General features: G+C 44.2%; 1 protein-coding gene across 1 annotated transcript; it reads left to right on the top strand.

Annotated features, from left to right (window-relative positions):
- The first annotated feature begins 58,812 nt into the window (after positions 1-58,812).
- On the top strand, positions 58,813-142,032 carry HS3ST2 (heparan sulfate-glucosamine 3-sulfotransferase 2). The gene is made up of 2 exons (XM_058569872.1): positions 58,813-59,703; positions 140,609-142,032. The coding sequence occupies exons 1-2, from the start codon at positions 59,219-59,221 to the stop codon at positions 141,225-141,227; spliced, it is 1,104 nt and encodes a 367-aa protein (XP_058425855.1). The 5' UTR covers positions 58,813-59,218; the 3' UTR covers positions 141,228-142,032.
- The last annotated feature ends 2,147 nt before the right edge of the window (positions 142,033-144,179 follow it).

The raw sequence follows: 144,179 nt of genomic DNA, 5'->3' as shown, positions 1-144,179 counted from the left end.
GGTGTACATTTATTTCTAAATTTATGCAAATATAATACTATTATGTAGATTATAAAGCATACAAAAATAGGAAAAATTTAAAATGACATAAAACTAAGTAGAAATAGAAATTCGAACATTTTCTTCCTGTATCTCAGTGGATGGTCTTGTTACTCCAAGGGGTGTGTGCACACCACTTTGGGGGGCCACTGCTCCAGAGGGAAGATGCAGAAACCCACTGCTGAGAGCACCCCAATTTTCCCAGTTCTGTCCTTGCCGGGGATTGGATGTCCGAAACCTCTGTCGATTCCCTGATGTCCCAGTAGCTTTCCAGTGATTTCTCTAGTGTATTTCTATTACTTGCAGCCAAAGGAACTGCAATGGACTGAATTTTTGTGTCCCCCTAAAATTCCTGTGTTGGAACTCTAACCCCAGTGTGATGGTATTTGGAGGTCAGAGTCCCCGTCTAAGAGGAGAGGTGAGGCTGCACTTGGGAAATTGAGTCAGGGAGCAAAATGGGCTATGGAGCACGAAATTGGTCAGGGCAAGTGGTTTAGTGTTAAGGCCCTGGACAATGCAAGGATGTAAGGGACCTCTTTTCCTGCTTTGTGCTTCTTACAGGAATGGGCAGCAGCAGCAGCAGCCAGCAAAGTAATCTGCCTCTGTTCTACAGGAAACCGAGTAGAGATAATCCCAGTGCCACCCCGCCTCTCCTTAGCCCTCAAGATCAGGGAGGAGAGGTGGGAAGACGCATGCTCGAATGGAATCCTCTGAAATGATGCCTGGTAAGAAGGTAAATCAATTTGGTACTAATTCCACAGGAGGTAGACTGGTATAAAAGAAAATTTGAAATCTAAGAGGCGAACCAGCCTATGAAGAGATGCCCAAATTCATTAGTAATAAGAGAAATGAAAATTAAAACAGTAACAAGATATCCTTATACCTTAGACTGGCAAAATTAGAAAGCTAGATAATGCCAAGTTTGGGTGGGAAATGGAGGTCTTGGAGCCTTACGTCCTGGAAACGCAGACTGGTGCAGCCATTCTGCAGAGCACCCTGGCAATACTAAGTCAGACCGAGTATTCATACCCTCAAACCAGCAAGCCTGCTCACAAAGGAGGGGACATGGATGAGAATGTTCCCTGCAGCATTAATTGTGGTGACAGTCTTGGTGTCCGTCACTGGGAGGGCGGATAGGCAAAGCCTGGAGGACTATGAAGCAGTTAGACTAGTGGCACAGAGAACAACATGGATGGATCTTAAAAACACAGAGCTGTACTGTCTGTGGTGTGGGGAAGGGGGTGGGGGAAGAGGATAATCCAAGAGAACAAGGGAGGAGGCTTGCACAGATCAGTGGAGATATCACAGGTTGAAAAGAAAAAAAAGACAAGAAAAAAGAAATTCTGCTAACAGGCCAAGTTCTCCTTGTTGTGTTTCTTCCATAGAATAATAGTGGGGATTCAACAACTTTCCTGTTAGTTCAAGGTAAACTCAGGATGTGACATGGTGGCTGGGGGCTTTCCTTGCCCCCACCTTCATCTCACACACACAAACACACACACACACACACACACACACACACATACCCATACATGCATACACATACACATACACAAACACACATACCCATACATACACACACATATACAAATACACACACACACATACATACACACATACCCATATATACACGTACACACACACACACATGCCATTTTTCTGGACGGCTGCTGCTTCCTTGCATCCCATCTCTTTGCCTTAATACATGGTGTGGACTTGTCTTCCTGGGAGAGACTTCCAACTTGTGAGTCAACTAAATCAGTGGTCCCACTGGATATTGTAACTCTATTCCCAGGGCCCTGCCCAGACCTGTCCCATCAGATTTTTCAGAATTGGGGACTGTGAATCTGCATTTTGATCTAGACAGTGAAATTGGTATTTTAGCATCCCAGGTGATTCTGATCCTCTGACAGGTTTGGAAACCAATGACCTAGCCAGGGGTTCTCAACATGGGCTGCCCCGTAGGATCACCAGCTGAGCTAAAAACAAACAAACAAACAAACCAACAACAACAACAACAACAAAAACTGGTGCCTGGGCTCCATTCCAACAATAAACTAGAATCTTTCTGGGTGGGGCCCAGGGGTTTTGTTTTGAATGTTCCTAGGGGTTTCTACTGTGCAGCCAGCGTTGAGAGCCATAGTCTCTGTGCAATATTTCCCCAACTCCCCTGCCAGTGTGAATCACCTGGGGTGCTTGTCAAGCACACAGCTTCCTGGGCCCCTCCCCTGGAGATTCTGATCCACATGCCTCGGGGATGAAGCCTGGGAATTTGTATTTCTAACAACTACATGGCTTGACCTTGCCTACAATAGTGGGATAAAAATAATCCTTTTGTTCTCAGTATGGAAAGGCTTTGTCCCTTCATTGTGCCTTCTCTATTTCCAACTCAGGGCAACACTCTTCACTTGGAAGAAACAGGCATAGTTGTGGACACATGTTTTGTAGCCTGTTTATCAGTGTTCATCACTGAGTTCTAAGACACTCCAGTCTTCAGAGATGTGCCCCTTTCTGCAGCTATGGCTTTGTCCAGTATCCCTAGTGACTCTCCCCGATATGTGTCTCCCACACCAGGGCTGCATTCCCTGGAGCTGCTGGGGCAGATGCTCCTCACCTGTAGATCTGCCAGGTGAGGAGGCTGGGGGGCAACGTGACACACAGTAACTACTGCCGTGCACTAGGAGGATCCCAAGATGCTCTTTGTCTGGCCTTCCTGGCTTGTGCGCTGCTCGTCACTTCTTCCTTGAGACCATCAGAAGAGGGCTCCAGACTCCATTCTCATCAACCAAAGCAACCATAACTGAGACAGCGCCGTTCTCTCTTTGGACCAGAGACTCTATTTGAGGTTCCTTTTGCCCTTGACCTCATCTGAATTGAGCTTTTCAATATATATGATAAAGGGCTATCCCCTCCCCTAAAGGAGCAAAAGAAACAGTCAAATTATAGGAGACAAAATACAAGTGGCCAATAAACAAGTAATAATAATAATAAATGCAAATAAAATTACAATAAGATATCAACTTTGAACTTGGTCTGGCAAAGATTAAAGATTAATAATAATAGGCATTGTTGGTGAGGTTGCTGTGAAACAGGCATTCCCATTGGCAAGGTCTGTGAATTGGCCCAAGAACGTTAGAGGAAAATCTGGTAGTAGCTATCAAAATTTAAAATATACATATCATTGAGAAAGCAATTCCAGTTCTAGTAATTTACTTCATAGAGCTATTCACAAAAGTATGCAAAAATCTCTCTCTCTCTCTCTCTCTATCTATATGGATATAGATATAAATACAGATATTTATTGCAGCACTTTTCATAATAGTGAAACGTTGGGAAACAACCTAAATGTCCACCAATAGGGGAGCAGTTAAATCATCTATGGTTCATCCAGATACTCTGCAGCTGTTAATGAGAATGAAGTGGGTCTGTATTTACTGATGTGGAAAGATCTCTATATCATTAACTAAAGAAAGCAAAGCTTATATTAATTAAATAATGAGGAATACCCAGCTTGCGTATAGCTTTTCTTAACCTTTGTTCTGAAGTCATAAGAAATAAAAAAGTAAAAGCAAATACTTGACTCTCATTCCCATCATTTACGAGCTGTGCAATTTGGGCCAAGTTGCTTAACTTCTTTGAACCTCAATTTCTTTATATTTAAAATGAGAGTCATACCAGCCATTTCATAGAATTCTTAGGATGTTTAAGAGAGATAATGAATTAAAACTTAATAAATGCCAGTTCCCATTTCCTGAAAGGTAAAAAGGAGGTGATAGAAATGAAAGTCTGCATATAAAGTAGACTAGATCAATTCCTTATCAACCTTGGCTATCCTCTGTAAACTCTGACTAACTTTTCTAGAATTGCTCTAGACTTTTTTTATTAGAGTCTGTGTTTCAGGAAGGCTACAGCTCAAAGGTGGGAGAATGAGAAGATGTACGTATAGCTGGACTCATTCTAAAATCTACCTAGCCCACCTTAGCCTAATTCAGTTTTAATTCATTTATTTTTCTCTCTCATTCTGAGCTCTCATTTGATGCCTTTAAGACAGAGATTTATCTAAAGCTGTATTTCAAAGCCAACAAATGCTTACTTGAGTTTGGAAGGTAACAAAAGTGAGTGAAGTAGGCAGGGAATTCAATATTTAAAAGTAGGAATGGTCTTTATTTCTACAAAGAAATTTGCTCACGCCCTTCCCCCTACTTATCCTGGTCTAGCTTTTACTTTCCCATTTTGCACTAGACATAGGAACAAAAAAATTTCATTTCCCTCTTAACTCTAAGAAAAACAAGACAAGTACAACAATAAATAGCAGCTGAAATACAATCTCAATATCAAAGAGACTGTAGGGAGTGGTGGAGATGACGACAAATAGGAAACTATGTTCTGCTTTATGTTCTATGTTCAGTGGGCAGCTAACACTTAGCTCTAGACCATTAATGCCATGCAGAACCATGGGCCTAGTGTTGCCAGAAATTCTAACTTTTTAAGAGAACCTAGACATTTTGGTTTTTATGTGAAATACCTTGACTTTTAGTGAAATACCTTGTTCTTCCAAATATAAAAGCATACAAGGGCCAACATGGTGCAGGCCCAAGAAGACACATCTGTGAGCCAGATGTGGCCTGAGGAACTGAGTTTGCAGCCTTGATTTTAGCTTCTTCATTGAGATATATGAGAAAAAAGCGAGACGAGGGAGTAGATCAGTCAGGTTCCGCTCAGAAAACAGATGGCACATTCAAATTAGTACAAGTTGAGAAGGATTTATTAAGAAATAAACGGATTGCAAAACTGTGGGTTGGATGATGGGGAGCCTCGGGAATAGTTCAGGACCTGTGGCTGACAGTGGTGGTGTTGTCACCCCACACCCCAAAGAGACAAGGGGAGGGAGAGTTGTATAGAACAAGCCTCTTGGAAAGGTACCTTCTGCTGAGGGACATGCCAGCCCTAGCTCACCTCCCAGAGAGGGAACCAGAGAAATAAATGTCCTGACCTCCTGCCCTCCGGCTCCTGTTGCCTCCCATTGGCCAAACCCAACCGGAAGTGAGAGGCCATGGAAGCCCATGGGTGTAACACATATAGCTCAGCCTCTGGGGCAGAGAGCAGGATGGAGGGGAGTGGAGAGGAGACCTGGAGGGACAAATGGAGACATCTGGCATAGGGAATGGAAGCAACAGATATCTGAGGATTTCTAAGGCTTCTGTTGGGTCAGGTCCAAACTCTCAGAGTTGCTTTCCACATAGCCAAGTCACCAGCCCTACCCACATTTTAAGTAATGTAGAAGAGAGCCTGGAAAGAAGGTATCACTAGGGGCAGCCCAGAGGGAACTTGGCTGGAGGTAGGCAGTTCAGGCCCATAGAGAGGATCCATCCTTTGCTAAAGGGACAGACAATCGAGAGTGCATGAGGCTTGTCGGCAGCTCCACAAAGACAGGGATCTGAATCTGCTTTGTTCCTTGATGTATCCCAAGCAACTCAAGCGGTGCCTGGCATACAGTAGGTGCTCAGTAAATACCTGCTGCATGCATGAGATGTTTGCACAAAGTGTGGCAGTCTGATTACATTCTCACGTAGAACCATCCTGCTGTTTTTCTCAGCACCTAGATCTCCCAGGTCCGTTGAGGTGTCCTGATCTTTTTAGGAACTGCTCTTAGAGGAATCCCAACACCAGAAGGGTTCAAATGGAGAAACTGTATCCCAGTATCACTCTGGGATTTCCCGGCTCAGAGAACAAAAGCTAAAGCCTCTTCCCCAGCTGCCTTCTTCTCACCAGCTGGAAATAGCCCTGGGAACAAGTGGCTTGTGTCTCTGCATATTTCTCACTTGGCAAATCAACAAGCAGTTGGATTAGAGGATTAGGCACTAAATGAGTGGTTAATGGCTGCAGTGAGATGCTGCACAGAGGACATGAAGCAGGTGGAGGGAACATTCTGAACTGTGGTGTTTAAGAAGACAGGTCCCAGGCGTTGGTCCTGGAGAAGCCCTGAGAAGGGGGAAGAGAAAGATCTATACCTCTTCTTCCTTAAGGCCCAACTTGGCTGATATCTTAACCCCCGTCCTGTGGATTGCTGAATCAGAGGCTTGTGCTCATTCAGTCAACTAATATCTATTAAACATTTACCATGTGCCAGGCTTGTGTCCTGAAGACAGGGCAATGAATAACACTGGCGCTCTTCCTACCCTCACTGGAGCTTACAGGTGAGACTGTATATCAGAACCACATGGAATTTCTTATAATGCAGATCCTGGGGCCACATGTCTAGATAGTCTAATGTGGTAGGTCTGGAGTGGGGACCAGGAATCTGCTTTTAATACCAAACATCCTTGGTGAGTCTAATGCAGTTGGTCCCAGCCATATCTTGAGTCTACCAGGAATCTTACATATTGAGGAAAAGAGCTCCTGGGTCAGACAATTAGCACCCACTTCCGCAAACTGGAATTCTGCCTCATCTTAAGGACATTAGGTTCTCAAGTAGGCAGAAAAGGCGAAAAATCTCACGTTGTCAAAATTACTCCTGAAATCAGTTAGGAAGGTGCCATATTGGAAGTTGTTATATCATCTTTTAAAAAGACCAGCCCAGCCAGCTTTCCTCCACTATGGGGAGAAATTGCCGTTTCTTTGGTGGTCGTCAAATGAATGTCTGGCTTGGAGGTCCTGCTGTTTAAAAAGTACCAATCTTGGGGCCGGCCCCGTGGCGTAGCGGTTACGTGCGTGCGCTCCACTACTGGCGGCCTGGGTTCATATCCCGGGCGCGCACCGACGCACCACTTCTCTGGCCATGCTGAGGCCGCGTCCCACATCCAGCAACTAGAAGGATGTGCAACTATGACATACAACTATCTACTGGGGCTTTGGGGAAGAAAAGGAGGAGGATTGGCAATAGATGTTAGCTCAGAGCCGGTCTTCCTCAGCAAAAAGAGGAGGATTGGCATGGATATTAGCTCAGGGCTGATCTTAACAACAACAACAAAAAAGTACCAATCTTTAAATACTCCATGTGGCGAGATTATAGGATTCTCTTTATAGGAGGCACACAAGGAGGAGCAGATTCAAGGCCCCATTTCAGTCTTGCTCTGAGGTGTACACTTCTTGAATGAAGTGGCAGAAAGAACTGCCTGTACTATTTAAGTTATTATTTCTTTTTCTTAATTTTTTTTTCAAATCCAAGTGGTTAAATTTGTAGAGATTAAATGCCCATGTGATACAACTCCATAGTTCTAGACAGACCATAAAAGGTGCCTGCCACTTGCATTTCCCCATTTTGAGAAAGCTGAGCGTGCCTCCAGGCCCACCACTGCCTTTGGAGGAATTCTTTATGATTAGGTCCCTATACTTTGCATCACGTGACCCACAGGTTATTGCACCCAGGTTGCGTAGTGCACAACCTTCAGGGGTGCTATTCACACAGACTACAGTGTGAACGACACACTGGAGTTGTGCAGTACACAACTTGCTCAACCTTATGTGATGGCCCTAATTGTGCCCAATGGCAGTCAGGCACCTCCAAGAATCCACTCCAGGCCTTTGATTGGGTGGGTGGGGAGTACACTTATTTTATTGCTTTCAAATAATACAGCAGTGAAAACCCAGACAAATGAAACACCCAAGAGAATCTGAGGATCTGTATTTCCAATTACATCGAACATGCATTCTTCACCCACTTGAGTGCCAATTTGTATTATTCTGAGTTCCACTGAAATTGGCCCAAGCCCCCGGGGCGCATCTTGCCTAGTTTCACTTGTTACCATGGGATAATTGGTTTAAAACTGATTACTGGGTCACTAATTATGGGGCCTATTGACAGTGTATTTCAGCTTAGGGAAGCAATTAAAAAGTTCACCCTAATTAATCAGGGGTAATTAACAGGTTTAAATTTTGTCAAGAGATTAATTATCAAGAAATCCAGAACAAATCAATGTGCATTCCAGGAGGGTGAGAGAGGACTCAGTCATTGGAGCCGGAAGTTATTTGCGCCCTTCATTCATTCATTTAACAGATGTTTGCTGCGCATCTTCATGGTGCCCGCATGGAACCCAGGGACTCCAGTAGCTTTGCTGATGTAGCTTCCCTTTGGACAGGGAGTGGTTAGGCATGTGACCAGGCACTTTTTGGATGGCTGCAGAGAGCCTCTCTGAAGGCATAATAATAGTAATATTCCTAGCTAATTATTATAGCTTATTATATGCTTCATGCAGTACTAAGAGCTTACATGTTTTATTTCATTAATTATTTACAGTGACCGTATTAGGTAAATACTATTGGTTATTTAACATGTAAGGAAACTGAGGCCCAGATAGGTTAAAACTCTTCCCCAGGACACCCAGGACTCTTTGTTGCACCTCTCCCTGTGTCAGTGTTCTGAGAAAGGAGCAGGTTAATTGAAGTCCTCCCCCAAGGGTAGCTACCAGAAAGGCAGCATAATGTAGTGAAGTTCAAGGGCTCTGGAGCCAGACTGCCTGGGTCAAATCCTGGTGCTGCCGACTAATCATATGAGCCTGGGCAAGTTCATCCCACCTCTCTGTGACTCCACTTTCCTCTTCTGTAAAATGGGCATGTAATAGTACCAGCCTCATCACACTATTTTAAGATGACGCATGTAAAACATTTTAAGTAGTTCCTGGCACGTGGTATCTGCTCAATAAGGGTTAACTGTTGATACTGTTTATTACTGCCTTCTTACAGAACCAGGAATTTATTGCCTTAGCTCTTATTCTACCAGCTTGCATTATTCTGCCATGGGGTTTTAGGAATGAATTTCTGTTTAGTTTGGGAGTGTGCTATGGACTGAATTGTGTTCCTCCCCCACCGTTCATATGTTGAAGCCCTAACCCCCAATATGATGGTATTTGAAGGTGGAGCCTCTGGGAGGTAATTAGGTTTAGATGAGGTCATGAGGGTGGGGGCCTCATGACGGGATTAGTGCCCTTATAAGAAGAGAAGGAAGAAGAGAGAGCTTGCATTCTCTCTCTCGCTGTGTTCCTCCCAGCCATGTGAGAACAGAGCAAGACAGTGGCTGTTTGCAAGCCAGGAAGAGAGTCCTCACCAGAACCCGACCATGCTGCCACTTTGCTTTCAGACTTTCAGCCTCCAGAATTGTGAAAAATAAATTTCTGCTCTTTAAGCCACCCAGTTTCTGGTATTTTGTTATGGCAGCCCTAGCTGACTAATACAGATGTTTACTAATTTCTAGAATTGTTTGCTTGGGGCCATTTGGGGGGTTAAGTGCTGTATAGGGAGTGTCAGTCCCATCTCTCTGATAGGAAAATGCTCTATTGCCTATAAGACAGCTTTGATAATGGACAGGGTGGCAGCTCCAGAGAGTGGGAGTCCCACAGTAAATTCTATAGTTGCATCTTTTCTGGGGCTGGAAAGTCATAGATCGAAAACTTAGAGATGGAGACATCAAGCTCTGCCCCATGCAATGATGAGTCCAGGGATCTATAGGGGTGAGAAATACTGATGCCAGGATGGTAGCAGTGAGGAAATGTGGGCTACAGATAGAGCCTTTTTATATTCCTTTTATATCTTCATGTTGGAGCAAAGCTTTACAGGGGAGCATCTTTCTTTTGAAATTAGAGGTGAAATTCATTAATTCATGCCTTCATCCTTCCTTCCATTCATCCATCAAATATTTATTTAGCACCTGCTGTGTGCTAGGCACTGTTCTAGGCGTTGGAGATAGAGCAATGAACAAGGTGGAGATTTGCCTTCAAGGAGTTTACTTCCTGGTGATAAAGATAAATGATAAACACGTAAAATATATAAATTAGGGAAAGGGAATAGGGGGTGCTGGGGGTCAGCAATTTGAAAGGGAATTTTTGAGGGCAAAACCAAGGCCACAGTTCCAGCAGTGCTTCACTATCAAGAGACTTTTAAGAAAATACGATCATACCTAGAGACCTTCCAAAGCTTACTGCATTGTAGCAACTGCGGCAGCTCAATTGTAGGAGATTGCCCGCTTATGGAGCCATTCAGGGCATGCACATATACTTGAAAACTTGAAAAGGGCATCTGTTATTTTTGCCTGTGTGGCATCAATCCCCCTTATTCCTGTAACTGCATCCTGGTTTTTCCCTTGGGGAACCACCCTTCTCCCTTTCTCACGTCCTTTGGTTTAAATGGGGCTGATTTCCCTCCAACTCCACGGTGAACAGGTGACCCAGGTCTGGCTGATCAGTATATTTATTTTCCTGGTCACATTGATTGGTTCAGACAGGAACACCTGACCATGTAGATCTAATGAGAGCCATCCCTTGGACTTTGCCTGGTGCCATTAGGGAAGAGGCATCCTCTTTTTTGATGGCTTTAGGGATATAATGTGATGAGATATAATTTAAAAGTCGACAACTACCAGAGGCCACCTTTGCCACCTGGGGAAGAGTCTGCCTGAGCACAAAGCCAACACAGAGGAGACCTGAGAGATGGAGAGGGATTACGTCCTGATGACGTCATTTGGTGGCTGGACCTAGCAGAGCCTGTTGCACAAACCCCTAGATTACTAGCTTTGTGAGTCAATTATTTTTTTTAAAAAAACTTGTCATTTTGATTTGATTTTGTCACGTGCAACCCAAGAGTCCTGATTAATACAGTGCTTAGTGAATATTTATGCAATGGATAAAAACATCAAAAGTCTGCTGGAAGCAACCTTAAGAAATTTGAATCTTGCTCACATTGTTTCCATTTTTCACATTGAGAAGTTTGATGTGATGCCCAATGTGGCATCTACTGGCTCTTCATATTTACCTTTGCAGCTTTAAAAAGGAATTTTATTTATTGTCAGTCACGAAGCATAGGAATTAAGACATGCCTTCTAAGTATGTTCAGATATTGCTTTTAGTATGCTTCAAAAGTATACATGCTCACTATAGAGAATACAGAAAAGCATGAAGAAGGAGATAAAAATTATGTCTCTAACTACTCATGAATGTATTACTTGGCACACCAGTTTTTCTTTGCATCTTTTCTTTTTTTTTTTTTTACTGAGGAAGATTCACCCTGAGCTAACATCTGTGCCCATCTTCCTCTATTTTATATGTGGGTCGCTGCCACAGCATGGCCACTGACAAATGGTGTAGGTCCATGCCCGGGAACTGAACCCAGGCCACCAAAGCAGAGCGTGCCAAACTTAACCACTAGGCCATGGGGCCAGCCTCTGCATCTATGTTTTTGAGATAAAATTGATATTATATTCAAATGCTTTTGTAATCTGTGTTTATTTTCATTAAAAATATATTTTGACTATTTCCCCAGGCCAACAACTATTCTCTTATAACAATATCTTTCTTTGACCACAATCTGGAAAGAATTTAAAGTTACGGAAAAGTACAAAGAACAACATAATAGACACCTACACTCCCACCATGTACAATTAACAACTGTTAATATTTTGTTATATTTGCTTTCAGTCATTTTTTTAAGAAAAAACATTACATATATAGCCAAATTCTCCCAACAGCGAGTCCTTATTTATTTTTCACCATTGTGAAAAGTGTTACAAAGAATATCATTATTGAACAAAACTTTGTATACATCCATCATTCTCTCAGAGTAAAGTCTCAGAAATAGTGGAACTGCTGTATCAACAGGTCGATTTATATTCCTGCCTGCAGTAAATGATAATGCCCCTATCCCTACATCTTAGCCAACACTGGATTATTATAATTCCCATTATGTTTATAGTTACACTGGAGAAAGGTGACATTGTGTTATTGCCTTAATTTCTATTTCTTTGATTCCTACTGATGTGAAATATGCTTTTTATGTGCACTGGTCAATTTGCAATTTTTCTGTTGTGAATTGCATTTTCAGGTCCTGTATCCTTTAGTCTGTTGGGGTATTCATCTTTTCTTTTTGAGTTGAAGGACTTGTTTCAATATTAAGGATATTTTCATGTATAGCAAATATATTCTGCTGTGCACCATTTGCCCTTCAATTTTATTTATGATGGTTTTGGACATCAGTTAAGTTTTCACTTCTTTTTTTTGTAATAAAATTTGCCAGCCTTTTCCTTTATGTTTTCTGCCTTTAGTGTCATGCTTAGAGAATCCTTCCCTTTCCCAAATTCTAAAATTACTCACTCAAAATATTTTCAAGTGCCTTTTTGGTTTTATTTTTACGTACAACTTTTTAAAACCACCTGGAATTAATTTTGGTGTATGGTGTGACGTAGGGATATCATGAATTTTTCTCTAAATGATTATCACGTGTCTTAATGTCATTTATTGAATAATCCCTCTGATTAAAAATGCCAATTTTACCATTTACTACATTGCCTTTTATATATTTATGTCAATTTCTGGAAATTTTATTCTGTTCCATTAATTTATATGTTTTAGCTCCATTAGTATTTTAATCATTGTGTCTTTATAATATACCTATTCTAAGGAGTATAAAATATATCTATTCTAACAAGTGTCCCCGCTTCTTAAAAATTTTGGTTATTTGTGTTTTTTCTTTCTCTGAATGAATGATTCCTAATCAGGGTGAGCATGAGAACAAACTGTGGAGGTTTTTCATTAGAAACCTGCCTAAGGTTTGCATCCCAGGAAATTCTGCTTCAGTGGGCCTGGCGTGGGGTCTGGGCATCTTTCAGAAATAGATAAGTCACATACACATACACATACACATATAATATATACATTGTATATAAAGGGCTCTCTAGTTGATGGTAAGCATCCCCCCCCCGCCCCGATTAAGAACCACTGCTCCAGCTCCAAAGGATTAAAAAAATTTTTTTAAGATCTTTTGAAAATTTTTTTACAAAATAATTTTTACAATTTCATAACATTATGTCAGAGTTCCCTTCTTCTCTCACTTCTAGCCTGTCTCCAAGTGCAAGATGCTCTCTTGGGACCACCTAGAGTGCTCTTATGTAATAGGCCTGGGGGATTCAGCTCAGGCTTTGGGATTTTTAAAAGCTCCTCCAGGTCATTTTAATGTGCAGTCAGAGTTGGTAGCCACTGGTTTGGAAACTCCTTCTTAGTCTTGACCATTAAATCCCTACTCTACAGCTCACACAGAATTCTATCTGTGAGTTAGTAGGGATTTCACTCTTGGCTATGTATCAGAATCATCTGTGGAACTTAAAATACAGACTGAGCTGAATATCTATGTTAACTATTGGCCATCGGTATTAAAGAAAAATAAACACGATTTCACAGGTGATTCTGATACACAGCCAGGGCTAAATATCCATTCTCCAGGCAATTGTCCTCTTTTAGTGGCCAACCTTACTTTTCAGGTGAGAGCCCACCTGTTTAAACACATGTGCATAGACTTGACTCTTGCAGACCTAAATGCATCATCGTGTCTTATTAGTAGTGGATCTCAGACTTAAGCATGCAACAGAGCACCTGGAGAGCTTGCTGGGTCCCACCTCCAGAGTTTCTGATTCAGTTGATATGGGCCTGATGGTTTGCATTTTAACAGGTTCCCAGGTGATGCTGATGCTGCTGGTCCGGGGACCATACTTTGAGAACCATTGATCTATAGCATTCATATAAATACTAGATTTGTTCCATGATGATGGGGTTACACCATTGCAATGAGCTTAAGCATGGTCTCCAAGCTGAGAAGTGATGGTAAGGGGTATACAAAACCCTTTGTGCACCTATCATTACAGAGAATCACTACAAAAGCATTTTATTAAATGCCTAGGACTATAATCTTCAGTATGACTTTATTGAGGTAACTTCCTACATATCCCCCCACTTCCAATCCCACCCCCATTATTGTGGGTATGTAACTCCTGAAGCATGACTGCAGTGGTTGTGGTGTTGAATTCAGATGGCATTCCACTATGCAAAGGATGAGTGAGAAGGTGATTCCTGAAGGGTAAGACCTAGTGTTGATTATTTAAGGAAGGCCATATTTCTCAGAATGAGGTGGGGCACTTAGATGGCTAGGAGAAACCCCACCCCAACTCATTTGGAAGCATCATTTTCCAACCCATTATCTACAGTGGAGTGAATTGATCTTTCTAAAATGCAACTCTGATCATGTCACTGCCTTGTGTAAACACTTCAGTGGCTCCTTATGGCTCTTAGGATAAAATCCAAAATGCTTAACATGGTGTTGCAGGTTGAGTTCCCCAGAAAGCAGAGTCTAAGATGGAGTTTAGCATGAACCCTGTTTATTAAGGGGTGCCCTTGGGACCAACACCTGTGGAAGGGGGGATGGAAACACAAGTGGGCAGAAAGAGTTGAGCCATGCATGATATGGGCCCAATAACAGCCTCAAGCTGACCCCACAGGGAGCTCTGGATTTAGACTGGTCCATCAAAGTTGTGCTGAGTTGACCCGAGAGGGCCCTTAAAACCCTCAATGGGTATGAGCTGCCCCATGAAGAATGTGATATGAGTGAGGCAGCTCTCTGCGGTGGGAGCAGTCCCTGAAGGGCCTGACAGCTGAAGGATGGCTGCTGACGGCAAGCCCAGCATCTGGGGTAACAAGTCCTTCCTTGACTGGGGTTCTGAGTGGTATAGCACAGTGTTCACCACACATGGCCACAGCATTCTTCACACTTGGGCTGTTGCCTACTTCTCTAGTGTCATGTTTTGTTATTTCCCCCCTTACTGTTGACTTTTCAGGAACACTGTTTTTTTGTTCAGTGTCTCAAATTCACCATGCTCCTTTCTGCAGGACCTTTGCACGTGCTCTCTCCTCTGCCTGGAATGTTCTCTCTCATTCCTGACCTCTCCCATCCCTTGTCCAGACACTCCAACTCATTCTTCTGGTCTCTGCTCAAGTGTTGCTTTCTCTGGGGAACTTTCCTGACCCTCCACTTGGTTAGGATGTCTGGAATATACTTTCAAAGCTTAGGCACCCATCAGACTCAGAGCCAGGAAGTGAGGGACTCATTTCCACCTCTTTCCTTGGGGTTCCACCTGGAAAGAGATGGGCCTGAAAGCCGTGGTGAGCTGGCTAGATGGAGTGGAGTCAGATTCTTCATATATGGAGTGCTGACTTCCCTTAAAATTTAGGCCAGACTTTGAAAATTCTGTCCTGTTTCCCTTATGCTATGTTGGGGCTGGAGTTTAAAAGGAGAAGCAGCAAGAGCCAGAATCGAGGGAGGGGCCTCAAATGGAAGTGACATTTAGGAGGGTGTGTCTGAGGGCCCTTGATCAGACATCCCTCTTAACCAGGGCATCCTCCTTCTTGTATTAAATCATAGACAGTCAGAATTTCACACTATTGAATAATAACAGTATAACAGCAGTAATGCCGCCCTTTACTGAGCACTTACTATGTAACGCCATGCTATCTATTTACTTGCCTTATCTCACTAATCCTTATATCAGCTCTAGGAGGAGGAACTATCATTTCTCTCTGTTGAAGAGATTGAGGTGCACAGAGGTTAAGTAATTTGCACAGGATCACACTTGTAATTAGTGACAGAGCTGGGCTCTGAAGCAGGGCTGTCTGATGACAGAACTACCAGGCCAAAGCAGCATGCATCCAGCCTATTTGATGTTGGAGCCTACTCGAACCTCCCTGAGGGGCTGGAGTGTCCGGCCCAAGCCCCTGGTCCTCAGCAGCTCTTAGAGTCCCAGGCTCTGCTGCCAGTTCCATTTTCCCATCCCCCATCTTGGCTTCCCCTCCCTCCAGCCCCGGCGCTCAAGTCCCAGCATGCCTCAAGCTGCAGCCGGCCTGAGTTATGACATAACTCGCCTGAAAATTCCCCTGTAAAGGAAAAGGGGCCAATCAAACGTGAGTTATTCTTATTGTAAGCTCCCCAAAGCCAGGGACCTTGTATGATTTATCTCGGTATAACCCACAGCACTGGGAACAGGGCCTGGCACACAGCATACAATAAATGTTTATGGAATGGACTGGAGTGTTCAGAGAGATGGGGGACCAAACACACACACACACACACACACACACACACACACACACCCTGACCAAACACACACACATATTGTCCACACACACACCCTCTCTACCACAGAGCACTCTCTGCACACACTCACCACGCACACCCTACACATGTGCGCGAGTATGCGTGCACACACTGATTTTTTTCTGTGGGTGTGAGTTCATGCCTGTGATCTCTGTCTCCCTGTGATACGTTACGTGTATAACCCCATCACTCATTTTAATTACATTATTGTGGGCTCTGTTTGGCCTTGGGCTATTTTTGAGACCAAATTAGAAAATTTAAAACCAGCCATCTTTCTTCCCCTAGAAACTTCTAACAGCGGTTGCCCTGGGGTGGGGAATGGGGACGCTGGAGTGGGGGTGAGGGACAGAATTTTCATGGGAGTCCCTTTTGTTCTGTTTGGATTTTTTTTTAACCATATGCATGTATTATCTTTTCAAAGCACGAAAATAGAGACATTTAGAAAAGAAAAGAAAATATCCACCTTGTTTCAGACTCAACCACTGACTTACATAAAAGCTTTTATAACTGGGTTAGTAAGAGATTAAAGTTGAGGCCTGTTCTGGACGAGTTCACAGGCCCCTGGGGGGACACTGCAGCCACCCCGAGGGGCAAGGTAGCTGGCACCAGGCTGAGAGCCCTGTGGGGCCTGGGCTCAGGCCCATCCTCCCGGATGAGCCCAAAGGGATGTTTCTTCTCGAGTTCTGCCCTCCCAGGAGCCCTTCTGTGCAGACCCCGCACATTCATTTAGCTATTCTCTTTGCTGGGTCAGTGACAGATCTACAAGGATTAGGCGAGCTAAGCTCTGAAATCTACTCAGTAAGATGAAAATCTGTCCCTTCATTCTCAGGCTCAAGTGGAAATGATTAAATTTGAGGAGTTGGGCTCAGCGGGCAGGGGGCTGGCTGCAGCCTTTGAGTTCGAAGTTCTGTTGCATCCTTTCCTGTGATTTTTAGAATCGCTGGCATCTGGTCCCCAGACTCTATGGCAGCTGTCTGCAGGCTCGGAGTCAAACCCAGGGAGGATTGGGCCTCCAAGGTGGAGTGAGTACTTACAACCCGCTAATGAGAGAGCCGGAGCTTTCTTCTGAGTCCAAGATATTCCTGGAGGGATTAATTTTTATCAAATGACTTCTTAATGAGAGTCTGCTTACTTCCAAATTTGGAGACTTGAAAGCTCCTGAAATTTAAAACTAATCAGCAAGCTAGTCGGCTTTGAATGCGAGTTCACAAAATCAGAAGCTCAAAAGAGAAGAGAACAAGTTAGTAACAGCCAGGAGCTAGCAGAGTGGAACATAGCTTGCAATTCAGCAAATGGCCTTGCTCTGTATCCCTGTAAAAGGCACAGAGGTGCCAGGTCGGGATCTGAAATTGGGGTCCTGGGGGCTGGCTCCGGCTTGCAGATGTTTTGTTTAGTCTACAAATAATTTTAAATTGGGGGGAATTTCATGTACAGATGTGGCTTGAGGGGTTCTTTGTAAAATAAGATACTATGGCAGGAGCAGCCCAGCATTCCTGCATAGGCAACGATCTCCTTGAGCTGCCTGGTGGCTGCCCCTTTGCAAAGAGCTATGTGTTCTCCTTTGCCACAGTCCTCACCTTTCTCTACTACTCTTTCAGCTATATGTATTACGTTACCTGTCTGGCCCTTGTGAGCATTTGAGTTTGAGTTTCCTGCCCCAGATAATGCACACTCATGCTGTGAAAGACCCGTGGGATGGACCATTTTGCAAATCTGGGGATCATCTGGCAGACTGCTGAGGCCAAGACTACTCCATTGGGCTCAGCTGAGAATTCCTTCATTCCAATCCACACCGTTCTTCTGATTTGGCTGCTCCTGTGACTCAACTTCAGTGGCCTAATGTTTCTCTTCTTGTACCCTGTGATGGACAGACTCTAAGATGGTCCCAAATTATCCTTGCCTCCTGGTACTTGTGCTATTGTGTAAGCTTCTCCCTTTGAGTATGGGCAGGGCCATGACTTACTTCTAACCAAAAGAATATAGCAAAGGGGACAGGATGTCACTGCCGTGATTATATTACATGAGACTAGGGTGTCTGTCTTGCCAGCAGACTGTCTTCCCTTGCTGGCTTTGATGAAGCAAGTGGCCACATTGGGGAGGCCCACATGCAAGGATCTGAAGCTACTGGTGGCCAACAAGCACCTGGGAACTGAGGGTGACTTCTGGCCAACAACCAGCAAGAAACAGAGGCCCTCAGTCTGACAGCCCAGAAGGACCTGAATCCTGCCACAACCCCATGAGCTTGGAAGCTGACTCTGCCCCAGTTGAGTCTTCACATGAAATCACAGACCCGGCCAACACTTTGATTGTAGCCTTCTGAGACCCTGAAGCAGAAGACTCAGCTAAGCTGTGCTCAAACTCCTGAGCCACAGAAACTGTGATATAATAAAGGTGAGTTGTTCTAAGCTGCTAAGTTTGTGGTGATATTATTTGTTACGTAGCAATAGAGAACTAACACACACTCCCTTTGGGTTTGGAGCTTCAATAACTACATTCCTTCTCAGTTTGATCCCATCTCTGTCTCTAGGAATTTTACTTATGGTGTAGAACTGCTAAGTGGTGCTATTGATTCTCCCAAATATGGATCACTTGCCAGAATAGACTTTTTTTGCAGAGGGTGAGGGGAAGAGTATGGCCACACTCAGTTCACACCTCTTTCGTGTCAGTCACCAAATGTATCCCACAACAAAATGTGTGTTTCTGGATGGGAGGGACTCTGTCTTGTTCATGTTGACACCAGTGGTGCTAAATATAATGAATGTGTGTGCAGTAAATAATTGTGGAATGAATGGACATAGCTGAATGGATGAATTATCCATTGCAGGCATTTTTTTCCTCCAGTGTCATTCTTAATGACTAGATTATCTTCTGTTGTTTGAAGGTACCATAGGTTAGAGAATTAACTTCCTTTTGGCACACATCTAGTTTCCAGACTTTTTGCTAATATAACCAATGCTTCAATTAATATAATAATATTAATTGATATATATAATATAATATAATATATAACATATATATTATAAATATATAATAATGCTTCAATTCTAATAGTCAAATGTTTGTGCCCATTTGTGATTACTGATGGGTCAAAACATATGCACAATATTACGGTTTTTAATACTTACTGGAAAGATATTTACCCTCCTAAAAATGTAGTATATGGGAATGCTAACTTTCCTGCACACTTGCCCAGACTAGACAGTATTTTTCTCGTTAATCTTTGCCAATTTAATAGCTGGGAATGGTATCTTGTTTTATTTGCATTTATTTGCTTATGAATGAGGTAGAATATTTTTATTAGCTGTTCCTATTTCTTTTATAAATTTATATTTCATGTTCATTTTTCTATTGCAACAGTTGATCTTTATCTTATTGATTTGTCTGAGCTCTTTATATATTAAGTGCAAATTATTCACACCAGTTTTTAAAACTTTGTCTTTTTAAAAATATGTTTTGGAACACATTAAGAAGTTTTTATTTGGTGAAATTTATGACTCCTTTATTTTGTAGTTTCTGTCTGTATCATCATACTTAGAAAATTCTTCTCTACCTTCAGCATTATATATTTATTCTCCAACCTTTTTTCTAGGGAAGTGGTTGATCTTCAGAGGACTTTATTGAGTTTGGCAGCTGATACATGGACTTGCTCTGTGTAAGTAATGTTTTGGTCAAGCAAAATTGACATCTAGTCGTGTAGAATCAGAATCAGTCACGTAGAATTCTTTAGCAGAATCAGGCTTGGTCCCCCAGCAGATTCACACTGATAGATTTTCAACTAAAACCTGTTTTTCCAGCCAAGACTCCAGACACATTCTTCCTTTTCCAACAGTGGAAGCCACTTCATATCTTGAGCTAAGCCCTGGGAATAGACAGATTCCTTGGAAGACAGACTCAGCCACGGGTGTTGGGAGGCATAACTGGGTCAGTGATATCATTAGACATCATTAGACAACAAGTGATAGACTGGACAAGCATCAGTGTTGAGAGTCTTATAGGAAATGGAGTGTCATTACAGGTGATCAGAAACAAACAATGGGATCAGGCATTGAGTAAGTACTGAGTCAGTGCCAGGTACTGTGTTAGAGTCTTAACATCCACTATGTAACTTAATCCTCTTAATAACACCATGGTGTAGATATCATTATTCACATTTTGAAAATGAGGGAACTAAGACTCTGGATCTTGATTCAGGTTTGTCTGACTTTGAAACTCTCCACCACCCTAGCCTGCCGCATCGTGTTTCTCCACATGACTATAGTCATAGTCAAGGATGCAGGCTGGCTGCAGCATCAGGAGCAGAATGGCCAAGCTGTGGGGTTAGTGCTGGTGAGAGGCTGTGAGCACTACTTGGCTATCAAAGTGGACATAAAAAGGAAGAATTTGTGTCAGCCTCACAAACCCAGCCTGTGGCAGAGATGTACAGTCAGCTTCTCTGGCCTATAAATGCTCACTGAGATTCTTGCTAGAGCTTGCTAACACTCTGTATGTTCTCTTCTAGGGATGGCGTCATCCTGTGCTAACCTGCACTCTTTGCAAAGTTTCCTCTCACCTTCCCCCTCTTTTGTCTGTAGATTTATGTAATTTGTCACATCCCTTGGGGATGACCCATAAAGGGACCAATGTGCTCCTTAGTGTTGGGTGTTAGAAGTGATCTGGTATATTTGCCACTTTTCTGGTGCTTCTAAGTAGGTATTTCACATCCCAAGATTGTAGAGGGATAAGTTCACCACATCAAATCACTGAAAGCAAATGTGTCTGAAACCATGTTTCATTAATTTATTCCACAATATTTATTGAGCACTTACTATGTGCCAAGAACCATTCTAGATGCTTGGAATGCATCAAGTGAATAGATGCTTGTAATATATCAAAGGAACCAAACTGAGAAAGAACTTGCCGTCGACGAGCGTACCTTCTAGTAGGGCAGGGGAAAAACAACGAGGAGGAGATGAGGTAAGAAAGGTAATGGAGTGGGAAGAGCAAGGACCTTGGAGGCCATCGTAAGGACTTTGGCTTTTCCTTTGGATGACATGGAAACCCATTCGTAAGGCTTTGAGCAGAGGAATGACATGATCTGACATATTTTTTAGTAGGATCGGATGGCTGCTTTGCTGAGAAGAGACTGTAGCTAAGCAAGAAGAGAAGCAGTGAGGTCAGTAAGGGATCTAATGGACAAATCCTGAGATGATGGTGGCTCAGATCAGGATGATAGGAATAAAAGTGCTGAATAGTTGGATTTTGGGTGTATTTTGAAGGTAGAGCCAATGGGATTTCCTGATGTACTGGATGTGGGATGTAAGAGAAGGAAAGAAGTCAAGGTTGACATGAGCAAGTCAAAGGATGGAGTTGCCTTCAACTAAGGTGAGGAAGGCTGTGGGGCAGGTTTTGAGGGCGGGAGATAAGGAGCTCATTTCAGACATTTGAAGGCTTATTTCTTATGCCTCTCATAATATCCTTTGATTAATCATGGAATGTGGCTTGACGTGATGGGAGCTGAGATGACTCAAAAGGGAACTGGGGAAATGTGCAAAGAAAGAGATGGGCTTTCCTCATATAATTCTTCTCTGAAAGTATTTCACAAGTAAGTTGTGAAGAATCCCATTGCACTGCTGCCATAAAGCTGATGGGTTTCATCAAGTCACAAGATTTCCTGAGAGTCTTAAAGCCACACTGATCTCTGTTCTTTCTCCATAGAAACCTAGGGACTCCTTGCTGCTAAGATAAGATGTGGCAAGGGTGTCTATCATTGATGGAGCAAGAGAGGACTGAGTGGGATTTGGAACAAATGACCAAGACAGGGTCTCAGGCTCAAGGACTAAGACAGAGATCCGGGTAAAAAATGGTGGTCTCCTCCTGCAGCGGAGACTTCTAGTGCTCACCCTCTTCTCCTGGGCACACTGAAGAATGATGCAGCCCTGCTCCCATGGCATTGGGGGGGACCATGGGATTAGTTCTGAACAACGGGCTGGAGTGGATGTGTCACTTCTGAGCTAAAGCATTTGTCATGATGACCCTGTTACGGTGACCAAGGAGACCTCGTGTTCCAGATGGTGCAGCAACAAGATATCAGAGCCTCCATCATCCTGTGCCCTAAGTGACTATATGGAGCACAGCCCCCCAACGACCTTGCTGCCTATGTACCATGAGAAGGAAATATAACTTGTTGCATTAAGCCACTGAGATTCCAGAGTTAATGTCACCACAGAAAAACCTAGACTATCTTGCCTAAAAGGCATCTTATAGACAGAAGCAAATTACACCTTACTTTATTTCCTTTTCATCTCTTATCATTTTAAGAAATATAAAAGCTGTTAACACTCTTCTGATGCTCCTGATAATATATCAGTATATCAAAACTCCCACCCATCCTTAGAGACTCAGCTCTGTATGAAGCCATCCCCAAGTGGAGTTAGACGATTCCTCCTTCCTGTTCCCATGACACTTTCATTATACCTCTATTAGAGAACTTACCACATTGTATTGAAATGATTTGTGTACATCTGTCTCTCCCTCTAGACTGTAAGCATCAGAAGCCTCCTCTATTTCCCTCTTAAGAATCAGGGAAAATACGCCAAAGGAAGGATAAATACAGCTAAAGGCAGCTGCGCTGAGGCTCTCCTCCACCTTTACCTAGCAGTGTTTTAGTTAAGGCTCTTTTGATTGCAGGCAACAGAAACCTAATCTTGCTAGTTTAAATGAAAAAGGAAATTTATTGGAAGGATATAATAAATTCTTGGAATCCAAGTGAAAGATGAACAAGCAACTCAAGGAATTGCAGGAACCAGGGCAGCCGAGGGGACCTCAGTAACAGGACTTTATCAACCATCCCTCTAAAGCTCTGCCATGGCCCGACACAACTTCCAACTCCCGGACTCTGGGTCCATAAGTTAAATTTTTCAGGAGACAGAATCCGATTGGCCCAGCTTGGGTTAAGTGTCTACCCCTGACCCAATCACGGATGGCCAGGAGAAGTGTGATGCAGTGGAAACATAAAGCCGTGGCTCTGAGCAATCAACATGGTGATGCTCTGAGATAAGTGGCTGGTAAATCATCTAATAGATGCTTGTGTCAGATGATATCTTATCTAACCTTAGGAAAAAGCATCTACTTGCCTCACAGCTCTGAAGACTCTCTCTCTTTCTCGACTTGACACTTCCCAATAAATTCTAACCGAGCACCTTTCCTGGAGCCTGCCTTAAATGTCCCAAATCACCCTGAACTTCTGCAGAAACACCCAGAGACACAATCTCTTTGTAGATACCAGAATATGCCCAGAAATTCGGGTAATCTTATCTGCCTTAGCTGCCTAAGTTGTTTCCCCCAGTTGCTTTTCTCCTTAATGGTTCTTAACATTCAGGACACTGGGCTTCATTCATGGGCTTTATCAGCCCAGCTGAGGCTGATCGCTCAGCTAAGCTTGACTGTTAGCTGGGAATTGACAATGAGTTTTCCCATATTAGGCCCACAGAAAGTGTGTGTTGAATTAAACTGAAATGGCTTACTAAAAGCTAGATTGTGTCTCCTCTTACCAGCCTTTTCTGGAATGGAAAACCACAGGAGGGTGTGCAGCATCAATTTTGGAAACAGATCACCCTCCAAGTCCTGACCATTCATTCCCATTTATTCATTCAACAAACACTTCTGGGTACCTATTATGTCAAGAATTTTCCTAGGTCTGGGGCTATTAAAATGTAAAAGATCCTGTCGTGTCATTAACTCAAGTCCAGTGAGGGGACGCAGACATTTAAACAGATAACTGAAATTCTGGTGATGAAACAGGCCGTGATGTCTTAGTAAAAGAGTGTGAGTTGTGCAGAGACCTCAATATGAATTCTGCCTCCACCACTTCCTAGCCATATGACCTTGACAAGTTATCTGACCTTTCTGGATCTTAGTTGCTTTATGACAAAGGAAGGTAAAAATAATGTCAGTTTTGCAGTGTTGTTGTGACTATTAGATATAATATATAAAGTATCTGGCATAGACTAGATGACCAATAAATGATAACTTTTAATACCTATTTCAAAATCCAGGTTTTTTAAATATATATATATTTATGCTTTTTGCGTAAGTTCCAGTGCCTATAACAGTGTCTGGCATATAGTAAGTCCTCAATAAATATTTTTGAATGAAAGAATGAATGAACCATCATATCTTGTGCACCTACCTCATCTTAGGCATTTGTGTGTGTATCTCTAAAATAACTTTTAATTTAGAGAAAGACAGTACAATATAGAAGTTACAATCTTTGTCTTTGGTGTTAGAAATATCTTCTAACTATTCTAAATATTTTCTAAATATTTCTAAATATTCTAATACTTTCTAAATATAAATGTCTTCTAAGCCTTACTATGAATTTGGGCTCTGTCTTAGGTGGGATTCCTAGAAGCAGACCTGAGAAGGGGCTTCTTGGGCAAATGATGAGACTGGTCTCAGGAGAAACTTGTAAGAAAGTGAAGGTGGCAGGATAAAGCAGAATAAGAAGCTAGACAAAGATGTGGTGGTTTCTGGTGCCTCAGTCTGGCCTCAGTCCAATCCTGTAGAGCGCTCTGGGGTGTGAATTGCACCACAGGGTCAGTCCTGTCTTGAAGAAAGGGGGCTGGCTTTTGTACCCCTACATCAGTCAGCTATTGGCTGCAGGTGGTCCTGAGGAGGAGCGTCATGATTTCTGAAGCATCTCCAGGCAGGGTGGCTCCCGTTGACTTCAAGAGGAGTGCAAGTATGAAGCCCTAGCAGTCAACCTCAGGAGCTGGGTGGTGTAGAGGGGACCGGGTCGTGAACCAAGGGCATATGCTATAGGCTTATACTCTCATTAAAAATGACACCCTTGCAACTTATGATACATGAGGGACGGAGGGATCAAGAGCTTAAATAACTCATCCAAGGTTATCTAGCTCTAAGTAAGAAGTGAATCCTAACAACTACTGTGTTCATAAAAATAACTACCAGTTATTAATTAAATGACTATGTGCTACGTGGTGAAAAGCATGCTCTACATGCACTATCTCATTTACTGCTCGTAACAAACCTACAGGGTAAGTGATCTTATTCTCCCCCAATTGAAATGAGGAAACAAATGCTAGGAGGAATTACGTAACTAGCCCCAAATGACATTACTGCAGTGGCATGGCCAGGATTTGAAATCAGGAATGTCAGACTCCAAAACCAAACTCTAAGAGAATGTTTTGAGGTATTAATGTTTATTTCACTCCCCACAAATTTCCCTTCCCCTTCTCCCATTTCCTTCCCTCTGTTCAATCAAGGAGCAGTGTCTGAGATGCTTTCCTCATGGGACATTTGTAGTGGAGTGGAAATCAGAAAACAGGGTTTCCTTTTGGGCTTTCCTCCCAAAAGAACCCTTATGGAAAAGGGATCTAAGAACACAGACAAAGTGTATTAGCTTGAAGAAATGGGGAGAGTCCATTTGTTCCATTAGAATTAGGCTCTGCTTGTGAGTTTCTGTAGTGTAGAATTAGGGTCTGCTAGACTGGGGGAGGAGGGAGACAATGAGCAGTGTGGGTAGGGAAGAGAAAGAGAGAGAGACCGACCTTTGGATCCCTGAGCAGCAGAGATGAACCTTACTTCCCAGGAGCACTGCTGGGAGAGATCACAACACCTCAGAGAAGAAAGGCTGTGTGGTGCTAGGTAGAAGGGATCACAGGAAGCCTCACAAAAGACTCGCACTTTCCAAGCTTTACAAAGAAACATAGAGAGGGAGTGGATGAAAAGAAGCCATGCAGACAGGGACAATGGATGCTTCAGTGGCAACCCGTGTAGACAGATGACTGAGAACCAAACACAGCCATTCTTTGGATGCCAAAGACATGGACGTGATTGACCCTAGGAGGGACCAAAGTTAACTTTTTCTACAGATCAAAGGGAGAGAGAGCATGCAGTCAGATAATTAAGATGAGCTGGACAAAAAAGGGAATATTTATTGCACACCTGAGTTTGAAGTTTGAAATGTGTTCCTGTGACCAATAGAAAAACAATTGGCCTTGGGGACTGTGGACACAGTAGCCTGCCTTATGGTGAGCGGAGAGAACTTTCCTGTACTGAAGTCAGCATCGCTGGTCCTTGAAAGGCAAACTGTTACCTGTCTATTTGGGTTTCTCCACCCGCAGTCCCTACCAGGATGGTGGGAGTATTGAAAATTAAGGTCTACGTAACGAAAGCTAGAACCCTGATAGGGTTACTGCCTCAGTGAGAGGGGGTTTAAAAAATGGTGCCCATCAGCCCAGGGAAGCAAACTGGGGAGTTCATTGCAAATTAGGCCTCTGGGTTGGAAGATTACAAAACCAACCCACCCATGAGAAACTGAAATGCCAAGTCTGCATCTCATGGTGATGTTGAAAATCAAATTTACACTACTGGTAAGTGCCTGGATTTCAAAAGTGATAAATTCACATTAAAAACTTGTTCTAGGGGCTGGCCTGGTGGCACAGTGGTTAAGTTTGTGTGCTCCACTTCAGTGGCCTGGGGTTTGCAGGTTTGGATCCTGAGCACAGACCTACACACTGCTCATCAAGCCATGCTGTGGTGGTGTCCCATGTACAAAATAAAGAAAGATTGGCAGCAGATGTTAGCTCAGGACGAATCTTCCTCACCACCAACAAAAAAAACAACAAACTTGTTCTAGACTGATAAAACCCCCAGGGTTCCCGGCAGAGACAAATGCAAAAATCACTCTGTAATGTCATTACCATAACCCTAGGTTCTATGGGACTTGCACGGTATAAATGATCCCCACTAGGATGTAGCTATCATTAAAAAACTACAAACCATAGGAAGAAATTGTCAACCATGTGGAAGAGACAGCAGACATCACAAACCGTAAAATTAGCCACCCCAGGAAATTCAGGTCGCAGAAAGACAATCTGAAAGACGTTATAAGTCCATTTAAAAATTTTCAAGAGATAAAAGAAAAAATAGAAATCATCCTGAAAGAGCAGGATAATATGAAAATAATAACAAGCAGATCTCAAAGAGAATCAAATAGAATGTCTGCCAATAAAAAAAAATGTGGGCGCAAAAAATAAACCTCAATAAATGCAGTAGACAACAGATTAAACACTGCTAAAAAGCTAATTATTGAAGAATAAGATAAAGCTGAGGATATTAGCCAGAATAAAGGTGCAGAGAAGAAGAGATGGACAAGATGAATAAAAGATATGGAGAACAGAATGATAGAAGAGTTCTAGAAGGAAAGATGAGAATGGGAAATAGGCAATATTCAATGAGAATTTTCAGAATTTAGGAAGCACACTGAGTTCTGAACCATATAAACATATATTCACATCTGGATACATCCAGTTGAAACTGAAAAATAACAAAGACAAAGAAAATATTAAAGACAATAAAATTATCTGCAAAGGAAAAACAGATTGATCACCATAATAGAAGCCCAGAACAATGGAATAGTCCCTTCAAACTCCTGAAAAAGAAAACTGCCCATCTAGAATTCTGTACTCAGTTTAAATATCAACAATGAAGGTAATAAAAAGACATCTCTAGACAGAATAGATGGAGGGAGTTTAATGATCCCAGAGATGTAGTTCAATAAAAGGATATTGACCACAGAACAAAGGAGCAGGGTGCCAGAAGCATTACTGAGCAAGCAAACTGGTGACATCTGTGGGTTAACTCCAAGAAAGCATTTCTCTTAAAAAATAGTAACTAATATTGGAAGAGAGGGTAAAAGCTAGGTGGAAATAAAATAACCAGACAACAAAAATGAATCAAATAAAAGGAAAGCAATGGAAGTTAAAGCTTTCTAAGGTCCTTGTATTGTTCTGGAGGAGAGTAGAAATAGTGATCAACTACAGAGACGAAATATGCATATTAAAAACTTAAGGGAAGGGGCCAGCCTGGTGGCCTAGTGGTGAAGTTCAGGCGCTCTGCTTCGGTGGCCCGGGGTTCGCAGGTTCGGATCCCTGGAGGGGACCCACATATTGCTCATCAAGCCACGCTGTGGTGGCAGCCCACATATTAATAGAGGAAGATGGGCACAGATGTTAGCTCAGGGCCAATCTTCCTCAGCAAAACAAAAAAAAACAAACTTAAGGGAAACTACTAAAAGAATAGAAATAGAATTCATACCTTCCAAAACAGTAGAGACGAAAGAATACCTAATTAATTAAATATAAAAGTAGGAAATATAAACTATATAAAATAAAATAAAATCACAAAATAAGATGGGCAAAAATAAATCCAAATGTGCAATCACAATAAATGTAAATGGATCATTGTCATTAGTTAACACACAGGGATTCTTGGATTGGATAAAAATATCTGGATGTAGCTATATGCTATTTATTAGAGATATATCTAAAAAGTAATTTTTGAAAGTAAAGGGATGGAAGAAGGTATCTCAGGCAAATGCTTATCAAACAAGCCTGGTGTATCACCAGCAGCATCAGATAAAATGTTATTTAAGACAATGAAGCACAATCAGGGATAAAAATGACCACTATACAATTATTAAAGGGAAAATTTACCAGTAAAATACAAACACCTGAATTTGTGTTCAACTAACAACACAGCTTCAAAACATATAGAGCAGACACGATAGAATTACAGGAAGAATTTGACAAATCTACAAACATGGAGGGAGACTTTAACAAACATTTCTCAAAAACTGATGCACAAAGGAAATGAAAAGTAAGAAAGGAGATTGAAGTTTTGAACATCACAACTAATAAGCTGGGACTAATGAACATGTTTAGGATACAGATTCTAAAAATTAGAATATATTCTGTTAAGCACTCATGGAACATTCTTAAAAATTTCCAAGGCTACAAAGCAAGTCTCAAAAAATACCAAAGAATCAATACCATGTAGACCACTTCCTTGATGATGTAATAAAATTGGAACAGAAGGGCAGAAAGGCAGTCAAACTCTCTCCCTACTCTATTGGGAAATGATTACACTTTAAAAAATTCATGTGTCAAAGAAGAAATATGATAGATATTAGAAAATATTTAGACATAAGCAACAACGAAAAACACTTCCTATTAAAACAGGTGGATGCCCACTCTAAAAATTCATATGAAAGAGTAAAGGGTCAAGTTCAGGGGAAATGCAAATTGAAATAGCAATGAGATTCTTTTACACCTATCAGTATGGCAAAAATTTTGAAAAAGTCTGACAACAACAAGCATTGGCAAGGATATGAGATGGCAAGGCCTCCAAACTGCTGCTGGTGGTGCAAACGCTAGAGCAGTTCAGAAGAGGGGGCTTGTCAGCATGCTCACCCTCCAACTCAGGAATTTCGAGGCATGTACCCTGGACTGGCCACCACCATTAGCGAGATGTGAAGTCAAAGGGTCCTCAACAGCCTTAAAAGTAAAAGAAGAAGAAAAAGAACATATCAAAGTGCATTACACATAGTAAGATTAGGTATTGGTTTTGTAAAAATTGTGTGTGTGTTGGTGGCAGTATAAATGTATGCTTTCCGGGGGTCATGGTGAGAAAAGAATTTAACAGACACTGCCCTAAAGAAACTCTCACATTTCTACACAAGGAGGTAGAGATAAGAGCGCTTATTGTAGTGTTATTTGTAATAGTGAAAATTAAACATAGCGTAAAGTCTGATGAAAAAAAGTTGTATTTACCTACTTAGTGGAATACAATCCTGCAGTTAAAGTAACCTAGATCCACATTTTTCGACATTGAGAAATCTCAAAATCATAATGTTGAAGATATGGAAAGCATGGGATCATTTCTCCAAAATTTAAAGATGCATCCATATGTGGTAAAAATACTGAAACATTCATGGGAAGGATATATACCAGCTTCAGGGCTGTGTTTACATCTGAGGAGGAAGGCTGGGAGGAGACTAGGATGGAGTGTGCACGTGGGGGAGGGGGTGTCTTTTGCTTTATCTGTGACATTCTACATGTATACAAATCCGAAGCAAATATGGGAAAATGTGAATATCTGTACAATTTGGGTGCTGGGTACATAGATGTCTGGTATTTACTGTATGTTTGAAACAGTTCATAAATATTTAAAAATTAAAATGATCATAATAAAAATGCTTGCAGAGCATTACCTATCCAGCAGAGGCTCACAAACCACAGGGCCAGCTGAATGGCTGGTGTACTTGGCTGTTTGGAAGGGGACTCTTGTTGGCATTTAGCTTGAGGGAGACAGAATATAAATTTATATCACACACTCCAGCGAAATCAATAGAGGTAATTTCCTGATTCAAACCCATAGATGTGCACAAAACCACTCAGATCTACAGAGAACTAGACACACAGAGAGGGAGCTCAGGGGTGATTTGGGCCTGCATTATTCAGTGTCTATCTCACATCCCCATCTCTTCAGGCTTCAGTTGGGGTGTGGTGGAGAAGCGTGAGTTCTGCTGCCGCCGGACTGGCCTCAGCTCCGATGCTCTGACAATAACAGACCCCTGATGAATGATAATTGTGTTTTCTCTACATCAGTGTATGGAAATCTGTTTATAGATTTGGATTACAAATTCTGGAAGCTTTATATGTTTAACGATTTTTCGCCAACCATAAAGGGCTCTGGACTATTTCAACCATGACTCTGCCTAAATTCTGGGCATTGTGGAATTAACTCTGATTTTGCCCTGCGGAATTAACTTTTGTGATTAAAAAACGCTTAAAATGTCACTTCTTCCACCCCCAAGTTCTTGTTGTATTCAAGAAAAAAGTGGAAAACAGAAAAGGCAGGCATTTGGGCAAAGACTTTAGTGAATGGCTGTTTTTCTCTCCTAGGCTTGTAGGAGACCAGTAATTCCAAACTTCATAACTGAATTCCCTGCCAGGGAGAGAGGGCAGTCCACAGGGTCTCATTTGTGCCTCTCTAAGACCGAAGCCACTGGCCACGAAGTTCAGTTATAACAGGATTAAAAACTACATCAGCAGGTGGAGGGCTACAAAATCAAAAGGTGGTGAGTGACATACACATTAGAAAAAGAAAATTGAATTAGCAGTGACATTTTTTGGCCTGAGGCCTTTTTTTTTGGCTGTGGAAATAAAGACAAACTTTGATCTATTCTACTCAGATCCTGACGAAGACATCAAGGCCAGAATACTGCCTCTAATCTTATTTGTTATTTCCAGACTGTACACCCTTGGCTCCTCTGCTCCTTGAGGATGGGGCTGTGTGTATCTCCGAATGGACATTTCATGCTTCTGTTACGACAACCCCATAAGAGAAGTCGTGCTGGGCACTAAAAGAGGTCGCCGTGATTGTTGTGGGAGGCAGCCATTGGTCTGGTCAAGGTTCTCGCTTCACCAGATTTACGCCTTCTTCCTCAGTTTGGAAAAACTGTAACTAGTGAAAGTAAAATATAAAAGAGAGCAGGGAAATAGCAGTACAGTGAATATAGAATTTTAAAAGACATAATAGCAAAAAATTTCCTCTTCTTAAATGAAAAACTTCATTATTTTATCAGGAAAAAAATTAATGAAAAAAGACCTAGACCACTAGACACAATCTAAAAATGTCTTTTACATTTTGAAGATAAAGAAATTATGCAGCAAGCATCCAAGCAGGAAAATAATTATCTTCAAAAACAAACACAAACACAAAAGGAAAACATAATAAAATATATATTTTAAAAAAGGATGCGAGTAGCTCAGACCTTTCCGCTTCAGCAATAAATTCCATGATAGGCTCGAGTGGTGCCTTTATGACTTTGAGAAAAGAAGACTGTAACTCAATATGCATCTAAGTGAGTATTCAGGTATGAGGACAACAGAAGAGCATGTCAGACATCCCAGCAGAGGGAACAGTATTGCAAAGCTCTCCAAGTGAAAAGACCTTGGCTTGTAGAACTTTGAAACCTGAAGTAAGGATCTGGACGTCTTTCTAAGGGTCATAAGCAAAGGAGGGATGTGATTCAATGGATGTTTAAAAAAATATTAATCTAGCCTGCTGTGGGAAAAATAGACCAGAGGGCTAAGTTGGGGTGGGTGTATGAATGAGGAGGTTTTTGCACACCCCGGGGAAGAAGCAAGAAAGGCCAGAATTAGTGGGGGGAAAAGAAGTAGTTGCATTTGAGATCTCTTTTACAGGAGGATGACATAACAGGTCTTGTTGAAAGATTGCACTGGGGGTGGGCTGGAGACGGGGAGGGCTCAAAGAAGGCTAGCTGGTTTGAACACTGGGAAGGTGATGTTGCAATTTACTGATGTGAGAAACACTGGTGGAGGCACAAATTTGGAGTGGAAGATCAATAAACTGGTTTTGAACCTGTTAAGTTTGAGAGACTAAGATTTCCAAATGGTGTGGCCAAGAAAGCAATTGGATATGCAAGTCCGGCATCAGGAAAGATGTTCTCAGCCCTATACTTCTCTGTGCATCCCCTACATCATTCTCCCAAACCTTTCCATTGACCTCCTGGAACTCTTATACTGTGATCAATAAACGCCCCTATATCCTCAACCTCCTCTGCCCCCAACCCCACTTGCTTCTCTCTTGGTCTTCTTCATTCCAATAAATGGCAGGTCCACACTGAACTCTTTTTTTTTTTTTTTGTGAGGAAGATCAGCCCTGAGCTAACATCCATGCCAACCCTCCTCTTTTTGCTGAGGAAGACTGGCCCTGAGCTAACATCTATTGCCAATCCTCCTCATTTTTTTTCCCTTTTTTTCCCCAAAGCCCCAGTAGATATTTGTATGTCATAGCTGCACATCCTTCTAGTTGCTGTATGTGGGACGCGGCCTCAGCATGGCCGGACAAGTGGTGCGTCTGTGTGCGGCCAGGATCCAAACCTGGGCCGCCAGTAGCGGAGCGCATGCACTTAACCACTAAGCCGCGGGGCTGGCCCCTCCACCCTGAACTCTTGATCCCCACTCCTCCCCAAAACTTGCTTCCTCTGTAATCCTGCCTATTTCAGCTAATGGCACTTCCAACCTTCCAAATGTTGAAGTCTAAAACCTTGAATTTATCACTGACTCCTCCTTTCCTCTAACACCCCACATCCAACTCTCCAGGAAATCTAGTGGATTTCCATATGACTCAGAATAAAAACCAAAGATCTTAAAATAATCCATAAAGTCCTACATACTCTGGACCCTCTGATATTATCTCTTGCTACCATCTCCCTCCCTCACTTTGTTCTACCCACATTGGCCTTGTTCTGTTGCCCAAAGACTCCAAGCACATTCCCACCTCAGGGCCTTTGCACTGGCTCTTCCTTTTGTCTGAAACACTCTTTCCCTCTCTTTCCCCACTTATCCACATGGCTCTCTCATTTCCTTCATATCCTTCAAATATCACCTTATCAGTGAGGTATGCCCTGATCTGATATAAAGCAACATCCTTTCCCTTCTTATCACCACCTGGCATACTCTCTATATTTATTTGTTTACTTGTTTATTGTTTGTCTCTCTCCACTAGAATGCAAGTCCCATGAGACCACTCTTTGTTTTGTTCATTGCTGTATCCCCATAGTCAAGAACAGCACCCAGCTCGTGGTAGATGCCCAATCAATATTGTTGCTGCATGTTGTTGCTGGTGAGTCAGAGTCAAATAATCTGGAATTTAGTCTCAATTATAACCTCATGTGACCTCCCTGAGATTCATCTTTCTTAGTTGTGAGGTGGGGACATTAATATCTGCCCTGCCTAGCTCATGGGGCTGCTGTGAAGATCAAATGAGTTCCTGTACCCAATGGCTTAACTGTTAGACAGAAAGATTTAGACATTTTCATAGGCCATAGTCCCATGGCCAGAAAGGCAAAGCAGAATATGTGGAACTCAATAAAGGGATGTTTGATAATTTCCTGTATAATTCCCATGGGAAAAAAAAGAGTGAAGGCCCTAAAGAAACAAATGTGTTCTCACAGGGAGTTCTCTGGCGAGTTCTGATCCTAAAACAATCAGTACATAAAAGCTGGAAAGATGGGCACAAGACCAAAGATGAATATAAAAGAGTGATAAGCATGGAGAAGAATGGTTTCAGAGAGGCTGTGGCCAAAAGGAGCTAAGGTCTGCAAAAATGTTAAGGATGAGAAAAATTGATTTGGGGGTACATTGAAGCAAGAAGATAAATGACAGGATTGTGCCAACAGATGACAGATTAAAAGCAAAACTCAAATCTTAGTTTGTTTTCAACAAAGAAAATGGTCTTCAGATTTGAAATAAGAAATCCTTAAAAATGAAATTTAAAGAGCCACAGAGGTACGAAAAGAGGCCGACAGAATTCTGCTTCATTAAATGAGGTTGAGCCTTCATACCCAATGTAATAGTCAATTCAATCCCCCACTTCATTTCATAGATCTTTTTCTTCTCCCCAAGCTTGGCACCCAGGTTACCCATCTGGTTCTGGACATGTTCCTACCTAGGTCACAGCTCAGTCTGATGAAAGAGAAGAGTAAGGAGCCATGTCAGATGAGACATGGCAGAAAGAGTTACTCTTCTGTAGAGGAGTCTTTTCTTATCCATGATCATACTAGAAGGGTGTTGGTTCACAACCTCGGGAATTCCCTGGGTGAAATTCAAAACTGGCTCCCATACATGGAGGGTAAGGAGAGACCGAAGAAAAGAGGCAGACCACTCCAGATTGGCAGGTGGCAGGTTTAATAAGCAAGAGAACTTACTTTTGAGGCTTGTCCTGGGCATCAGCAAGATGAGTAGATCTCTGCACCCGCCCGCCAGAATCTTAAAAGTTTGTATAGAGGCCTTAACTGGATTCAGTCACGTGTACTGTCCAGATGGTCTCAACAACACCTTACTCTCTCAAGTCTGCATCCTTGAAACCAGCTCCTAGTATGAGAACAGTGGGAGGGATGTATATTCCAAGGACAGGGGAGGAGGTGAGGAGCTTCTGATTGCCTGAGTCCAGCTTGAGGGCCAACCAGAGGTCACATCCTCTCGAGGACCTCCTCCAACAAAGGGACATGAGTGGGTGAGCACCCATGTGCTTGGTTGTGTGTGTGTATGTGCACAAGTGTATTTCTTTACCAGGGAGGTCAAGGGGAGTGTCTTCTGATGACAGTGAACTAGGCCTTATTATCACCGAGCATCTCCTCCACCAGAGGTAGGAGAGTTGGGGGAGCATAAGGGCTATTGCTCCCCTGCTGCTAGTAAGTATAACATAGACATACTTTTGGATTTTCCAGCTTTCTACTAAGTACTCCAAAAACAGTTGATAAGACCTTGCCTTCTCTTCTGGGAGCCCCACAAAATGTTCCTGAGATGCAGAAAACCCTGGGCAGGTTGTCGGAGAGATGCCCCAAGTAACAATTGCTGGTCTTATCCTTCAGAGTGATGCCCCCTGCATCATGGTGGTCGGAGAGCAATTTCCACCATCCCACATCATAATTCTGGCCAAACACAATATAGCAAATGTAGTCATTTTCTTCACATCCTAATCCTGCATCAAGATCTCCTAAGGCCCTCTTCCCCCATTCTTTATATTGCCACTAGTGGAAAATATTTTTCAACATTTGATTATTGCTTGAATGTGATTCCCTGGAATTTGGACATATCTCATATCCACTTTAACATGCTTTAATCCACTTATAAATTCTTTCTTCTAGAACCTGCTGTCCCTTTCCACTGATCTTTCCTGATCATGCTCTTCTTGCCCTCTCTTTTTCATAGGTAAAACTCATACTTTATCCATTGTCTCCCTGATAGACTGACCTTGACTGTTGTACTCTGGACTGCCCACTAGGTTTCCATGTGGTCATCTGACCATTGGGATCCAACTCTGTCCCCCAACATGTATCCCATTTCTCAGTTCATACGAATGGCTCCCATTTTGATTTCCACTCTTTGTTCTTATTCTTACAAATTGTTTATGTCTTCCATCTCCCATGGGGACACCATTCTCACTCCAGCTGGGGGTTTGGACCTGCCACCCACAAGGAGACTTCTCAGACATGGTCTTTCTGTCTGCCTGGGTTTCTGAGCACTGTTCCTCTGGGGCCTATCCCCTACCATAAGTCACCACTCTTCACAGCAACCATTGTGCCAACCAACCCTTTACTTAAACCATGACCACAGATGGTCACAGCTCTTGGAAACCATACCTTGCTGATTGAACCTGGGAAGTCAGCCCTCCTCCTTTCCATGCCTTTTTCTTTCTAGAAGGAGAATCTAGTCTAGATCATGGTGAGTCTGGCCTACCTACTCCATTTTACTGTGACTTCTGTTCTTCCTGACTCACTTTGAAATATAATAGTTGTAAAATACAGTCATGTGTCACTTAACCACGGGGATATGTTCAGAGAAATGCATCTTTAGGCGATTTCGTCATTGTGCGAACATCATAGAGAGTACTTATACAAATCTAGATAGGATAGCCTACTACCCACTTAGGCTATATGGTACTCATCTTATGGCACCACCATTGTATATGCGGTTCATCATTGACTGAAACATCATTATATGGCGCATGACTGTATATGAAAATGAGATTCCAAACAACTGCCAGAAACGATTTGACTTCTTGAGGGGCAGAAACTGAGTCTCATCCATCTTTGTAACCTGGAACAGCAACCACCCATAAATTTTATGGGAAGAAAATCCAGAGACTAGGAAAAGACACTAATCTGTTTCCAAAAAAGGCAAATTCCAAGATGCTGAAGACAGGTAAGTGGCAAAACCCTAAAGGAATCCTTATGTAAATTTTTGCTTTGTGAGCACTTGGAAAAGGATGACACGGTTACTGAGTAAGTTGTATAAAATTGACCTAATTTCCTAACTCTGAAGGGATTAGTTTCAAAAATATATATGACATAGAAGTTGTGTATCTCAATTTTTTTTACTATGTAATGTACTTAAAAAATTGTTGTATTGTGGTAAATTATTATAACAAAATTTACAACTTTAACCATTTTTTTTGTGTGTGAGGAAGATCAGCCCTGAGCTAACATCCATGCTAATCCTCCTCTTTTTGCTGAGGAAGACCGGCTCTGAGCTAACATCTATTGCCAATCCTCCTCCTTTTTTGCCCCAAAGCCCCAGTAGATAGTTGTACGTCATAGCTGCACATCCTTCTAGTTGCAGTACGTGGGACGCAGCCTCAGCGTGGCCGGAGAAGCGGTGGATCGGTGCGCGCCCGGGATCCGAACCCGGGCCGCCAGTAGCAGAGCGCGCGCACTTAACCGCTAAGCCATGGGGTCGGCCCCCAACTTTAACCATTTTTAAGTGTACATCTCAGTGGCACTAAGCACAATCACATTGTTGTGCAACCATCACCACCATCCATGTCTAGAACTTTTTCATCTTCCCAAATTGAAACTGTGCTCATTAAACAATGAATCCTGGATTCCCCTTTTCCCCCAGCCCCTGGCAACCACCATTCTACTTTCTGTCTCTATGAATTTGACTATTCTAGGTACCTCATATAAGAGAGACAATACAATATTTGTCCTTTTTTGACTGTTTTATTTCACTTAGCATAATGTCCTCAAGGGTCATCCGTGTTGTCACGTGTCAGAATTTCTTTCCTTTTTAAGGCCAAATAATAGTGTATCTCAATTTCAATAAGATAAATTTTATCCCGATATCCTGTGGATAAATGGCAGGAATGTGGACTGAGGGATAGGACACTGGAACATTACTGAGTCTGTGTCTTCTGGGGGGAAAGCAGTCTTGGGAAGTTCCACAATACTCCTGTCCAGACTGTCCTGGATAACATTTCTAACAATGACTTAAATGAGGACACAGGAGGACTGCCAAGCTAATAGCTTGTGAATGACACAAAATTGGCCATAACAGCTCTTCTGTTGAATGATGAATATGGATGCAAAATCTTTAGTAGACTAGAATGATATACTGAAACCAAGGAGACGAAATTTAACAACAGTAAATGTAATATACTAAAATTAGGTTAAAGTGCATATGTGCAGACACACACACACACACACACACACACACATGCACACACACACACCCCTGCAGCAGCACAGGATGGAGTAAAACTGGTCTAAGAGCAGCATGACCAAGAGTTGTGGGTTTTAATTGACCACAAGCTCAGTCTGAGTCAACAGTGGGATGTGGTTGCCAAAAAAACTACTAATGTGATCCAAAGATGCATTAATAGAAGCACAACGTTCGGAGCGAGGCAGGAAACAGCTCCTCTGCCGGCCTTGCTGGTTAGGCCGCACCTGGAATGCTGTGCTCAACTCGGTACCGCAGTTTATGAGGGATATCAAAAACCTGGAGGGCATTTGGCAGAGGGCAAATGGTCTGGAAAACACGCCATGTGAGGAGGAGGAAACCAATCAGGAAATTTAGCAGGTAAAAGAGAAGACTTTGCAGGGGGATACAAGAGGCGATTTTAAAATTTGGAAGGCTTGCTTCTGTGTGGCATTAGAAAATGGAATTATAGATGGAAGTTATGGGAACGGTAAGTTCTGCTTAGAAAAACAGACAACTTCCTTATCCTTAGACCTACCCAACAATAGACTGGGCGGCCTCAGGAGTGAGTTCCTCACCATTAGAGGCAATTAATCAGAGTTGTTTCAGAAAAGTGGTTGTCAGGGGCAATTTTGCCCCCCAGGAGATAGAGACGTTGTTGATCGTCACAACTGGGAGGAAGTGGGGTTGCTACTGTTATCTAGTGAGTAGAGGCCAAGGATGCTTCTTAACATCCTACAATGTATAAGACAGCCTCTAGAACAAAGAATTATCCAGCCCTAAATGTTAATAGTGCTGAGCTTGAGAAAGCTGCTTTAGAAGGAATTTCTACACTAAAACATTATAGAGCAGAAGCCCAAACTGGCCCCCGGCTGGATTTGGCCTATAGGTTTTTTTCTTTTTCTATCACTTGCCTACATTAAAGAATCCTGAGATTTCACATAAAGATCTGGAATTCCAGCCTTTCTCTTAAAAAATCCCTACATTTGGTAATACTGGGCCCACCTTCCTGCTCGGCAACAAAGGCCTGGAGCTGAGCAGCTGATGTCCCTTTGGACGAGTCTAGAGCTCTCTAGTTCATCACAGTTCTCACCTTATTACCTGGTTGACTACTACAGGTATTTGAATTTGTGACTCCATGTGCCTTTTATCCAGTGGTTCTCAACTTTCCCTTTGCATACAAATCACCTGTAGAGTTTAAAAAACCCCCAGTGCTAAGACTACACCCCAGACCAATCCATCGGACTCTCTGGGGGTGGGACTCAGCAGCAGTATTTCTTACAACTCCCCAAAATGGTTCCAAGGTGTAGTCAAGGGCAAGAACTACAGCTTCATAATGGAATGATAACCTGTGGGACGAAGTTCTAAGGCAAATAAACTCATACCCGGCAGATAGAACTTTCTAATAGTCAAAGAATGTAAACACCCGAATGGGCTGCTCCAGAAGTGAGCTCCACATTTCTGGAGGTAATCAATCAAGAGAATTTTCAAAAAGAAATCCCTACTTTGGAATACTTGAAAGGGAAAGAGACTGGACCAGAGCAGAGGTTCTGTACCCTGAGTGTGAATTAGAATCGCCTGAAGAGCTTCCCCAAGTACCCAGGTCTAGGGCTCATCCTGCAAGACTATAGTCTAGTCAAGTCGGGTAAGGGCTGAACAGGTACAAATTGAACAAGCTCCCCTGATAACGCTGGTAAGCACTCCTAGGGAAGAACCACTGAGCGAGACGGATGACCTCTACAAGCCCCAACATCAACCTTGGCAATGACTCGGGTCCTTAAAAAAAAAAAAATCTATGTAAATCTTCAAATATATACTGAAATAGAAACATAAATAACATGACCACCATGAGCTGGGGAGTATTTTCTTTTTTCTTTCTTTTTTTTTTTTTTTTTGTGAGGAAGATCAGCCCTGAGCTAACATCTGTGCAAATCCTCCTCTTTTTGCTGAGGAGGACCGGCTCTGAGCTAACATCTATTGCCAATCCTCCTCCTTTTTATTTCCCCAAAGCCCCAATAGATAGTTGTATGTCATAGCTGCACATCCTTCTAGTTGCTGTATGTGGGACGCGGCCTCAGCATGGCCGGAGAAGCTGTGTGTCGGTGCGCGCCCGGGATCCGAACCCGGGCCGCCAGTAGTGGAGCGCGTGCACTTAACCGCTAAGCCACAGGGCCGGCCCGGGAGTATTTTAACACACCCAAAGATGAGGTTAAACTTGAAGCTGCATGATTCTCTGATTCAGTCTAATACTGAGGCCTAAGGGATTCGAGGAAAGAACTGTTTTATAGGTTCTAGCTCCTTTTCTGACATACTTGACATGTGATCTTTGCTTAAATAACCTCTCAGAAAGCAGCTTACATGCTTGTGTGAGAGCTTTTAGCTTCAGCAACAGATACTGATGCTGCCTGCTTTAAGCTAAAAAGAATGCCATTAAATGGGTATTGGGACAGTGTAAGAAGGTTTTAAAATATGCCTGCCTTAATAAACTATGATACATTAATGCAATGACTTATTATACAGCCATTAGAAACTATCATGCAGATTAAAATGTGTGGAGTGTAAATATGTCCACAATATAGAGCTCTCTATAATGAGAAAATTAGGTTATAGAACAGATGTAAGATATGATACAATTTATTTTTATAATAGCATATATTTATATTAATAGTTATATACAAAATTTGGGGAAAATGTGAACTTTGACCTAACCTTCACATCTGATATAGAAATTAACGCAATATGGATCATGGACTTAAATATAAAATGTAAACCTATAAAACTTTTAGAAAAAAACATAAAGGAAAACCTTCAGGATCTAGAGCGAGGCAAAGAATTCTTAGATTTGACACCAAAAGCACAATCGGTAAAAGGAAAAATTGATAAATTTGACCTCATCAAAATTAAAAAATTTTGCTCTGCAAAAGAATTGTTAAAAGAATGAAAAGAAAAGCTGCAGATTGGAAGAAAATATTTGCAAACCACATATCTGACAAAGCACTAGTATCTAGAACATATAGAACATATAGAAAATTCTCAAGACCCAACAGTAAAAAAACAAATCAGATTAGAAAATGGGCAAAAGACGTTTCCCCCAAAAGGATATGCAGATGGAAAATAAGCACATCAAAAGATGTTCAACATTATTAGACATCACGGAAACGTAAGTTAAAACCACAATAAGGTATCACTACACACCTATCAGAATGGCGAAAATTAAAAATAGTGACAACACCAAATGGTAGTGACAATGTAAAGAAATTGGATCACTCATATATCGTAAAACGGTACAGCTACTCTGGGAAACAGTTTGGCAGTTTCTTATAAACGAAACACGCAATGACCATTTGATCCAGCAATTAAGCTCTTGGGTATTTATCCCAGAAATGAAAACTGATGTCCACACAACAACCTGTATATGAATTTCATAGAGGCTATATTGGAATAGGCAACAATGGGAAACAACCCAAATGTCCTTCAATGGGTGAATGATTCAAGACACTGTGATACATCCATACTACGAAATACTACTCAGAAATCAACAGGAATGAACTATTGATACACACAACAACGTGGATGGATCTCCAGGGACTTACGCTGAATGAAAAAAGCCAATCTCAAAAGGTTACATACTGTATGATTCCATTTATATAACATTTGTGAAAGACAAAATTTTAGAAGTGAACAGATTAGGTGTTAGGGGTGGGGAGCAGGGTGGGAGAGAGGTGACTGTGCTTAATAAAGGGCAGGATGAAGGACCCTATGCTGACGGAATTGCTCTGTATGTTGACTGTGCTGGTGGATACATGCACACGCGATAACATTGTATAGAGCTAAATAGACACACACAAGGGAGGACGAGTAAGACTGGGGATCTGAGCAAGATCAATAGATTGCATCAATGTTAATATCCTCGCCGTGAGATTGTACTCTAGTTTGGCGAGATGCTACCATTGGGGGAAACTGGGTAAAGAGTACGCAGATCTCTGTACTATTCTCTGCGTTATTTCTTACAACTGCATGTGAATCCACAACTATCTCAAAATTAAAAGTTGAATTAAAAAAAAGAAAAATACATTGGCATGTAAAGATATCCACAATATAGGGTTTTGTGAGAAAATCAGGTTACAATATAGAATAAAGATACAATTTATTTTGATAATTTTGTGTATTTATATTAATAAATATAAAATGTGGAATATATGCTGAAGTGATAACAGTGAATTCTTCTGGGTGGAGGGGCTATGGGTAACTTTCTTTTTCTTTTTCTATTTCTGTGTGTGTTCTACTTTCTCTACTGGACACACGGATTAGTGGGATGAAAATAAGTAAAGATTCTTAAAAAGAAAATAAAAGGCTGTTGGGTGGTTCGCAGAATCGCTGAGATGTCTGGAGAAAGAGAAAAGTGAGGAAGGGCCGGGGCAGCTGGGCAGCAGAAATCTCCGGCCAGTCCTATCACAGAGGGTCTGGCTGGGGCACCACTGCTGCTGCCCTGAGCTGCTGTGATGAAGCAGCTTGCCCATCAGCATCACAGGCAAGCAACTCTGGCTGCCCCCACTCCCCCGCTAACACTTGCCTCCAGAACTTCAATCTTGCTGTAACCACTACTGCTATGGAAATAGAGAGAGGGAGACTCTGCGGTCCCTGCGTCCTGTGTCCTTTGCTTGTGACTCAAAGCCTGGAGCAGATGCACAGGCAAATCCTATCATTCTCAGGACCTGGGGCAAGAGCACAAACGGAGACCCACATACTATATGCATAAACATTTAAAAGTTATCATCCAAACTACAAACTATTAAATAGTATGTTCTATAATCCAGTCCTGATAGATGCACCTTCGGAGCATCCTGGAAGGCCAAGTTCAGATTTAGAATTCTGACTCCTCAGAGTTCTTCCCTTGAAGATGATGATCTGGGAAGAGCCAGCCCCTGGCCTGTGGCCCACTCTCCTTCCCTTTCCACCCCTGGCTCATCCTCCACTTCAAGCTGCCTCGTTCACAAGCATGTAAACATCCAAGCTCCAAACACACCCTCTCCGCCAAGATCCATTTCTTGGCCACCCTTTGGGCCTCAGGGTGTGCAAGCTGGCGGTGCAGTCCACTCTCAGAGAGACAAACCTGGGGAAGATATCAGTGTGGACTTGGAAATGGGTTGAGGCTATTTCACCAGGTATTTCAGGATCCAGGATCCCTGGAATGTCATCTATAAGGAGGGTCATAGGTGGGCACATCTCCTTGATCCTGTGGACTCCTCACTCCATGAGAAGGGACACAGCCAGAGTCTGGGTCTCCCTACCTGCAAAGGAGTCCAGGAAAGTGAGATCTGACACTTTTGGCTTCTTAGTGGAGGACAGGTTTTGCCTGCCACCAAGACTTATAGTGTGGGGAATTCCATAAACATAGGAAAGATGCTCAAAGCTGAGCAGCCTAAAAGAAGAACACATGTCCACTCTGATGCTTTAGCACTTAGATATTATCCATTGTCAGCTCAGAGATTCATAGATGATGGTGATAATGATAGGGGCTAACATTTATTGAGTATTCACTTCTGTCAGGCATTATCTTATTTAATTATCTTATTTAATCCTCATAACAACTCTAGGTTGTAGTCCCTTTTATTATTGCCACTTCCAACAGAGATAAGAAAACTGGGATGCTAAGAGGTTAGATAATCTGGTCAAGGTCACTTGGGCAGCAAGCAGCAAAGACAGGCTTTGAACTCAAGTATGCCTGGCTCCAGGGTCTACAAGCCTTACCACTGCACCAGACGCACTCTAGAGAACAGACTGGTAGGGACGATTTTGAACCTAAAAATCAAAATATGTGTTAACAGCTATTTGCCTTGACTATATAGAAAACCTGAATTATGCCCCCATACAAATGTCTGGTCCTGAATGAGGACACCCCCTAGGATAATTTCATCGTACAGTGTGTCCCCTGGGGCAGGCTATCAAGCTGAGTTCAAGGATATTTTAACACTGTTGGCCTGACACCCTCTCCTCTCACCAATCTTCTTTAGGACCAAGGATTCACAGAGGTCGAAGTTGTAGAGATAGGACTAAAGAAGCCCAGTGGAAATGGAGAATAGCCAGCGAGTGAGCGGGAGGTGATGCATATGTCATCCTGTTGGCCGAGAGAAGGCAGGCATCCTCTTCTCTGTTTCCTTGTCTCTCTCCACAGCCCAGGTGTAAGGTTTGGGAGTGTGGGATGGTTTTAGGGATTATTAATAAAGGAAATATTTCTCAGTTTTGCAGGGAGGTGGTTAGAGAGGAGAGGATTTTTTTTGGCTGTAGTGTTTTGGAGGGATTTAGTTTAGCGGCTGAGCGGTGGAGGGGGGATGAGATAATCTAGGTGTTTCTGGGGGTACTGGAGGTACCTTGCTGCCCAAGGTAGCTCCTAGGCAAGAGTTTCCCAGACTTATCTTGCCATCAGCATCATCTGGTGCACTTCATAGAATTACAGCTTTTGAGTCACAACCCAGACCTACCGAATTAAAATCTCTCAGGGAGATTTATTGGTCAATAGATGGTTGGCCTGCTTTAAAGGGAAAAAGATCCAAAATCATATTTGGGCTTACTTTTGGAAAGGGGGCAGATAGAGGCTCTCACTAGAAATAAAAAGTAAGCACTGGGCTAGAGCAGTGTTTCCCCCAGTGTGGGGTGTCCATTAGTGATGGCACCAAGATAATTTCAGGTGTCACACAGCCATCAACTCACAAAGAAAGTTATCCTTTTACAAACATCTCTCAATCCTTCTGATTACATCCAGGGGACTTCCCAGTCTGGTGCTGAAATGTCTTTAACACGACTCTTGCTTATTCACCTTCTGAACAAGGAGAGAGCAAGTCTCAAACTCAGCCTCCAGCAGGCAGCAATATCTAAAGAACGTAATAACACCGTTTTGTCTTTATTTGTCTATGTTTTTAAGGTTACCTTCAATTTTGGGAAATGATTTTTTTTTTTTTTTTACTTTGAGTAATGATCAGGCTCACTTCACAATATCTATTTAAATAGAAAACGTGAGATGATATAGAGAAATTTTATAGAAATACCCGAATTTTTGGTGCATGGGCAGGGCAGAAATCATGAAGTTGCCATGTAAATGACTGAAATTCAGGAAATGCTGCTCTGGAATAGTCCCACTTCCTGCTTTCTCTCTCTTAGGAATCTGAGCATGGTGGAAAGGGCATAGAAAATTAAAGAACCCCAATAAATACTATCCACATCTTTTCCTTCTCCCTTTTATTCATTCATCTTATACTTAGAAGGGGGGATTCTAGCCATGAATACATCACCTCCTTTAGTATGTTAATAAATTACCTGAAACGAGCTGTGATCCTTGCAGCTAGCAATATCATTAGACAGAGGGGTGAGGGGGGAGAGGCAGAGATAGGGCAGTGAGAGGGATTAGGGAAGAGGCAGTCGCTGATGAAAATAAGCATTTTCAAGGTCTGCAGCTAAGCCCCAAGCCTCCAATCACTGTGTGAGCAAGGAAGTGCTAGAAAGTTGTTTGTGTGAAATGGACTGTAAACTGCAAGCGTGTTATTGAGGTGGAGGAGAAGGGAGCAGAGACTGAGGGGGTAGAGATGGAATGTGTGGACAGAAGGAGGGACCCACTTAGGAAGCATCAGCCCTCACCGCAAGTGGAAGGCTGTGGGAGTTTGGCTGTCCTTATTGACACAATACCAGATAACTCCGCAGCTCACACTCCGTGTGTTTGCAGCCGCATCTCCATCAACAGATGGAAGTAATAAAGAGGCTAAAAATGGAAACACGAACTGGTGTGTAGCTTTGGCGTGGCAGTTTGTCACAGAACAGTCAAGAATGCCTCACCGGTAAGTGTGCTTGTCAAGGTCACCCATGACCTCTTTGGTATTAAATCTAACAGACACTTGGCTGGCTGGGCTGTAGCAAGGCCAGGGAGGCCAGTCTCTCGGGGCGTGAGGTTGGCCACTGCCCACTTGCAATCAGCCCGGCTCAAGCAATGGTTTGGCTTCCCTGGGGCTTCTGGAGGCTGTTAGTTCCAGCTTTGGTCAATAGCCTATGTAATTAATCAACTTAAAGGGAGTGCTGGTTAGCAATGGTTCTTGACCCTGGCTGCACACTAGAATCACCCAGAGAGCTTTAAAAGTAATAGTACTCCTAGATCTCACCCAGGACCAATTGGTGGGGCCTCAGATATCAGTCCATTTTAAAAGTGCCCCAGGTGATTCTAACGTGCAGCCAGGGTCAAGAACCACTGTTGCAGCTGAGAACCACTAGGCTAGATCCTTAAGGGGCCAAGTTCAGACACATGTGGGATGCCAGTCTTGTTCCTTCTCTAATCTGTGATCTCTCGCCTCTTCCTAGTACACTCTGAACTGGGGTGGAGATAGAGGATTAGCACTGAGAGAACAAGAGATCGCAATTTATTTATGCAAAAACCAATTGACGTAGTTTTAAGATTGCTTCCAATTTTATATAAATAATAAACCAATCACCTTATGAACAAACGTTGTACGTCTCCATAATCTATTTTCTTGGGATAAATTTCTACCATGAGTAAAAAGGTATAAATACTTTCTAAAGTTTGTAATACACATTGCCAAACTGTCTTCCAGAACAACTGTTCCAGTTGACATACTCAAGTATATATGAGTTTGCTCTTTTTTCCATACGTTTGACGATCTTTATCATTTAAAAATTATTGGCCAACTTGATTGGTAATAAATTATATTTAACATTATTTTATTTTGCACTTCTTTAATGTTCAGTTTTTCCATTTGTATATCAGTCACTTGTATTTCTTCTTTTCTGAAATGGCTATTCATGTACTTTGACCATTTTTCCACTGTGGCATTCCTTTTTTCATTTTCATTTTTTAAGACTCTTTAGATATTAAGGGTCTTAAACTTTGTGTGTCATATATATTGCTAGTATTTTTCTTGGTGTCATTTGCTTTTAATTTTATTGATACAAATTGTTTTAGATATACAAGTGTAAACTGTTCATGTAGCCAAATTTACCAGTCTTATCCTTTACAGTATCTTCCACTGCTTTTGTGTTTAAAAGTTCTTTTTCAATCTCAAAATGTTCTTATGATTATTTTATGGCCTAATTTCTAATATTAAATGCTTTGATTCATCTGGAACTTGTTTTGGCAAATAAATGGCCTCAAGTCCAACACCCAAATGCCAACTCCATCACCTATTAAACATGAGGGTTTGTTTCTGAGCTTTATCTCCTGCCCTGTTGATCACTCTGTCTGTTCTTTCCTGAGCTAATACCACACTGTTTTAATTACCGTAACTTTAAGATCTCCCAAATAGTACATCAGTCTTATTTTTATTTTTAAAAGCATTTTGTCTATTCTTTGTGATTCTTTCTTGAATACTATTTTGGGAAAATCTTGTAAAAATATTACAAAATTAATCCATGTTAAGACAATATTGTTTGCAAATATTGACAAATAGGTCTATGGAGCCAAAGAGAGCGTCCAGGGATGAGAAACATAGTATTTTATATCTGTGAGAAAAGAGAGGACTATTCAGTATTTAATTTTGGACAATTGCTTACCCAGTTGGAAAACATTAGAATGCTACCTCAGATTATATATAAAAATAAATCTTTTCCAAAATCTTGCCAATTTTCCTGGAAAATTGGCAAAGTCCGTGAACAGTCAATTTACAGACAAGGAATCCTAAATGGCCAAGAAACATACAAAAAGATTCTTACCCTCCGTGATAATCAGGGAAATGCAAATAAAAATAACAATTCGGTATTGTTTTTATTCCATATGATTGGCAAAATTATTTCTAAAATATAATTTTTTAATATGTAGAGTTGACGAGGTTGGGGGGAATTGCCAGGAGAGTATGGATTAGCATAGCCATGCTGGAGGGAAATTGGGGAGGATCTATTAAAATTTAAAACACACACACTCTATTTCCTAGTTAATCTACTCAGAGAAACACTAGCACGTATACACAGTAAGGGAAGTATTAGCAGGGCTCTACCAGTTGGTAAAATACCAAAATACTTCTCTTCCGGTTGGTAGACAGCCCCACCTCAAGTCCTGCAAGTGCCCGTGATCCCACTGTCCAGGCCACTTGAAACTTTTCCCCTCAGCCCCATACTGTCCTGTGATCCAGCAACTAAGGAGTTAATGACCAGCACAGAGAGAGATCCAGGACCCTCCTCCAGCCCCGGGCCCAGAGTCTGTTTTAGTCAGTTGGGGATATTTGACTGTGATCCCTGTGTTAAAAGATGTTCATCGAAGCATTGTTGTAAGAACAACAGATTGGAAACAGCTTGAGGCAGAGACTGCTAACTCCCTGCCAAATATCCGGTTTCTCTTTCAAACCCACGGAACCTATTAACATTACTGTCTGTCCAAAGAGTCCCCGTCCCAGCTTTCCTTGCAGCCAGGTGTGGCCATGTGATTAAATTGTAGCCAATGAACAGTGAGCAGACATTAGTGTGGGACTTCCAGGACATCATAAGAGGGATGATGGGCACCCTTCTCCCCTTCCTCCATGCAGTCGCCTGGATTGAGGATGTGATTGTGGGAACTGTAGCACCCATCTTCAATGACGAGGAGGTGGGACACAGCCAAGGCTACTGAGAGCTGGAAGCAGCTTGAGTGACTGATAACTTCATAGGGCCACAATACAGACCCAGACTGTCTCCTTCTGGACTTCCTCTGAGTGAGACAAACAAATTGATATCGTATCCAAATGGCTATTGCTTTGGGTTTCTCGGTTATATGCAGCCAAGTTTAATCACAATGTATACAAAGCTAAATGCCTATTAACAGGGAAATGGCTATATCAACCATGACATATAAAAAATATAAATTGGAAACAACCTGAGGCATTATATATATGATAAAATACTTTGCAGAGATGGAACTAAATCTATAGGCATGAATGTGTTGCGTGAAAAAAAGCAAGTTGCAGAATATCATAATCATATATGTAGATGTCTCCTCAAACCCCCAATAAAGTATGCTGGGTTCTCCTTTTTTCCCTATACATGAAAGCATAGAAGAAAGACTGAAAGTATACTACCTAAACTGTGATCATGTTAGTAACTCTTGGGGAGAGGACAAAAATTCCTGGGGGATGGTCAAAGGGCACCTTATCTTGGGCTGTTCTACATTTTTACCAAAGGAATGATTTATGTACTACTTGTGTGGTACAAATTAATTAGGTTTCCCACCTACCCACCAGCTGACCTTCTTAAACTGTTTCCTTGCCCGCTGCTTGCCGCCTGCAGGGTCCACGATGGAGAAATGTCAGAGCTGAAGCCTCGGAGCTGGAGGAGCAGACTCTTGGGCACACAGAGATTAGCTCGAGAGCCACCACCTTGGTGTTCTTTGTCTGAGAAATTCAAGGTTCTTTCAGAACCCCCGTCACACAGATTGTATTTCTTACAATACCACTGTGTCTAAAGGAATGAAATAAAGGTATTAATCTACAAGCACAAAGAAAGTGAGAGGATGCCACAGCAAATGAGAAATTACAATAAAAAATTGGAAGCAGTACCTGGCACAGCAGAGCTGCAAAAGTCGCAGTGAACGCCTAAAGTAGGAAATACTGCCCGAGAGAATCTTCAAACAGCTCAGCACTTGGAGGCATTGGGTGCTGTGCGAAGCAGGAAAGAGGTACAAGGCTGAGCAGCTGGACCCCTAGGTACCCTGTGTCATGCACACAACCAGGATATTGTGCTGCCTGCTCTCTAGGCACTTATTCTATAGAAACATTGAGTAAGATGAGCTCCAGACAGGGAGACCTCAAACATAGCGGGAGAAGAAGAGAAGTGTTGGTATGAACCAAAGAGAATTAGGTTAAACTCATCCTCTTACGCAGTATTTATCTGTGGGTCCTATACCAGATTCTTTCGATTGTTTCTCATTTTTGAATGAGGGCAGTTCTGAGTCTGCTAGTTGCCTGAGAATAGCGTAGGGGTAGGCGGAGGGGAGTGGTCTGGGCAGTTGGCAATTTTATTTTGGCTTTATTTTCTCAAAACAATTCTTACCAGGTTGACAAGTCTTTAGGCCCTGTGGTGGATCTGCTCTCTGAGTGAGATTAGAAGCCACAGAGGGCTTTAAATAGAAGGATCCCTCTCATCGTTGAGATGACTTTAGGAAGACCTGTTGGGGGCTACATCAATCAGTGTCTGCTCAGAAAAAAAGAACCACTCTAGGTATTTCAAACAGAAAGAATTTAATCTAGTAGATTAGATCTAAAACGTGATGGAAGGGTGGGAGGAGTAAAAAGAGGATAAAGTCACTTAGAAATTAATAACTGCAGGAACTACCCTTAGGCCACAGGAGCAAAAGGGAAAATGAGTTACCAGAGCCCAAGACTGCTACATCACTGTGATTGCAGGAGCATCTGCTACTCTTACTGCTGCCTTAGGAACCACAGCCACACCCACCGTGCAAGAAGCCAGGAGGTCACACTCCCACTAATACTACGGGATCCTCGGGGCACCCAAATTGTCTGAGAGGTGGAGGGTCCGCTACAGCCACGAGTTCTGTGCTGCTCAGGCTATAGGGATGCCCACTTCAACCTCCATGCTACATGAACAGGAAATTTAAAAACCTGCACTTAACCAACATTGCTGTTGCTGCTAATGCTAAGTGAGACACTTCTAGAAGCAAAACATGGCTTCTCCTTTCCATTTCTTTTCCAGTCTCCTGCCAGGGACCCCCACTGGGCAAACCTAACTGGAAACCAGCTGGAAAAGGATTCTGGAAAATGTAGTTTTCAGGCTTCCAGCATCTCGCAATCCAAAGGAGAACATGGAAGAGTGGGACTAGAAATGAGAGAAAAGAAAGGATTGGCAGTAGCTACTGCAGGCATTTAGGTGAGAAAGAAAGGTGGCTTGGACTAAAATGATAGCAATGGGAGTGGTGAGAGGCAGTCAAATTCAGTATATATTTTGAGGGGAGAATCAACAGGATTTACTCACAGATCAGACATGGGGTATGAGAGAAAGAGAGGAGTCAAGGCTAACTCTAGATTATTCTTGAGCAAATGGAAGGTGAGAGTTACCATTTACTTAGATGACTAGGACTATGATAAAAGCAGGTTTTAGAGAACTAGTATGAGTTCAGTTTGAGACATGTTTAGTTTGAGATGCTTATTACATATCCAGGTGGAGAAGTTTGAGTAGACAGTTCAAGGAAAAGGAGATACAAATTTGACATGCAGTGAAATATAAGTGTATAGTATAAAAAGCCACAAGACTTACGATGTCACTAAGAGAGTGAGTGTAGATAGAAAAGAGATGATGTCCGAGGACTAATCCCTGGGGATACCCCAAGTTAGAGGTCATGGAGGCAAAAAGAAACCATCAAAGGAAGCTTAGAAGGAGAGCAGAGAGGTGAGAAAAACACCAGGAGAACGTGGCATCTTGAAATTCTGGTGAACAGAGTTTCAAGAAGAAAAAAGTGTCCACTGTGTCAAATGCTGCTTATAGATCAGGTTCAATGAAGATTAAGAATTGACATGAGTTCAGCACTAAGGATGACTTTGGTGGCCTTGAAAAGAACAGATTTAGAGGAGACATGGGAGCATCAGCCTGATTGAAATGGGCTCAGGGTGAGTGGGAGGAGAGAATTTGGAGTCAGCGAGTAGAGCTCACTCTTGAGGAGTGGAGGTGTAAAGAGAGGAACATAAATGGTGCTCTAGCTGGAGGAAGAGGTGCCGTCAAGACAGAGTTGTTTCTCTCTTTCTTTTTAAGAGGGAAGAAATATCAGTGTATTTGTATGCTGATGGGAAGGACCCAGTGGAGAGGGGAAAAACTGATGATGCAGGAGAAACAGGGAAGGATTGCTGGAGTCATGTCCTCGAGTAAACAAGAGCAGATTGGATATAGTACACAAGTGGAAGGGCTGGCCTTATCTAAAAACACAGACCATAAAACCATATTAACAGGAGAGAAAACAAAGTATATGAACATAGCTGCAGACGGGTAGAGGTAGTGGTAAAGGTTCTCTTCCAACTGCCTCCATTCCAGCGAAGGAGGAAGCAAGGTCATCAGCTGATGGGATACGGGAGGAGGTGTTAGAGGTTTGAGCAGAGGAGAGAAGGAACTCAATAGTTGTATAGGAGAACTACAGGAGAACAGGAGAATGAATGGCCTAGGGAAATGTAGTATGATTGCTAGGAAGTGATTAAGGGTCCACCTGAGAGGAGAAATGATGACTTTTACGTGAGACTAGTCATCACGCTGGTGTATTTGCTGTGCTCAGCTGTGCGGATGCACAGCTGCATTGGGCACTGACTGGACAGAAGGGTGATTTTAACCAGGAAATGCAGCATAGCGAGAAAGGGTCAAGGGAGTTGATGATATAAGCAAAAAAGTGATTCTCATGGTTATCCACGGAACTGAATTAAGAACTGAATTAGACTGAATTAAGAGGGACGAGAGGAGAGGAAGGAGGTGATCAATAAACAGACAATTTGGTCCTTTAAGATAAGTTGGACCATGTCCTCCTGGCAGAGGGGTCTTTGAGGCTACTACCTATCTATTTATCCAATAAGTGTTCATTGAACACCTGCCATGAACTACGTACAGAGAGGATATTTGGTTACTTCCCTAGAAACATTTAAAATGTCAGAGAGGGATCTTAGCTGAATACTGAGAACAGAGGTTGATGTTATTTTGTTGTCAATAAAATTTTCAAGTAGGTTGAAAGATACATATCTAGTTGAAAAGTACATATCTGTATCAATCAAAATAGCTTAAGTCAGAAGGAGAATTTATTGATGGATGTAATTGAAAAGTTTGTAGCATAATAATGGCTAATGTTTAGTAAAGGCTTATTGTTAGCCAGGCTCTGTTCTAAGTGCATTACATTTATAATCTTGTTTAATCTTAGTAGCAGAGCCAAGGATTTGAACTCAGGCAGTCTGCTTCCAGACTCTGCACTCCTAACCACTATGTTTTACTGTCTCCGTAGCAGAGAGCTTCAGGCAAAGCTGGATCCAGGGGTTCAAACATTATTTCCAGGATTCAGTCTTTCACTCTCTGCTTACTTCTGTGTTGAATTAATTCACATGTATGTTAGACTCCCTTCATTCATGGTAGCTGCAGGCTTATAGCATCCTTTCATCTAGCATTTTCAGAAGAAATTTATTTTCTCTTTCTGAAAGTACTAGACCTAAATTGGTCTGTATTTAATGATGTAAAATAGATTCACAATATTGATAAGTAAAAAAACATTTTACAAAACAATTTGGTCTGACCCACAAACAAACAAACAAATACATTTACAATTGGAAGGATATTTTAAAAACCATTAACAATAGTTATTTCTGAGTGTCACGATTTGGGGACTTTTTTCTTTTTGCTTCTCAGTATTTTCATTTGTTTCTACATTGAGGATATATTACCTGTATAATAAAAATGTGGAAGGGAAACAAAAAACTCAATACAAGACAACCAATATATCTCCCTAAATTGTTCTCTGTAGCTAGGCACTCTTCCACTCCTATACCACCAGGATCCGTACCTCAGGAAATGGATAGGTTGGGGGTGACGACACCAGTAGAGACATTTTTATCTGCTTCCATTTGCTTGAAGACAAGGAGACGAGAGTGAATATCACTAGGTCACTCTCCCATATTATTGTATAAGTGAATAGGCTTACTATCTTCCCTGACATTGCACATAATCCATTTTGGATCAACTTTGAAATGAAATATTCGTTCTTCCTTGGAAGCCCTGGCAGGGGCAATATTTAGTGGTCCATCAAGAAGGAGAAAGGAGATGAAGAAACCAAGGGAGTTCCAACATGAATATGCAGCCCAAACTCCAAGTACCAGGCAGAGTTCGAACAGCTTGGTTTACAGTCTCATTAGGAAGGCAAGATGGCAAGACAGGGTGAGGATAAGATAGGGTGAGGATAAGATAGCGTGAGTTAAATAATGCAAGATGGGAGGTGGGGGCGCTAAACAGTACTGGCCCAAGGGAGGATTATGGGTAAAGCTGATCGTTACTCTCCCCATTCATGCTTTTTTGCACTAGTTTCCTCCTTCTTCAGCCTGCAGCATCTGTGGGAACGTGGAAAATTCAACCTACTTGAGACTGCTTCCTTGTTCATAAAATAGAGATAGTAATAATCTCTATCTTATTGGTTTATTGAAAGGATTAAATTAGGTAATGCATCTAAATACTTAGCCCAGTGCCTGATGCTGAGAAAATGCTCCATAACCGGTGCCTATTATGATGATGATAAGTATTGCCAATAGCAGAAGGAAACCAACATGAAGATGACAAACAGTCTAGAATGTTATCAAGTATGTCCTTAAAATCAACCATGGTTCCTGGTCTTCTAGATTTGGTTCCCTTTTATAGGCAGGATCTGGTCCCTTGAACTTTTGCCCTCTGATTTTATCCAGAGAATGGAATATGCATAAGATCATCTCTCACCCTCACTCCCAACCTCTTTCCTAAAGGGAGAATATTCATTCACATCCTCTTGGCTCAGATATGAACTTTGCACCTCACACAACCTGTAGACCACATGCGTGACTCTATTTCATAGTCTTTTGCCTCACAGAAACCACTGTCTTGGGAACATTTTCTCACATTTTACAAAACTTGACTCTAGGGAAGAAATTTGAAACTTACACTGAAATAAAACTGAATAATAAGGCTTGATTTGGTCCAAAGACTTAAGGGAAAGAAAATTTCCTTGTTTTATAATTTCAAATTCAAAGTCTTAAATGCAGGGTATTAGAGTGGGAAGGAGGATTCAAGATAATGCTGATGCAAATGAGAAAATGAAGAGAAATGAAGAAAAGAAAGGGAACAGAAAGAAATGTGTTCCATGGTTGCTATTCTGTTTATGAGCCCAGTTCTCCAGCCTTCTTATTAATTCTGCAAGCTACCTCAAAGTTCTTTTTCTGTGTGAGCTATTCCGAATTCCTCTTCTTGCTTATATTAGCTGGAGTCAGTTTCTGTTGTTGCAACTCAGTAATCCTTACTGATTCATAAATAAAGGGGAAAAAAGGCAGTTAAGAGTGAGAAGAAAATGAATAAGGTACAAAGAGGAATAGAGAAGATGGAGAAAGGAGCCGGATCCTACGACTGTCTCAGATTTTGAAGGATTCTAGTCCTAGTCTGTGCATATCCTTAAAAATAAGCTTCCACCCCACCTCCACCATTTTTTAAATTAAAATAGTCCCCGTTCTTTGTAATTGAGGTGGCAACTTTTTTGTATTAGTCAAGGTTCTTTCAATTGTAAGTAACAGAAAAATAACCAGTCAGTTGGAAAGAAAAAGTCCAGGGACCATGCTTCTGGAATGGCTAGGTTCAGAGGCTCAAAGGATACCATCAGGAATCTGAGTCTCCATCTTTCAGCCCTGCTTTCCTCTGTGTTTGCTTCATGCTCCAGAGTTTCCCCTCTTGATGGCAGAGATGACCACTGGAAGCTTCAGGCTTATTTTGTACTAGTTCATCATCTCAGAAGAAAAAGTTCTCCTTTTCCAATAGTTTCAACAGAAGTTCTGTGGCTGATGCTCACTGGAAAGATTTGAGCTGCTTTCAGTCACTGAAACATGATTAGAAAATTATGATTTCAAGGCTTGGTCATATGATTGCCTTTGAACTAGCCTCAGCCCACACAAACCACACAGGAAAAGAATGAGGGGAAACTCTTTCTCGAAGCATGGGAGAGATTACTACTTGCCCTCCATAAGTTTTCTTCAGTTCTTTCTGGGTAAGAAAACATCCAAATATTAGCCAGACATATAGCCACCCAGAGTCAAGACTACATTTCAAAGGATCTCTTGAAGCTAGAAAGTCATGTGACAATGTTCTCACCAATTGACTATAAGTGGAAGTAATACAGGCAACTTTCAGGAAATGTCCTCAAAGGGATATGTCATGTCTTTCTCTGTCCTTTCTTCCTTACTGATGGCCAGAATGTGGACTGATGGCTGGAGATGAATAAGGCCTCTTGGACTACGTGACGATTTTGGAATGGAGGAATCACGTGGTGGAGCCTGGGTCCCTAACACTGTGGGGCCATGCCAGCTTTGATTTACCTTCTTTCATGTGATAGAAAAATAAACATGTATCTTGTTTAAGTGATTGCTATTTGACAAACCACTCAACCCAACATAATCGTACTTGATCCCGGCAAAGCAGAATCATGGCACTATTGTAAAAAGACAGGGGTGGGGGATAATGAGCAGGCATGTCCACTGTCTCACTCCCTGAAAAATTCCATCCAAGTCACGGTCCCTACTCTCGTTGAAAATTTGAAGAGGCAAATTTGACTGGCTCTGATGTATCTGAATACCCAGGAATTTCAGAGTATATGAATTCAAAGATAAAAATAATTTTAAAATTGAGCCAAGCACAGAATTCTGAGAAATAACTATATCCATGGGGTTTTTTCCCTAAGAAAAAAGCGCTTGTCACAGTGGATTAATCCACATATAACCTTGTAATTTTAACAATGAAGTGCAAAAATAGCAGGTTCACAATGTGAAAAACTGTTGAAAGTGCATATTAGAACTCCTTTCAACATGTTTGTTTTGACATTTTTATTAACAATTTGAGTGGGGAATTAATTAAATTGTAATCAAACACAGAGATGACATGATGCCAATAGAATGGTTCATGCCTTGAATAATGAAATCATAGAATTACGCATCAGAACTCCAAGAGGTTTTTGAAGTTAATCCTAACACCCCATCTTACAGCTGAAAAAACTGAGGCTTGGCGAGGTCAACCCACTTGCCCCAAGGTACACCTGGAATCAAGGGCAAAGCTGCTGAGATTCAATCTTTCTACTTTTTCTGTTTGAATAAATGAAAACTATGTCATGATTCAAGTTTCGAGTAGACATTTTTAAGAAATTGGAGCAGTGAGCTGATGAGGCAAGATAAAATTTAATCAGGTCAAATGTGCAAGGACCTACATGTTGGGTGCAAAAAAGCCCACTGTACAAGCACAGTATGGGGCAGATGTGCCTTAATCAGCAACACTTGTAAGAAACACTTAGAGATGTTGCTTGGCTGTAAGTTTGAGATGTGTGATGTAGCTACAAGAAAAAGATAATAGAGTCACAGGTGGCATTACTAGAAATAGATTTTTCAGAAGGGAAGTGAGAGTCCTGTTGAACTTTCCAATCTATACCTGGAATGCCTCATTCAGTCCCAGGTGTCAGATTTTAGAAGTGATATAGACAAACGAGTTCACATTCGGGAGAGGAGCCGAGGATGGAATTATGTGAGGATCATCAAAGGAAGTTAGGGAACTGCAAAGCACTGTCATTAAGAGCTTGAATCTTGGAGTCAGACTGCCTGGGTTTAACACCAGCTCTGTCAATTACTGATATATGCTCATTAAGCCTTTATCTCACTATCTGTAAATTAGAATAGTACCTATCTCCAAAGATAAACGAGGTAGTACATGTCAAGTGATTTGCACATTACTGGCACAAAACAAGCACTCAATAAATGTTAGCTACTATTAGGATTGAGGAAGCAAAGTGAAGTGGGGATAATGGTAACAGTCTCACCGGTTGTGGTGAATACTGAATGGGTTAACACATGCTGAGTGCTTGAAACAAAGTTGTAGTTACTATCTGTAGTAGAGGGATTGGCCTAAGGCGTCTAGGGATGGGACTGGTTTCAGGACAAAATATTCCCTGGCTTGGGCTAAGGTTCACAGAGCCTGATCAGGTTATCCCTGAAGAAAGACCCTGAATAAGGATGTTCAGTTGGGGGGAAGTTGGGGGCAGGGCGCTGGTGGTCACTTAGACATTATAGGGGGGTACTCACTTGGTGAACACCTGGGCACGGTGACTTGGCATTGTTGTGGAGTGACAACTTAGCTGCGTTCTTGGCCATGGCCATTTAGACCTGTTCTGATGCACGGTTCTGATCTACTTTGTGGTCACTCAGGGCAATACTGGGGTTGGTCAGGCTTGAGTGACTCAAGCCTGTTCTGGGCACGGTCACTGAGAACTGTCCTGTGGGCCGCCACTGAGGAATCATTCGAAGTGGAATTGCTCCTGCATAAGTCCTCCCGGCCCTCTGTTTCCTCCTCCTTGTGCCACTGCGTGAAGAGGTCCACAGCATCCTGGACCTTAGGGATGCTGTGGGACCCTGAACAGCTCCCCGGGGAGCAGTCCGCCGCTAGGGGGCGGCCGGTAAGAGAGGAACCCGCCCGGCCCGGAGTCCGCTCCAATTCGAGCTCGCTCTCCAGCCAGGCCCCGGGAGAGGTGGAGTGACAGTGGGGTGGGGGTGCATGCTTCATGGGTGTGAGACAGAGCGAGCCGCCTGGGTGTGAGTCAGCGCGCGGGGGACTAAGGAGCTCCATGAATAGTCACGGAATCTCACTCACGCTCGGCTCCTCCACCCATGCCGTCTAGGGCGTGTGTCCGGGTCCCGCGCGTGTGTGCGCACACGGCACGATGTCCGATTCCAGGCTATGTGTGTCTGCTTGGTGAGATGGGGGTGGAGAGGGGCGAAGCGGGGAGTGTCCATGTCGGTGTTTCTATGCCCAGGTTAGGCGATTTCTCGCTCCGCGACCCCATGTGGGGTGTGGGGGTGTGTCCCGGTCAGGGTACGTGTGTACCTGTGCATGTGTGTGCGTGCGTGTGTCAGTGTGGGGGGACTGTTGATTAGCGTAGGGTGCTTGCGTCTGCGCCCAGGTCTATGTCTGGGTCAGGATGTTGGCGCAATCTGGACCCAGGTTCCCACCCCTGGGTGTCGGGAGGCCAGAGTGGTGGGGGTGTCCAGGCTCCTGGCGGAGTAAATGCCTCGACACTCTCCCCTCACCGCCCCAAACCGGCCAGGGCTCCTTAGGGAGCGGCCTGAGTCGGGAAGGCTTGAGGTGGTGAGTCCCTGGGAGGGGTGAGAGAGTCGGGGCGCAGGGGGCGGGCCAGGTACCCGGGCGGGGCGCGGGCTCGGAGGACCCGCGCGGCTGACGTCAGGCGACTCCTTAAATAGAGCCGGCAGCGCGCTCCGCTCGGCATTTCTGGAGGAGCCGGCACGCGGCCGGCGCCAGCGCCACCGTCCGGTCCGCCCTCCAGCCCGCACAGCCGCGCCGCCGCCGAGCGTTCGGTGCGCCGTGCTCCGAGGATCGGGAATGGGGCTTCGGGCGCTGGGCGCGCTCCGAACCCGGCGCACGTAAGGGCAGAGGAGCGCCCGGAGCCGCCCCGCTGCCCGGAGCCCCGTCGCCTTGGACCGGGAGATGTTGGAAGCGCAGCCGCCTGTTCCCCGAGGAGCCGCCGTCCCCGGGATCCCCGGGCATGGTGCGCGCCCCGGCCAGCAGCGCCTGGAGAAGACGGCGCCCCCTTCGCCCGACCCGCGTGGCCCGGGCAGCGCCGCATGAGTCCTCTAGGCGGCCGCAGGGCCACAGCAGCTCCGCCGCCGGCGTCCCCTCGGAAACCATGACCCCCGGCGCGGGCCCATGGAGCCATGGCCTATAGGGTCCTGGGCCGCGCGGGGCCACCTCAGCCGCGGAGGGCGCGCAGGCTGCTCTTCGCCTTCACGCTCTCGCTCTCCTGCACTTACCTGTGTTACAGCCTCCTGTGCTGCTGCGACGACCTCGGCCAGAGCCGCCTCCTCGGCGCGCCTCGCTGCCTCCGCGGCCCCAGCGCGGGCGGCCAGAAACTTCTCCAGAAGTCCCGCCCCTGTGATCTCCCGGGGCCGACGCCCGGCGAGCCGAGCGCTCCCGGCGCGCCCGCCGCGGCGGTGCCCGCCCCTCGCCTCTCTGGTTCCAACCACTCCGGCTCACCGAAGCTGGGTACCAAGCGGCTGCCCCAAGCCCTCATTGTGGGGGTGAAGAAGGGGGGCACCCGGGCCGTGCTGGAGTTTATCCGCGTGCACCCGGACGTGCGGGCCTTGGGCACGGAGCCCCACTTCTTCGACAGGAACTACGGCCGCGGGCTGGACTGGTACAGGTAAGGAGGGGGAGCCCCGCTCCACGCGCCCGGTCTCCAATCGGCTCCATCCTTGGAGCCATCTCCTGCGCCTTCTCTTCTCCTTAACCCGGCTCGTTGTGTGGGTTCAGGCTGACATGTGGGGGGCTTTAGCGGAAGGATTTACTCAGAACTTCCAGTGATTATGTAGACGGGCACGCAGTTTCTTGAACTGCAAAGGGCACTTGTCTCTGGAGTCCCCGGAAGGGAAGGGGGATCTCTAACCAAACCTCAGAGCGAGCTGGAAGGCTGGCTCCATGTCGAGCCTTTGGGGTTGAGCAGGGTGCCCAGGGACGGGGCAGGCCAGGACACGTGCTGTCTGAACACAGCCCCCTCCTGACCCTCGGCAGATCTTTCCTGGCCCCTGAAGGACCCTGGGAAAGAAAAGTCAGAACAGGGCCCCCTTGCGGCAGGGCTCTGCGCTTGGGCGAGGTCCCCATAGTTCAGGCCAACTGGGAGGGCATCTCCTGAGGCGTCGGGCTCAGAAGGTCCCTTCGAAGCTTCCTTCCCAGCTCCAGGTATTTGCTGCTGTATCCGGGCTGAGACCCTCAGTCGCTCTGACCCTGAATCGGTGGTCTTAGAGTAGTGGACAGGAGCCTTGGATTTGAGTCTTGGTTCTGTCACTTAGCTTGAGCAAATTCCTAAAACTCTTTGAGCCTCAATTTTTTCATCCATCACAATGGGCAGGAAAACAGTCCCTGCCTTGTCTGCCTCCCAAGGCCTTTCTAAAGTGCTTTAAAAGTGTAGCAAAAACACGTGGCACTGAGTGATGCTTCTAAACCAGCAGCCAGGATGTGGAATTTGGGATACTGGTGGGCATCTCAGATGAAGGCTAGCCAGAGTCGCAGGGGCAGCCAGTCCTATGTAGACTGCCCACTCCCCCACTGCACTGCCCAGGATGAGAACCACCCAGGCTGGTGGTGTCTGGGGACAGCCTGAAGCTTCTGGAAGGTGTCAGCCTTCACTCTTCACTGTGCATCTGCCTCCCAAGCCCTGTATGGTGCTGAGGTGTAGGACTGGCCCACAGGTGGGCTGATCAGGACATCCCTGGGGGTGGTGTAATGTATGGGGTCCCCATAACATATGGATCACAGAATTCTCCCATTCACCTGACCCCTTCAAGACTTTCTGGAAGTGTCTGCATAATAGTGGGACCGGGGAGGGGCAGCATGGTAGCTGCTACAGTAGCTGAGGCTAATTTTTTTATTTTTGTAAAAGTCAACCCTTTAGGAAGTAGCAAGTCATAAGCATTTTGGACAAGGGACAAATTCATTGGAAGGAGGACCCCACTGGGCTCATAATAGGGGACCCTGGATTTGCAAGAAGAAGGGCAACAGGGCCGACTTGTTGCCTTTGCCAGTTAGCCCTGGCCTGCAGCAGTCATGGTTGTGGGGTCAAGGGGCAGTGCATGAACCGTCCTCGGGAGGCAGACACACAGTCTGTCTCCAATGGAGCCCAGCAGGGGATAGCTGGCCTGTGGGTGGCCCCAGCACCGTTATGCCAGCTTAATGGAATAGGGTGGCACAGAGTGGTAGGTCTGGAGCTTTCCCAGCTGTGACCCATAGGCATCCCATCTGGGTGTACGAGGTGTACGGAGACAGACCCCAGGGCAGGGAAGGCAAATGCAGTGAACGGCAAAGCCCTGTGTGGGTCAGCGTGGTCACACTCTAATGCACGGCGGGTGTCCTCAGTGGAAAATCTGAAGATCATTCTGAAACCCTTTGCCAATGTGAAGTGCCTTTTAAGTGCAAAATAGCAAAATGCTGAGTATCTGGCTTTTAGATATTGTGCCCTCCAATAAACACCGATACCCTGCACACAGTCTCTGCGCTCCCCTCTCCTCGCTCCACCCCTAAACACCCTACCTCAGGCTGCCTTCCCGGAGCCCGTGTCATTCAGGGATGGCTGCTTTTTATTTTTAACCTTGGCATGTGTGATTCTAAGCCAGCTTAGCTGTGAACCTTAGAGATGGGAGCCGTGTCTTTTTTTTTTTTTTTTATAGCACATTTGGATTCTGCTAAAATTCTCAGCTGAATCTTGGTAGGTTTTATTTAACATCAAGCACACTGACAGCTCCACTTCTCTCTCTACTCTCCCCTACTTCCCAGGGTCTGACTTACCCTCCCTTTCTCCCTTTATATTTCTAAAAGGACAGTTAGCCTGGTGGTCTGGTACTAATTACCCCATGCCTGTCACTTCACCGGGAAGGCTGGGCCCCTACAGTGTCAGGAAAGAGCCCTGTGATCTGTGCTGCTTTCAGTAGCAAATCCACACCCCCAGAGTCCAGGGTTTTGGCTGTGGATTGCCATTTCTGCCTAAGGTAATACTGCCCCATTTGGATGCTGTTTCTATAATTGTCTGAAAATTTCTCTGTATGTGTTTGATCCTTTATTATCACTCAAGTAATATGCATAATTACAGAAATGATGGGGATTTCTGGGATCCTTTAAAACCCACGTTCTCACTTTATTCTTGAATTCCACGGGTTCAGAGGGCAGGTGATATGATGCTCCTCTCTCTGCCCACTGCCCCTATTATTATACAGATGTGAAAACTGCAACCCCAAAAAGAGAGAGCATCTGGAATGGGGTCACAAAGCAAGTTGATGAAATTTAGGACCACAAGTCACTGGCGTACAATATTCCACAAAGATACACACATGTGTGTTTGTGTTTGTGTGTGCCTGTGTGCATTTCTAGCCATACGCTCTAACCACTGCTCTGCACAGCTTGCCACCATAAAGCCAGGGTCCATTGGGTAGACATGGCCAAAGAGCCCTTGTGTCCATTGTGGTAGACTGTGTTTTCCAAAGGTGGAGTGCAGAGTTTTGGGCAGTGGATCTCATTACATCTGCCCACGGCTAAGCCCCTGGGGATAACTGCCTGGGTCCAGAGGCCCAAATCAGTGAGACAATGGAAAAATCAAAAGCTTAGCTCTCAACCCAAAGGAGAGACTTCTTTCTGTGAGTAAATGGAGATAAACCGGGAGGTGACAAACCGTACCTGAAGGCAGAGTGATACAGCCAGAGAGACACCATCGGCCAGAGAGACCGGGAGACGGAATCTGCACCTTCCTTACCCCCAGCCTGAGCCCCGTCTTGGGAAGCAGCCCCGTTCAGGGCACCCTAGGAGAGCCCAGCCCTCTGTGGTGGGATCCCTCCCCTAGATATTTTTCTGAGAGCCCGTCACTAAGCTTACGTCACCTGTGCATCTGGCCCGGTTCCCTCTCCCAGTTTCCTCCCCAGGGTAGCAGCGGGGCCTGCGGGGTGGGGTCAGCCAGCTGCTTGGACAGGTGGCAAAGTGAGACCACACTGACTGATGAGGGACCCAGGATAGGACCTGCTGTCAGAAGGCGGGAGATGGTCACCTGGATGCTGTGTAATGGGAAGCAGAGTGATCTTCGAGTCTCGGCTTCCCTGTCACAGAATCGCACCTGTAGTAACTATCATAGAAAGTTGTTTTGAAGAACGAATGAAACGCTGTATATGAAAATGCCCTTGAAAATTCTAGGGTATGTAAAGATAAGGCAGCAATGTTACTACTATGGTCACTGTTACTACTGCTGCGTCTCTACCAACACTTCTGTTCTCAGCATCAATACTATTAGTATTAAAACTATTGGTTTCTGTCCCTGCTGCTGTTACCAGATGGGGCTGAGGAATTAATTGCTGGAAAAGTAATTCCATGATAGACTAGGAAGGGTCCTGGCCTTAAGTTCTACTGTCAATTCCACTGCAGTTTTCTTTTTCGTCCTCCCTCCCATCCTTCTGCATCGATGAAAGGTTGCTTCACATTCTGGGTGTCAGTTTGCTCACCTTTAAGATGGGAATGATGTCTGACTTGCTTTACAATCTTGTGAAAATCAAGTAAGACAGTGTATGTGAAATGCTCCTCCTAATTTATAATTATCTTTAGGTTGCTATCATTCACCAAATGAGGGTCTGCATCTTTTATGAAGAGATAGAAGCTGTGTTTTGTCCAGTGGTTTTTTGGGTCTTAGAGGAGGCTGAGTTTTGCTAGTTTTCAGTGATGGAAAGAGAGGGGTGGGAGGGTGTTGATGGGGCAATGTGGATAGGAAGTGAATCTTCTCTAAATGCATTGAAATGCCAACAAGAGCAAGTTAATACGTGCTAATTGACTCTGTGTTCTGGTGTCAGAATTTTGATAGATGAGCCCGTTCTGTAAATTTCAGACTCCACTTCACAACTCTGATTATTTATTTCTTCAGGGTGATGGTGTTCTTGGGACGGTGTGAGGCGAAAAAGACACGAGATTTGCTCTGGAGGCAACAGTCTAAGTAAGAAAGAATAAAAAGCACAGAATAACGTTTATCACCTTATTCAGCTCATTTCAATCAGGAAATCAAATTCTAATGGCAAAGCCAAACTCTAGAAAGGCAATCTTTAGGAAGAAATAAAACCAAAGGCAGAAGGCAAGGGGCCTTCTGTGTGCAGTAGTTAATGCAGAGGCTTTACCGTCTTGCACAAACTAATCGACACACAATACAGATTGATCTATGCTCATCGAGTGTGCACTGATGCGTGTGTGTGTACACCCCACACGCATGCACTCACATGCACAATTACCTTGTCTGGGCAGACACGTCTTCATAAGGAGTTTTCCAGCGTCAGTCCAGGAGGATGTCAGACACACTGATTAAATGAAACCCTGGAGTCCATAAGTTCCCCCATCCATCGTGTAGCTTCCCAGCGTGCTGGAGATATGATAGTCAGTTCCAGCACATGTGTGGATCTTGTCAGGCACCGGGGAACATTCCAAATGGGCAAGCAGAACTGTCATTGCTTGAGGAGGCTTTTTGAAGAGCTGGCTTCACTCCCCCTTGGAGCTTAGAGGGACAGTGGAAGAGCTTGGAATGAGACCAGGCTTTCCCCAAGGCCTTTGGTGTGTGGATATGTAGGGGGACAGACCCTAACAGCCTCAGTGCTTCTCAGCCAGCACACATTGTTAAGGCTGTTTTGGATGCTAAAATGTGAAAATATCACTTATCATAGAGTCTAAGGAGCACATTTTTTCCTTACATTTTAACATCTCTGAAATTAGGATGTCTGAAGATTGATGGGGTCTTAGATTCGGTGAGATATGATGCTTCCATGTTGGATGGAATCTCTCTCCCCCAGTGGTGCCCTCTACCTTGGAGACCCACTGGACCTTCCAAAGAGCCATTCATAGATGGAAAATGCCTGGCACGGCAGGGAGCCCCCAGACCCTGCTTCTCTCTGCAGCCAGCAGGGGCCTCGTCTGATTGGTCAAGGAGCTGTACCCATTTTAGATTTTTGATTGGTACCCATGCCATCTTCCTTAAACATCTGTCCTGAAATGAGGGAAAGGGCAAGCTGATACCCATCAGGAGGTAACAAGACGCTATGGTGGGCGTGTTCTTCGTGGGCTGCTGTACTGCCCAGGTATTTGGAGGCACATCCCAAGAGTCCCTAACAGGCTCAGGGCAGAGTCGATGCCCAGGTGCTATATACCTGCATGCTTGCTAATGTTCCATGCGTCTGGCGTGCAGGACTGTAGAATAACTTCCTTCCCTTTGGTTAGACCTCCATGAATCATTCCTGAATGATTGAGTGACAGAGTGAGTGGGGAGGGGGCGGAAGCACACAGCTCCTATTGATGGGGGTCCACTGGAGGGCTTGGAGGGGAGGCTGTCTCTATGTGCGAGGCTGCTGCGGCAGGGGGAGTGGGTAGACAAGCACGTGGACTGCGAGTCAGGCTGGAGGGGTCTGAAAGGTCAGGTAGCCGAACTAAACCTGTGGGACTCACTGCCTCCTCCATAGCTACCCCCGGAGCGGGTTAATCTGTTTATTTGTCAAACGCCTACCATTTGCCAGGCTCAGTGCCAGGCTGCTGTAGGCCGGCTCTGCTGCCACTTTGTTCTCCTAATGGGCTGCGCTGATGGGCTGAAGTGCTTTGTAGTCCATGGGCGCTTGACGAGGTGGGTAAAAGCCTCCAGTGAGTGGAAATAACTTAGCATTTCAGAGGTAATTGCTGCCTGTCAAGTTACCCAGCTGGCCTGTTGGTCCAATGCTGCAGTCATGGGGGCTTTCTCGGCAGGATGATGGCATAGGGAGGTGGGCAAAGGGCTATTACTGAGCATGTTCTTCCAAGGAACATGGGCCAGAGGTTCAGGCTGGGTTAGCTGGGGTTGAGCGTCACGTGGATTTCCTGGGCACAAGTCCACTGGGAGTATCTTCCCAAGCTTTAGGATCAGAGGCACTAACAGTGGTCCCATCTCAGTGCCCATGGCCACCAGCTCCCATGAGTAAGACAACTAGGGGTGTCTGCTCTGGAAGGAGGCCCGAGGAGCTCTTCCCGCCATCTTCTGAGGGGTGGCACCACTCCCACATTCTCTGAGGGTAAAGTTTTCCACGCTTTAGACACTCTTGTACCACCTTCTTGATATTTGCCTGGCACGATCTCTACTATTATTTTCTTAATATTTTTGTTTAAGTTAATGCATTTAAAAATTATAATTTTTTCATAAAGAACTGGGCTTATTTTTTCTTCAAAGTATATAGTTTAGGATAGATAATATTATTCACATAATGCAAACTTCAAAAATGACAAAGGATATTCAATGAAAATTATTCTTCTCCTTCCTCCCCGCCTCTGCACCATGCACTTCCTCTTCCCAAAAGCAATTACAGGTACCTTCTAGAGATGTGCTGTGCATTTGTGAACCTAACACACATTATCCAAATATAGTTAAAATACATATTTTTCAAAAACAGCTTTATTTGAAAACCACCCTAATTGGAAAACCATCATCACTTGCCATAATTAGAGAGTAATTGTAAAAGTAAATAGATTGAAGACAAAACAATGCTATTGAATTTTTGCTACCAAAGGTGGCTAGAATGTTCCAAGCCTGCAGCCTGCTCTATCTTTGTTTACAAGAGGATATTAGGGAGGCTGGCCCTGTGGCCTAGTGGTTAAGTTTGGCATGCTCTGCTTCAGCGGCCCGGGTTCAGTTCCCAGGCGCGGACCTACACCACTCATCAGCCATACTGTGGTGGCGACCCACATACAAAATAGAGGAAGATGGGCACAGATCTTAGGTCAGGGCAAATCTTCCTCAAGGAAAAAGAGGAAGATTGGCAACGGATGTTAGCTCAGGGCCAGTCTTCCTCAGCAAAAAAAAAAAAAACAAGAAAGAAAGCAAAAAAAAAGAGGATATTAGGGGCACTCGTAAGAGCAGTTAAGGAAATACTAATATCAATGTGAGACTTTTCTCCTTGATGTAACCAGGAGGGATGAAAGTGAAGTGGAAAAGATAATACATTTTCTCATATGTGATTCGGTGATATTTAGTAGGTCTTTGTAGTACCTAAAATTACCAAGGTGGGCTACACACCGACATCAAGGAAACACTGCTCGAGTTTGCAGAAAATCGAGCTTCAGTAAATTCAGTGATGTTTCCAGCTTTCAGATTCCTTTGATGTGCTAATGATTGGGAGAGATAAGCCAAAGGAAAACTCAGAACAAATATGAGCATTCAGAAAAGTATTTTGACTTGCAATATTTACAAGATAGTCTAGCCTTCAGAAGAACGGGGTTCCCTGAATAAAGAGTATGGCAAGTAATAAAAGAAAAAAAACCCCACAGGGTTCCTGTTGGTTTCTTCACTATTCTCACTGGTGGAAAATCAGCAGTCTCTCCATGGTTATCAGATCTTCATAGGTCAGTGTTGCAAAAGTCAGAGATAAAGTTGTTTCTACTAAGAACTCAGCAACTTATGGGCAAGGGGCTCAGGCCTTTTTTTAAAAAAATTTTGAGGCTCATGTGAGACAGGATGTCTTTTTAGAATCTCAGGATGCAAAGTTCCTTTTCTTCCACTCTGCGATGCATGACATGAGGCTTAAACATAGTGGCAGAGAGGTGTCACTTCTGCTTTCTCAGTTTAATCTCACTGAATAAAGAGGGGAGGACAATGTCGTTTCTTTCTACGTACTTTCTTAGCTGCGTAAAAGAAACTCTGCTGAGGACAGTTGTCCCTGGGCCTTCCCATATTGTTAACAGAAGCAACGTAGTGGGTGTCCATGGTAGCAGGGCTCCCCAAGGTTGCGTTTAGTTGGGCAGAGCGTCATCCACACTGGTGAGGAGGGGGCTTCCTGCCGTCTCAGGGGCCCCCTGGCCTGGGTGCTCACTGCTGGGTGAAGGAATCCCAGATGGACCCTGAGGCTGGTGGAGAGATGAGCAGGCGTCGAAGCAGTGCCTCTGGGTGGAGCGGGGCTCCTCAGGGAGCATGGAAAAGAGGGATCTTGTTGGAGGGAGAGAGAGCAGCCCAGATTCAAAAGGATGAGATGAACTCAGCATGGAGGTAAGGAGTTGGAAACTGCGAGGGGTGGCAGTCTCGGCACGGTGATTAAAAGCTCCGGGTCTCAAATCAGAATGAATGAGTTAGAATCTCAGTTCCGCCATCTGCTAGATATCTGTCCCCTAGCCAGTGGCTTCTCTCTGCCCCAGTTCCATCTGCACACTGGGACAAATCATATCACCGACCACGTTGGGCTGCTGTGAGGACTGAATGAGGGGCAACATGATAAAGTGCTCAGATAATTCCCGGCATGTGGAATGCATCCAGCAAGTGTTAGCTGTCAATATTAGTCATTGAGTTTTTTCATCATATCTTTATTGAGTTAAGTGCCGAGGACCTAGATATGAATAGGACACAGGTCCTGCCACTGGGCTCTTCTCAGTTTGATGGGGTTATGAGATGTTTATAGAAGATTTCTACACAAGTGAGGTGGTGATAGTACCATCATAGAGAACAAGCAGAGCTATAGTAACACAGAAAGGAGATGAAATCCAATTAGGGGAATTTTGGAAGGCTTCCTGGAGGAGGTGGTATGTTATTTGGGTCTCAGTGGGCAGATAGGATTTTCACAGGGGGTGGATTAAGGGGGTGGCCCTATAGAGATGCTGTTTCTAAATATATGCATCCCACAATTTCACCTCTGATTACAGTCAAATCACAAAATAAAATTATTTTGGATCATTTTAGTTCTGCACGCATTTGTTAACCAGCTACTATATGCCAGGCACTGGACTAAGCCCTGAAAGAATGAAGATGAGAAAGAGGATCTCTCCTTTAAAGAGCTGAAGGGGCAGACAAGTTCAATAGCAAGACTTGAGAGAGAGAGAACACACCTGGCGTTGTGGGGTCACAGAGAAGGGGCCCCCACCCTGGGTGGGTCAGAGAGGCTTTTGGGGAAACTGATGCCTAAGCTTTAGGAGATTTGCATTTACTGTTTCCTCCACCTGATCACTCTTCCCCTAAAGCATCCTAGAGCTGGCTGCTTCTCATCATGCAGCTTCCAGCTCAAATGTCACATCCTCAAAGACACCTTCCTTAGCCGCCCAATCTGAGCCTGCTCACCCTCCCCGTCAGCCTCTCTCTCTCATCACCACCTTGTTTTATTTACTTCGTACTTCTTATTGCAATCTGAATTTATCTTGTTCATTTTTCTTCTCACTTCCTGTCTCCCCCATAGACTGAAAACTCCCTGAGAGCAGGGACCTTGTCTGTCTTGTTCGTGCCTGTATCCCTGGAGCTCAGAACAGTGCCTGGCACGCAGGAGGTGCTCCATAAATAGTTGTTGAGTGTAGACACTCAGGTATGGGGGGTGACCAGGCATTGGTGAGTCTGTTCCAAGGCCACCAACTGGCCCCGCCCCTTTTCACACATGGGTCTCTGGAGACTGGGTGAGAGGATGCGGGACGCAGATGCTGATGACCCGGCCATCACTTCATCAGATATTTATTGAGCACCGACTCTGTGCCAGGCATCGTTATAGTCACTGCAGAGAGAGCAGTGGAAAAACAGGCGCAAGTCCCTGCCCGGTGGTGCCTCCTTTCTATGGGGTGGGAAGGAGATGGTCAGTAAACGAAGAAGTAAGTCATATCTACATCAGATGGTGGTGAGCGCTGTGGAGGAAATATAGGGAGAGGACAGAGAGTGCTCGGTGGGCGGGAGGGTGCGGTTTTAGATAGGGTGGGTAGGAAGGTGATATTGGAGCAAAGACCTGAAGGAGGTGAAGGGGCAAAGCATGCTGTGATCTGGGCGAAGAACATTCTAGGCAGAGGGGGAAACAAAGGCAAAGGCTCCGAGGACAGCAGGGCGACTGATATGACAGGAAAATTTAGGGGCCAATATGGCTGGAGGGGTGTGAGCAAGGAGAAGAGTGACGGGAAATAAATTTGGAGAGGTAGCCAGGGCCAGATCATGCAGGGCCTTGTTGGCCATTTGCAAGAACTTTGGCTTCTGCTCTGAGTAAGTGGGGAGATAGCAGATAGTTTGGAGCTAAGGAGTGATATGATCTGACCTGCATTTTAAAAGGATCTCTGGGGCCAGCCCGGTGGCACAGGCGGTTAGGTGCGCGCGCTCCACTGCGGCGGCCCGGGGTTCGCCGGTTAGGATCCCGGGCGCGCACCAACGCACTGCTTGTCAAGCCATACTGTGGCGGCGTCCCATATAAAGTAGAGGAAGATGGGCACGGATATTAGCCCAGGGCCAGGCTTCCTCGGCAAAAAGAGGAGGATTGGCAGATGTTAGCTCGGGGCTGATCTTCCTCACAAAAAAAAAGATCTCCAGGGCTGCTCTGTAGGGGAGCGAGGATGGAAGCAGGGAAGCTGGTTGGCGGCTTTTGGATGGTAATGGGTGGTGGAGGGATGGGAAGTGGGTCGATGCTGGATGCCTTCTGGAGGTACAGTTGCAGGAGTTGCTGATGGATGGCATGGGGCAAGGTGTGAGAGAGAGGAGTCAAGGAAGATGGTGGTGAGGATGATGATGGTGATGGTGGTAGTGCTGCTGCTGCTGTTGGTGGTGATGACATCTGTGAAGGGCTTGCTATCCTTCAGGCCCTTACAAGTGACAGGCTGGGGTTTGAACCTAACATACTTCCCAATACAGCCCCTGGCTTGACTGGCCAAGCATCTATCTGTAGGTGTTCTTGAACTAACCAAAGAAAGGAGTCATGTTCTGCTGTAACTTAGAGGCTTCAGGGTCACCCCAGATAAGTGGGAGATGGCATAGTCCTTCTTTCTAGGGGGTCTTTGTGGCCCTTTTTATAAATGCAACGTTCTTAGGTAACCTCTTGAGATTTTTTGAAAGTTGAATTAGCTTTGTTCCAACCCAGAAAAGGCACGTGTCGCTCAGTGTGTGTGTCACCCGGTTTCCCATTCTTGTTCCAGCCTCATCAACATGCATGACGAGGTAGCTGCCTTGCTGGCATTGCTAGACTTGGGGGGCTTATATGTATGGTTTCCTTCAAACAGAATTGAACACCATAACACCTTCCTGCAAGAAATCAGGATCTGAATCTTCCCGACTTCCCCAAAGCTGCTGAAGCATGGGGAATGTTCTCTGCTGTGGCAGCCTCTTTGCACTATGTTTGTGCTTTGATGGTTTAATGAAGATATGAAATCATCTAACAGCTTTCATTTTGCTCAAGCGAGATGGCTTGAAGTGGAGGTAGCATTTCCCAGGATCAATCCCCATTTTCAGGAGTGGTTGGTTAAACTCTCTGCCGTTTATGGCCACTTCGGGCTGAAACAGTGTGGGATCTGAATTATTAATGCCGTGAAAAATGAGTTAAGTCATTGCAAAGCTCTGTGGTGGCAAAATCCCTACTTTAAGCCCCCTCTCTCATATTTTCTCTAGTACAACATCTCCGTTAACCAGAAATTTGGGGGCAACTTGGCCAAATCTCGGTCTGTCAGTCATTTCTCTGGGAGGGAAAGAACTTGACTTAATTCAGTTCTTTCCTGCCAAGGATGAAGAGGGGGAAATAGGTGTAAATGACTCTGGGAGGTACTTATGTCAAAGGCATTTTTATAGGTACTTGAATTTGGACACCATTCAAATGACAACTGTGCAAGCAAGGTCATCTCTCAAACATGAAACTCTGAGCACCTCTACCCTATCCAGGTGGCTGATGCCCAGGGAAGTGTGTAGAAGGATGGAGAGCTCTGAGCTGTTCTGAATATGGCACTGTGAGCTGGGGGCAGTGACCCAGCTGCAGAGAGCTTCTGTCCCATGGGGAAGCAGTGTGGAGCAGCAGTGGCATCACAGACTCAGCATCCTACAGGGACCCTGGGTACATACATGAATCGGTGAAGTTGGCTGTGGGACAATAAGGAGGGGGGAGACTTGTCCCACTTAGACAAGTCTCATTTAGAGAGGGCACTTGTCCCATTTAGAGGGAACAACCACTAGTCAATCCCAACAGATTTTTTGCCATCCCTATAATGCCAGATCTTCTAGGTTTTTTCTTTTTTAGAAGAAAACTTGAAATATGGCATTTTTTTAAAAAAAAAGTGAACTCTCAATTTATAACTGTGTCTTAGTGATTCATAACTTTTATAAAACACTTGTGGACCAAACCGAACATGTTTGCGGACTGGATATTATCTGTAAGCTCTTCTTTCATTGACTGTGAGAGGGTGGTCCTTAGAAACAGGCTCTAGTGCTTTCTAATCCTGCTTCTGCCCCTTATTAGCTGTGGGGTAAGCTGCTTCACCTTCGTTAGCTTTGGTTTCTCCTATATAAGTTGAGGATATCAAATGTTCCTATCTCCCAGGTTGTTGTAGTGATTCCATGTCATAAGTACATGTTAGATTTCATTAGTGATGTGGGTCCCCCTTCCTGGGTTGTGCTTGGAGAAGGTATGACCATTGCTAAGTTGATGGGCGTGCCTGGAAGACAAGAAGCATAACGTGGATGTTTGTCAAGGTGAGGAAAGCTCAAGTCTTATCACTTAGACCAATGGAGAAGAGAAGAGTCTGGAGCCAGGATGACCCAAGGTTGGAGAAACCCATTTGGTTGTAGAACTGGCTCCCAGGGAGGGAGCCAGCAATCCCCACTGCTCCTTACTGTCATTCTTGTGTGTGCCCACGGAGTCCCTGAGGATTTTGAGTTTGTGATGCCGTCACTGCTCCTCACTGCTTCTCCGTGGGATAGAAGCTCTCCGCAGCTGGGTCACTATGCCCAACTCACAGTGCCATATTCAGAACAGCTCAGAGCGCTCCATCCTTCTACACACTTCTCTTGGCTTCAGTCACCTGGATAGGGTAGAGGTGCTCAGAGTTTCATGTTTTAGAGATGACCTTGCTTCCACAGAAGGTGAATGTGTCTCTGATTTGGTGGTTTGGTGTAGGTGGAAGTCCAACCTCGAGAGTGGGATCTTGCTAACAAGGAAAGGCTAAGGGATGGGCAGAAGTGGACCATAAAGACCAACCTGGAAGAATTTCTGTTCAGCCTTGATCAGTAGTTGGCACCTGCAAAATGACAGAAGAACATTGGGATGGTGGATCAGAGGAGGCTAGAGGGAAAAGAGCATGATGGAGCAGAGAAGGCAGCTGCCACTCGGGGGAATGAATTGTGTCAGAGATGACATGATTCCATTTAAAGCCAAGCAAAGCTTCAGTGTGAAGGGAGACCATGGTTGCATGGTCATTATTGAGAGCCTGGATGCGTGAACCATTGCTGGAAGAGCTGGGAGATCATGCAGGCTTGGTCTTGCCTCTGGGGCGATCTGTCTACAAGCCTCCTTAATCATAGGGTCATCAAAGTTCTATCTAAAATCTGACATATTGTTTCCCAACCTTCAGTCATTTGGGTGTCATCTTTATGATTTATTTTTGGATATATCTATAAATACTTTTATTTACTTTACATGGTATTAAAGTTCACTTATAACTTTTGCTTTAACTTATTTACTTAAACATGAAACTTTATATTACTATCCTAAATGGGAATCATCACTTGCCAGAAATAGAAAGCAGTCATAAAAAGCAATGCAGTAAAAATCAAACAATGCAATTAAATTCCAGCCCGAACTCTTGCCTGTGCCATGTTCTGCCTGAGGCAGCCTCTTTCTTCTGTTAAAGGGAGAGATCAAAAACTGTTAGAGAGGTGTTAACCACATTTTAGCACCTAACTAACTTTCTCCGTGATGTAATCAGAAGATTTGAATAGAATGAAAAAGAGAAGATAATTATTTTCTAATGATGTGATTAGGTGGTGTTTAAAGTCATGTCTATGTGCCACCTAAAGGTGTTTTTTTTTTTTTTTTTAATTATTAGTGGTTCATATCCCACACTTTGGGAAATGTTGACCTACCCACCTAGAGCCCTCTGGCTTTGATGTCACTGTATTATTTTATCATACTTGGTTGTCATGGTCCATCAACAGCTTAGGAGGGACTGGCTGACATTACAAAGTCTGGGTGGTTTAAAAAGCTGTGATTCCAATTTAAATTGCAAATTGATGGGGCATCATGGGAAAAGCGAATGCAGACGTGAAGAACTGGAGGAAAAGATCCAGCTATGCAGTATTTTTAGATCTTTTTCCCTAGATCAGTTTTGTATAATTTTATCTGGACTCTGGGTTTGATCAGTTCCAATATCTGTTCTCCAATGTATTACCTGCGGGCTAACCCAAAATTTCTTTACAATTCCAATTTAAATGACCTATGTAAAACCTGTATTTATTGTTCTTTAAAAAAACTGTGACTTGGGTGAGTCTCAAAGGCATTATGCTGAGTGAAAGAAAGGTTACATACTGTATGATTCCATTTATATGACACTCTCAAATAGACAAAACTAAAATGATGAAGAACAAGTCAGTGTTTGCCAGAGTTTAGGGGAGGGGGAGGGTATGGCTATAAAGAGGCAAACCAGGCAATATTTAGGGGGTGATGGAACCGTTCTGTATCCTGATTGTGGTGGTAGTCACATGTATCTATACATGTGTTAAAATTCATAGAGCAGAACACCAATACAAACTCTTTATTTAACTGTATAATACTTTTAAAGATTAAAAAAAATATTTATTTAAAATCATCCATGATTATAGAATTCTGCTACTGATGGGAATCCTATACCATTAATTCTTAATTGTCAGAGATCCAGCTCCCAAATTTCTGGAGTGCACAAGCCTCCCTAACTTCCATCCTTATTATGAGTTAGAATCAAGGCGTTTACATCTTCCCCATCCCACACCCACACTCCTGAATGACACTAGGATCTGAAGCAAACGTTGGGAAATTTCCATTGTGGTCTCAGGCCACAGTGGCCAACACAGATGTCTGGTTAGGCTTCCACCTAAAGGTCTGAGGTCAGGACTGTGAGAGGCAGCCGTGGGAAATGTGTCTCATAATCAGAGTGCCTGTTGGTGGATAAGAAAATCTGGCTGAGGTCCTGGGGAGAGTAGAAGAGGATACGGGATGGGGAAAAATGGGTCATAGCGCAGTGAAAGAGGTGTGCAGAGGTTTTCCCCCAAAAAGAACAATTCACAATCTGCCGACAGCACGGCTGCCCTCCTGACCAGCAGGCAGCCTAAGGACTGAGGTAAAAGCATCCTCCTGCTCATCCCACCTTCCACCCGGAGCCAGCTCAGCAGAGACAAAAAGCACCGGAATTCACCCTCTCCAGCCAGAGCACCCCAAAGCTGGGGAAGAACGCCCCCCTCTCCCCTGGACTGGAGATGCCCACAGCTCCCTCTTCCCGGTGTTTGGTAAAGAAGTCATACTTCCCAGAGCCCGCCATGCCACAAGACTTCACTCCCCAGCCTCTGCTACAGATGGGCCACCCATCGTGTTCTCTCTTCCCATGGCATCTGAAATTGGGCAGAAACCCTGTGAACAACAGAGAGAGTAGCCGTTAAAGCCCGGCTGTACTACTTGCACTTTCTATCCAGAAGGCTCCCTTGCATCCTTTCACAAATCCCTGTTTTTACTGGGGTTAGTGTGAATGGCTTCTTTTCCTCAGGTGACTGAGACATGATTTGGGTGGTTGTGCTGAAGCCCCCTGGGCTGGAGGCGAAATGTGAGTGTGGCCAGCCAGTGGGTGATAACTGAGTTCATGGAAGTGGCTGCAATATCTCAGGAGCCGGTATAGCTGGAAAGGGGGGTGACAATATGACGCGTAACCGAGAAGTAAGTTAACACAGTGATGGGGAGGGATGGGAGGGGCGGTTTATGCATAAACCACGTGGAGCAGAGGTCTGTGCACCAGGCATGTCTGAGGTGTCCACACCTCCAACATCTCTTACTCTGTGCCAGCACCTAAAGAAGGGATGGTTTATATTTCTTAACTTTGACATTTTCCCATGGTTATTGGTCTGTTTGGACTCTACCAGGTCAGCTTTGGTTATTCATATTAACCTATTTCAAAAATGATGATGAGGGGCTGGCCTGGTGGTGTAGTGGTTAAGTTCGTGTGCTCTGCTTCGGCAGCCCAGGGTTTGCAGGTTTGGATCCTGAGCGCGGACCTACACTACTCATCCAGCCATGCTGTGATGGCATCCCACATACAAAATAAAGGAAGATTGGCACAGATGTTAGCTCAAGGTGAATCTTCCTCAAGCAAAAAGAGGAGGATTGGCAATAGATGTTAGCTCAGGGCCAATCTTCCTCACCAAAAAAAAAAAAAAATGATGATGATCATACTATGTATCAAGACATCTGACATCTGTTACTGTCATCATTGTCCCCCAAATATACATACTTGTACTTTTTCTGATTATAACTCATCTATAAGTAAATAAATAAGCAAACAAGCAAATAAAGAAACATCCACATGGTGGAATTCAGCATAGCAGATAAAGAAAGAAAAACATGTACTGATATGGAAAGTTCTCAAGATATATTATTCAGTTAAAAAAACAGGAAGGTGAAGAATAGATTATCTTTTGTGCAAAAGGGAAAGGAATAATACATATTCAAATTTCTTATTTATGCATCAGTAAGTTCTGAAAGGATCCACAGAAACTAATAACAGCAGTTTCCTGGGGGTGAAAGTGGGTGGATGGGGACAGGGGTAGTAGGAGGGAGACTTTTCACTACATACCTTTTATTTATTTTTTAACATATGTGAGAATATTCTTTGAAAAATTAGTAGAAATTGTACAATGTGGAAAAATTAACAAACTGATAAAAGAACTAAAAAGCCACCCAAAATTGTACTTCTGGTTGTAACCACTGATAGAATTTTGCTTTTTATCACTCCAGACAAATCATGTGTCTACTTTATATAACATTTTATATGTACATATATATATCATATGTTTTATATATCATTTTATAATTTGCAATTTCATTTAACAGTATGACATGGATATCGTTCCATGATAATTATAGAGCCACAGAATCACTTAAAATGCCTATATAGCATTAGTTTGTGTGCATATTTATATATATCATTATCTCAACTAAATTTCCTATTGATGGACATTTAGATTTTCTTCACGTTTTATTATTTAAAAATAAAAATGACAGCAGCAAGCATTTTGTCGACCTTTTTCCCCCTCAAGATAAATCTCTGATAGAGGAATTTTTAGGTTTGAAAATAGCATGCTTAAAAAAAAAAAAAGAAAAGCTTTTGATACAAATTGCCAGCTCTCCCCTACCCCCATAACAAAAAGGCATTTATATTCCACTAGCAGAGCCTAAAAGGGCTTTTTTTCCACAACCTTGTCGCTAACTAGTAACACTGACTATTAATGATCTATGTGATCTTTGCCAATCTAACACATGGAAATGATCTCCTTTTAATTTGAAAATTTTGATAGCTATTTAAAAAGGTTCACTGCCCATTTGGATTTATTTTCTAAAATTATTTGTTAATTGTTTGTTCCTGCTGGAGATTTTTCTTTTTCTTTTTAAAAGAAGGTGCTTAATGATTAATGATGCTTATTCTGGGTTGATTTCATACTTTTAATGTCATATTATTTCCGATATATTTCTAGTGGGTGAATAGAATTTGGCTGGATTTTATATTTTTATCTAGTCTGATAATCATCTCTCAATAAGAGTTTACATTTTTATGCATTCTGATTGGGCTTTCAGGGCGCGCTCTCTCTCCAGCGTAGAGTACCCTCATCGAGTAGGATAGGAGTTGGTCTCTTCTCTCCAGAGTTGCTGAGGGTCATAACCTCTCCCCGGTGTGACACACACTGGTGCCTTATCTGGGTCGCATGAGATATTGGCACCCTTGACCTCCCCATGTGTCTGAGTTTCCCTAAAAACAGAGCTGGAGATGAGAGCATGAGTGCAGGTAGTTTATTTAGGAGGTGATTCCTGGAAGCAGGAACGATGGAGAGGGGCTTTGGGGAAAGCCCTTGGACAGAATAGCAAAGAGACTCAATAGCTACTTAAGAAAGGGTGCTGTCAGGGCTCACAGGAACTGTCCACAGCTGCCGCTGGAATCCACGGTGGCCTAAGGGGAGTGAAATGGGGCACAGAATGCAGAATGCTACATAACATGTCAAAGCACTCTCACTCCCAAGCTCGAAAAGAAGTCAAGCTCTCCAACCAGTTTCTTTTCCAAAGTCCTTTCTCTGGAAGCATGTGTGGAGAGCTACCAAGGACCAGGCACTGCGCATCCCACCGGATCTAATTTGCTGCTCAATATTGACAACTCAGCAATGAATTTCAAGACCCCTCAGTTTTTTAGGTTGAGCTTAGTCTAGACCGAGGGTCAGGTTCTCAGTCCCATCTTGGTCTCTTGCTAAAAGGTGCCTATCAGGCCTTCATTTGCTCTGAATCCATCAGACCAGGCTTTCTCCTCCAGGAGGGCGTGCCTTGAGGCACAGTGCCAGAGCAGCCACCCATTTCTAGGGCTCTGCGCTGCACTGTGTCCAGTCAGTGCTGACCTCAGATGGGTGGGAGAGAGCCGAGCCTTCGTAGACTAATAACAGTAGCCTGTTTCTCCCAGGGAAGTAAGTGATGCTCAGGCATCCTGTGCCGTGAGGGAAGGAAAGCTTAATCCAGTAGTGGTGTCCAAAGGACTTTGGTCTTGGGCCAAGAAATCCATATTTTAGTTCCACTAAGTTCATCAACTTGCCTTTGACCTTGGGTGAGTGACTTGTGTGTTCTTAGTGTCACTGTTTTCGTTTGTAGAATTAGAGAATTAGACTAGATTCGTGTAACCTGAGTGGAGAACATGTCATAAACTAGGTGGTCCAGGTGTCCCTGAGATGGTTTAGGATGACATGCACTCACATTACATGCATCAAAGCACATCGTGAAAACACAATTCCCTTGCCAGTTCCCATTCCTCATTCCCTCCTTCTGCTTGAGTCAAGGAAAAGATCTGTTTGGAGTTCATAGGTCCTTAACACCTCTCTACCACCGCAACACAACCTAATTAGAATTTAATCTCCCCCCCCCAATATTTATTTTTACAACTACCTACTGTTTGTGGCAAAAGATACCGGTTTTCCATTTATGGTTCTAACAAAGTTTTAGAAAAAAACTAAAAAAATAGATTTAAGTAAGCAAAAAAAAAAAATGAGTGGAGTTTAAAGAAAAGTAGAAACAATAGTGCAAGACTATGGCCAGAATTGTGGGGGTTGTATGTGAATGACTGAATATGGAGAAAAGGGACTTAGGTCTGGCTGTAGAATCTCTTTGAGCGAAAATCCATCATGCAGTTGGGACTCAGGATGCAATATTCCACGGCTCAGGATTTTGAATGATCTGCTTTGGATTCCTTTGGAATGTGTTCCCAGAAGACCCAACAAGCACCACCCGTCGGATGCAATGTGGTTGCACCGTTGGATCAAAGGGGCTTTTTTGACAGTTGGTGGAGGCTTCTGTCTCCTACAGCAGCCAGAGAAGGAGTCCTTAAAAATCATAAACGACAAATTGCTTCTTTGGCTGCTTTGACATCCTTGTTTAGTTCAATCCAGGTGTGTTGTAGCTGAATAGTTTGGGCCAGAGTCCTTGCTGGGGAGAAAATCGTTATGAAAAGCTATCGATTAGGTGTCCACGGCGGCTGAAACCCAGCAGCGGGAGCTCCTGGAGCTGCATTTATGAAAGGGCAGGGGTCACAGTGAAGGGCAAGAATGTGATTGAGGGAGACAATTTGTTTAAAGGACAATGGCGTGTGAAGGCAGGCAGCCACCGAAAAGTCAGTTCTTCCTCATTCCAGGTGGTAGGGTGGAGGGTCCAGGTGTCTGCTGGGGTGAGCCCTACTACCATTTGCAGCCTAGAAAGAATCCAGGGGATGCTGTTTCTTCCTAGGAGATCCTGCCTTGGTCTTGTTACCCTGGGACTCAGGCATGGGGACACTGACCTTCTGTTTTTATCGCACAGTCCCAGCACTGCCCAGCCCAGTCCAGTGCTGCTCTCCACTGCCCACTCACGAACACCCAGCCCCACACTTCACTGCACAACACCAGCCGACACTGTCACCCCATCTGTGAACTGCACTAAATCGTGATGATCACAGTGCATCCCTGCGTTGCCCTGGGCAACCCTATATAATGCATTCCCTCACTACACTGAACATCCTTATACACCTGTGCATTACTGTGAAATGAAGCACAACCTCGTCCCTGGCTATCTCCTCTATGCCTAGGAAAGTGCCTGACACCTACTAACATAACTGTTTGTTGAATGAGTGAATGAACGAGTGTTTGTACCACCTGGGCAGGGCAGGGCTCAGCGAAGCTCACAAGCACCCACTGAAAGCACATGGGACTGTTGACTCACAGCTGCAGATGCCTAAAAGAATGAAAAGCTTCGCAGGAAATCTGGAGGGAGCTCTTGAAAAGAACAAAAGTGTAAGTAGTGAAGGAGGAGTATAACAGTATTCCTTTCGGCTGATAGCTTTAAAATAGTTGTAATTTTGAATGGCCTGTCAATCACATTTCGTAAATTAAGTCATACCGCAGAGGAGCGTTTTCAACGTTGTTTTCTTCTTGGCACAAAAGCTGCTGTGTAGGTAACTTCTGCAAGTTCTGTGAAATTTTCTTTCCTGGGTGGCAGCAGCTCTACTCTTTTTCGTCAACTCAAGGTGGCATATTATATGCTGTTTTTTAGATGACACCCAGTATTTCCCTCTTTCAACCCAAGATTCTGATATGCCCCCACCTGCCACTCTTGCCTGTTAGAATTAATGTCTTAGATGCTTCTAACTTCATTTTGCTTATAAATTTCTCTGAGAACACGATGAAAGCTATATTCCCATCCCCTTTCTATTTATAAATACGTACATGCAACATATTTGCAGAGAATCCATCTTATTGCAATGGAAATTGATTGCTTTCAAATCCATGCAATATAAACCTTTGCAAAGAGATATTTATTTTTACCTCAGCTTTTTAATGTAAAATAAATGATCATTTTAAAAAAAAACCTTCAGAGTTGTGCAAAATAAGACAAAAGGTAGCCTTTAACTTTACTCAAAAAGAAATTTCAGTGATAATGCTGCTGATGTTTAGCTTGTGCAAGAAGCTGAAATTGTGGTGCAGTGTGCGTCATCGTTGACATCAAATCGATTCTGACTTTTGGTTTTGATGGCGACGGGCACCAGATTTCCAAAGGTGTAAGTAGAAACGAATGGAATCAGAGATTCCATGGGTAGCTCTGACCAATGAGGGTGGCCTTGAGGAAGAGAGCACAGGATTTCCCCAAGACTCCTTAAGTTGAATTCATGCTGCATCATTTCCTTTGTTCTCGTGTCGGAGAGGTCACCTCGAGCCCAGTCTGCATATTCTTTGCTTGGCAAGGAAACTTCATTATTTCAGAGATGTCGCCTGCTTCTGCAATTACCCAAAGGAGCTCACAAAATAGGAATTCTTTGATGGTGTCAGGGTGCATATAAGAGGTGGAAACGAGCTGCTGGCTGCACTGGGAGATATCAGCAATTTTATCCAGCTGCACGCTAGAGACAATGGTGTAGTTATCATCTCCTCCACGACCTGCCTCACGCCGTTAGGAGAAACGACAGAGGTTCTGGCGTGAATGGTGATGTTCTACAGAGGTGCCTCTTAGATTTCTTCCTCTGCTCCAAGCCGTGAACCAGCTCAAAAGCCACACTGACTGCTCTCCTTCAACTACTTTGGAAGTTACCTGTTCTACTTATATTCTTTTATGGGTTATCCTTACAGTTTTAACTTAACGGTCCAGAATTTATCAATATTTTACCTTCTTCCCAAAAAATACAAGAACCTTAGCATGCTAATTCCTATCGCCAACCCCCACCTACCATGTTTTTGTCTAGGATTTTAGTTACACCTTGTTTTTACCAACCCAAATCCTATTATCATTATTACTCCTTTTTTTAAAAAACAGTAAACATCTATGTAGATTTATCCAGAGGTTTCCTAATTTCTTGTTCACCATTGCTTCTTTTACCCACTCCCTCCTTCTGAGATCAGTTGCTATCTACTAAAGTATGCCCTTTACTCGTTTTTTCACTGGTAAATTCTGTCGATCTCTTTTTTTTCTGAAGATGTCTCTATTTTGCCTTTACTCTTAATTAATAATTAGCTCAGTACGGAATTCTAAGTTGGCAGTTATCCTCTTTCAGATCCTGGAAGATATAATTCCAGTGTCTTCTGAAATTTCTTGTTGTTGTTGAGAAATCTGCTCTGAATCTAGTTGTCATTCCTTTATAGGCAAATATGTCTTTTATCTCTGGTTGCTTGTTTCTCTATCTTTGGTTTTCTGTAATTTCACTACAATGTATGTATGGATTTGTTCTATTTTATTTGTTTTGTTTTATTTTATTTTGCTTCCTAAATTTGAGGATTAATACCTTTTATCAATTCTGGAGAATTCTCATCCATTGTCTCTTTGAGTGTTTTCTTTTCTATTCTCTCTATTTCCTCTTTCTAGGACCTCCTGTTAGACACATGTTGCACCTTTTAAAGCATTTCTCTCATCTCTTAACATTCTCTCCTGTTTTCCTTCCTTTAATCTCTCTGTGTTGAACTATAGAAAATTTCCTTTGCATTTTCATTTGTTTGAGAGTATTTGTTTTTAATGAGAAAAAGGCTCAATTTGGAAAACCTAGAACTTTTGCCAAAACGTGGATTTGCCTGTGTTTTTTCCCTCATAATCTGCTATTCCTTCATTAGTGTTTCTAGTTTTTCTTTTAGTCTCTTCAATTAGGTTAAACATATTTATCATTTTTTAAAATTGCTTCTTATCTCAAGTTCTTGGGAAGATCCCATTCCCTTTTTGTCATGTCTTCTTACTCTCCATGGTGATGGATCATGTCCTGGCATGTTTTGTATTTGTTAAATTTCGAGGTCATCTTAGCTAGGGTTGTTTTTGCCTTCTGAGGGCCATGTGTCTTAGGGGTGGAAGTGTTTTTACTGAGTGGCTTTGCATTTGCTTCTGCTGCACTGGGACAAACTTTTGTGTTAATTTCTCACTCTGGGATTCCTGCAACTTGCTAAACAAAGGCTCAGGGTTTCAATTTCTCGAGACTTAGTTTTTCCTCCCAGAGCCCTGAGTAAGGAGAAAATTCCTTATAGTTCCCCTGGGCCAGTGGGAAGAGTTTCTCTAGTCTTCCGTCCCAAAGATGACAACCCTTATAAGATTCTCAGCTCTATGCAAGGGTCTTGATTCCTGGTAACCCCTCACATGAGCTCAGGGTCACACCTTTGGTCCTTCTGGGGGTATAACAACTCCATTGATTAATGCCTATATATGGTCTATTATCTCTATGGGCTGCGTTGGCATCATTCTAACTATCAACGTTCTCTTCATTTCTGGCATTCAGGGATTTCCCTTTTTGTGTGTGTGTATGTGTGTGTGTGTGAATTCATCTATGTATTTTTTATTGTAATATTTTATCTAGCATTTCTATTGATAGGAAAATTCATGTTGACTCAGGCTACTTTGCTGTGAGGCCTCATGGTGTCTCTTTAATCATAGCTACATTTGCTTTCAATAAGCAACTTATTAGGATGCTGAAGATAAGGCTTTTGTGTTAAAGCAAATTCAACTTTTGGTAAGTTCAGTTTTTTGAAATTGAGTTTTCTTCTCCTTAGCAAAAGACCTTTATAGTCTGAATGCACTTCAGGAGGGTCCGACATGAGTTGGCCCTTCAGATTGGTCGCTGCATTGGGCCAAGAGGCTCAGTCAACACTTGCTAATATATTATTATCGGCTTTGGACAGTGATGTCCCCGATACGTGTCATTGCAAACTCTTTCTGTCCTCCCACGTGTAATGCCTCTCTTGTTATATGCTTGCTCTTACTTTGTACACTCACGTAAACTTGGTAATATCCTGGACCATGTCGCATATTTGTTTCATATCACCCACAGTGCCAAGCACATACTAGCAGTTAAAAAAAAAAACTGTACACTTGACATGAACTCGTTTGTAATTGGAGATATTAAAATTAAAACCATTTGAGATGTCATTTCGCACCTATGAGACTAACAACAGTTAGAGAAATGCCACATTTTGGAGTGGATGAGAGGATATAAGAACTCCCATGCACTGCTGATGGGAAGGCAGGCTGGTCTAATTCTGAAGAGCAATCTGACATTACTGTCAAATTAAACATATCAGACTCCATAGTTCCACTCCTGGGCAGATAGCCCAAAGTCATTTTCACAAAGCTTCATAAAAAGACATGTACAAGGAAGCTAATTGCAGTGTAGTCATGGTGGTGGGGAGTTGGGCACAGTCTCGATGTCCATCCCTGGGCAAATGGGTAAGCAAAGTGGGGATATATAGCGTGTGCTTAGAATCAGCAGATTAGATGAACACAAAGCAACACGGAGAGATCTTAAAAGTATAGCACCAAGTGAAAAACACAAGAAAGGGAATGAGATATTCAGCGCAATACCATTTATGTAAATTTTTAAAAACCCACATGCAAAACAATATGCATTTTGCAAGAACATACTGACGCAAAAAGATACACATTAAATATATGAGAATGGATTGCTTATGGGAGAGGGGAATGAGGAGGAAAGTGAATACATTAATTAATAAATACATAAGAAAGTGGCCATGCACAGACCGACAGTGATGATAAGACAGAGCAAAGAGTATGATTAACGCTCAACACGTGACGTTAAAAAAAAATTAAGAAACATTTGTTCAGTTGGGAGTCTCATTTTCTCCTTGAGTTCTTGCCTGATCAGGCCAGCCGCGTGTGTTTTCTGGAATCCTGTAATTCTTATTTTAATATGTATCCTTTCCCTCCAACTCACTCATAAGCTCTTTGGTTATAAGTATTGTATCCTGTTTGTTGTTACACGGCTGCAGCAAGATGTAGTGGAAAGAGGATGGATTTGGGGGTCAGATGAGCCTCCTCCACTGACTTTATGACCTTGGGCAAGGTCACATTATCTTTCTGAGCCTCAGTTTCCACATTTGGAAAACAAGGACAAAAAGACCTCTGGGGGTTGTTACAAGGACTAAATGAAGAAATATGAACTATTATACCCAGTTCAGTGCCTATAGGAGATATTCGATAAATGCTGGCATCCCCTCGTTATGTTTCCCATAGTCTCCAACACATTATAGGTGTTCTATCAAGATTTTTTAAACGAAAATGAACCATATACTGGAGCAAAAGATGGTAGCTTTAGATCCAGCTGAAACAAAACTTCCAAACAGCTTTTTTTTTTTTTTTTTGGAAAGCATCAGGGTGGCTTCTGAGTGCGATTGTGAAATATTCTCTTCTGAGTCCCTTTAGAAAGGAATTCTCCTCTTGCACACACGCCTCCGCCATCCCACTCCTCAGCTCTGTTTCTCCGCGTTCAGCCTTGAGGACTCTGTCACTTCTCACTCACCTTCCTCCCTGCTGGGCTGGGGAGAAGTACTCTGTGTATTCAAGTTGATTTCTCTCTCCTTTGTGTTCTCTGCTGTCTGTTAGAGAGCCCATAACTTAACCTGAGGCTGCGTGATTATCCCCACGCCTGCGGTGGAGTGGAGAAACCCTGCCACTCCACCGTGGACTGTGGTGATGTTCTGAGGCCTTTAGATTGATTGCATTCATCTTAGCAGCAGGTTCTACACGCTCTAAAATTATCCAGCTGCTTTCTGAAATCTTGCATTCAATGTGAGAGTCTTTAAAAGCTTTCACATTTTGAACATTTGAAATCCAGCAGATCTGGACAATGCAACTGACTCGCTGTGGTTTGGGTGGGTGTTTTTACCTCTCTATGCCTTGTTTTTCTCATCTAGGAAACGGGAATGATCTTCAGCATGGCGTAAACACCCAGAGGGACGTGAAGCATGCAGTGTGCTCTAAACAGCAGGTTTCATGGAGATAGTCTTGCTTTCTGGCAGTTCACTCTCCCACCTGTGATATTTCACCACTCCAGCCAGCAGGAGCTCACAGACGAACACACTACCTCTTTAAAATAACGTGGCCCTTGGGGCCGGCCAGGTGGCGTAGTGGTTAAGTGCGCACGCTCCACTTCGGTGGCCCGGGATTCACAGGTTCAGATCCCAGGCGTGGTGGTGTGGTGGCATCTTCCCTATACAAAGTAGAGCAAGATTGGCACAGATGTTAGCTCAGTGACAATCCTCCTCACCAAAAAAAATAAATAATAATAATAATAATCTGGCCCTCCATCTCTTTAAAATAAGCCAACCCACCCAGAGACTGAGTATAAATTCAAGGGGAAAAAGCCTTTTACTACAATGTTTGCTGTATAGAAATATTATGGCTCATCTTCTATATATGGGAATACCACCCATTTTACCGTCAAGGTCTCATTCTAACTCGGTTTTAACAGACTGAATAGGCTAGGTTGTGCTGCAGTAACAAACAACCCCCAAACATATCAGTGGCTTCACACAGCAAAGGTCTAGTTCTTGCTCATGCTTCACGTCCCTCAAGTGTCAGCTGGGGACCTCTGCTCATTGTGGTCACTCAGGGATTCTCTTCACGGAAGATGCATTTTGACATGGGCGTCCAAGGTCACCACAGAAGTAGAAAGGGAATGTGGGAAATAGTGTGTACTGGCTCTGAACATGTTTGCCTGGAAGCAGCTTCAGGAAAGGTTGATTCAGGGCACAAGCAAGGCCATTATGCTCCATCTTTCGGATCTGCTTCCTCTGGGTTATCTCCATCCTTGGATTCCAGCAGTTCTAGGCTTTACATCGTCACAGCACCCATTTCAGCAAAAGAGACAGGGTTCCCTCAGATAGTCCCCACATAAATCCTGGGAGTCCCTCTCTCATTGCCTGCATTGAGTAATACAGCCATTCTGAAGTGACAGCCATGGCTGGGGCAATACGGTGCATTATTGGCTTAGTGTAGGTCATCCTCACTCCACGGCTGAGTATGGGGATAGGGTTGCTCTCATAAAATAAAATACAGGATGCCCAGTTAAACTTCAACTTCAGATAAGAAACTGAATTTTTTTTTTTTTTTGGTATAAGTAAGTCTCAAATATTGCAGGGGTCATACTTACACTAAAAAATTATTCATTGTTTATCTGAAATTCAAATTTAACTAGATATCCTGTATTTTTATTTGCTAAAACTGGTGACCCCATATGGGAGCCCCTTCCCAAAACGCATGCAGGGACAGGGTGGTTCCTCCAAACCAAAGTTGGATGCTATGTTATCAGACTCAGAGACAATGTCTACTGAGTGGCATAAACCACAGTTTTTCACTATCGTTAAGTACGCTAGGGCTGAATGGGTGTGATGCTCCCCCTAGGTTTATGTGTGTCATAGCCCTAAACTAATACCTTACAATGGTGTGACACTGTTCTGGTTATCTATTGCTCTGTAACAAACAACCCCAAAGCTTAGTCACTTAAACCAATGATTTATTATTGTCTCTCATGGTTCCCTGGGGTGACTGGGCTCTGCTGGGTGGTTCTTGCATAGCATCTCTCATGCAGTTGCAGTCAAATGTCAGCTGGGGCTGTAACCATCTGAAGATTCTACTGGGATAAATGTCCAAGATGGCTCATTCACATGGCTGTCAGCTGTGAGCTCAGCTGTGAGCTCAGCTGGGGCTGTCAACCAGAGTGACTGACTGACACATGGCTTCTCCATATGGCCTGGGTTTCTAGCAGCATGGCAGCTGGGTTCTGAGAAGAAGCATCTCAAGAGCAGGTGTTGCAAGAGGTCCAGTCAGAAGCTGCAGGACTTCTTATGACTTAGCCTCAGAAATCCCAGAACATCACTTTTGCTGCATTCTCTTAGTCAAGCAAGTCACTGAGGCCAGTCTAGATTCAAGGGCAGAAAGGAATTAGACCCCATCCCTTATGAGAGGAGCAGCATGTGTGTACAGGGAGGGAAGGAATTGATAGGGTCATCTTGGAGACTATCAACTACATGCCTCTTATGTGCATTATGTAATTTAACCTTCACCGCAACTCTATCGGGTAGAAACTGATGTAGCCCCATTTTATAGATGAGGAAACCAAAATCTTGGTGGAGTCAAGGGACTTGCCTGAAATCAAACAGCTAGTAAGTGGCAAAGCAAGGACTAGCACTCAGGCCTTCTGATTCCAAGTCAATGTTATTTTTTTCTTCATTGCAGCCCAGCTGTCTCCTCTTTGGAGTGGCACAGCTATTGTATATAGATTTAAGAATGAAGATGAAAATCCATCCTGCTGAAGGAGGAAGCTCCTTCCTCCTTCCGTATTCTCCTGACTCATGGGTGTTTTCCACCCGCTCCTTGTTGTATCACATCCCCTGGGTCTCCTCTAGGATAATTTAAGGTAAAGAACTTCTTAGACTAATAGAATTTTCAGCCAGTTATGGTGTTGATGGCTGGGATAGTTTGGATTATTAGTCCATAAATATTCACTCCCATCTCCCCTCCAATGTGGCATAGTATGCTTCCTTACTTCATCAGTGTTGGGCTTGGGCTTGGTCATGTTACGTGCTTTGCCCAAAGGGATGTTAGCTGATGTAACATGATCAAAGGTTGGAAATGTGCTTGTACCATTGGGCTTGTTCCCTTGTGCTCCTGCAACCACCATGAGAATATGCCCCACGTAGCCAGCTGGTCCTAAAAGGATGGGAGACACGTGGAGCGGGTCTGGACGCACCCTGAAGCTTAGACCCAAGGCCAGGTACGCCCAGCTCAAGCTCACCCTGGACCAGTGGTTCTCAACTGAAAGTGTTTTTGCCCACCAGGGAACGTTTGGCAATGTCTGGAGACATTTTCGGTTGTCACAACTAGGAGGGTGCCATGGGCATCTAGTGGGTGGACAGGTCAGGGACGCTGGTAAACGTCCTACAGTGCACAGGACAGCCCCCTACAACAAAGAATTATCTGGCCCTAAATGTCAGTAGTGTAGAGGTTGAGAAACCCTGAGCTAGATTAGCAAACTGCCAGCCTACCTGTAGACATGTGAGCAAAAATAAGTGATTGTTATTTGAAATCTCTGAGTTTTGAGAAAGGTTTTTAATGCAGCATTATTGGTTACAAATGGCAGATATAATGGTAAACGTGAGAACCATGTTTTATGAGACACAGTCAACAAATAGTTCCTCCCAGCTAAACTTTGCAATCTCCTTGCTGGCTCTGGTCCCCAGTCATCTCCTCTGGCAAAGGGCAGCCTAGCAGATCAGCGTGGATTCTTACTAGCTCTTAGGCCTCCCTCCTTTCTAAGGAAGAAAGGCACCACCTTAGGCCCCAAAGATTCCTCCCTCAAGCTTCATGTCATCCTCTTTCTTGCCTCCTGAAGCCTTTAATGACTCTCTGCCTCGCAAGGCCTGCCCCTTCCCCTCTCTGTCACATTCAATTTGTCTGAAAAATTTTCTCCAGGTGGTTATTAATGCTTGTTTTCTCCTGCAGAAAACCTCAGCCTTTTCTTTCATCATTCCAGGCCAGACTCTCCAGCCCTGACGGTTATATGCCCTTGGTGATGACTCGTGTCCCCAAGGAAACTAATTCATTCTGTACTTTTTCGGAAAAGATGAAAAGTGTTCCTTTTGGTCCTTCATAAAATCCCCACATCCCTTAGGATCTTTTTATGTAGTCTTGGTTCCCAAACTGAGAAAAGAATCGGGTTCTGAATAATCTGTGCAAAAGAAACTATGGAAACATTTTTTACCTATTGAACATGCTATCCCATTTTGTATCAGCTTACCTTTTTCACCCACTTTGAAGAATTTTTTTAAATTGAGATATAATTTTCATACAGTAAAGTGCACAAATCCAAAGGGTACAGCTTGATCAGTGTTTACATCTGTATATACTCTATAAACACTACCTAGGTCAAGATCTAGAACATTCCATCACCTCAGAAAGTCCGCTTGTGCCCCTTTCCAGGCAATCACTACCCCCACGGAGGTAACCACTGTTCTGTCTTCTATCACCAAAGATTAATTTTGCTTGTTCTCAAACATCATATAGTGTATCATACAGTGTTTACTTATTTGTGTCTGGCTTCTTTCCATCCATGTAATGTTTTGAAACTCATCCACATTGTTGAGTGTATCATTTAGAGGATTCCAAATGCCTTCTTCCTTAGGGAAGAGGAAGGATTTGGTAAAATTTCAACCACTGCTGTTTCAGGAGTCCAGGAATAGGTAAAAGAGAGAATTAAGGATTTCTGGAGAAGATGGGCATCTAGGTTTTCCTCCCCTTCTCCCACACTCCCGTGACAATGATCAACACAATAAAAGGAAAATCTGCATTGATTTTAGATACTAGGAATAGCTTCAACTGTTTGATAGAAAGTCAAGGAATTTCTGCTAGACTGGTACAGATGAGGCTGGTCTGAAGGGGCCGTGGAAGGCAGCCTCGCTTTCCCCATGCTGAGAGGAGGGAAGAGGGCCATGGGCAGGCAAAGATCCCTAAAGCAGGAGCCAGTGTAATGGTTGGGCTTCCTCCAGGACTGGAAGGCTGCCATGCGCAGAAAAGCTCCATGGAAGACATCTCCCAGTGCTGACAGCCAAAGCAAATAAAAAACCACTGGGACGGGCATTCTCTGAGGCTGGTTGTCTGATCCAGCAAGAAGCCTGGCATGCTTATTGGTCTAAGCAGGTTGACTCTTCTTGAGTCAATTTTGTTGATTTATCTTTTCTTAGAAAAACATCCGTTTCATCCAACTTTTCAGTTTATAAGCGTGGACACACATAGTCTCACAATTGTATTTTGAGTCAGTGGATGGTTGGCTGGAGTATTATTTCAATATTGTAGAATGTGGATATTGAACCTTCCTAGCCTTTGAATAGCTGAGAATATCTTTCCGTCGCTGCACATGGGGACAGCAACTTGACTGTGTGTCAAGTCCTAGGGTTGCCGGCTTCTGGAACTCTCAAAACTCGACATTGTCTCTGTCTAATGTGACAGAGGTGAAGTCTGAGGCCAGGTGGACTTTTTCCCTTTATAGGTAATTTTTTCCCTGAAGATTTGTAGAATTCTTTTCCTTGAAGTTAGAGCTTTCCCAGGATACATGTGTAGGTTTTGGTGTCTTTTTATGAATTTTTTTTTCCTGATACAGTTTGCACTCTTTTGTAACACAGATTTGGTTTTTCTTTAATTCAGGAAATTTTTTTTCTTGTATCAAATATGGCTCCTGTTACATTTGTTTTGGCATATTGTTCTCGGATATAAATTTTCTTTGTGCTATATCCCGCTGTCTGTCTTGAATATCTCCCACCTCTCACCCTTTTCACCTCTGACCTTTTCCTCTGAATCCTGGGGAACTTTCTCAAGCTTGTCCTCATGGTCGCTGAGTTTCTTTTCTGCATTGTTAATTTAGCTGTTACTGTATCAAATACATTTTTAAGTGGTTTAATTTCTTTCTGCCTCTAAACCATAATCATTTTCACCTCTTTTTGCTTTTTATCTCATCTATGTTTTTGTTTCATGATGTCTGCATTTTCTTTAATTTTATTGACAGTACAAAGTAAATGCCTTTGGAATTGACTTCTGTTTCCTGCAGAAAATCGTTTTCAAAAGCACATTTGTCCTCTGCCCATTTTATGACACAGACAGTTTTCATATGCTTCACATTTTTTTCCATTTTATTATTTTAATTGATGAGAGTTCTATCCAGGTCTGCATTTCCTCTTAAGTAGGAGGCAGTGGATTCTTCTAGTAATTTCCCCCCACACACACAGGGATCCTGAGCTGGAAGATTTTACAAGTTCAGGGATTGAGCGACGGAAGGTGAGGCCAGAGACGGTCCCAGCACTGGACTGTGATTTGTCCACATTTGACAAGGCTGCCATGGCAAGCTTCAAATACACCAGGTGGCCAGACCCCTCCAGGTCAAGGGTTTTGAGGCTCGGGACTCTTGTGCGCAAGCGACATAAAAACAAACCCACACTGGCTTAAGCAAAAGAGAATTTATTGTCTCACGTAACTGAAAAGTTTAGGGCTCATCCTGGCTTCATGTGTGGTTGGGTTCGATGGTATTAGAAACAATGCATCAAGTCTCTCTCTCTTTTGTCCACGCCATGTGCTGACCTCACTCTTAGGCTCTTTACTGTGGCCTGATGCCTGCTACAGCTTCAGTCCTCATATCCTCACAATTCCAAGTTCAACAGAAAGAATATTTTCTTCTCTCCCAGCATTCCCAGGAAAAGTCTAGTTGTGGACTCATTGGCTCTGATTGAAGCACATTCTCATCTTTGAACCACTCATCACAGCTAGAGGGGGTGGGATATTCTGCCTGGTTTAGGCATGGGTCATGTAGCCACTTCTCAAGGAGGGATTGGAATCTCTCCCATCCAAATCCTAAAAAGAAATGTTGGGGTACTATTACTATAAGAAGGATGAATGGATGGTAGTGGCGCTTACAGTTGATGTCCATTATAGAAGACTTCTCCATTTAATTCTGTAAAACTACTCTATTTCCACAGAGTGGTAAGTTGTGAACTGACTCAGCAGGGCTGCAATGTACAGTTGGGCAGGTTGTGCACTACACAACTATGCCACATCTAAGGAGCCCAAGTCACATTATAGACACTATAGATTTTTATAACTTTTACAGTTTCCCAGCAGATGGAAGTATCAGATGGGGCATCTTTTACTAATTGCATAAAGGTGCCTTGTAGGCTAGTATCAAATGGCAGGCCTCTCAAGGTGTCGTTACTCAATGGTTCTTTCTGCAACTTTAATTCCTTTCATTGAGCTGCCAGTCCTGATGCAGTTTCTTCAGGTTATTTTTGAGTGTTTACATAGGTAAGTCCTCAATCTTGTGTCATTTCCCAGAAATAGAAATCCCATTGCTAATATAGGATTATTCTCCTCCCTTGCCCCTATGCCTAGCCCCAAAACACAGACCTTCACTAAGAAACCAAGCTTTCCCCAGCCCTTACCTCTTAGGTTCTGAGCATTTCTGAGGATAAAGAGTGGGGGGACGTCCATTTGGGGGCGTGGGTGGATTGGGCTCTGGAAGAGGGGGAGGGGTCCATATCTGCTTCCGTTTGGCAGCTGATGTGTCATCAAGTTGGTTATTACTGATGCTACATAATCTCAATAACAACCCTTTATTCAATGCTAATGTATAGTACAGTATCTGAAGCCCTGCCCTAGGTGTTTTATACACACTGTGTTATTTAATCCTTACAACAACCCCACAGGTATGTATGACCATCACCCCCATTTTATAAATGAGGAAAGTGGGGCTCAGAGAGGCTAAGTGACACCTGTTTGTTAAAAAAAAAAAAATCAGTTAGGTTCCATACCCCTAACTTCATGTGCGATTTCCTGATGCTAAGTACAGTGACAAAAATAAATTTTAATAACTCACATTTGTATGCAAATGCGGATGAGCCGGTGATATGGATTGAGACAGGGCTGAGTTCAGACTGGGCCTTTGTTACTTAATACCTCTTTGACTTTGACCTTTATTTTCTCTTCTGTAAAGTGGAGATAATGATACTTGCCTCATAAGATGGTCAGGAGGATGAAATGAGTTCATATGACCACTTGGCAATGATATAAGCACTCGGTAAATGCCCCTCCCTGATTTTTTACATGTATTTACTGGTTAACCTTGGGTTTCCACGGTTATAATTTTTTCTACGAGAAAATACAAACTCTAATTGTTTCACGAGACACTTCTTGCATCTTTCCGCACGTCTGTTATCCCACCACCGTTTTCTTTCCTCCAGCCTTGGAAGATTTCCTTGTAAGAAAGCCCCTCCTTGTTATTTCCACTGTAGCCTCTTGATGAGCATTTGAGATGATTTTAAAGCATAAACAGTGGAAAACGCGTCAATATCATTTCCTTTGCAGCCTCATTTCAAAATGAAAGGGAAATGTGTTTGGGGAAAAATTCACTTACAACTTTGGCCAAATGCCCAAACTCTCAAAGGAGCCTGACACACAGAACAAAGTTTAACTCTCTCTAAATAAAATCCCCATGTCTCTCCTTCTGCACTGGGGAAAGCTCTGACGGTGCCCCGTGTGCTAATGATAGCCTGGGCATCAATAATGGAATGTGAAAGACAATCTTCTCATCAATTTCTTTTTTCTGCTGGTTTAGATTAAAGCGCAGAAAAATGCCCAAATGCTCCATCTGCTTCCTCTAAGGTTTCTGGTAGGCTGGAGCCCAATTACGGCTGCCTTATCCATTTTTAATAATCTACTTATGATCATGCAAACAGAGGGTGTGATTATACTCACATCAGCTTCTGTTTCAGGCTTCCATTTCCATCCATAATTAATAAGCCACTCAGTGCTTCGGAGGGGAGCTGAAGGAGAGACGGGAGGGATTCTTAAGTAGGGTAGCTTGTTCGGTGGTTGTTCATTCATTCATTTTACGGGCCTTTGCTGACGTCCACAACGTGCCAGGCACAGTGCTGGACGCCAGATGTAAAGGAAGAGCCCACTCGTGGGCCTCTTGAGCAGCTCACGGACTCTTGAGGAAGATGCATAAACACCTATGTTTGTGGTGTAGATTGCGCTTGTTTATAAGCCAGAAAATTCAGCTGCTGAAACAACCAAGATGTTTTATGTTCTCAAACTAAGAAGTATAGGATAATTAGATTACTGTGTTATTACAAATATAATTCTGGGAAGGCCTGTTTGGAACCAATTTCTTCTGTTTGAGGAGAGTGAACTATTCTGGCAAGGTAGTCGACGAGAGAAGTAAGATCATTAAACGTAGAGTTGGACAGCCTGGGTTCAAGTCCCTGCTCTGTGCTGTGTGACCTTAGACAAGTCCCTTCACCTCTCTGAGCCCGTTTCTGCATTGTAAAATGAGGGAAATGCCTCCCTCACTGGGCGTCTCTGCGATAACATTCATGCATTTGTTGTATGGAGTGCAAAGCGCTACATCAGGATAATAAAGAAAACTCAGGGCCGGCCCCGTGGCTTAGCGGTTAAGTGCTTGCGCTCCGCTGCTGGCGGCCCGGGTTCGGATCCCGGGCGCGCACCAACGCACCGCTTGTCCGGCCATGCCGAGGCCGCGGCCCACATACAGCAACTAGAAGGATGTGCAACTATGACGTACAACTATCTACTGGGGCTTTGGGGAAGAAAAAAAGGAGAAGGATTGGCAATAGATGTTAGCTCAGAGCCGGTCTTCCTCAGCAAAAAGAGGAGGATTAGCACGGATGTTAGCTCAGGGCTGATCTTTCCCACAAAAAAAAAAAAAAAAAGAAAAGAAAACTCAAAGTCTTGCTGATCAGAAATGTGATAAAACCACTCTGTCCTTGTTTCCTGATCCTACCTCCCCACCCCTATGTCCAGGTCAAATGTTACCCGTGCTCCGGAAAGGCCCAAGCCTTCACATTAGAGACTAGTGTGAAGGATTTTGCAATACTCACGGCATGAGTTCTTGTTCCTGTTTGCAAACAATGCAGACTGCCTCATAATTCTTAGCACAAAGGGGATATTTTAGGAAAGATGTTGGGAACTCACAAATTTGCAGAAGGCTAGAATACTGAATTTAGTACATGTTCTGTTATTATTTGCTGAAAATGTAATTGAATCAATAATTTCCTGCTCATTCTTGTTTTGGATGGTATAGTGGCCGGACTTGCTTACATCCTTTCCGGGGCGTGCGTCTAGAGTCCTGCATGCACCTCACCCCCCCCGCCCCTACCCCTGTCTCAAAGTCTTCTTTGTTGGGCCAGAATGGTCCTCTCCTGCCAGAGTTGACTTCTTAGCCCATCTTCGAGGAAGTCCCTACCTCTGCCTTCAAAATTCCCACTTCCAGTCTTGATGGAAAATTCCAGCAATCTGTAACCTGTGATTTATCGCTGAATTAAACCTACGAACGTTCATCTCTGGCAGTAACTGAGCACCAAATGAGGGTGGCAGGAAACAAATGCCGTATTTCTGAGGAGGGAGAGTCCCTTTCATCTGGTCTGGTCCCAGAGGGTTTCTTGGGGGAGGTGGCAGTTGAACTGAGACCTGATGGAGGGGTAGGATTTGGGCAGGTCGTGGGTGAGTGGCAACCAGGTGGCTCAGAACCAGAGAGTTCTGACCCCCGTCTGACCTCCTGCCCACTCTGCCATCCAACCACATGGCTCCCCGTCAGACATGTCAAGCACACCCGCCTCAGAGCCTTTGCACCCGCTCCTCTCCCTGGAATTCTCTTCCCCCCACGGCCACATGGCCGGTTCCCCTATTTCACTCCAATCCCTGCTTCACGGTGAGTGAGACTCGCCCTAAGCACTCTAAAATTGCAAAACCCCCCCAGCTGGGTACACACCAGAACACCCCATCCTGCTCCCGGGCTTTACTTTTCTTCTTCACGATTATCACTTTATACTATATAATTGACTTTTGGGGAGCAGTCTGTCTCCCCCTCCCGGCAGGAGTTGCTACCTGTCTTGTTCAGTGCTGCAATCTCCAGCACCTAGAACCGTTTCTGGCCGTCGTAGGCTCCTGATAAATATTTGCTGCAGGAACAGAGGAAGCAGCCACAGTCTTGTCACGGGCTTTGGAGAGACGCATTGCTTTTCTGGCCTCAAGAACCCCAGCCCACTCTGGGGCCCATCGGGGACTCTCGGCTTGTGGGCACCAGTCTCTCACCCTTGTCTCTGCTTGTGGCCTGGGGATGGCTTCTCCAGCTGTGTCTGAACCTAGCTGAACCAGCCGGCTGGTGGCGCACACGGTGTTGACACCCTGTGCCTGCTGGGGAGGGGATCCTTGATTCCGAGAGGCTGGAGGCTGGGCTGGGCCCTGGAATCTGTGGGGAGGGGTGGTGACAGGGTTGCCGGAAGAGCTGCCATCTCTAGGACCAGCCTCAGTCGTCTCTCTTAGGCAGGCCTCTGCACCAGCATCTGAATACTAATTAATTTTTAATCCAGAGTTGGGGGGGCAGCCTCCTTCCAGTCATGGGTCAATGGCACTTAAAATACAATGCAAACCTCTTACCGTGGCCTCTAAGATCTTGGCCACTCCTGACCTCTGCGGCCGTGTCTCCTACTCCCCACTTGCTCACCACACTCCGGCCATAGGGGCCTCTCTATTTCTTGAACCCACCAAGCTACTTCCCTGCCGAAGGGCCTTTGCACCTGTTTCCTAGAGTGCTCTACTCCCCACTCTTGGCCCCTTCTCATCATTCAAACCTGAGCCCAGTATATCCCATTGGAGAGACCTTTCCTGTCTAAAGTAGCCTCTCCCATCCTGTTTATTTTCTTTGTAACATGTTTCACTTTCTTATTTGTTTAGTTTTCACTGCTTGTCTCTCCACCCCCACCTTGGGAATGTGAGCTGTGTGAGAGTGGGGGTTCATTTACCACTGTAGCCTTAATGCCCAGCTCAGCTCCCCACACTTAGTAGGTACTCAATAAACATTTATTGAATGAATAAATGAATGAACGTACCAACAGGCCAATTAGACATTCTTGTTTTAGGATCTAAAGGTACCTGGTATGGTTGTGTGTTTCATTCACAAGGCTTCTCCTCAGTCTCTTTGAAGAGAATCAGCAGCAAAGATTGCAAACTGGTAGACTGTGGGGCTAGAGGGAGCCTGTGGATTTGTTGAAGTGGTTTGATTGGCCTCCCACGGTTTTTTAAAGGCACACAAACCGGGCACCTGTTCTTGCAGTCTCGGCTGTTTAGCATCAATTGTCTTATCCTCTTCCCATCTCACACGTTTCCGTTACCTGAATGGCTCCAGCAGTCTTTGCACTTATCGACCCTGGACTGATGGATCATTTGGACTCAAAACACTCAGACACCTTCTGTGGCTCCAGCGCCGTGCTCACGGATCAGAGTCCGTTCTCAGGAAGTTGTCTGGAGAACCAGTCTCCTGACATGTCTGTGACATTCCCAGGCTCATGGCGGTAGCAAGATATGGCTGATGGCTTTCATCTTTCCTGAGAAGTTGAGCAAGGTTAACAGCCAAGAGGAAAGGAGAATGGGGTGGAGAGTAAAGGTTTGGATGTGGGGATGCAGGAGGCAGCCCATGAGAGCAGAAGCCAGGTTTTTTTTGTCCACTGCTAGTATCCTCAGCACCTGCACAGCTTGGAAAATAGTGGATGTTGAGGAAATACTTGAGTTGAATTTTTTAAATTGCCGTGGCTAAAATGACAGTGTTTGCTTTTGAATCTACGGCATCTCCATTTAGTTAGGTTTTATTACTTTCCCCATCAACCTGGTGAGAAGAGCAGAGAAACTAGATAATGGTGACTTCACTGTCCTGTGGTGCCTTTAAAATGCAATGGGATCAAAGTGACAGTGTGTGGGTGGCCCAATAAAAAGTTCAGCATACCTGCCAATGCCGGTGTATCCTAAGAATTCCTTGGCACAATGTTCCTACTCCCATGAACTTGAACTTGACAGGAGACAACTCCACTTGAGGTAAAAAACCTTTGGGCCCTGGAAACGAAGACATGTGGTCAAGCCTTCTGCAATGTATTAACCACCCATCTGCCCAGCTGAAATCCCAGCATCTCTGCACTACCATCCAGCTTTGTCAGGCCCAGGTGTGCTGTCTGCACCTCTGTCATCACGTCCACTTCCAAATCTCACACATACTTGAATGTCCATGGCCCCGGCCACAGTGACTGGTCCATGGCACAAACTGAACCATAGTGTCTACTGCAGGATTCTCCCGCAGAATCATCAGCATGACTTCATTTTTCCATTGGGCTTGTTGGGCTGATAGGGTGCCCGGCCCTGCCACGTGGAGAAAGCAGTGAGGGAGTCAGAACTGAGAGGAGCAGAGAGAGACAGAGCGCTGAGGACATCATCTGAACCCCCAGACCCAGCTGGGTCTGCATCTTCCCATTTTGTGGAAAAAATTCTCTCCCCATTTAAGCCCTTTTTGTTTTAGTTTCTGACCCTTGGTTTGTGACCCAAAAAGTCCTCCCAACCTCCTGATAGTCATGGGTCCACTAGCTCCTGCAAATGGTTTTCTGCCTTGAGATCTTGTCAGCTTGCCACCTGAGCCTGACTTGACTCTCACAAATGGCTCTCTACCTGCCAACTCAGAACCGTCGTGAGAACAGCCTCCCTCAGGGACATTCTGTGAACAGGCACATTGGCCACGGTGCTCTCAGGAGAGCCACAAGGACAGTGTATTAGTTTCCTCAGGCTGCTGTAATAAATTACCACAACGTTAGTGGCTTAAAACAACGAGCGTTTATTCTCTCACATAGCTGGAGGCCAGAAGTACGAAATCAGTGGCACTGGGCCGAAATCAAGGTGTTGGCAGGGCTACACTCCTTCTGGAGGCTCTCGGGGGGAATCCGTTCCTTGCATCTTCCAGCTTCTGGTGGTTGCCTACATTCCTTGGCTTATGGCCATATCACTTCAGTCTTCAAAGCCAGCATCTTCAAATGTCTCTCTGCTCTGTCTTCACATCGCCTTCTCCTCTGTGTGTGTCAGATCTCTCTCTGCCTCCCTCTTATAAAGATACATGTGACTGCACTTAGGGCCCACCCTGATCATCCAGGAAAGTCTCCCCAACTTAAGGTCTTTAACTTCATTGTTTACAGTTCCGGGCCTTAGGCCCAGATAGCTTTGGGACCATTATTCAGCCAAGTACACACAGTCTTCCCAGTCATGCAGTGCTGCCAGTGAGGCACCAGAAATTGCCAAGGACCTTCTATGAGATCTTCCGGGCTTCCTGGTAGCCCCGCTGGTGCCCCTAAATGAACAGGACTCATGGTACGTGTTTGAGAATGACGTGCCTCCTGAATCCTGCCTTCTGGAATATCACATCAGTAGATGCTATTGCCAGTTTGTCCCCTTTGGGGCCATAAAGTTGTTCTTATTCTCACGGATGTGTTCATGGAAATGCCCATCTCACTCACTGGTGTCATTCCGTACCTGTGTCCCCTGACTCAATGCCCTCTTCCTCTGAGAAGCCCTCAAAAATCTCTGACTTCCCAGGAGAGGACCCTTCTGAAGGACTCGTCTTTGGGATGCCCTTAAAATCATCATCTCCTGCCACTGCCCCTCTGATCCAGCAAGCAGCATTTACTCACAAGACTCACACATGGGGGTGTACCTAGAAGTCCCGTCAATGAGACAGACATTCTGGCTCTTCTAGTATAATCCATAGTCCTCCAGGCCATCCAAGAAATTCAATGGCAAATACCCACTGCTCTCTCCTCTCATCCCCTGTAGCTCCCAACACCCATGACAGGGCTCCACTGTCCTTCCTATATTGAGTTTGGCGAGGTTCCTCACTCTATCTGAAAGGCCCTTTCGTGGAGCGCAGAGTAACCTCAAATGTATGGGACAAACGTTCTCCTAGTAAGCAGGGTGGAAATTGAAGTCTCAAGGTAACATATAACATTAAAAACTAAGACTGTAGAAGGACTGGCAGTCATCCGATCGGCACTGTCCTTTCAGTTGAGGCCACACCATCATGGTCAGTTGTAATTTCTCTACTTCTGGAGGTGGTGACGTGGTGGATTTCTGACCCTCAGTGACTGTCTTAATCAAGTATCATCTGGTTACAAATGCAGAAACTTGTTCAAATTAGGTAAAGCAGAAAGAGAGTTTATTATAAAGTTACAGGGATATTTCATGGAACCAAGTATAGGAAATATGGAGAACCTCATGAAGTACTGTAGGCAGTAATTATCTGTTTGAGCAAATGGCAAACTAAACTAGCATCTCTACAAATACTGTATGATGTCACTTATATGTGGAATCTAAAAAAGAAAAAGAACTCATAGATACAGAGAACAGATTGGTGGTTACCAAAGGTGGTGGGTGGGAGGGGGGTGGGAGCTGGGCAAAATGGGTGAAGATAGTCAAAAGGTACAAACTTCCAGTTCTAAAATAAATAAGTCCCAGGGATGTAATGTACAACATCATGACTGAGTTAATGATACTGTATTGTATATTTGAAAGTTGCTAAGAGAGTAGATCTTAAAAGTTCTTATCACAAGAAAAAAATTTGTAACTATGTGTGGTGACGGTTGTTAACTAGATTTATTGTGGTGATTATTTCACAAAATATGCAAGTATCGAATCATTATATTGTACACCTGAAACTAATATAGTGTTATATGTCAATTATATCTCAATGATATATGATATATATATTACATTATTTATATATATATTGCATTTATTAAAAGGTAAAACCTCATTTAAGCAGATGGTTTTCTAGGTAAAACAAATGACTCAAAAAATGTAGAAAAAGGTAAAAATATACTAACAGCCATGTGAGTATTTGAAAACAATGTCCAAAAAAAGCTGCTAGACCAAAAAGATTCAATGTATGAGTTCAGTCAAATCTTCAAAGAACTAGTTTATTTATGCTGTTCCAGACATATAAAAAACATACTTCCATATTTATTTCACTAGCAGGTAACTTGATTGCCTGATACCAAACTCTGAATACAGATGCAGAAAATTTGAATAACATAGGAGCAAATAGTATTCAACTAAATTAGCAAAAAGAAATAAGGTACCTAGAGAATTTGTGGGGAGGGGATGTATGGTAGCCAAGTAGGATTTCTTCCAAGAATGCTAAAAATGTCTTGTTATTAGGAGGCCTAACAATATAATTCAAAGCACTACGGTGGGTCAAAAGAAGGAAAAATGCACGATCAGTTGGATGGCTTTTAAATTAGGCGTTGATGGAAGTCAATGATTATTTCTGAAGACAAAATGCTAAATTAGGACTAGAAGATAGTCTTTTTTTAATCTAGCTAGATCTCTACATTTTGTTTAAGCAGCATTTAAATCCTGGAACAACACTATAATAACTGCAGTTATTTAGTATAGTTGTGGAAAGAATAGCCAATGTAATAAGACAAGAAAATAGACACAAATCCTGAAAAGAAGTCATTGTTTTTTATGGTTAGCAGATGGCAATATTGTCTGCCCACAAAACCAAAGAGAATCAACTGACAGTCTATTAGAACTAATAAGAGAGCTTAGCAGAGTTTGGCCTGAGGTGAAAATACATACACACACATACACACACACACACACACACACACACACACACACAAAATAACCGGTTCAACAATATTGTGTGTTTGAGGGGAGAAGGGTTGTTTACAACAGAAACAAAAATGTTAAATACATAAATATAAGTGCACAGAAAGAATCTGTGTGAAGAAAACTATAAAACTTTATAAGATAATGTAAACAAAAGACCTGAATAAATGGAGGGCATGGCATGTACCTGGATGTCAGTGCTTCTCAAATTAACCTATTCCTTTCATTCGATTAAATGGAAACTCCCATGAAAAGAAAAACTTTGACTTTTAAGGTTCATCTGGAGATCAGTGAGAACACTGGAGAAAATTTTGAACTGGAGACCAAGGTTATTATATTAAAATATAATATAAGTTTATAATAATTAAAAGTATAGTACTACTATAAGAAAGATCAATGGAATAGAATAGACAATCCATTAAAAATATTTGAATTTAATACATGATAAGGTGCCATTTGAATCGGTGGGAAAGACTTATTCAACAAATGGTGTTGGGACAACTGGCTAGCCATTTGGAAAATAATTTTTCCTTCACGTATATCAAAATGTCTCTACATGATTCCAGATTTAAATATTAAAAATTAAACCACTTTGTAGTTATGGAATGGTGAAAAATTTTTAAGCCTGACACCTAAGACAGAAAACATAAAGGAAAAGGCTAAAAAATTGGACTACATATGGGCGAGCCCCAGTGGCCTAGTGGTTAAGTTCTGCTTGCTCCACTTCGGGTTCGGTTCCCTGGCACGGACCCACACCACTCGTCTGTCAGTGGCCATGCTGTGGCAGCAGCTCACATACAAAAAGAGGAAGATTGGCAACAGATATTAGCTCAGAGTGAATCTTCCTCAGCAAAAAAAAAAAAAAAAAAATTGGACTACATAAAAATGTAAAAACATTTTTATACTAAAAAAAAATCATAAAAGTAAAGCAAAAGTTAAAATGGGTAATGGTATATGCAACAAGTATAGTCAAATATGAACTATCCATAATGTGTAATATGAATAAGAGACAGACACCCTAATAGCAAATCGGGCAATGAGCATGAATAAGCAATATGTAAAAGTGTAAATGTGTAAATGGCCAATTTACAAATGAAAGAAAGATGTTTAACTCAGTAGTCGTGAAAAAAATGAAGTAAAAATAATGGTAGCATTTTTTTACCTATGAAGTTGGAAAATGTGAAAAATATATTCTTATAGTGCTATTATGAATGTCAATTGGTATAACTGTTCTGGAAGGAAATTTGGCTGTTTGTTGAAAAGCCTCAGACTCAGCCACACTCAGAAATTCTGCATTTAGAAAACAATTTCAAGAAAATAAAGGGTATATGCATATTTAATCTCAAGGATGTTTAATATAGTTGTGTTTGAATATTCAAAAATGCAAACAAACATCTGATTAGGAGATTGGTATAGAATACTATACAACTGTTTACAAAGAAATGAAGTACATGAAAGTAAACTTATTAGCATGGAATATTATCCTTTGCATATTAACAAGTTTTAAAAAGTTAACTACCATCGTCATCTAGCATGACTTTGTTTACTTTTTGAAAATACTCTACACCCACAAAATCATACAAATAGAAACATAAAAAGTCTGGAAGAATATACAACACACTGTTAATAGTGTTTATCTCTGCATGGTGAGATTATACAGGATTCTCGTTTTTTCCTTTTTACTTATCCGACGTGTTATTTCCGTGTAAATCAGCCAGAGAATGCGAAGTCAGGAAATATTTTAAAGTCAGCAGCAGTTAAGTTTCAGATCCATTTCTGAGCCTGGGCCCTACCCAGGGCTGTTGTTAATCTGAAGATGAATTCATCCACCACTGTGCTCTGTCTTACAATTACAGGCATTGATTTGTTTCTTTTTGTAGTTGATTTTGCCACTGCAGCATTCTGAGGTCTCCTGAGCTGGGGGGTGCCTGCTTTAACTACCAGTCCTTCGTATCCCCTGCCAGATTTATTCAGCAGTTTATCTAGTGCTTTTCCTAATTGAATAAAACCCATAATTTCATTTTTAAAATACATGGGCCCATTAGTGTCAGTAATTAGACATTAACAAGTATGAAGATGGCCCATTAATGAAACAGCCGTTGGAGGCGGCTCCGCCGGTGGAGTCCACAGGGGGAATCGCTTATAAATGCTGTCTCCTGAGGGTTTTCGATGGACCTGTTTGTGATCATCTGAACAGCCGTGCGACCTACAGTGAAATTAGCATTTTCCTGACAGGTATTAAGCAGTGAGACCTGCAGCTGGGATTTGTGTTGCTGGAAGGGCAGAAGAAAGCCAGTGAAGCCAGAGAAGGAGGGCTCTGTGCAACTAGCCCTCCGAGACAGGGCTGCTTCTGACTTCGCCTTCTGATGGAGGCCTCTCTCAGCAGCCCTGCTGGACCCAATCTTGGAGCAGAAAGTCTTCCATCACATTCGGGAGGCAGCATGGTATTGTCAAGATATGGCTTTAGCATCAGATAGCCGTGGGTTCAAACCTAGCTTTGCCATTTTCTAGCTCTGTCATCTTGGGCAGGTGACTGCAAATTACTCAGCCCACCCAAGACTCGGTTTCCTGATCCAAGATTATAGAGCAGGCCTGAGCTAAAATCCCAAGACCTTTACCTTCTTTGAATTTAGGCCAGGGAAGCAAAAGGAGCCCTTTACATCACCTGTCGTCCAGCTTAGGTTGAAGGCAAAGCCTGTTAAGTCTCAACTTTACTTGGGTCACTGATGCCTTGAAAAAACTTGGTAGAAATAGCTAAGTGTATTGAACACTTACTATGACGTGTTTTACAAACATAGTCTTAAATTCTCACATGAAATTTGTAAGGTATATGCAGTTATTAATATCCCTGAGGTTACAGGTGAGGATATTGAGCTTAGAGGTTTAAAAGCTTGCCTAGGGTTATAGAGAGAGTAAGTGGCTCAGGTAGAATTGGAACTCGGGCCATTTGACTGCCGAGTGCAGCTTACACCCCCTGGGATGTGCTGCCAATGCTGACCCTCCCCTATATACACCATACACAAAACAGCATTTTGCAGACAATTTTAGGGGATCCACGGACCTCTCTGAAGCCCACCAGGAATGCCCAGTAAGCTGTGGTGGCAGGAATAATCGAGGATTTGGGTGTATCCAGAATCTGACCACTTCTCACCCATTCTTGGCCAAGCCACCATCGTCACTTTCGTGGATGACTGTCAACAGCCTCCGAACTGATTCTTGCTTCTGCCCTTTCCTCCCTTCCATCTGTCCCCAGCGCTGCAGCCCACGAGACCTGCTGGGACATAAGTCGATCACACCACTCCTCTGCTTCTCGTTTCCTTCAGAGTCAACGTCAGAGTCCTTCTACGACCTCCCAGGTCCCACACCCCTGCCCCTTCCACTTTGTCTCTCTCACCTCTTCTCCCCCTTGTCCGTTCTGTTCCAGCGATACTGGCTTGCCCACTGTCCCTAGCATACACCAGATGCAGTCCCACCTCGGGAACTGTGCGCCTGTGCTTGCCTCACCTGGGACGCTTGCTCCTCTGAGAGCCTGGTGCCCGCTCACTCACTCCCTTGCAGTCTCTGCTCAAACACCCCTTCAGATTGAAGCCTTCCCCGGACACCCTTGGTAAAATTTTAACCTCCCTGACCCTTCGTCATCCCTGTTCCTGCTTTGTTTTTTCTCCTTAGCACTTATAATCATTTAACAGGCTATATATTTGTTTATTCATCTTGTTTATTGCCCATCTCCCCACAACAACACACTCTTCATGAAGGCAGGGATGTTTGTCTCTCTGGTTCAGGCTACCGCTGGACTCTGGAACAGTGCCTGGCACGTAGTCAACACTCAGTAAATATTTGATGAATGGATGAACCTGGTCCAATATCCTTCTACGCACAGGGGCATTTGGAGGATTTGGGCTTTGGAGGCAAAGTCCCAGGGAAGCTAGCAAGGCTCCTACATTGAAAGCAGCCATTCTTGGCAATACCACATGGCCTAGAAACCTGTGTGGCTCAGACTCTGATGTTGGCAGGGACAAGGATTCATTGCCAGGGCCAGGGTAGGCTCACCTGGGAGGTGCAGACAGGCTCCGATAGCTCTCTAGGGAACTGACCAGGCATACAGACATTCCGTTGGGTGCCAGTGGAACGATTACAGATGGTGCCTGTGTTCTGCAGACAGTCTGTTTATTGTTGATGGAAACGAGATCTGTATACTGTACAAACTGAGAGAGCCCGTAGCACAGCAGACACTTGGAGATGAAAATTTCAGAACTTGGCTTATAAATCGGCTCTCTACACAGAAGTGGGACAGTTTTGTTATTTGTCAACTGAGTATTAGGATGTCAAATGGCAGCCCTGGAGATAAACTCAAGTAAAAGACTATTTAATAATCCACCCTTCACTTCTCATATCGACCCTAAAGATGATTATTCCAGACTTATTTTCCAGGAGATAAGTTCCCCCTTTAAACTCATTCTGATTTTTATTGTCATTTACCCTGAATTTTATCTCCTATACCAAATATAGCAAATGCTGCTCTTGGGCAGTATTTGGCCCAGAGAAATTTTGTTTGGCTCACATGATATTTTGAGGGAAAAAAAATTTTATTGGATGCCAACTTGAAAATGAAAACACAAGAAAAAATTAAATTTCTGGCTTGTCTTGAAAAATGGGGAAATTGGGCAACAGTGGACCCATATTCCTGCTTGCTAGCCATCAGATAGAAAGAAATGATTCCTCTTTAGATGAGGGGTGCAGCTTAGGGTTCCCCAGCAGTCCCCTCAGCCCGTTCCACTCATCTGGTACCTGCCTGACTACTGAGTGCTGGGCTGCTCTGTTGAGAATAACGGAGGGGGCAGCTCAGGACCCCAGAATATAAGATTCTCTCAAACTTCACCCCAAAGAATCCAAAATGTGGACTTGTTAGACAATCTGCTTCCCTACCTAGGACCCTAGTGTTGGTTTCTAAGAGGCAAATGCGAAGGAGCTATTTATATAATGACTTCCAGGCTTTCAGCCACTAATACTGAACACCCTGGCTAAGGTGGGCTCTCAAGGCAGAGGCCTGGTGTCCAGTTCTGGCTCGACCACTCCTCAGACGTGTGACCATGCACAGGTTTCTTAACCTCTCCATGTCTCCGTTTCCTCATCTGTCTTGTGATGAGAACAGTAGTTCCTACCCCACTGGGTTGGAGTTGAGGGTTAAATTATTCATGTAAAGCACTCAGGCAAGGACCTGGCACATAAGTAGTGGTCAACAAGTGTCCCCTGGAGTAGAGATCCTGTGGTGTTGTGAAAATGCTTGAACTTGAGTTAGCACAGCAGATTTCAAACCCTGGCTCCTCCACTCCTGGGGAAAACAACACCACTTCTCTGAGCCTGGGCTTGAACCCGTGGAAGCTGAATCCATCTCATAGGTTATTAAATGGGGGGGAGCGGGGAGGAGACAAATGAAACTGAGAATGTTTAAAACACCAAGTTCAAAGCCTAGCACATAGTAGACATTTAAATGTCCATGAAATATTCTCCCACTTCAGTGGCAAGTTTCTTGGACCATTTCCCTTGACCTCTACTTATAGCCAACTAAAGCTTTTGGGTGACAGATATCCTAGACTGGAATGAGGGAGCGATGGGACATGGCTTTTTGTTCCTGGTGCAGGTAATTTAGAATACATAATCACTCCCCTTGTTCTTTAAATTTTGTAAATGACCATTCTGGGATGTTCTGGATGGATATATCAGTCTAGCTTGATTAAGCCATGTCTACTCTGGCAATCTCTGACAACACAAAATTCATGTGTTTCAGTTGGCTTTTGTTGTGTCACAAACTACTCCAAAACTTAGTGGCTTAAAACAACAGCCATTTATTAAACTCAGCAACTCTGCAGGTTGGCAGTTTGGCCTGAGCTCATCTGGGCAGTTCTTCTGGTCTAGGCCAGGCTCACCTGAACTCGGCTGGGCTCACTCACGCATGTGTGGCCAACTAGTGGGTCGACTAGTGCTGGTAGCTGTATGGTGGCTTGGTCCAGGATGCCTGAGATGATGGGAACCCCATCTCCACATGGTCTCCCATCCTCCAGAAGGTTAGCCTGGGCATGCTCAAAAGTGGCCACAAGGGTCCAGGAGCATCAAGAGGGCAAGCCTCAATGCACGAGAGCTTTCAAGACTCTGCATGTGTCACATTTGCCACTGTCCTGTTGGCCAAAGGAAGTCACGCGGCCACGTTTAGAGTCATTGTAGGAGGGTTCTGCCAAAGGAGGTTAATACAGGAAGGGGAGTTACTGTAGCCGTTTTTGCAAACAGTCCCACCATGACCATAAGCCAAGCTAGAAAACTACTCCCTTGACTTTTATCAAGTGGAAAATCCAGAAGGTGAGTATTCCTCCCACACATCCCATCTCCAAGTTCTCGGACTTGCTGGGAATTTGTTCCTTGGCGACCACGCCAGCCAGCCTTCCAGCAGGGAAGAGCCCTCTCTTCAAGCCTGGTTCACAGCAATACCCATTCAAGTCCCCCGTGCTTCCCTGCGTGGCCTGCCTTGGCCAGAGTAGCTCAGGCAGTGGGCCCATACGGCTGTGAGTCTGTGCCTCTTGAATGCCAAACTCTGCCAAGGCCATATGCTGTCTGGGAAAAGGCATTATTCACTGTGAACATCATTGCTGAGAACTGGCAGAGGCAGCTGCTGGGGCTGAAACCTGTCACAGTCAGGACAAGCACTGGCACCTGCTGTACCTGCAGGCCCCAGGAAGCTGAACCAGCTGGACCAGTGACAGATCTCCTGGTTCTCCTCAGACCTCTGGATCCTATGTCCCTAGGCCGTTAGCACCCAAGGGGGCTAGCGTCCTGAGTCCCAAAGATCCTCAGGAGAGACTCACCAGGGTTTACACCCCATGGAACTTTGCCAGTATTTGTACAGTCTGGGACCTGCCTGATCCTTCTACCCCATGGGAAGGCAGCGTGGGCTGCATCCTCCTGTCTGGCCCCCCCAGGGCTAGGTCAGTGTGGGGAGCAGGACTCTTACCTGCAGCTGGAGTATGAGGGGTGATACCAAATCATGAACAAGAAAGGGTGTGAGAGGCCAAGGCTGCAGAAACATGCCCTAGTGGGACCATCATAATAGCAGCCAACATTGACAGAGCGTTTACCATGTGCCAGGCCCCATGCTGAGCATGTGCCCTGCAAGGTCAGTATTGTTGTTATTAGTATTTTAAAGAAATAGAAACTGAGACCTGGGAGATGTGGTCACTGGTGCTGGCTCAGCCTGGGGTCAGTGGAGGGGATGCTGATCAAGCCTAGCCTGTGTTTCTGACGCAGAGCCCTTAATCACTACACCTGGATGCCAACATTGGGCGGATGAGGTGGCCCTGAGAGGTTGGAGGGGAAGCAGGAAAGATGAAGTGGAAAGGGGGAAGAAGTGAACCCAGAAAGGGTGGACTCTTGCTGTGGTGGGGTTCTCACATGAACCAGATCCTTTTAAAGGGGCCGGGACTCTGGAGCTTTGGCGTGGGGCACTTAGTCTTCCAACAGCACCCTCAGTTGGGTCCTGACTACAGATTCCCTGGGGACAATGTGAGCCCAGGTCATCAGCCTGAGCCCGTGACTTCTGGCCCCCATAGACTTCCAAGACTTTACACCCTGTTGAAAGTTGGGGTGGGGAAGAGGGCACTGCGTACGACTGCATTCCTCTCTTCCCTTCCCAAGTTCAGAACCAACTGAGTCAAGAGTCAGACAGATGGCGATCAGAATGTCAGCTCTGTCACTGATGAAGGTGGCTGGGGAATGTAGTCGAGAGAGCCTGCAAATTGTCCTGGTGAGTTAGACTGACCCACCTGGTCACCAGCATAGCTGGGCACCTGCAGGTGTCCCCCACAGGCTGCCCCTCGGCATTGATGGCCCAGAGGAGCGGGTAATACCCTTGTTTGGGGTAGCTGGTTCTAGCAGGGCTCAAGGAGGGTTGCTGACCACACTCTGTTTGGTTACTTCTCCCAAACTTGCCAGCTGGTTAAGTCAACGTGAGGAGTGACTGAAGGGTGGAGAGAGAGACCAGGGTGTTATTCTAACTGAAGGCTTTCCATATGATTATAAGGGGACAGGGGAATGGAGGTCCCTTTTGACACACCCAGTTGGCCGGGTAACTCAGTGTATAGAGGAGGATGCATGTCCCTTTGTGCTGGCCTGAGAGACTCTCACTTGGACAGAGGAGAGGCTCTGAGAATCTGGGGGAGTCCTTGGGTCATGACTTACCTTGAGGAGGGTGCAGGCCAGTATTGGCTTGGATTTCATCCCAGACCTATCCCCAACCCCAAAGTGCCAGGCAATCAGATTGCCCTACAGAGTGCCCGTGAGGTAGCATTTCACTCAAGATTTATCTAGCATCCAATATGAGCCAGATGCTATGGGGGTCATGGTAGATATGAAGAGGAATAGGACAGTCTCTGCCCCTCAGGGAACTGCTGTCTAAACCAGTAGGACAGTGCTGTGTAACTCGTGCAACAATACAGGTATAAACAAGGTTTATAGGCGGCAGAGAGGAGCAAAGGACAAACTCTGTCTTGCATAGAGGGGTAGCGAGGGCCTTCTCAGAGGAGGTGATGCTGACGCTGACTTCTGAAGCATGAGCAGGAGTTCGCCCGGAAAACAACGCTGGGACACCCATTCTGGGCAGGGATGTGTGGAACTGCACCAAGTCCTGGGGAGCCTTAAATACTCCTTTATTTCCAGAGTCGAGCGTGCGTAAAGTAGATTATCTCAGAGATCACAGCAAGTACCAGTCGTGCAAGACCAAGTGCACCGTTTAATAAGGGTATTTAGAACTTGCTGTACACATTACGATTTCTTAAACGTCTGTCATTCATGTAGCCCCTTTATGATCTTCTTCCTATCAGGTACTGGGGTTTTCTACTTAAATTATCTAGAAAGTAGACTTTTTATCACTATGGTAAATGGAAAATTGCTATAGTTTGTCAAAGAAATAAATACAACAAAAACAAAATGATGTCATTCAATTCTGATTAGACACTGTTGCCTGCCAAAAGCTCAGAGCTCTTTTTGTTAAAAATGGAGAATAACATGTGTTAGAGACACACTAACATAACACCAAACTGAGATTTGGCCCTTGGCTAAGAAGGAGAGATTGGAAAGGGATTAACCTTTTTGATCTGCGATGCAGTGTTAATTAATGATGAGCCCAAGGACCACTCAAATCACCCCACCCTGCGGGGGACCCGAAAGCCATGGGGAACTGCTGAAGGATGTTAAACAGGGGCATAACGTGACCCAAACAACAGAAGTGAGTAAATTATAGAGTATATTAGAAGGTGGTAAGTGATGCAGAGAAAATAAAACAAGAAATGAGGATAAAGAGTGCTGAGGGAGGGGGTTTTAACTAGGGAGGTCAGGGAGGTCTTCCCTGAGAAGGTGCGTTTGAGTACAGACTTGAAGAAGGGGAGGGAGGCATGGAGATCTGAGGGAAGAGCTTTCCATGCAGAGAGAACGGCAAGTGCAAAGGCCCTGAGGTGGGTGTATGCCTGGAGTGTTCAACTGCAAAATAGACACTGAAGCTGGAGTGGAGAGGGAGGGGAATGGTTGGAGATGAAGTCAGAGAAGTAAGGAGGAGGGTGCAGACAGTCTCCTGGCATTTGCCCAAAGCCATATCTATATATTCCTACAAGAACCAGGAACCGGGCTGGGGAATGGGGGATATGTGAAAAACCCAGTCAGCCATTTTGTACTCCATTTTCACGAGCTGAGCACCAATCTTCATCAGCCAGTGCCAGGACCATCTACATAGATAGTCCGGGCTCTGGCTACCCACTCAACATCAGTACTATGTCATCACCAACCCAGCATCTGTGTCTAGACAGCCTCGAACTCAGGCTCTGCTTTCTGAGCAAATAGCCAGTTTGACTGATTATTTCTTGAGATTCCAACAGAATCCACCAAGAGTTTCAGCGTCTTGTAGACCACCTCAGGAGCCTTCAGGTGCCTAATGCCCTGCAGGGCGAGACTGTGATGTCGGGAGCTCTCCTGTCCTCCAAACTGTCACTGAGAGCCCCGGGGGAAGGTAACTGAGCTCCTCTTGTGGAACGTGTTCTTGCCGGGCATCCCGCATGTCCTGCGCCATGCCCTTGGAAGGATGAAGACAGATGGCAGACGGAGGCGGGGGCTGAGCACCCTCTGCTGTGTCGGTAGCCCAGTTGGGTATCCACCACAGGGGTCTGCCATTGAGTGCAGACGGCCCTGGTGAGCTGGCCCCATTTTCCATGATATAGCTGTGTCGGAGGTGTGGCGAGGGAAGGAAAGGAACTCGGAGCTAATGAGCTGAGTTCGTGGCAGCATTAATGCGGTCGCACTCCCAGTAGGCATTGCCATCAGTCAGTCTGTCAGCTTCTCTGGGCGCTGCTGGAGTGTAAATTAATCTGGAGGTAGCAACCCCACTGCCGAATTCTTCCTCCAAATGTGTTTGAGTCTGAAATCTTTCCCTGGGCTCCCAGAGAGGGTGAAGCAGTCACTTTCATCTTCGGCCACCGAAGCATGGGGATTTTCCGTGGTCAGGCACCCCAGGCAGGGCTCAGGGGCCACTGGCCTGGGAGGGATACCATGACTGCCCACCATGGACCAGGTGAGCCAGGATAAGAGAGCAAAGAACCGCCACAGCCCCACAAGGCTCCATACAGCATAAAGCCAGCCTCTGGGACTATTTAAGGACATTCTGCCAACCTAGATATTAGGGAGTAATCAGATGAATGAGGAAAGGCTCAAATTTGCTAAGTCTGCTATCTTGATTTGTCTTCTTTCCATTAAAGATGTGGAAAAAAACTTTGCTGTCAGAAAGTATAGATGATATCTGTTGGTTTGGCCTGCCTAGCGTCCGTTCCCCTCTCTGGCTGGTACTAGACCTTGATTTTCCTCTGGGGAACCTCATTGTGCCATGAGGTCCTAGTTGAGGAGTATATAAGACTGCACCTTATCCCCTGAGGTGGGCACATGACCTAGGCTGGCCAATCGGGGAACTCCATCCCTTGGCCATTGTTCAGGGATGGCATGTGACTCAGACTGGTGCAATCAGAATTTCCCTAAGATAGGACATATGGACTCTGGGAGAAATGAGTCTCCTTTCCTCCGGGAGCTCAAGCTGTGCCAATGAACATCTTTGCCAGTCACATGGAGGGAGCCACCTGCCAAGTGAAGCCAACATACCAAGGGCAGCAGAGCCAAGTGATGGAGACAGAGAGCCCTGATGGCACTCTCTGAACCCCCAGATCCAGATGGGCCTGAGACTGGGTGGATCACTGGACTTCCAAAGTATGTGCAGCAATACAGTCCCTTGTAGTTTGAGTTAATTTGAGCTGAGTTTCTGTCACTTGCAACCAAGAGACCTCAGTTCAAATCCTAGCTCTGCCGTCTACTAATTCTTGATCTTGGGAAAGAACTTACCTCGTCTAAACTCACTTTGCTCATCTGCGAAATAGGAATCATGATAGTACGTGCCTGGTAGGGCTGTTGGGATGGTGGGATGTGAATGCTCCCAACCGTTTCTTGACATTAACCAGGTGCTCAGCGCCATTCCGATTCCCTTCCTTCCCTGATGCAGAGGGAGACCTGAGAGAATATTCTGCTCTTGGTGGGTAGTGCGGACACTGGCGCTGTCAGGAGGAGATACAGCAGAATCTACACGAACACTGCAGCTCTGAGGGCTGCTCTCAGGTGCTGCCTCCTGCCCTGCCTCTACTCCCATCCTCTGTTTCCCCATCTCCCCTCAGTCACCAGCCCCCTCCATGCTCTACAGAGGGCACCAGAATGCATGCCCAGATATGTCGGCATGGTAACCGACAAAGGAAACCAAGTTGCGAGAAAGTGGAGCTTGCAGGAAGCTAACGGGAGTAGGAACAAAGGTTTACAGAGGTATAGGTGACTTCCATGGTGGAATCCAAACTTCTCACCCAAATGAGGACAGGAAGTTTTCCAGTAACGTTGGGAAGTTGTAGAAGACACTCCATAGCATCTCAGAAACTTATGCCAAAGGTTCTTAGCTTAATTTAATTGCTTGCAAGATCCACGAGGGCAAGAATTGTGGGTCCTTTGCTGGCTTCTCTTCTCCCAGCATCTTCTCAAGTGCTTGGCCTGTAATCAATCCTTAATCAACATCTGGTAAAGAAAGAAGAAAATGCCGGTGGCCTAGGCACATGGGTTGCAAACTGGCAGCCACTAGGCTGTAGCATCAGGGGACATATTTGAATTAGTCCTTATCATGTTTTTGTAGCTGTTGATGTTGTTTCAAAACACTTGCCAAATTTTATCATTGAGAAATTTCACGTGGAAATCTTTATTTCTCAGTTCACTTAAAAAAATAGCATATGTGGGATTTCCAAAGAGAGTCTTGGGGATCAGCGAGGGAGGTGAACTTAGTTGCATTAAGATTCCCAGACCATAGCAACACTCCTGCTAACCATATGCTCCATTTGGGACAAATTCAGATCACTTTATAGCGCTTGCAGAATATTATAAACTGCAAACAGATGCCAATTTCTGAACACGTTTGACCATTTGTGCTTCCTTCTCTGAGAGTCATGGGATGAAAGAAAGTGATAGTAAAGAAGCTCAGGGAACATTTCTCAGCCTGTTGTGTCAGGCAAGGGCTGCCCAGAACATCAGTCTAGCAACACAGAGGGTTTCACATCCTTGAAGAGCAAGCCAGATAAATTGGAGAGGCCAGAAAGGCAAGAAAACTAAAACAAACAAACAAACAAAAAAAAAAACTGGTCAAATGGGCACGAGTTGAAGGAATAGGAGCAATTTTGCCCGGACAAATGAGTTCTAAGATAGAAGTATTTGAAAAGCTGTTACTTGGCAGAGCGGTTGCATGGACGGCCTGCCTGTGAGTGGAAGATAGATGGGAAGTTCAAGGAATCACAATTAGCACTATCAAAAAAATGAAGTAATGAGGGCCGGGCCAGTGGCGTAGTGGTTAAGTTGGCACGCTCTGCTTCGGTTCGCGGGTTTGGATCCCAGGCGCTGCCCTACACACCACTCATCAGGTCATGCTGTGGCAGCATCCCCATATACAAAGTAGAGGAGGATGGGCACAGATGTCAGCTCAGGGCTAATCTTCCTCAGCAAAAAGAGGAGGATTGGCAATGGATGTTAGCCCAGAGCCAGTCTTCGTCACAAAAAAAAAAAAAAATGAAGTAAGCTATCTTGGGAAGTCACTAGAGTGGCTGGAATAACCACTTTTAACTGGGTTTTTTCTTTGAGGAGGAGGCCTTGTTTTTGGCTTGAGGGTAAAATATTAGATGATAGTTGAACTGTATACTGCCCCTTCTGTTGAGGTTTGAGGGTAGCAATTAATCACACCCCTCCTCACCTCCTGGTTCTAAACGAAATTTAAAAAATAGATGCAGGTGGAAATGAAAATATAATTCTCCTTTTATTCCTGGTCAAGCTAGATTGAAGAATGCATCTTGAACCCAAGACCACAGTAAGCATTCTACAACTGCCAACCACCCCTTAACCCTAACTTTGGGATCAGCCAACAGGAAAAGTTGGGGCATCCCCCCAGCCAGCCACAGAGAGGCTGGATGTGCCTCACACCCTTTTAGGTCTAGTAGAGAAGAGCCAGAGGGGTGGCTTCCAGACCTGTCTCTAGAAACCAGAACACGTGGGTCCTGCCCCAGGCAGGATAAGGGCTCCATTTCCAGGCAAGTCACAGAGACAGAGGAAGAGGGAGAAACACAGGGTCAAGAAAGAAGCTGAGCCATACTTGACCCAAATGTCACCATATAAATGTTGATTCTGACATCTAACACGGAGAGCTGATTACGTGTCAGGGACCATTCTAAGGGCTTCCTGTGATCTATCTCATTGTATTATCTCATTTAATCCTTGCAACAACCCTATTAAGTATTACTGTGTCTCTATTTTATAGATAAGAAACCCAAGGAACAGAGAAGTTAAGTAACTTGCCTAAAAACATACTAGTGAGAGGTTGAGCTGAGCTTCAAACCGAGGTCCACCTGACTCCAGACTGTAGCTCCACCCAAGACAGAAGGAAGCGCAGAAGATGCTTTTCCAAGATGCAAGTTTTGGCAGGGTTCTCCATGGCCCCTTGGCGCAGAGCTCCATAATATCCTACATCTTCTCCCTGGACCCTAGGTCCTACAGTTTCACCCTCCAGGGCAGGCTTTGGGTTAAACAGAGCTGGTTCAACCCTCTGCCACTTTTGAGCTGGATGACCTTGGGTAACTTCCCTAACCTCAGTTTTTCCATCTGTAAAATGGAGGAAAAAATATCTCCTGTCAGTTTTATCCCCTGTGAACAGTTAGGCAGGATCTGATCCCATCTAGACGTCTACTTTGACGTTCATTCCTTTTTGCCAGCTAGATCTTCAGCCCCAAACCCTTGAGTTTTTCGCTCTTATGTGACACACCACCCCCACCCCAACCCCTGTTTTTGCCTCTTTAACTTAAGGTTCCATGAGAGGTGGCTTGGAAGAGCAAAGCCTTCCCACGCTTGTTCCCCTAAGCTTCCAATCAGGAGAATCCCCCAGGGGCCAACTCAGTCCACAGTCCCTGGAGAGGAAACTGAGAGAGGTGAAGAAAACCCCAGGAAAAACAGAGCGTTGGAACGTGGGCTCTTGCCCTCAAATCTCCCTTCCTGCTAGAGTGGACTCGCTGTATGTCCCCGGGGGTTCCATTTTGTCCTAGATTTTTACCAGAGATGCTCCTCTGCTGGGGATCAAGTGGGGACCCTCCTCTGCCTCCCTCTGATGTGTCAGGAAGAAATGAGGTCTTGAGTAGAACACTGAGGGGAAGGTCTGGCACACAGTCGCTGGGTCAAACCACCTCTGGTCATTGGTTGCCAAAAGGCTGGGAGTCAGAGATTTGGATAGACTCCGTCAGACCCAGCCCGGCTCCCTGCGAGGTCCTCAGGAATCAGCCTTTTTCTCGTGGCTCGTGTGGGGGCTCAGGCTTCCTCACGCCCCAGAGCTACGTGTGCATCACCTGCAGGAGTGCACTTAACACTCAGATCGTCTTCTGAGCAAAGTAGCCTTGAAGGCTCGTTTGCTTCTCCCTCAAAACCCTTTCCAGGCCACCACGGATCCCTCTTTATGGCTCAAGTTAGCTGCACAATTAAACCCAAAGCAGCCCATTTATGAATATGAGATGCCAGGTTTCCCCGCAAAGCGTAGCAAAGTAACAGATGCTTTAGAGCTGTAAACAAACTGAAATACAGCTTTTCTTTTCTCTCTTTGATACTAATAGGCAGGAAACCTTTCTTAGCAAGTACAACTCAGCAAGGGGGTGCTATCAGGTAAGGGTGTGTTCGCATCCCTCCACTGGACACGGGGCCTGGGGGACCCACCTTTGGCCCCAACCTCGGTGAATGGGATTCCTTGAATGAAGCCCAGGCCGCCACCAGCTTCCTGCAAAATAGACGGAGGCGCCACTCCCAGCAAACCCAGCTGCGTGAGAGACAGCTCGGGAAACCAGATGGAGACGGAATTTCACCCCATTTCTCCCCTGGCTGGAAACAACTTGCAGAGCGTTAAGTAGTGGGCCAACGTAGGTACTTTTACACTGCCCAGAAAGTGACCTCTGGTTCACAGATTTAAAAAAAACAGAACAAAAACTCAAGAACTCGAGGAGACCTTTGCTCCACCCTCCTTCACTGGTTTATACCTCACACTTCAAAGACGTTACTGTGGCATTGATTCCCCTTCTGAATTGGGGGTCCCAGGCGTCGTCAGAGTCCCTAGCATTCTGCCCACCTCTCCCAGCCCTTCGGCAGGTGACCTTGCTCCCTCCAAGCCTTCCATTGCTCACGTGCGGGGCACTGTGCTAACACCTTATGTACATTTTATTTAATCCTCACAGAAGCCCTACAAGAAATTGTATTAGTCGAGGTTCTCCAGAGAAACAGAACCAATACGATATATATAGATATATATAAGAGGAGATTTATTATAGGAATTGGCTCGCGTGATTACGGAGGCCCAGAAGTCCCACAATCTGCTGTCTGCAAGCTGGAGACCCAGGAAAGCCGGTGCTGGAATTCAATCCAAGTCTGAAGGCCTGAGAACCAGGGAAGTCGATGGTTTAAATTCCAGTCTGAGGCCAAAGGCCAGAGGACCAGAAGCCCTGATGTCTGAGGGCAGGAAAAAATGGATGTCCCAGCTCAAGAAGAGACAGTGAATTCTCCCTTTTTCCGTCTTTTTGTTCCATTCAGGCCCTCAGCCGATGAGGGGATGCCCACTCACATTGGTGAGGGAGATCTCTATACTCAGTCTACTGATTCAATGCTAATCTCTTCCAGAAACCTCCTCGCAGACACACCCAGAACTATGTCTTACCAGCTATCTGGGCATCCCTTAGCCCAGTCAGATTGACACATAAAATTATCCATGGCAGAAACATGACTTCCTCCGTTTTATGTGTGTGGAAACTGACCCAGAGTTGAAGTGACTTGCTCAGGGTGCCCCAGCGTCCTGGTGCTGGAGACTGGCTCACAGCTTAGGCCTGAGTTTTTCACGACGCTGAAATAGCTTTTTGTGGCGTTAACGCTAAACACATTCAACAGGTTTTTTTATCACATCTAGGAGGTGGGAGATTTGGGGAATTGTCTATAACCTTTTTCTGGGAAATAATGGACTTTTGACAAAAACATTTCTTTAAAATAAAAATAGAACAGACTAAAGAGCTGCCTTTTGAGCAATGACTATTCTTAGGTTTGATTTCAAGGTATAGCAATTAAATAGTGACTCCCTTCTTCCATTTCAAGATTCTTGATATAATAAGGAAAAATCCATGTCTCCCCCATGACCATCTCGTATAATCAGAAAGGGAAAAAAATGCTCCTGACATCTCTCCTTTGACTGCCTTGCTGATCAGAAAATTACTTTTCACATAAATGCTTGGAGTTAAATAATAATTAGTTACATTTATATGACAGCCCACCCCTTGAAAACATGTTGATATGTGAGAGACCCCGTTAGATATTCACAGTAATAACCAGACTTTGGGGTTTTCTAAGGAGATTTTCTTCTTAAAGGAGCATTACTTTACTTTTTTTTCTTTGAAACCATTGAAATGTTTTTGACCATAATGGAATCATACTTTTAAACAGTTTTCCTCTTACGGATATTTAATAAGCAAATTATTTATAAGCTTAACACAGAGGACAATGTGAATGTTCTTGGTGACTCTTTTTTTCTGGTCGTTACAGGGTTCCTTAAAGAGAGCTCAGCTACACACATCTTTCTGCAATAGATGACATCTCCATTGCCTTCATGAGAACGTTATCCTCCATTTGGATCTTCTAATATAAAAAGCACATGCATCTTTGTTTTGTTAACATTTTTTTTGAGACTTTGCTGAGCACCAGACACTGTGCAAAGTACATTTAATTCTCATCCATCTTCACTCTTAATTATTATAATAATCCAATGAGGATTGGCCCCATTTAACAGATGAGAAAACTGAGGCCTACACAGGTTAAATAACTTACCAATGACTTCTCAGCTAAGAGGTGATCAATTAGAATTAAAAGCCATGTCAGACCAACTCCAGAGTCTGTGGGTTTGACCACTAAGTTATTGTACCTTGCTAATTTTAAAGAGCTATCAAACTGACCACCGTCCAGTGAGTTAAGTAAAAATTAGACTTTGTCTGCTGTTCAACTCCCCAGGCATTCAGCATCTTGCTGGAGGCACTCATGGGTAGAAGAAATCGGCTGTGTTGAACAGAAAAGGGCCAGCGTTTGCTGACATGTTTAGTTAATCCACATGGAGATTGCTGATGAGGATTCTGGTTAATTAGTTGTGGAATGTTAAAAAAACGAGCAGATGTGCCATGGTAAAATGCATTTTACTTCTCGATCCCCGGGGGAAAGCAGTGGGTATGTTCTGTGGCTGTGTGTACTTACATATCTTGATTGAACATTCAACAGCATGCTTTGCAAGATTCAGGCAGGTATCCTGGCTTTGTTCCAACATGGATAATTACATTCTGCTTCAGCTCTCCTACAGTCTCAGGCAGGTACAAGATTAATCATAATAACTATAGCTAACAGGTGCCTACTATGCACCAGCCAACACACTGGGAAATCTCCATGCATTATCTCCAGTCCTTTCCACAAGCCTGCAGAAAACAGGCTCAGAGAGAGGTTAGTGACTTCCCCAAGGCTCCACGAAGTGGCAAAACAGGAACTCAAACTGAGACACGTCTGGCTGCAAAACCTGTAGTTGTTCCTCTTCTGCACTCTTCATTTGAAAAAATGCACTTGACAAAAAAGTCAAAGGATATGAAAAGGATACATAATGAAAAAGAGTTTCCTTCCAGCCCTTAGCCAGGCCCACCCTCCTGTGTTGTTATGTGTCATCCATTATATCCTGTGCATCTACACCTTATTTTCTCCTTGGAGTTGCTGTTATAAGTTGTTGGGCTGAAATGGACTATGGTTCTGTACTGAAATTTCCTATTTAGAATTTATAAATGCTTTGGGAGCATAGTGGGGAAAGGTTTTGTATGAATATGAAAGAACAGGCTGTTCTACACACCTTTCAGGAAAAGTCATCAAGAACAGCAGGTGGTATATTTATGTCTAGTTGGGGGAGATAGAGGATACCAGAATATCATAGGGAACTATGTCATTCCTTTTAATATCAAGTACACACACATTTGCACACACACGGAGACTAGTCATCACGTGTACATAATATTTTCTAACTTCCTTTTTTACCTACCAATTTAATACCAGCATTTTCCTCACGTCTTAAATATTTTCTGCAACATCATTTATAATCACAGCATAGCATTTCATTAAATGCATATACCGTCATTTAGTCGGTATGGTATTGTGTACATTTAGGTTGTTTCTATTATTTCACTACTTAAATAAATAATACTGTGTTGAGCATCCTTATACTATACATCTTTCTGCAAATATCCTAACATTTCAACAGGATAAATTCTAAAGAGTGCCCTTTAAACTTAAAATTTAAACTTATTTGCAATCCTAACATTTGTATGAGAGTGCACATTGTTATGCACCATGGATAGCATTAAATAATTCTTAACTTTGTGATAGGCCAAACTGCTATCTTATTTGGATTTAATTTGTATTCCTTTGATATCTAATGACTTTTAATATTTTTCCAATTTATATCTTCTTTCAGGAATTATGTCTTGTCCTCAGTTTTCCGTTGGTGTTTTCCTTATTGATTTATGAAAGCTCTATTTATTACAGATATTAAATATTTATCTATTATATGTGGAAAACAGTTTGTTCTTTTGCATTTTATTTCCCTGTAGGGTGATTTTTTGCCTTCCAAACCTTAAAATTTGTATGTGGTCACATGTAAAGTCTTTTGCTTTGCTTTCTTCCTTGGGTATCATGGTTATAAAGCCCTTCCAATTCTCAAGAATATATACATATTTACCAATATTTTAATCTTTTACTCCATTGTTTTCTTTTTAACATTGAATTATCTCACTCATCTTGAATTGATATTGCTGTGGGCATTAATGAGGAACCGTGACTCCATTTTTTTCCCAGCTGATTAGCTAATTGTCCCAACAAAGTCCCAATAATCCATAATTTCTCAACTGATTTGAAACGCCACCTTTAGCATGAGCTTTTTATATAGCTGTGCTTATTTCCGACTCCGTATTCTGTTCTATTAATCCACTGGCCTGTTCCTGAGCCAGAACCACACTGTTTTAATTACTGCAGCTTTATAATATATATTGTGTGACATTGCCGTTTCCTCCCCATAATTCTTCCTTCTAACACAACACATTGGCGCTTATCTTTGATTTATTCATCCAAAAGAAACTTTATAATTGTAATGTCAAATTCAATTTTTTAAGTCCTCTTGGGATTTGGGTTGGTATTACATTTGATTTATAGATTAATTTGAGAAGAAGGGATGTCTTTCTAATATTACGATTTCCCATCTCTCCATTTATTAAAGTTTTAATTGAACTGTCTATAAATTATAGAACAATATTAAATATTAATTGTGTTAGCAGGCATCTGTCTTGCCTAACTTTAATGAGACTCGTAGCCTGGAGATTACCAGCACAGGCACTGGATCCAAACGCTTGGATTTATTTCCAGGCTTCACCAATCAGTACTTTGGATTTTTGGGCTGGTGACTTCTCTGGGCCAAATTTCCTTACGTGAATAATAAAGCTGGTACAAATACCAACCTGGTGATGTTGGGGTGATGTTTAAATGAGATAATACAAGTGAAAGTACTTGGAACCGTGCCTGCCAGATGGCTCTCAATCAATGTTAGCTATTGATATTATTTCATCCTTCAATATGCAAGTGCCCGTGGGTTTGAGATGGATCTTCTTTTTCGTGTTAAAGATGCAGCCTTCCTGGTTTCTTAAGGTTATTTTTTTCTTCATTAGTAGTGGATGTTGAATTTACTAAGTGCCTTTTTGGAATCTGTTGAGATGATCATTTTTTCTGTTGACCGATTTCTGTGCTGAATTATGATTCTGTATTAGATGTAATGACATGGATCTCGATGGGACATGGCAACTTTTCTTTTAATAAATTGTGCTTTGGTGGATATTACTCGCAATCTTGACTGGTCAGTGTCTCTTGAGAGGGATCTTCCACTTGTGAGCTTGAGGTGGATAAGCCTGCAAGACAGCGTTCTGCAGGTGTCTCGCCCCACTCCCTGTGCCCAGTGCCTGGGGGCTGCCTGGCTCCATAGCTCCAAAGGATAATCTTCCGCATCTCTGCTCTAGCAGGAGTGGAGCTCCAGCCTGGCTGTAGAGTTGGGGGGAAGCTCTACACATCTAGCTGCTCCTTTTTGAGACCTCTAACACTGACTGTGCTTCTGCCTGCGCCTCTCACCCCACCAAAGTCTCTGGTGCCTCCAGTTCTGGAGCTACTGGAAGATTCTGTGACAAGAATTCACTTTCTTCTTATTAGTGACGCCCCCCTTCTCCCCTCAGCCACTTAAGTTTCAGCTTAATGTCAGCCTCCTTTCTTCCAAAATATGTCTCTATTCATTATCTACCACCAACTCTTCATCCTTTCTTTTGATATTTTGACTTTCTACTTTTTATCCATTCATTATCAATTTAGTGGTGACCCAAGAGGGAGTAAAGATAAACGCTGTGTTTGATCCACCGTGTTATATGGAAGCACCACTATGAATTGGGCCCGTCAATAAGAAGTGATCCACTTGGTCTCATTCAATGTCTTTTGCCTTGGATTCTACTTTTTCTGGTATTAATATCGTAACTCAGGCCGGCCCTGTGGCGTAGCGGTTAAGTGCGTGCAATCCGCTACTGGCAGCCCGGGTTCGGATCCTGGGCACACACCAATGCACCGCTTCTCCAGCCATGCTGAGGCCGCGTCCCACATACAGCAACTAGAAGGATGTGCAACTATGACATAAAACCATCTACTGGGGCTTTGGGGGAAAAAAAGGAGGATTGGCAATAGATGTCAGCTCAGAGCCGGTCTTCCTCAGCAAAAAGAGGAGGATTAGCATGGATGTTAGCTCAGGGCTGACCTTCCTCACAAAAAAAAGAAAAAAAAAATATCATGACTCGAGCTTTCTTGAGGCTGGCATTTGCCTGATATATCTGAACCTCTCCGTTTTCATATGAAATGTTTCTGTCCCTGTGTTCTGGGGTGGTCTTATAAACACAAATATGACTAGGTTTTATTTTAGAAGGAGAATTCTTTATTGTTGTCATTTTAAAAAATTATAGTGTTTCGCCTATTTTCAATAATTTTTAATATTAACACAATCAGTCTTACTTCTATACTTCTGTCATCTTGCTCTACAATTTTGGCTATTTTTTTCTTGCTTTCCTTTCCTGTCTCTTTTGTTACATGAGCTGCCTTGTCTCTGCTTCTTTATTTTCCAATATTTCAGAAGTTGCATGTCCTGTGTTTTAACTTTTCATTTTACGTTTCTCTAATAGAGTAAATGAGTGGCAGTACCTTTTGGTGAAGATCTCATGTACTTGCTGTGCCCCTTCCCTCCCCTCCTTCCTCTTTTGTCAACTTCTCAGTCTTTGTTGATGTAATCTGGGATTTTGGATTTGATTTATCAAATTATTTTTTCAACTGTATTGAAATATGAATTTTTAATTTTTATATCTTTTTAAAAACGTCTTGCTATGAGAAGCTAAATTGATTAGGTATTTGGACTCAGCACTTTGTTCCATCCCAATCACTGCCGTGTTATGCACAATGTCCCCGTTCTCGAATTCTTTCACACCCTCACTCAGGGAGTCACTTTTATTTTCAAGGAACTTTTTGGAGAGCGAGTGGAATGCTTTTCAAGCTGTTGCATATCTTATAATGTGTTTCTTTTGCCTTCACGAGAAAATTGACTAAGTACTAGGCATTGGGAGTCACATATTTTTTTCTGCAAAACTGTGTGGATGATAATCTGTGTTTTCTAGTGTTTAATTAGCTGCTACAAAGTCCTTATCCGGCTTGAATTTGTAGAAAATCTGTTTCGTTTGCTTTATCCATCCTGGGTACCTATAATACTTATAAAACTTTTGCTTCTTTATATAATTTAAAATATTTTCCCTGATGCATGTTTGTACAGATAGATGATGGATGGATGGATGAATGGATGGATAGATTCATGGATGTGGGTTTGATTTTGTTTGGACGAAGCTGGCCTTTTGATCTGCTCACATAGCCATCTTTTATCTCTGGAAATGTCTCTTTAATGGAATCTTTGCTTATAGCTCTGTCCAATTTGTTTCGGGTTTCTTCTTCAATGACAGCACAAACTGTATCTTGCCTATGACTACTCTGTCTTCCATGTCACCTTGTCACTCATCAGTTCAATCTTGTTGACTTTTACTTGAGAAGCCCAAGATCAGGCTCAAGTTTGTTCTGATTTTTATTTTCACATCACTAGTTCTACTCTCTACTGCTGTCAGTGAAGTTTGCTAATGCATTTTTAGATTCTCTGTGGTACCATCTTACCTCATCCGTACCTGGTTTTTTCTTATCCTGTTGTCTTTTCATGTCATCCTATGGTTTTTTCATCCAAGCCAATGCTCACGCGTTGGCCTTCTGCCCAAACGTCCCCTCTGGGGTTTCTCTGACCACCCAGTTCCCTTGTTACACTAACTCTGCTTTTGCTTCACCCCAAGTTATAGTTATATATTTACTTATTTGTCTCTTATCTCCTCCACCAGACCAGAGGCTCCATGAGGGCAAGTGCTACATCTATTTTAGCTATGACCTCAGTGCCTAGCACAATGGCTGACAAACAGTAGGTGCTTAATAATTATTTGTTAAATGAGTGTATGTCCACATTACTCTGGCTCAGATTCCTTTTGGCTGTAGCAACATTGTTATAAGCCAGAAGTTCCCAAACTTTAGTCATTGAAGGATCACCTTTTTTCCATATTCATATACCATTTGTACTATTATTTACTTAATATTTGTCTTTAGATCAAGTCACATTTTCTTTGTTCACTGGATATTTAAGCCTCATCCTAAGCAGTAAAGTCTGTTAAGTAAAAGTGATGTCCTAGTTCCAATTTTCTAAAATAAGCATGTAACTATAAAAAATGTAAGTTTCATCCACGAATTGCTTGCACACCACAGATGATAAGTGACCGCACTTTGGGAAACCCTTTCTAAAGAGCTCAGGCTGCTGCATTTCCTCAAGGAGCCCAGATCTTGATTTAGGTTTAGATTCCTTCCCATATTATTCATTCGACAAGCGTGAGTCATTCTTTTCTGGCTGCCTCTGACGGGATGGCACAGTGACAAAGACTGAAGATACCACAGTCAGCGAGGAAGACACCATCCCTTCCTGATGGGGTTTGCAGACTAATTGGGAGGACAGGCACTAGATAAACAAACAGATATGCAAGATAACTGCAGATTGTGCTTAGAGCTATGAGGGCAATAAACTAAGGGGGTTAGAGAGTGACATTTGATAGAGGTGACATTGGAAGAGACCTGAAGATGAGAAGGACTGAGCTATGGGAAGAGCCCGGGGAAAGTGTTCCAGGCAGAAAGAACAGCAAATGCCTGGAGACAGGAAAGGGTAAGACTGAGGGATTCAAGAGTGTCTGATAGCTCATCTTGCTGGGCATCCTGGATGCCTTCCGGAACTGAAATGAGGAAGTGGACCGTTCTACACCATAGCCTGGACGAGAATCCAGGTTTGCACACTTTGGGCGGGCCTTGGGCTCTGCAGAAGTATTGTTGACTCAACAACCATGCATTCAGCTTTAGGCACATCACAGGCCTGCATGACATCTGAGCAGCTGACTTCCCAGTAGATTGCCTCCTGCATGATCAGAAAGACAACCCCTGCTAACCGTTTGCAACCATTGAGCTTAATGTGCCCTGTATTCCCACCTGCATCTGCGGGAGACAGAATGGAAAGGACTGCTGATCGTGGCTAATTTCTCCCAGGGAGGCAACAGGGAACTGTGGAGGGACAGGCAGGAGGTGTTCACCCAACAGCTGCAGTTGGACCACCTCCCACTAGGGGGCACTGTTATGCTGCTGGAAGTGGGGCAGCCTTGCAGCACTCACCCTGCACACTTAGTACCCCTGGGGACTCTGGAGTGTGAGATTGTAAAGCTGAGTGTTAAAAAATAAAGTAAACTCACTGATTTCATGCTGCAATAGCCTGGGGAGTTTGCAGATGCCTGGGAAGCATTCAGAACTGGTGGGGACTGACAGCTCCTTAGAGCGGATCCGAGCACAGGTGGAGGGTAGGGCCTCCATGGACACTGCAGGCAGGGAACACTGGGAGGTGGAGATGCACAGGCTGGGGAGACTGGCATCAGGAGGCCACTGGGTTGACTGGCTCCATCCTCAGCCTGGGGCTGGTCAGTGTGGAAAACTTTACGTGTGTGGCAGCAGGATACTGAAAATACTCCATTCTAACGATTTCTATATTCTCTGTGGAGTATGATGCAAGCTCATCTGCTGAGAGAGGCAGGAAAGGGCAAGCTTTGATCATTTGCAGAGAACAGAAAAGGTCTGAAATAGTCGTTGTGCAGAGTGGGAGAGAAAGTTGGCCAGAGGAACATGGCGGAATTGCTAGCTGTGCTGAGGCCCTCTTTGTGTTGGTGATCGGGTATTGGTAGTGGAGTTAACCTGCCCATTTCAGATGTTGTCCAGCAGCACTCTTCCCCTTCCTCCCCTCCATCTGTTTCCACTTATATTGACTTTGGGTGGCTGTAAGGGGGATGCACATCCCCTAAGCCACCACTTGGTACCATCCCTGGTAGCCTTGGTACTACTTAGTAGCCCTCAGGTACCATCTTGGTTCCTGGATGTTGATGTCACTGGGGACTGTCACCAAGAGCAAGCTGGCTCAGAATGGATGCTGGAAAGCAGAACCTAGCAAAAGAAAGATGCTGAGCTACTCCATGCAGCTCTGCCCACGAATGAGGAAGCCGTGATGGGTCCTGGGATGGATGTCAGAAGACACTGGGTAGGAGGTTTACCAGTTGGATTTGGTTATAGATTAGACGTGGGTGTTGCTGAGGCAACTGATGGATGGTGGGGCCATTAACTGAGACGTGAGGAGATAAGTGGTAAGTCGAGGAAAAATAATTGAAATACGTATGGAGAAGAACTGGTCAGCGGAGTAAAAAGGAAACCGAGACAGTGTGTTCCCAAAGCCAAGAAGAAAAACACGTTCCTCAAGAAGTAGGGGATGGGCAAGGCCTCAGATACCACAGAAAGTTGAGACAAAACCAGGACCAAAGGTGGGACCAGCATTTAGGGGTGCACTTGGAGAGAGCCACTTCAGAGGGTGAGGGAGTGGGAGGCAGATGTGACAAGTCAAGGATGAATGTGAGGAAGTGGAGCTGTTGAGATTTATCTCGAGAACTTTGGGAAGAAAAGGAGCTATAGGGCTGTAGCAGGAAAGGGATGGATGATTGGCTTTTTGAAAATGAAAAAGACAAATTGTACAGCATGGTGACTAGAATTAATAATACTGTATTGTGGGGCCAGCCCCATGGCGTAGTGGTTACAATCAGCACGTTCCACTTCAGTGGCCCAGGTTTGCAGCTTCAGATCCCAGGCACGGACCTATACCACTCGTCAGCCATGCTGTGGTGGCGTCCCACATACAAAATAGAGGAAGATTGGCACAGATGTTACCTCAGGGACAATCTTCCTCAAGCAAAATGAAAAAAAAGAGGAAGATTGGCAATGGATGTTAGCTCAGGGTGAATCTTGCTCAGAAAAAACAATAATAATAATACTGTATTCTGTATTTGGAAATTGCTAAGAGAGTAGATCTTAAAAGTTCTCATCACGAGAAAAAAAATTTGTAACTATGCTTGGTGATGTATGTTCAGTAGACTTATTGTGGTGGTCATTTCACAATATATATAATTATTGAATCATTATGTTCTACACCTGAAACTAATACAATGTGATATGTCAATTATATCTCAATAAAAATAAATAAATGAAAAAGAAAAAGACTTAAAATAAAGGGAGGATCCCCTTAAAATAAAGGGGATGCACATCCCCTCAGCCACCACTTGGTACCATCCCTGGTAGCCTTGGTACCACTTAGTAGGCCTCAGGTACCATCTTGCTTCCTGGATGTTGATGTCACTGGGGCCTGTCAGACAAGAGCAAGCAGAATGGATGCTGGAAAGCAGAACCTAGCAAGAGAAAGATGCTGAGCTGCTCCATGCAGCTCTGACCATGAACGAGGAAGCCGTGATGGGTCCTGATTAAATAGAGAAAGAGGAATCCACTGATGGCTGGTACAGTGCTTTATGGTTTATGTGAGACTCTTGTGTTGATCCAGCTTAGACCTCAAACAGCCAGGTGAAGTCTGAGCTATCATCATCCACATGTTGCAATGAGGAAACTACTATGAAAGTCACAAGGCCAGGAAACGGAAAAGTTGGGCCTCAAATCTGGGTTTTCTGAATCAAATCATCCACAGTTCCTCACCCAACATCAATGAGCCAATTTCATTTAATGCCGGAAACATTCACTGACTCTGCAATTTGTGCCGGTGTTGACGGGACTGGCATAAGACCTTGCTACTCAAAGTGTGGGCCGTGGACCAACAGGTCAGCCTCACCTCCCTCGGAGCCTGTTAGAAATGCAGAATCTCAGGCTCCCTCCCTTAGGAATCAGAATCTGCATTTCCACAAGACCCCCTAGGCAATTCAAATGCACGGTAACGTGTGAGAAGCACTGACTTAAGGGACCCACTATCCCTGGGAAAGGGAGGAGGCTTAAGTGTGAGGAAGGACTCAGAAAGCCCAGACTAAGAAAGCAGGTGAGAGATCCAGAGTTACCCCCAGAAGACGCCCTGATAGTGTCCCCATCATCAGGCCAGGCTAGCTGCAGATGGCGCCTGACAAATCGAGGTCCAATTGCCTGGAAAGTTACCAGAGCTCTGCATGCAGCAGCCAAAACCATTCACTCAACGCCCACGATCGCCCTTCCTCTGCAAGCCAAGCTTGCTGAGAAAGGAGCTGAACATTCTTGGCCTCCCATATCCTCCCTTTCCACCCACGCCTTTTTCCTCCCCCTCACTCCAGGAAACTCCTTCCACACAGGCGATCTTCTACTTTAACAATATCAACAGAGACTTTTTAACGTAGTTTTTTAAACTACAAAGAATACATCTTATGGCAAAGAAAAAAAAAATCCAATGAGTGCAGAATGGTAAAGGTGGAAATAAAGTCCCATTCTGCGCTACCATCCATCCCAGGTCCCCAAGGTTATTCCCCAGAGGTCGTCACTGGTAGCAGTTGACTGTGTTTCCTTTTAGAGATGGTTTGTGCATATCCATACAAGCATGTGTGGGTGTGTGTTTTGTATGTAAACAGGCGCATATTGAACTCACTCTTCTGCAGCTTGCTTTTTTCACTTAATAATGCATCTTGGTCTCTTTTCTGTGTCAATATCTATAGATCTGACTCATTTTTTAACAGCCGCATAATAATCTGTTGTCTGGCCTCATGATGGTTCCTTTAAGCAGTATCCTACTAATGGAGATGTAGGTTGTTTCTGGTCTCTTTCTATTAGTAGTTAGGTCAATGCCAACTGCTATAACAAACCCCAAGACCAGAGTTTTATGTCTTGCTCACAATAGCCCAAGGAGGTTGTTTTCCTAGTTGTAGGGTCTTCCGTGCCCCTTCTACCTTTTGGACCTGCCCCCTTCTAGGGCCTCCAAATTGGACAGCAAAGACAGTGAAGAGGACACACCTACTTTGTAAGCCCCTTGGCCTGGAGGAAACACACCGCACTTCTACTCACTGTCCATGGTGAGAACAAGCCACAGGGCCCCACCTGGATGCAGGGGGTTCTGGGAAATGTAGTCCTTGGCTGCGCAAGCTGGCTAGAAACAGAGCTATACTCTGGAGGAGTGGGGGAGAATCTTTGGTGGACGCCTCCCCATCTCTGCCACAAATACTACAATGAACATCCTTGCACACTGGTCTTTATGTGCTTGTACAAATAAATTTCCAGAAGTGGAATTGCTGGGTTAAAGGGGATGTGCATTTTATATTTGGGTAGAAAATATCTAATTGCCCTCCTGAAAACCTCATTGATTTATGCTCATACTGTTACCGCACAATGGGCACGATCTGCTCGCCACCGGACAAAAGCCACTCGTCAAGAGGCAAGATGGTGGGAAAGAAAGAGCAGTTTATTACAACTTGCTAGCAAGGGGGGAGGATAGCCAACTAAATGTCTCAAAGAACCATCTTATAGGGGCACAAAATCTTACTGCAGTTGCATAGGCCAGTGGGCTATGGGGGGGGGGGTTAGGAATGTTGACCTTCTGGTGTTACAGACTTGGAATCGCCACACCAGATCTTTCAGTTTTCATTGATGATGGCTATCAGCATAGACTCTCTGTTTGGGGGTCATCACATTCCTAAGGAACTCAAAAGAACAAAGTTATCATCTTATTGCAGCTGGGAGATACATGCACAAGCAGGGGTCATAAAATCTACAGAGAAGTTAGGTCTCCTGGAAGGTGCATATCCAGCTGGGTTAGTTAGAGTTCATTCAAAGTCCCAAAAGGGCTTCTTTTCTACAATATGGCTTCCCTTATGTCAACCTTGTCTTGAGCCGGTATCAATACCAACATTGGAGAGTACTTAGTTCTACACACTTTTGCCTGCAATAACTGTTACAATTTTTAAAAACATATTTTCCAGTCTTATAGGTGAATAATATTATCTTATGGTTTTAATTTGCATTTCTTTAATTTTAAGAAAGATGGAGTATCTTTCCATATATTTATTTTCCATTCATAGCTCTTTTACTATTAACTCTTCTCATAGCCTGTGTTCTCTGGTTCTCTTTTTCTTATTGATTTGCAAGAACTTTGAAAAAATATATAAAATGTGTAAATATATATATGTATATATATATGAAATAATCCCCTTTTTTTCCTATCTTATATGCTGCAAATATTTTCCCAGCTAGTCATTTTCCTTTTATTTATGGTATCTTTCCATCTCTAAGTCTTACATTTTTTATGTAGTCTAACTTTTCAGTCTTTTCCTTCGTGATTTTTGTCTCATGCTTAGAAAGGCTGTCCTCGTGCCAAGATTAATTTTATGTTCTCACGTTTTCCTCTCTTGCTAGAGTCACACTTGAATCCAGACTCTGCAACTTGCTGCGTTGCTTTGACGATTGAGTTTGGTTCTCGGTGTCCCCGTTTCCTCAGCCCACAAACAGGACTCATGAGAGTGCCTGCCTCCTAGGGTTAAACTGAAGACTGAGTGAGATGCTTCATACAGAGCTGAGAACCACAGCTGGCCCCCCGTCACTGCACAGGAAATCTTAGCTGTTGACATATGTCCAGTGCGTCTATGACCATGTCTCAGTCAGCTCGGGCTGTGTGATACTGGGATTTATGATACGAAGTATATATTTGGTCTCCGTCCCTGTTCCTGGCACAGAGCTCCTAAAACCTTTGGAATTTCCTAAGTGGGGAGAGCAATAAAGGTGTCTTGTGTTATGTTTATGAGATGACTGTTGGACCACACCTAAAGATGGAGGCTGGTTGCCTGGAGAGCCAACCATGTGATTAGAGGGTTGGAACTTTCAGTCCCACCCCCCTGACCTCCAGGGAGGGGAGAGGGGCTGGAAATTGAGTTCGGTCACCAGTGGCCAATGATTTAATCAATCGTGCCTGTGTAATGAAACCTCCACAAAACTCCTAAAGGATAAGGTTTGGGGAGCTTCAGGTTGGTGAACACACGAAGATTCAGGGAGAGTGGTGTGCTCGGAGAGCGTGGAAGCTCCAAGCCCCTTCCCACATACCTTACCCTGTGCATGTCTTCCTTCTGGCTGTTCCTGAGATGTATCCTTTTATAAAAAACCAGTGACCTAGTAAGTAAACTGTTTCTCTGAGTTCTGTGAGCCGCTCTAGCAAATTAATCGAACTCAACGAGGGGGTTGTGGGAACCTCTGATTAATAGCCTGTTGGTCAGAAGCACAGGTGACAACCTGACTTGCAATTGCTGTCTGAAGGGGGGAGCAGTCTTGTAGGACTGAGCCCTAACCTGTGGGATCTGACGCTATCTCCACCTAGACAGTGTCAGAATTTAGTTGACTTGTAGGACACCCAGCTGGTGTCGGAGAATTGCTTATTGGTGTAGGGGAAAAAACTCACACATCAGAATTGGGTGCAGAATCTCAGGCTGCCGTTAACAAAAATACCATAGACTGGGTGGCTTAAACAACAGAAATTTATTTCTCACAGTCTGGAGGCTGGAAGTCCAAGATCAAGGTGCCGGCCCATTTGGTTCCTGGTGAGGACTCTGTTCCTGGTTTACAGATGGTTGTCTTCTTGCTGTATCCTTACACGGTGGAGAGAGAGAGATCGTTTGTCATGTCTCTCGTCTGTCATGTCTCTTCTTATAAGAGCACTAAGCCCATTTGTGAGAGCTCCACCATCGTGACCTAATTACCTCCCACAGGCCCCGCCTCCAAATACCATCACACTGGGGATTAGGGCATCAGTGTATGAATGTGGGGGAAACACAAACGTTTAGTCTGAAGCAGACTATGTGTATGGCTGACGTATGCTGCATGCCCCCCTTTTAAGATATACAACATGATGATTTAATATACGTATACATTGTGAAATGATTACCACAGTCGAGTTAATTAACACATCCATCACCTCACATAGTTACAATTTTTTGTGTGTAGTAAGAACACTTAAGATCTACTCTCAGCAAATTTCAAGTATACAATTCAGTATTATTAACTATAGTCACCATGCTGTACATTAGATCCCCAAGACTTATGCATCTTATAACTGAAAGTTTGTGCCCTCTGACCAACATCTTCGCATTTCCCCCACCGCCCCCCCCCCAGCCCTGGCAACCACCCTTCCACTCTCTGGTTCTGTGAGTTCAACTTATAGATTCCACATAGAAGTGAAATCGTATAGTATTTGTCTTTCTGTGTCTGGCTTATTTCACTCAGCCATAAAAAAGAAGGAAATCCTGCCATTTGCAACAGCATGGATGAACCTGGAGGACATTATGCTCAGTGCAGTAAGCTGTGTGCCCATTTCTTATGGTAAGCAAGTGACAGAACTCAAACTCAGGGCTCTTCGATTCCAAATCCCATACTCACAACCAGCCGTTGAAGTTGGTTGTTCGCCAAAGATGTTCCCTGCCCCCTGAACATCTCTGTGTGGATATATCATGCCAGGAGGATCCCTTTCTAGTCGCCGCCTGTCGCATGCAGGACAAATTCCACGGTGCACAAGGTGTGGTTGAAAGAACAGACTTTGCTGGGGACGCTTGCAAGCCAAGGGTCTCGATAGAAGAGGCAGGCACGGGTTACTCTGTCCTCTCGCCGTCACGGACATGTCAGGGCCTGCACAAACCGGGTTTACGCTCCCAGGAAGGGGCTCTGCCCCCACGCCTCCATCCACTTCCCTTCTCATAGGGCAGGAGTGAGAGCTGCCTTGCCAGCTGGGGGGTGATCAAACTACTGGGACACCAGGCAGGCTGGGCTTTGGTGCCCACTGTTGACAGGAGTTATCTGGGAAAGCCAGCTACCAGAACCTGGGGACCTTGGTGACCTGTGGGAAACTGGGTTCAGGCAGACCCCCTCCTGCCAGAGGGAGGAAGCCACCAGCCCTTGTGGGAAGCCCAGTTCAGGTGCTGTCCCTCACACAGGGAAAAGGTAACCCCACCCCCACCCCCTGGGCCACGAGGCTGTTGACTCCTTGAGGACAGAGACTACACCTTGCCTATCTTTGTATCCCTGGCACACAGTGGGTGCTCAATAAATGCTTGTTCAATGAATGAATACATGAATGCATACCACGCACAGGACAGGCATTGTCGATATAGAGATGTGACAGTCATGATCCCTGCCTTCTGTGACCTTACACTCTAGGGCAATGATAGACGGAGATAATGTGTAAAAAATAGGATATGTCTATAGCGGGTACCATGGAATCACAGGGTAACAAATGCCTAACTCTTACAGTCAGGGAAGGCTCCCAGGTGGAGGTGATGATGAGCTAGGAGTTGAGAGAAGTTTTGCCTGACAGGCTACACAGGGCTTCCCTCGAAGGGTACAACATGTCAAAGGTCCCTTAGTGTGAAAAGTACAGTCTTGCAGGGAGAACTTGGAATCGTCCAATCTGGCCAGAGCCTGGGGTGGCCATGGGCCAGATTCAGAAGAGCCACGTAAATCCTGTTAAGGCCTCTTCCCTGTGAACAATGAAGAATTATTGATGGAGTCCACGCCGGGACTTAATGTTTTGCTCCTGGGTCACATGAGTGTGAGGATTTGGGGATGTGGACTAGGGAGGAAGTTGTTCTCGTTTCCGCTCTCAACCAGGTGAGGATAAATGGCCACAGGTGCTGGGCCTGCGCTCGGCTCAGCACGGGGGGCTTTAACAGGTTTCATGTTAAGAACCCGTTTCTTGCGCTAAAGCCTTTCCCCTCCTCTTCCACTCTTAATTATCCCTCTGGAGACTACAATGATTTTCAAGGAAACTGGTTGCCCAGCTAGGAGCTAATAAATCACCAAAGTCCCCCAGGCAGCCAGGCCTTCCAGAACACAGACACAGAGTGTACAGATTTAGCAGAAAATGGAATCTTCCGGAGAGTCCTATGGGTAATAATCAGAGGTGTGCCAATTCTGTAAGTTCCCAGCGAGGCCCTGCTCAGATGGGCTCCCGTGTGCGGACACATGCAGAGAATGTCCCTTGTGTGGACGGTGGGGGCCGAGGGAGCTGTCTCTGCCCCACTGGGTGGGTCAAAAAATATCATTTCCAGAGAGCCTCCAGCTGACAAGAGAGTATTTAGATGTTTTTCTTTTTTTTTTGGCGGGGCCGTGGGAAGTCTATGATTTTTCCCTCAGGAGAAGAGAGCACACAGACTTTTGTGGCCGGGGGGGAGGCTCATGTCTCGGCTGGCACACACAAGTATGCTTCTTCCTGATTGTTCCCAGATTAATACCCTGTTTGTATGTTTCTCCCTTCAGCAAGTATTTACTGCACCCCCACCAAGTGCCAGTCAGCCCCTGGGTGCTGAGAATACAGCCATGAACAACACAGACACCAACCCTATTCTCTTGGGACTTACAGTCTGCGGTTGGGGGCTGGGATGGGCAGTGACATAAACATACGAATAAATATAGAGTATATTAGATGGTAATGAGTGTAGTCGTGTTACTTATGAGAGTACCTTTTATTAAGGTTGTTCTTCCCAAGTCTCTGATCATAAGAATCACAGAGGAACTTGTTAAAAATGTAGATTCCTGGAAAGCACCCCAAACCCATTGAATCAGAATGCCCAGGGGAGGGGCCTGGGATTCCTTTTCTCAAGGTGCCCCCATTTGATGCTCATGAACAACCGTATTACAGGCTAAGTGGCTAAAGGAACACGTGGGCTGCACCATTGGGTTCCTGGACCTGGGATCATCTGGGGAGCTTTAGAATTGCAGGCGTCTGGGCCACACTCCCAGAGTTTCTGATTTAATTAGTCTGGCGTTGGGCCCAGCTATTTACATAACTCCAAAAGCCCTCCAGGTGATCCCAATGTGCAATTTGACTTTCCCACTCCCTGCAGAGTGACCGCAGCCGCCTTCTCTCTCAACACTAGAGGGAGCCTTGGGCAAAGGACAGCATGCAGAGGGCGAAACAGAAATGGCCCGAGACGTGTTCCTTTAAATCTCATTTTAGCTTCTTCCATTTGGAGGGTTGGGGTGAAGCAGAGCTTGGAGCCCCCTCAGTCTGCGAGCCCAAGCACCTGTGGCCGTGATGAAATCTTAAAAATGGTGCAGTGACCCCCCCCTCCCCAGGACTCTCTGCTAAAAAATCCTTCCCCAGTCCAAGGCCAGAATGCCAGGAAAAGGCTGGGCTTCGTAAACTAACAGTGGTCACCTCTGAGGACCCAAGATAACCTCTCAATAGGCACCTACCTTTGACCCTGGGTCTTTGATCAATTTATTGAGCACCTACAGTGTGCCAGATATTGCGCTAGGAAGGCAAAAATGAACAAGAAACACATTGCGCAAGTCACTGACCATCTGTTGATATGAGTGGCTGCGTATCTAATAGGTTCCACACAATGGGATGAGGGTCCTGGTAGCTGCATGCACAAAGGGCCGTGAAATTACAAGAAAGGGTTCACAGGGGCTATGACTTTTGGTTTGGACTCGGAAAGATGAGTAAATGTTCACCAGGGTGAGAGAGACAAGAAAGGTGACCCAGGGTCTTAAAAAATGAAAACAAAGAACTCAGCAAGTGGAAAACAGGTGGAAGAGCAGGCTGCGTTTGGGGAGCTGATTTTGCATGCAGCACCGTGTAAGCATCAGCTTATCAGGAAGTGGCCAGAGATGAATTCTGGGAAGGTAAGCAGAGGCCTTGAGTACCAAGTCAAGGCATATGGGCTTTATTCAAAAGAATAACTGATGGTTGACAGATTGAATTTGCTTTAGAAAGATTTCCCTGGTGGACACAGAATGCAGAATGGATTGAAAGAGAGAAGAGAGTAGAAGCATGGAGGTCAGAGAGAAATCTGTTGTCGGAGGAATAGATGACAAGGCCCTGAGGCTATATGAGTGGGCTAGGAGTGGAGGGGAGACATGAAAACGTTCGAGAATGAAAGACGTTAGATGTGAGGAAGAGTCAAGAATGACTCTGAGATTTTTCTGCTTTGTGAGTGGATTCATGGGGATATCATTTGCAAGAATAGGCAAAAGAGAGAAGTCAGTTTGGGGAGGAAAATGGTGAGTTCAGTTGTTGAGGTGAAGTGTCCAGTCCGTGGACGGTTGGACATTCCAGTCTAGATCATGGGAAAGTTGGAGCTGCAGTTAGAGACTTGTGAGCCAACAGCTTCTAGGTGGTGGTCAAAGGCTGGGGAAGGAACGCAGCCATCCAGGAAGACCATGTAGAATGAGAGCAGTGGGAGATAGACCTGTGGGAAGATCCAGAATGGTTTGGAGACAGTTGAGAATTTGAAAAGGGGATGAGGGCTTCAACGCATGACTGGATTAGACAGGTTGTTGGTTTCATTTAAACTTTAAAAATATTGATGGAGACCTTACTTGTGCCATGGACTGTGGTAGGCGCTGGAGATAGAGATGCAAATAAGACGCACCCTGCCCTGCCCTCATGGAGTTTATAATCGAGTGGGGTGAGCATAGCTTCCACAGAGAGGAAGCCAAGTTGTAAAAGATAGGTCAGAGTTCTTGGGTTGCGAGCAACAGAAACTGATTCTGACTAACTTCAAGAGGTAATGATTTTTAAGAAGGATGTGTAGTAACTTAAAGAATACAGAGGAAAGTGGAAGAATTAGGTCTCAGAAAGGGCAAGAACCAAAATAACCCCCACAGAGTTTGGAAAGTCCTTAAGTTTAAATGCCCCGTCACATTTGTGTAATTTCGTCTACTCTCGTCCTCAAGGCCGACACCTGATTACAATGTGTGCCAGGGTCATATTATAATTAGCCAGATTTCTAAGAAAATCCAGCCAAAGAGTTCTATTCAAGTGTACTTGTGATTGTTCGCTAATAAAGATATCCTATTTTTTAAAAATATTGGCCTTCTCAATATTAATAAATACTATTAAAATTTGCAACTCACAAGGGTCCATTATAGACCTTGGGCCTGGAAGGAGATTTTCAGTTGTATCAGCCTATCAGTTGCACAGTGAATCTGAAGGTTCAAGGGAATAATGGGCAGATTTGCAGGGAAGGCGGGAGGGGAAGGCATCTGAGAGCACAGGTGGGCAGGTGAGCCCCTGCCTGCCTTGTCCTCTGAGACTAGCAGGAGGGGCGCATGATGGGTGCAGATAACAGTCAGTTTCAGTATGGAGGAGAGGAAGGTTGAAGCTTACGCCTTTCAGTGTAGTGGGAAACTAGTTGTGTGTTAAGGGTGGGTGACAGGCGTGGGAGCTTATAGTGAGAATTTGGAACACTTACTATGAAGAATGATAGGCGGGTCTGTAAAGACAAATAAAAAGATTATTGAGCAGTGCTAAGGGTTAAATTACTACATATATAAAGGATCCACTTGTCAGGGTCAGCAGTTTTCTCTACTGCTGTTTGTCAACCCAGAGACAGAATTAGAAGTGCTGAAAGGTTGGAAGGATGCATTATTAGAGACTGGAGGAGCATATAGTACAAGGAAATTAATGATGATGAAGATAATGAGGATATTGATGTTGATGGTGATGCTATTGAAATGAAGATAATGATGATATTGATGATGATGATGATGATGATGCTATTGAAATGATTGTTCGTTGGGTCCAGAGAAGTTCATGTGGAAAAAAGTGAAATCAAGAGGATCATAGATGGATTTGAAGATCAGATATAATAAGTTTGAGACTGTGGTAAATGTAGAAAGAAGTCAAGTTGTAATCTGTATTAGTTTCCTGTGGCTGCCGTACCAAATTCTCACAAACTGGGTGGCTTAAAACAGCAGAAGTTTATTCTTTCACATTTTTGGAGGCCAGAGGTCTGAAACCAAATTGTCAGCAGGGTTGGTTCCTTCTGGAGGCTCTGAGGAAGAATCCACTCCATGTTTCTCTCCTTGCTTCTGGTGGCTGCCAACAATCCTTGGCATTTCTTGGTTTGTAGATCTATCACTCCATGCTCTGCCTCCATGTTCACATTGCCGTCTTCTCTGTGTGTCTCTTCTCTCCTTCTCTTCTAAGGATATTCCTCGTTGGATTTAGGGCCCAACCTAATTGACAATGATCTTATCTTGGGATCCTTAATTTACTTACATCTACAAAGATCCTTTTTTTCAAATAAGGTCACAATCATAGGATCTGGGTGGACATATCTTTTGGAGGGTCACCATTCAACCCACTACATAGTCCTAGAGTAGAATTTCCAAATGAATCATTTCATAATTAGGACAGTTCTAATGACAAGACTCAAGAGAGGCCATGAGGAAGAGTTGCTAAAAGGGAAGAGAAAATGGAGATATTAGGTCAAAGAACTATGAGGCCAGGTTATTGGATGGAGATGATGAGGGGAGGTGGGAAGAAGAAGACTAGGAACCAGGAGTCTGTATTCCAGAGGAATGTGAAGATCAGTGTTTTGGGGGTTGGTAAATCATAGTGTTAGGACTGGGGAAAGAATGATCTAGCAGTGGTTCTCACCTCTGCCTTCACGTTGGAATCGTCTGAGGAGCTTTCTAAAAATACCTACTCCCAAATATTTTTAATCAGTTGGTCTAGGATGAGTCATCTGTTTTTTTGTTTTTTTGATTCCTCGGTGGTCTAACGTGCAGCCAGGATTAAGGAAAACTAGTTTAAGGTAAAACATGACCTTCAGAAAGAAGTAGCCACTGGAAGCCAAGAGCATCCCCCTCCATCGAGGCCTGAAAGAGACACTCCTGGGAAGGAGACTTGAGAGTTTCCCACCATCATTCCTTAAGTCTCAAGCAGAGCCAGGAAATGAAAAATTACAGGAGCAAGTGTTTGCGATACCTGGCTTCGACTGAGGCCCCAACTGGCCTGGAGATCTTTGCTTCTTCAGGCTTACACCAAGGATGTATTTCAAATGTGTTTCAGGAGGAAAAGATACTGGAACCCATTTCTAAAACACTTGCTGTTCCTACAAAACGAGCCTTCCTCCACCCCGACCCCCCGCCCCAAGACTTTCTTAATATATTTGGAGAAGTATCTTTTGCCAGAACAATATTTGATGGCTTCCTTTGTGTTTTTTGCATATGTAATAAACGCATTAAAAATTTCAAGCAGCGTAAAAGGTTATACAATAAAAATTAATTTTTATTTATCCCCAACCTCCTCGCTCTGCTCCCATCTCAATCCCCTCCCCAGAAGCAACCACTTTTATCGGTTTCTTGTGTATCCTTCCTGAGAGGAACATGCTGTGTCTTGCCCTTTTCCATTTAATACTATATCTTGGGAATCATTCTGTATTAGTACTTACAGATCTACCCAACTCTATTAATTGGCTATTCTATAATTTATTTAACCCATACTGATGAACATTTAGGTTATTTCTTGTCTTAAAGCAAACTTGTTCAAGGTTTTTTTAAAAAAATCAACCAGAGTTAAAGTGAGTTTCTCACTGGAGAGCTAATGCAAAGTGTAGTGATTATAGACAACAATACTGTATGATAGACATCAAACTTGCTTAAAGACTTCGTGGTAAGGTGGGCTCCTCACCGATGGTAGGGTGGGTTCCTCACCAGGTGAGAGCAGGTGGGCCTCAAATGTCACAGCAGAGAGAAGAGACTCAACTAGGGAGCTGGGTGTAGGGCAGTGATCTCCCTGGGCACCCTGTCTGACGATGTGCTGTTTCTGCCCCACAGGAGCCTGATGCCCCGGACCCTCGAGAGCCAGATCACACTGGAGAAGACGCCCAGCTACTTCGTCACTCAAGAGGCCCCTCGACGCATCTTCAACATGTCCCGAGATACCAAGCTGATCGTGGTCGTGCGGAACCCGGTGACCCGCGCCATCTCCGATTACACGCAGACGCTCTCCAAGAAGCCAGACATCCCCACCTTCGAGGGCCTGTCCTTCCGCAACCGCACGCTGGGCGTGGTGGACGTGTCTTGGAACGCGATCCGCATCGGCATGTACGTGCTGCACCTGGAGAGCTGGCTGCGGTACTTCCCCCTGGCTCAGATCCACTTCGTCAGCGGCGAGCGGCTCATCACCGACCCGGCCGGCGAAATGGGGCGCGTCCAGGACTTCCTGGGCATTAAGAGGTTCATCACGGACAAGCACTTCTACTTCAACAAGACCAAAGGATTCCCTTGCTTGAAAAAAACAGAATCGAGCCTCCTGCCTCGATGCCTGGGCAAATCAAAAGGCAGAACTCATGTACAGATCGATCCTGAAGTGATAGACCAGCTCCGGGAATTTTATAGACCTTATAATATTAAATTTTATGAAACTGTTGGGCAGGACTTCAGGTGGGAATAAGCCACCGAGATGCAAAGGCTCTTCTGGTCTCTTCCATGAGGTTTGCCCTCAGAGCCTATGATCCTCTTCCCCCAGTAAATCCAGGCTCCAGCCTCATTTCCCCATTTTGGGTTCCATCATCCTGGAACCAGGAAGCCCAGCTAAGGCCAAGAGACCGGGGGTCCCTGCCATTAGCTCTCCCCAGTGTGTCCAGGCAAAGTTGATCTGCTTCTGGCATGTCCAGTCAATTCTGAAGCGTTTCCCTTCAGCCCATAAGAGGCCTTGGGAAATTGCTTTAAGAAGAGGGGATCTTGCAATTATGATAGATATTATAAGTGGTGATGGTGCTGTTGCTATGAACACAGCAGTCTGTCCCCATCCCTGTCCACCCCAGAGTGGGCTTGTTAATTCCGAGTGGCATGTACCTCCCCTCTAAGCTTGACTCTCTGGAGCCGCCCTGGTTGGTGGGATGGGAGCGCATCCTCATCCTCCTGACCTTAGCAGCTCATCGAGAGATTGCAGAGCCAGAAGCATCCCCTGGCCACTCCCAGGAGACAGACCCTTTGATGATGAAATAAACCAGAGGTTTCAAAGCCGGTGGTCTCAACAGTGCTTGAAGGGTAACTGTCTTTGCAAACCACTTTGTGACTCTCCCTGCTCCCTGTGGACAAAAGCACATAATTCTGCTCTTACGGGTATTCTCCTCACGCTAGCTTTCATGTTCAGCATGCAACAGAATCATGCTTGTCCATGTGAAATAAATATGGCTCTCTCGTGTCCTTAACGCTGGGCTCTTCTGTCAGCCAGGCCTGGAGCACAGCTCATTCACTCAGCTCCTCCCATAGAAGATGCGACTGGTGCTGGGGATGGTCTGGGAGGGCATGGGCAAGAAGCACGAGGGGGAGGTGGGGTAAAGAGGTTCTTGCTGGCAGAGGCTGGGACAGATGTTATGTGGGAACGTCCTGTTTCTGAAACATAATTCTGATTGGGCCCGCTCTCTGCTTAAGCTTTACATCCGAAATGCCAAACTAGAGGCCCAGGGGCTGATTGATAGAACATCAGGTATGTTTTTGCTTAGCCAGCATGATGTTTTGAAATAATTTCCAACATTTAAAATTTGGGTGTGTTCATATAAAAGTATGGGTCTCCAGATTCTATTTTTTTTAGTGGAGACATGGCTACACTGAGCCTGCACCCAGCATGGCAGCAATTGGCTGCCATCTCTGGATGAGGCCTGTACTCCCCGGTTTTCCAATCCCCACCTAGCCCCACCTCACTGATTTACATCATCTGCCTGGCCCCTGTGGGCATGTGAGTTCACGACTCTGCTTTGAGTGTGGACCGTGACCCCAGAATAAAGTCTAAATCCTCCAGCACAGTGCCCAAGACAACCTCAATCACAGTTTCTGGATCATCTCCTGCTTCTCACTCATCCTCTGCTCCAACGTCACAGAGCTGCATGCCTTTTCTTGACTCTTTCCAGTCTCCATGCCTTTGCCTGGAATGCTTTCCCCCATCCCTGCCCCCCACGTCTCCAGCTAATGGAAGCTCTCATACGACTTCACTCAAGTGTCACTTGATATTTGTGAGGCCATCCCCAACCGAGCTGAGTCATCTGCTCGCTCTTCTGCATTTTCTTGGTGATTTGTACGTAGCTTTTATCACACTAGATTTTCATTATTTGTGTAAATGTCTGTCTCCACCGTAGACCATGGCTCCTCGAGGGTCAAGATTGTATCTTGCTAACATATAGTAGGCACACGGCACATGTTTAATGGATGAATGGGTGAGTGAGTGGATGGAAGTTGGAGGCCTGGGGGCTTGTACAGGAATGCCCCAAGGAACTGCACTTCTGGGACACACTTCCCAGATGGCTCCATGGTACCCACAGGTGGCCGGGAAGGATTGCTGAGGCCACTTTGCCTTTGTCTGCTCTGTCAGGCATGGTGGCAGCTTCCTAAAAATGAGAATCTGACTTACAAGAAAAGAGGACACAAAAGCCTAAGACATTAGTTCTGTTTCTTGGCCCATCTTCCTGCCCTAAGCATCTCACAGGAGGTCAAATGACTGAGACCATGGTACCAAGAAGTCAGTTCTGGGGGTCTGCCCACTCTGTGCTTCCCCTGTGGGCATGGAAAGATGATACAGAGGCCAGTGGGAGCTGTTACTGCCCAGAAGCTGGGGCCCTAAACCTCTGGTGACCAGAAGAAGGATGAGTTGTATGTAGACATTAATAAGTTACCCTTATACATTCCCTATCCAAAAGTATTTGGTGTCCTGTGATCCTAGGCCATGTGCTGGCCAAGACTGTATCCAAAGAGAGACAGAATTACATTGGGACATAAAGGAAACACCTAAGAAAGTGTTGGTGGAACTTGCTTGTTTATCCCGATTGGGGAGAGTCCAGTCAGAATTGATGAAAATTCTGCATTTCGTGTGCACAAATGCAACTTTATTCCTTTGCATTACAAGCATTCTCAGACAAAGTAGCCTCCAAGTATTAACAAATAAGTCAGAGTCTGTTGTAATTAGCACGTCAACCATTGTATGCAAGTGAAAGATGCTAAAGTGCCTTTAAAATCCTAGTTTACATGAGTGAAACCTGGTGTACAGTAATCTGCTCAGCACTCTGAGTTCTAATCCTGTGCCATGTACCCTTTTGCCCAAGCCGCCCCAGGGCAAACCTGCACAGGGTCCATGTTAGTACAGTTTAAATAGATGGAGTTTGACTGTTCAGTCTGAGACCAAAAAGGCTTCTCTGGGCGTGTGTGTGTGTAGTGTGTTTCTCTCTCACCAACAGTCCGGGGTGTATGGCACGTCCATGAACCAGAGAATCAGGCTCCTTCCATCCTCGGCTCACAGTTCACAGTGGCTCACCCCATATCTGCGTTCCACCCAGCAGGAAGGGTGTGTAGAAATCAGTGAAGACCACTCAAAAGAGAACACACAGAGCCATTGACTCGGAGCTTGCTA

Source organism: Diceros bicornis, chromosome 26 (genome assembly GCF_020826845.1).
Source record: "Diceros bicornis minor isolate mBicDic1 chromosome 26, mDicBic1.mat.cur, whole genome shotgun sequence".
Taxonomy (NCBI): domain Eukaryota; kingdom Metazoa; phylum Chordata; class Mammalia; order Perissodactyla; family Rhinocerotidae; genus Diceros; species Diceros bicornis.
The sequence above is the reverse complement of the archived record's forward strand: the minus strand, read 5'-3'. Positions and strand labels throughout refer to the sequence as shown.

Excerpts from the sequence above, each read along its gene's own strand:
- HS3ST2 (XM_058569872.1), top strand. The coding sequence starts at position 59,219 with ATGGCCTATAGGGTCCTGGGCCGCGCGGGGCCACCTCAGCCGCGGAGG. Across the intron at positions 59,704-140,608 it reads CGCGGGCTGGACTGGTACAG|GAGCCTGATGCCCCGGACCC; the intron begins GTAAGGAGGGGG and ends TCTGCCCCACAG.